We start from the raw sequence: 144179 nt of genomic DNA, 5'->3' as shown, positions 1-144179 counted from the left end.
GGTTCTTACTCCCTGTGAGGGCGGGAGCGGGGACTGCAGGGAGGATGAGCAACCTGGCCACAGCACCGTGGTACAGGGGGCCATTCAAGTGGAGGGAGTAAAAAGAAATGTTGTAGTGGTGGGGGATAGTATCATTAGGGGGATAGATAGGGTTCTCTGCAGTCAAGAGCGGGAGTCCCAAAGGCTGTGTTGCCTGCCCGGTGCCAGGGTTAAGGACATCCCTTCTGGGTTGGAAAGAAACTTGGAGTGGGAGGGGGAGGATCCAGTTGTCATGGTCCATGTTGGTACAAACGACGTAAATAGGACAAGGAAGAAGGTTCTGTTAAAGGAGTATGAGCAACTAGGAGTCAAATTAAAAAACAGAACGTCAAGGGTAATAATCCGGATTATTACCTGAGCCACGAGCGAATTTGGCTAGGATAAATAAAATTAAAGAGTTAAATGCGTGGCTCAAAGACTGGTGTGGGAGAAATGGGTTTTGCTTCTTGGGACACTGGCACCAGTACTCGGACAGGAGGGAGCTGTTCCGTTGGGATGGACTCCACTTGGCCAGTGCTGGGACTAGAGTCCTGGCGAATCATATAACTATGGCTGTAGAGAGGGCATTAAACAGAGAAGGTCATAGACTTAGGTAGCAGTGGGGAAATTAAAAAACAGAACGTGTGAGGAAGGGACAGAAGGTATGGAGTAAAAGGTAAAGTAGTAAAAGGGGAAAAAACAGGAACTAAGTGTCACAAAACATATTTGAAAGTTCTTTATCAGAATGCACGTAGCATTCATAACAAAATGAATGAGTTAACGGCACAAATAACTACATATGGGTATGATTTTGTGGCCATTACAGAAACATGGCTGCAGGGTGACCATGACTGGGAATTAAACATACCAGGTTATTAAACAATCAGGAAGGACAGGCAGGAAGGGAGGGAAGGTGAGGTGGCTATGTTAATAAAGGAAGGAATCACTATAATACAGAGAAATGATATTGGGTCAAAGGAGGAGGATCGTGAAACAGTTTGGGTAGAGATAAGGAATAATAAGGGGAAAAAAACACTAGTGGGCGTAGTCTATAGGGCTCCGAACAGTTGCAACACTGTTGGACGGAGTATTAATCAGGAAATAGTTGAGGCTTGTAATAAGGGAACAGCTATAATTATGGGGGATTTTAACTATCATATTAACTGGACAAATCAAATTGGGCAGAGCAGCCTTGAGGATGAGTTCATTGAGTGTATTAGGGATGGGTTTCTTGAGCAGTATGTAACTGAACCGACCAGGGGGCAAGCAACTTTAGATTTGGTCCTGTGGAATGAGACAGGATTAATTAAAAATGTCCGTGTAAAGGATCCCCTTGGAATGAGTGGCCATAACATGGTTGAATTCCATATTCAAGTAGAGGGTGAGAAGGTTGGATCTCAAACAAGCATGCTGAGCTTGAATAAAGGAGACTATGAAGGTATGAGAGCAGAATTGATTAGAGTGGACTGGGAAAATAGATTATAGGGTAAGATGGTACATTATCAGTGGTGTACATTTAAGGAGTTATTTTACAACTTCCAAAAAATATATATTCCACTGAGGAAAAAAGGGTGCAAAAGAAAAGATAGCCATCCGTGGCTAAGTAAAGTAATTAAGGATAGTATCCGACTAAAAACAAGGGCATATAAGGTAGCCAAATCTAGTGGGAGGATAGAAGATTGGGAAGTCTTTAAAAGACAGCAAAAAATAACTAAGAGATTGATTAAGAAAGGGAAGATAGATTATGAAAGTAAATTAGCAAAAAATATAAAAACAGATAGCAAAAGTTTCTATAGTTATATAAAAAGAAAAAGGGTGGCTAAAGTAAATGTTGGTCCCTTAGAGGATGAGACCAGGAAATTAATGGTGGGAAACATGGAGATGGCAAAAATGCTGAACAAATATTTTGTATCAGTCTTTACGGTAGAGGATACTAAGAATGTCCCAACACTGGACAAACAGGGGGCTCTAGGGGGAGAGGAACTAAATACGATTAAAATCACTAAGGAAGTGGCACTTGGTAAAATAATGGGACTCAAGCCGGATAAATCCCCTGGACCTGATGGCTTACATCCTAGGGTCTTGAGGGAAGTGGCGGTAGGGATTGTGGATGCATTGGTAATAATTTTCCAAAACTCCCTGGACTCAGCAAAGGTCCCGGCAGATTGGAAAACTGCTAATGTAACACCCTTATTTAAAAAGGGTAGTAGGCAGAAGGCTGGAAACTATAGACCTGTTAGCCTAACATCTGGTAAAATGTTAGAGTCCATTATTAAGGAGACAGTAACGGGACATTTGGATAAACATAATTTAATAGGACAAACTCAGCATGGTTTCATGAAGGGGAAGTCATGTTTGACAAATTTGCTTGAGTTCTTTGAGGAAGTAACACACAGGGTGGATAAAGGAGAACCAGTGGACGTAGTGTATTTAGACTTCCAAAAGGCATTTGACAAGGTGCCACACAAAAGATTATTGCTCAAGATAAAAAATCACGGGATTGGGGGTAATATTCTGGCGTGGGTGGAGGATTGGCTCTCTAACAGAAAGCAGAGAGTTGGGATAAATGGTTCATTCTCAGACTGGCAATCAGTAACTAGTGGTGTTCCACAGGGGTCAGTGCTGGGTCCCCAACTCTTTACAATCTATATTAACGATTTGGAGGAGGGGACCGAGTGTAACATATCAAAGTTTGCAGATGATACAAAGATGGGAGGGAAAGTAGTGAGTGAGGAGGACATAAAAAACCTGCAAAGTGACATAGACAGGCTAAGTAAGTGGGCAGAGATTTGGCAGATGGAATACAATACTGGAAAGTGTGAGGTTATGCACTTTGGCAGGAAAAATCATAGAGCAAGTTATTATCTTAATGGCAAGAAACTGGAAAGTACTGTAGTACAAAGGGATCTGGGGGTCCTGGTGCACGAAACTCAAAAAGTTAGTATGCAGGTGCAGCAAGTGATCAAGAAGGCCAATGGAATGTTGGCTTTTATTGCTAGGGGGATAGAATATAAAAATAGGGAGGCATTGCTGCAGTTATACAAGGTATTGGTGAGACCGCACCTGGAATACTGCATACAGTTTTGGTGTCCATACTTAAGAAAAGACATACTTGCTCTCGAGTCAGTACAAAGAAGGTTCACTCGGTTAATCCCGGGGATGAGGGGGTGGTCATATGAGGAGAGGTTGAATAGATTGGGACTCTACTCATTGGAGTTCAGAAGAATGAGAGGCGATCTTATTGAAACATATAAGATTGTGAAGGGGCTTGATCGGGTGTATGTGGTGAGGATGTTCCCAATGATGGGTGAAACTAGAACTAGGGGGCATAATCTTAAAATAAGGGGCTGCTCTTTCAAAACTGAGATGAGGAGAAACTTCTTCACTCAGAGGGTGGTAGGTTTGTGGAATTTGCTGCCCCACAAAGCTGTGGAAGCTACATCATTAAATAAATTTAAAACAGAAATAGATAGTTTCCTAGAAGTAAAGGGAATTAAGGGTTACAGGGAGCGGGCAGGAAATTGGACATGAGTCTAGGTTCAGAATGTTCATGGCCCTGTGGGTAGTGGAGCGGGCCCAGGGGCCGTGTAGCCTGGTTCTGCTCCTACTTCTTGTGTTCTAATTCTGTGTAAGATTTCAGGAGATGGTTTTATTCCTATTCCTGGCTGGGGTGGAGGTCGCCTTTACAGAAGGTAAGTACTGTAGAAAATATAGGGGCAGAGTGATCTCCTGGAAGAGTTTCGATCGCCTAGATGGGTCGGAGAGGAATTTACCAGATTTTTTCTCCCAGATTGGCCATTGGGTTTTTTACCTGTTTTTTTGCCTCTCCCGGGAGATCACATGGGTTCGGGTGGTGTAAAGTCTGTGGGTTGTTTAGTTAATTAATGCACAGACTCCAAGAGTAACTTAAAACAGGACTTTACTATTCGAAGGTCAGGGCGAATCTGCCCAATAACTCCTGGCACAACACTTATATACTGGTGTGGTCACCGTCGGTATTACCGTATACAGAAGCCAAACAAAGTAGTGCCACACCTAAAATAGTTCTCTTAAAGGTGAACGGTTACATACAATAGTTCTCTTAAAGGTAGACGGGTACATACACTACAATCCTCCCTTTTTAGCTTACAACATACTTATTCCCCATTAAAAATAACATATAATCAACTTCATGTAAAACAATTCACAGATATAGTCTCTGCGGGAAACAGTTCACAGATTCAGTCACTGCGGGAACAGTTCACAGATTCAGTCTCTGGTCTTGACTCAGTCCGAACAACATCTCTGTGGCGTAGCCGGTTCACATTTTTAGCATGACTCATCCAATAGTCTTTTCCTTGGCTTAACAGCTTGAACTTCCGTCCTGCTGAACCAGCAGTGCTGACTTTTACAAACAGCTGGACTGCCTTGGTAATTTTTCCTACTTTCCAACTGATTTGGCCCCCTTCGTAGGGCCCATGTGCATGATCTGATAGAAGTGATAATGATTTAGATGGTTATCGTCTTCTGCTTTGTCTTTTTCTTTTCTGCTTCTTGGAGACTCTCGGGGCTCCCTTATCCGCTGCCAGCTGTAGCGCCACCATCTCCCTATGTTCCTTAGACTTTAAGTGCTTCATCCTGATTTCTGCACTTTGGGAGTTTTCATCACAAGCTGGGCAGACCAAGTCATCGTAATATTCCGTGTCACTCAACAGGTCATGGTAATATTTGGTGTCGTCCTGAGCTAGTCTAGCGAGAGGGCCTGCTACTTCTTCCGTACCCAACTGGACGTTAGCCGACTGTTGTTCCCTCCCTAGACATCTTTCCTGAAGAGACTTCTTCATGCATTCATATTCATCCCGCTCTTCCTGGGTTTCCTGCAAATCCTTCACTAATGACCTCGTTTGTGATTTCAACACTTCCCCTTCCCTCGGGGATTGATTGATCAGGCTATTCAATCCTTCTACTGGAGCAGCTGTTTCAACATTCTGCTGTTCACATTGACGTGATTCAGCGTACTTTTGGCATCCCTGTAAAATCTGTGTTGCAACCTCAGCTATTTCCATAACTTTTGAGAGCTCCGAACTCCTTCCCTTTGAAGATTGAAGCTCGTGTTCAGATTGTTCCCATGGTAGAGTCTTGTCCTTCAGCATATGAAGGAGTTGGCTGACCGTTAACTCTTCCACGGGAACACTGTGGGTCAGAGTCTTCTCCATTTCATCCACCTTTTCCTCCAATGCTTTCACCTTCTTTTCCTCTTGTACTTTGGCTTCCAGCGCTCGGAGAAGTTGCGCATTGATGCTCTCTAGCTCATGTTCAGAGGCCATTCTTACAGTCTCTGTGTTTCTTACAGTTCCCTTTTCTTCCACTGAACGGATTCCCAGTTGAATCTGTTCTTCAAGTTGTTGAATCTCGGTCATTGCCGCCCCATATTTGTCTTGGGTTTCCTTTAATATTTTTATGAGTTCTTGTACATCTTGTCTTTCATGTTCTGCCATGTCTTTCACCTCTAATTTCTCATCTATGGATGGAACTTCTACCGATGAGTCTGTCTTGGCCTTGAGCTCATTAAGAATTTCCTGCAGCCTTTGGACTTCTTGTTCATGTTCAACCTTTAGTTGCTCATATGCTTCCACTGAAACTAGCTTTTCGGAGGTTGCCGAGTTAACCCCCTCCAGGATTGTAGCCTGGGCCTGTTCATACTGTTCCTTCAACTTCTCAAACTCTGCTTGTAAGGAGTCGTAGAGAAGAACTGGAATAAAATCCTGGCTTCCTGAAGATTCCTCTTCATTTGCTTCTTTCTGCAAATATTCTAACTCCTGAACATCATAAGGGAGATGTGATCGGTGATTGGTCACGATGGCTCTATGGTCGCTCTCTGCTTGAGCTAGCTGCTTCTGTTGTCTTTCCAGATTCTCCCATTCGGTGTCATAGAACTTTTTCATTGTTTTCATCTCTTGTACGAGACGGTAACTCAATTGTTCTAATTGTTGTCGTAATTTGAAATAAGTTTGAGTCCGAGCTCGGTGTTCTTCCGTCATGGATATGTCCGTAACTTGAACAGGCTCAGAATTTTCTGTCAAACTAGGTTGTCGTTGTTCGGTGGAGTTCTGCCCTGAAACTTTGTTCTTCTCTGGAGCATAAGCCTTTATGCATGCCTTCGTTTTTCCAACCTTCGTCGGCAAGTCCATTTCAGCCTTGTCTTTCATATTTGGGTTGGTCTTATCGTCATCCGTTTCAGAATCTGAGCTGATTGTCTGCACCGAGTCCTCACTCGTTATAGCTTTTAGATAGTGCCATTCCATGTCTATTTTCTTGATCCACTCCCGTCCTAGAAGTGGTGGTCCTCCCTCATGTAGTACGTATAAGTTCATTCTTGGATGTTCTTTACCCCTATCTCTCACTTTGACTCTTATCTTTCCCATGGGGTATACTTTATGCCCCGTGTATGTCTGCAATACGAACTTGGTATCTCTTAAGGGTATATGTGAGAATAGCCGGTGGTAATCCCTTCGATTTATGATTGATAGAGCTGATCCAGTGTCCAACTCCATTTTCACTTGGATTCCAGCTATTTTTAGCATGACCCAGATAGTTTGTAGGTCAGCTTCCTTACTCACATTGTGAATTCTCAGACTACCCAGCTCCTGGCCGTTTGGGTCTGAGTCTGAATTCTGTTCGTCTGAACTCTTCTCAGCCACCTTGTGTACCTCGTTGTACTTTTCCTGTGATGGCTTCCTTTGGTTGTTGGTCCTTTACCCTGACCGGCATACCTTAGCTATGTGACCCAGTTTGCCACATTTCCTACATTCCTGGTTCTTAAACCAGCATTGGTTCTGGTCGTGTGTTGTCTTCCCACAACGATAGCATTTTGTTGTTGTCGAGGTAATTTGATCCACACTTAGTGCTGCTGTCTTTAGCTGCATTTCCGCAGTTCCCTTCGCTGCGGCTTCGTGCGATGCTGCAATAAGGACAGCCCTGTCAAGTGTAAGGTCGTTCTCTTCGAGCAGTCGCTTTTGCGTTCCTTCCTTTGCCAACCCGCACACGAACTTGTCTCGCAATGCCTCTGTCAGATTCCCTCCAAACTGGCAGTATTTCGCTAGTCTACGCAGTTCGACCAAGTATTCTGCGTTGCTTTCGTCTTTCCGTTGCGTTCTCGCATAGAATTTGAATCGTTCCACCAACATCAACGGTGTGTGATTCAAGTGATCCTTCAGAACAGCCACAATATCATCGAAAGTCTGATCCACCTGTTTAGCTGGTGAAAGTAGATGCTTCAAGAGCCCGTATGTCTTCGTGCCCATCGAGTTTAGCAAGGTTATAGCTTTGTCATCTTCTTCTATTTTATTGGCCTCACAATAGATCTCGATGCGTTCCACGTACGTGGCCCAGTCTTCTACCTCGGCATTAAAATCGTTGATGTTACCACGCTTAGGCATCTTCCTCTCTTTCTGATAACACCCCGAATTATTTCTTTAACTTATTTTTTTTTTCTCTAAGATGGCGGTTTTCCCGCGAAAATGGCAGTTTCCCGCGCTTATCTTCTCTCCCCGCCCACTTCAATGGCGGTTTCCTGCTTCTGTCTTCTTCCCCGCCTAATGGCGGCTTCCCGTGTTTCTTCCCTAGCGGGAGGGGTACACTTTCCCCCACAGGCGACGGCCGCTGGCTTTCAGGTTCACAGCGTGCGCGTCGGCTTCAGGGCTTTCCCTTTTCTCGGCAGGGCAACCGGCGCTGGGTACACCCCGTTGACGGCGAACAGTTTCAGCCGCTGGGCTGGCTCTCGCTCAGTTCCCCTTGGTCGGCTCTGCCTCTCCCGCTTGCTCGGCTCCCAATCGCGCCTCCCAGCCCTCTCGCAGTCCGGAGCTTCCCTCCCCGGCTGCGGCTGAGTTTTTATATCTTCCCGCGCCTACGCTCCCGGTCGCAGCGCTTCGTGGCTTCGGTCGCTGCCCGGCCTTTTTCGCCGGTCGCGGTCTAGCTGTCTCACGACGCCGTTGCGTCCCCAGCCTGTCTGTACCGCGGCTTCCTTGCTCCACGCTGCCCCAGTCTCAGCGCCTCTGGACCCGACTTCTGTCCGGCTCCTTTCCCCCTCGACCGTGGTCGAGTGCACCGCCCTTATCCTCCGGTTATTCTTTTTACTTTCCCTTACTCACAGTCATCGTGGCCGCCTTGCTTCTCGTGCTGATCGGCTCACTCCTCACCGTGGCAGAAGGGACAGTCAGTGCCTGTTGCTGATGGAAGTCTTTGTCTCTAAATTCTTCCTCCTTTCTAGTTCTGCAGCCTCGAGTTTTCTCCCAGCAGAACGACAAGGGCGGTTGCCTCTTCTCGACGCTCGTTAACTGCTTCGGACGTATTGTTGCCACAGGGTACGATCGGACTCGTCGCCACTGTAAAGTCTGTGGGTTGTTTAGTTAATTAATGCACAGACTCCAAGAGTAACTTAAAACAGGACTTTACTATTCGAAGGTCAGGGCGAATCTGCCCAATAACTCCTGGCACAACACTTATATACTGGTGTGGTCACCGTCGGTATTACCGTATACAGAAGTCAAACAAAGTAGTGCCACCACCTAAAATAGTTCTCTTAAAGGTGAACGGTTACATACAATAGTTCTCTTAAAGGTAGACGGGTACATACACTACAGGTGGGATGGAGAGTGATAGAAGATTTGGGGTTAGGATCAGATCAGCCATGATCTTATTGAATGGTAGAGCAGGCTCGAGGAGCCGATTGGCCTACTCCTGCTCCTATTTCTTATGTTCTTATGTTTATTTAACTATTGGGACGTTTTAAATTTTTTTATTTAAAGTTAAACTAGTCTTTTGGGCGCCCGTACTTTTCATGAGTTTGACAGTCCTTACTATCAAACTCATGAATGAAGTTTCCCCTCCCCTGATTGGCTGCACAGTGCTCACCTGATCCCAGCCGGCACATCGCACTAACTACGACCTACGACGCTGGATCAGGTAAGCACATTGCGCCGACATCTGAACCGGGCCAGTGACAGGAATTCCAAGCAGGCCTAGGCTTCAGATGTCGGCACGCCGGGTGAGTGCACATCGAGGGCTTGCACGCGCGGCAAGCACCCGATCCTAATTTCTGGCCCAATGACATTATTATAGAACTTGAATTGGTGAATGCAATTTCAGCTTAAATTGTGCTGACAGAAATGACATTTGTCAAGCTTATTCTTCACTTCCTTCTAACACAATAGATTTGCAGAGTCCCTTGAGTTTAAATAGAGGTCCAGGGAGGTAAGACATTAAAAAATAAAAAAAATAAACAACTTTCTAATCCTAATAAAGCTGGTGCGATTTCTAATTGTTCAGCCATTTTATCACCTAGAAGCAAAATCTAAATGTTCTCAGTCTGATTAAATATTGTAACCTTTTGAATGGTACTGGATGGAACATGTGTTGTGTTACGTCGGGCTATCCTGACACTATGATTTTTGACCCCTCTGGAATATCTTGCTATTTCCAAATGTAAGATTTCAAAAGCTCATCTCTGCATTTCACTATATACATGTACATGACGATGCACGATAGTATTGATACAAATTGATCAGCAACAGTTCATCACAAGTTAACATCACTGGAAATTAAGGTAGACAGGAGCTGGGAAAAGATAATTGGGATTGTGTCTCCAGCAGGGCATAATATTTTTCTTATTTTTATACTGTGTCCAACAGAGGTCTCTTCCAATGAGTTTTCTTTATCCAGCACCCATTAGAAGCTAAATGGAGCTTGAGCGGCAGCTGCAGTCACTGCTTTGCATCCGCGAGGCTGAGAGCTACGTGGATAGCACGTTTTGGGAGGTGGTCACCCCGCAGCTTAAGATTGTGCAGGCCGAAAGGGAATGGGTGACCGCCAGCCAGAAGAGGAGGACCAGGCAGGTAGTGCAGGAGTCCCCTGAGCCCATCTTGCTTATTAGCCAGTATTCAGTGCTGAGTACTGGTGAGGGTGATGGTTCCTCTGGGGAGTGCAGCCAGAGCCAAGTCCACAGCACCATGGAAGGCTCAGCTGCACAGGAGGGGGGGAGGGGTGAAGAGGAGAGGGAGAGCAATAGTGATAGGGGATTCAATAGTTAGGGGTGCAGACAGGTGCTTTTGCAGCTGCAGACATGACACCAGGATGGTATGTTGCCTCCCTGGTTCCAGGGTCAAGGATGTCACCAATCGGCAGCAGGCCATTCTGAGGGGGGAAGCATGAACAACCAGATATCGTGGTCCATATCGGTACCAATAACATAGGTAGGAAGAGGGATGAGGTCCTGCAGACAGAGTTTAGGGATATAGAAAAGAGGTTAAAAAGCAGGACTTCAAAGGTAGTAATCTCCGGATTACTACCAGTGCCATGAGCTAGGTAAATCAGTGTCACAGCAGTGAGAGGCATTCAAGGAGGAGATCCGAAAGGTTCAGACCAAATATGTGCCCTTAAAAAAAAGGTAGGACTAACAAATTTAGTGCCCCCTGGATGTCTAGGGGGACATACAGGTAGGATAAAGTAAAAAAGGAGGCATATGACAGATACTGAGGGCTAAATACGAAGAGCAGGGGTGCAATTAAAAAGGATATTAGGAAAGCAAAGAGGGAGCATGAAAAATTCTTGGCAAGTAAAATCAAGGAAAACTCAAAGATGTTTTATAAATATATTAAGAGTAAGAGGATAACTAAAGAAAGGGTAGGGCCTATTAGAGATCATGAGGGTAATCTGTGTGTGGAGGCGGGAGACGTTGGTAGGGTTCTTAATGAATACTTTGCGTCTGTTTTCACAAAGGAGAGGGGCGAAGCAGACATTGCTATCAGGGAGGAGGAGTGCGAAATATTAGATGAAATAAACATAGTGAGAGAGGAAGTATTAAGGGGTTTAGCAGCTTTAAAAGTAGATAAATCCCCAGGGTCAGATGAAATGTATCCCAGGCTGTTAAGTGAAGCAAAAGAGGAAAGAGCAGAGGCCCTGACCATCATTTTCCAATCCTCTCTAGCTTCAAGTGTGGTGCCGGAGGACTGGAGGACTGCTAATGGGGTACCCTTGTTTAAAAAGGGAGAAAAGGATAGACCGAGTAATTACAGGCCAGTCAACGGCTTTTAATATCTTGGTGAGGTGTTCAGGGGGAGGGGGGATGATATATCCAGAATGTGCAACGAACCGCTGCAAATCGGTGAAATTCTCTTTCACAGTGAGGTGAAAAGTGGACGGTTCAGGAATGGGGACAATTCACTGTTGGGCCACTTGAACTTCTGCCCTAGGCTTGAAACAGAAGCTGCTGTCACTAACCGGACACCAACCGTGCTGTCCATGCTGGTAGTGGGGCGCTGCAGTGGTGACACAGTACTTCCCACCTCCTATATATGCCACCTGCAGGGGCACAAGGCCTTGTGCCATTGCCTCCATGGTGCAATTTATAGGCTTCGCGTCAGCAGTTCTAAACCCGCACTGTGGTTTTGAATGGGCATTCAAGTGCTGGGGACACAGGATGATGTGTGATCCCCGGCTTTGGCACCCCGAGAGGTCGGTACCCATCATTGAATGCTCCCATTGAATGACGTAAGGTGGGACCCTTGTGTAGCGAATGTGCGCACCCCCCTGAATGACTCCAATGTTCTCCACCCTGTATACCGGGGCGGGTTTGGCTGTCTTTCCCATCACCGGCATTCTTACCACTATACCCATAATGGTGTGATTAGACCGTCCACAGTCCAATGGGACTGGGTAGGCCTCTGAAGCTAGTCTGAGCTGGCACGGGCTCAATGTATTCTCAAAAGGGTGGAGGGCTGCGAGGTGCTTGTTGCTAATCCAGGAGGGGACTATGCCTTGCTTTAAATCCTCCAGATTACTGCGGCCCTCGCCCAGTAACCACGCCCCGTATAGCACACAATCTTCGTTCTGCGCAGCCTGATCGGATGCATTCCGATCCTCCCTGATGAGAGCATTTACCGTTTTGGCGTGTTTCTCCAGCTCAGCTATTATCTCTTTTAAGTGTAGTGTCATGGCCTGGTCCTCATGTAACTCAGAACCCAATACCTTATTCTCATCAGTCAGTATCTTTCTTAGCTGTGTTTTCAAACCATTGATTTGGGTTTGTAGCTCCACGTCATCCAGTGTGTTGATGACGGAAGTCCCTGTGTTAAAGGCTGTGAAAATATCATTTACTGTACCCCTTCTTTGTCTCCCCACTCTGTCCAAGACCTCATGTGGTGTGATGTACAATTCGGCTCTGTCGGCATCGGCAAAGTCGAATTCGTAAAACTGTTTAAACATGTTTGTTAACAGGACCTGGTATAATTGCTCCGTTTCCTTGGGACACCATGCTGGCAATCTTACCTCGGTGAGGTTTAAAATCACCGAAGCCACCGCATAAAGGACCACTTGGTACAGTACCTGACCTGTGGGTACCAATGCCAATCCGTTCCCGGGTCCCTTTGTCGTGGTGGGGCACCCTTCCTTGAGGGCTTTAGCTACTTGAACTGTGGGCAGGGGTTTGCGGGGTCGGGTGATGAGCTCTGTGGCGTTTACTGGGATTTGAGAATATGGGACTCCGCACGCCGTGAGCTGACATCCCACCTCATTCCTTGCCCAGCATCCTGCCACTGTCTTTGGAAAAAGATGGAGACGCCTGTGGGGCAAGTGCTTTCTGAACCCCAAATACAGATGTAGATCCCCTCATCTGGTTCCCACCATTTGTCCCAACAGATGCTCAACCCCCCATGTGTTCCCATAATTGTCCAATTGGTGTTATTACCCAATCTCTCCCACTCCACAGTGGAGTTCTTCATGGTGCTGCTCAACTTACGCAGCCACCACCAGCGATCCAAGGGTACATGTCCGTTGCAAACGAGGCAAATCTTCTTGCCCATGGTGACGCTTATCCGGGGTGCAATGAACCGCACCCTGGGCAGATCAGAGACGTTTCCCTGTATGCAAACCCCGCCTGGCTGGAGTATTCAGAATAGTTCGACCCCAGCCAGCCTGGCCATCTCCCTTCATGGAAGTAGGCAGCAGTCTCTTCAGCGTCCCGTGAGCCGGTTCCGTCAGTCGCGATGGGGCCCCTATTTCCAGAGCATCCGTATACGGTGGAGTCCTTGGTGCGGCCCCGATAGGCCCAGCTCCATCCAACCATTGCGAATGCGACGAGGATCCCTCTCATCTTTACTGGCTTCTGCAACAAACCACACAATATAGCCAGGCTCCCGAGAGATTCTGGCTTAGGTGACGGCATGATCGGGTCTTTCGACCTCAATCTAAAACAACACACACACTGGGCAGATTAAAAATAATTAAAACTCTCATCATCTTTAAGATTTACACACCTTAAAACTTAAACTTAAACTAAACTTATGTACAGCGCCGCCCATCCCCGGGCAGCTTGCCTAATCTCTGATCGGGCTGCAGCTCACCGCTCCCTGTGGCGAGGCTGCAGTGACCTGTGGCTCTGGACTGCAACTCGCCGCAACCTATGGCGGGGCTGCTGTGACCTGTGGCTCTGGTTCCCCACAGCCTTTTGCTGTTAAACGGGGACTGTGTTTTCTCAATGACTTCTGAAGTCGGCGTCTACTGGGAGTGGGTGACTCGGGCCAAGACTTTACAGGCTGAGGCATTCGGGTCGACCTGCGAGAAGGTACTTTGGGCGTGGCTCCCTTAGCGAGTGGACCTTCGGGTGGGACCTCAGCTCTCACAGCCCGTGGCTTTTCCACGACTGTAGGCTTCGGCTCCCTTCCCTCAGGCTCCACCCCTTTGGGATTTGGGCAGGCTCCCTTAGCGAGTGGACCTTTGGGTGGGACTTCAGCTCTCGCAGCTCGTGACTCTTCCACGACTGTGGGCTTCGGCTCCTTCCCCTCAGTCTCCGCCCCTTCGAGAATTGGGTCTGTGGCAGACGGCTCCTCCCCACCTGTCCTTACAGGTGGAGGATCTCTGCCCCCAACTTCTACCTCCCTCATGCTCGAGTCGAGGGCGGGATCTCCGTCCTCCGACTCCTCCTCCTCCAGAATCGGGTCGAGGGCGGGACATTGCTTTTCGGGTCCCTCCTCGTCCGAGTCCCAGGCCATCGGAGAAAGCTCCCCCCAGGTGGGCGGGACCTCTTCTCCTTCCAAGCAGGCTACAACGCCAGCTTGTGTGGTCTGTGACTCATCGCACGTCTCAGGCTGGGGATCTTTACCCCCAGACGTGGCTTCGGTTGCTGATGCTCTTGCACCCGACTTAAACAGATTGCACTGATTGATGTGAAACCATTTACAAGCCCTTAGCTGACCCTCTAAACTGCCAGCCCTCGCTGCTAACCGAGCGTTCTCCTCCCTTAAAGCCTGCTCAACTAACTTAGCCTCCGCAACCTGGCACCGCAGGTATTCCTCCATTTCACAGGAGGTCTCTTCCTGTGCATGTCTTTCTAGAGGACACAGGTCGACAGGCTGCGCTGGCTCTGGTCAATTGGGCACAGCGGTCGGGCTTTCGGGAACGACAAGGCCAGTGGTGACGGCTACTTTCCCCTGCGAAATCATCAGAGACCGCATTGTCCGTAAAATCGATTCAATCGCAGTGGGATCCAACACCAGCTCCTTGCACTGGGGCAGGAGCTGCAGCTTGGGCTTGGGCTGGTGTTGAGGCGGCGGTCTGGGCTTGGGCTTGGACTGCGGGAAATTTCCCTCTATTATCCTTCCACGGATTTCTACAGTCCTTGCGTCAATGTCCATCTTTCCCACACCCGTAACAATTGAGCTTGGCTTGGACAGGGCGATTCCCTTCCTGCCTCCAGTCCTTCTTGCTTGGAGCTGCAGGTTTTGCCTCATGCACCTTTCCTTTCTGGGGAGGTGTTTCCTGACCTCTACAGTTCTTATACGCCACATTTAACTGACGGAGCACCGTCTCTTCCGTGACACCGGGACCCTGGGGATCAAACCATGATCTGGCTAGGGCCCGTTTCTCTGGCAAGCTGTTGGTAGCCAAGCAACGGAGCCAATGAACCCACTGTTCGTTGCTCATTTGAGCCCGTTCAGGCATACCTGGACAGCTGCGTCGATACACTGGCCTCAGCCTTCCTGCGAAAACCAGTGGGGGTTCTCCAGATAGCTGCAGGGTCCCTTCCACATGCTCGAACGGACTACCGTCGTCCACTCCCATTACTTCTAAAACTTCCTCCTTGAGATCCGTATACCCTTTCCGTCCCCTCTTGCCATCCTCCGAGAGGCACTGAAGGATTGTAGGATCCAGGGAGAAAAGCAACAGTTTCGCCTGTTCCTGATCATCGCAGTCATTTATGGCTGCTGTTTCCTCTATCTCCCTGAATGAATCAAGAGATCTCCCTTTACTGTGAGTCGTGTGAGGTGGCTCACCATGGACCTTAAGTGCGGGCCAGCGTAGGGCACCACGAGCTGGTTCTGATGGGGTCCGATACCGCCATCGGCAGTGTTGGGACCGAACCTCTGGTGCCGGGCAGGACACATTGGTGCCGGTCCCGGCTTGGCTACCAGTGGTTCTTCCTCACCCTCCATCTCGGCTACCTCCTCCTTTTCCGACCAAGTCTCACTATAGCTCGGCGGTGCTGAGGGTTCGGTGGCTGGTACCACAATTACCTCAGCTGGAATCGGCTGTTTAGATTCCTTTTAAAAGTCCATGTGACTAGCTTTCGGGCTGACGAGACACACCATGCCTTTTGCCTTAACCAGGGCCATTCTTAGGTCCTCTATGGCCTTTTGGCAGGGGCCGTGGTCTGTGCTCTCAAACCCATGCTCAAGGGCTACCTTGTAAGCTGCCTTAACCTCCACTACTCTCTCCTCCTGCGCTCTTAGCTGTTGTGCGAGGCGGGCACTTTTCTCCCGTATCCTCGTTTCATTGATCTTTGCCTCAGTAACCTGGCATTCCAGGTACTCTATCCTAGCCTGATGTTGACTAGCTGCCACTTGGCATTACTGATTCAGCGCGTGAAGCGCTGTGATGAGTTTTTCCCCACCCATGGCCTTTTCCTCTATCTCTGCTGCCTGGGTTGTGATTCTGGCTGCCTGTGCTGCAACGACCCGGTCCAAGATCTGGACCTGCTTCTTGTAACACATCAGCCACACTACCTTTTCCACTGACTTCTTATGATCTTTGCTCTCTGTCCACCTGATGGCTGCGTCCACCGGACGCCCATCCAGCAAGAGATCGGAAATCCACTGTTTAGTGAGATTTACCTTGCCAAAGACATAATCCGCTATCCTCTCATCCATTGCATTTTGACCATTCAAACTTGGATCTACTACATTGCAATCCTGCTGCCAGAGTCCTGCTGCGGTCGCCATTTTCTGTAAGGGGTTTTCCTTGAGAGCTTTCCCTGAGGTTTCTCTCTCTAGAGGCCTCTCTCTCTTGCACAGTAAAACATTGAATGGTTCGACCCACTCGCCCCTTAGATTCTATACTCTGGACTTAGGTGCAGGAACTACAATGTAGAGAAGACTCTTGTAGACCAAGTTTGATGAATCAAAATGAAATTTTATTGCAAATGGAAAAGTATCAAATCAAACGCAACACAGATAAGAGTACAGTATATGGGTGGGAAAAATAAACACAAACAAATCATAACGACATTATACTAACTAAGGCAAATACAGGCATCTTATACTCTACAAAGATCATCATGAAATAAGGAAACACACGGAACATCGAGGGACAACAACTCATGTTAATTGTACCCTTAAATCCACCCCCTTATTAAACCTATCTAGATATGATTGTGAAGTGCCAGAAACATGCTCACCAATCCCACTAGGAAGTGCAAGGTTTTGAAAACGAGTCGAATCCTACAGAGGGTAATGGTTGATGGGTGTTTGTGTGACTGAAAGGCTGTTTCCAGTGGGATTCCGCAGGGCTCAGTACTAGGTCCCTTGCTTTTTGTGGTATATATCGATGATCTAGACTTGAATTTAGGGGGTATGATTAAGAAGTTTGCAGATGATACTAAAATCAGCTGTGTGGTTGATACTGAAGTAGGAAGCTGTAGACTGCAGGGAGATATCAATAAATTGGTCAGGTGGGCAGAACAGTGGCGAATGAAATTCAATCCGGAGAAGTGTGAGGTAATGCATTTGGGGAAGGCAACAAGGAAAGTGAATACACATTAAATGGTAGGACACTGAGTAGTGTAGAGGAACAAAGGGACCTTGGCGTGCATGTCCACAGGTCTCTGAAGGTAGCAGACCAAGTAGATAAGGTGGTTAAGAAGGCATATGGAATGCTTGCCTTTATTAGCCATGGCATAGAATACAAGAGCAGGGGGGTTATGCTTCAACTGTATAAAACACTAGTTAGGCCTCAGCTAGAGTACTGCGCGCAGTTCTGGTCACCACATTACAGGAAAGATGTGGTTGCACTAGAGAGGGTACAGAGATTTACAAGGGTGTTGCCGGGAGTAGAGTATCTTAGCTATGAGGAAAGACTGGATACGCTGGGTTTGTTTTTCTTGGAACAGAGTAGGCTGAGGGGAGACCTTATTGAGGTGTATAAAATTATGAGGGCGCCTAGATAAAGTGGATAGAAATGACCTATTTCCCTTAGCAGAGGGGTCAAAAACCAGGGGGCACAGATCTAAAGTAATTGGTGGAAGGTTTAGAGGGGATTTGAGGGGAAATTTCTTCACCCAGAGGGTTGTGGGGGTGTGGATATCACTGCCTGAAAGGGTGGTAGAGGCAGGAACCCTAACCACATTTAAAAAGTACTTGGATGTTCACTTGGGATGCTGTAACCTGCAGGGCTATGGACCAAGAGCTGGGAAGTGGGATTAGGCTGGTTAGTTCTTTGTTGGCCGGCGTGGACACGATGGGCCAAAAAGGCAATTTCCGTGCTGTAACTTTCTATGATTCTATGAAACAAAAATGACCAAGCAGTAGGTTTCTTTTAATAGAATACATTTTTAATTCCATTTGCATGAGTGATTTTTTTCCATTAAATATATTTTTGGTATGATACACGTTCCTCAGTAATAAGTAGGCTGGCACTGTATCACAGCAAAGCTCCTACACCTTCAAAATTCTCTAACAGAATTAAGACTATTAAATGGTATACTGACAGCATACCAGTGACAGTGTGTGTCCAATTTATTTAAAGGAAAACTCCAGGATCCAAACAAGAAATCGATTATACATTAATATCCTTGCACACGCATGACTTCCTGTCTACAAAACCCTATAAATTTCTACATCCATATTTCTAATGGAAACACATTAAGTAAACTTGTCATGCAGCCTGCATTATAAAGAAACTCCTCTGTTCCAAACAAATTGTATTTCCTAAATTGCTGTAGGTTTTGTTAGTTTGCTATGAATAATATAAAATCAAAGAGTTATATAAAAATAAAGACTAAATAAAAATGGGGGAATAATTCGGTATTGACTATTTTGGGGCTACTTTGCGCCGGCGACCACAAAATTCAGTTTTAGCACCCCAAGAAGGAGGTAGAGCACTAAACCAAGTACAACACTTCCTTCTTGGAGCGCTAATCCCGAATATCAGGGTGGAGACTTCAACGCTGCTGCGTTCAAAGGCTCCCTGCCTCCATTAAAGGGAAGATCCATCACTGCAGGCTCTGCAATGGAAAAATGATCTACCTTGACCACCAAGGCTGCCATGATCCAATGCGATCAGCCCGGCATTCAAGCAGAGTGCCGAGCTGATCGATTGCGTGCAGAAATCCTCGAACAAAACAACAACAGGAAAGGTACTTTTTTTTTACTTACCTCGGCCACCTCGCCTTTAATTATTGCCTCCGAAGCTGCTGGTCACTCGATGCACGCCTTCTGCAACTGTTGGTGTTTCCGACCGGCATTGCTGCAGGGGGCAAACGTCAATTTCAGATCCGGGGCAATGCGCACACGGATGACGACGTGATCTCTGGGCGAAGGAAATCGGGGCGCAACGCCATAACACCATCACAAAACTCCCGGCGAATATAGCCGGAGTCAATGTCAATGCTGCGCCCAGCCTCAAAGTCATATGTGCCCCGTTAGCTCCCCTAACGAGAGGCATAAAGGCACCCAATTTCTCCCCCTATGTAATTTGGTGTAGTTGTGCGCCACCCTCTGACCTCACATCACCTAAAGACTACACCTGGTCGAGAAAAGACTACCCGGGTCCAACTCCTGGGACATCAACAGGCATTTTAATAAAAAAAGAAAATTTTGGAAATCACAGCAAGTCAGTCAGCAGTTGATAGGGAAAGAGAAGTTAACATTTTAAGGTAGGTTTTCCAAGAGCCCAATCCCAATGAAACAGCTCATAGCCCATGAGATTTTTTTGGAAAATCATTGACAGCGGGCCTGCAAACTTGCAGTGAGCAACCAGCAACTTACTCTGTCTCAGGCAAGCAGAAACCTATCTCAGGCGAGTATGCAGAAATCAACCTCGGGCGAAAGTGCAGAAATCTACCTCAGGTGATTAGGCAGAAATCTACATTAGGCGAGTATGCTGAACTGTACCTCAGGTGAACATGCAGAAATCTACTTCAGGCAAGCACGCAGAAATGTACCTCAGGTGAGTATGCACAAATCTATCTCAGGCGAACATGCAGAAATCTACCTCAGACGAACACACAGAAATCTAACTCAGATAAGCACGCAGAAATCTACCTCAGGCGAATACGCAGAAATCTAAGTCAGGCGAACACGCAGAAATCTACATCAGGCGAACATGCAGAAATCTACCTCAGGTGAGTATGCAGAAATCTACCTCATACAAACACGCAGAAATCTAACTCAGGCGAACACCCAGAAACATACCTCTGGCAAACACGCAGAAATCTACCTCAGGCGAACACGTAGAAATCTACCTCAGGCGAGTTCGCAGAAATCTACCTCAGGCCAACACGCAGAAATCTAACTCAGACGAGCAAACAGAAATCTACCTCAGGCGAACACGCACAAATCTAACTCAGGCTAACATGCAGAAATCTACCTCAGGTGAACATGCAGAAATATACCTCAGGTGAGCATGCAGAAATCTACCTCAGGTGAGTACACAGAAATCTACCTTAGGCGAACATGCAGAAATCTACCTCAGGCGAGTTCACAGAAATCTACCTCAGGCGAACATACAGAAATCTACCTCAGGTGAGTACACAGAAATCTACCTCAGGCGAACATGCAGAAATCTACCTTAGGCAAACATGCAGGAATCTACCTCAGGTGAACATGCAGAAACCTACCTCAGGCAAACATGCAGGAATCTACCTCAGGCGAGTACGCAGAAATCTACCTCAGGAGAACATGCAGTAACCTACATCAGCGATTACGCACAAATCTACCTCAGGCGTGTATGCAGAAATTTACCTCAGGTGAGCACGCAGAAATCTACCTCAGGCGAATATGCAGAAATCTACCTCAGGCAAATATGCAGGAATCTACCTCAGGCTTGTATGCAGAAATCTACCTCAGGTGAACACGCAGAAATCTACCTCAGGTGAACATGCAGAAATCTACCTCAGGCGAACATGCAGAAATCTACCTCAGGCATGTATGCAGAAATCTACCTCAGCGATTACGCACAAATCTACCTCAGGCATGTATGCAGAAACCTACATCAGCGATTACGCACAAATCAAACTCAGGCGAGGATGCAGAAAACTATCTCAGAGGAAAACACAGAAATCTACCTCAGGCGAGAACACAGAAATCTACCTCAGGCGAGCAAGCAGATATCTACCTCAAGTGAACACGCAGAAAGCTACTTCAGACGAGAACACAGAAGTCTACCTCAGGTGAGTACGCAGAAATCTACCTCAAGTGAACATGCAGAAATCTACCTCAGGCGAACACGCAGAAATCTACCTCAGGCGAGTATGCACAAATCTAGCTTAGGCGTTTACACACAAATCTACCTTATTCGAGTACGCAGCAATCTTTGTCAGTCAATTACACAGAAATCTACCTTAGGCGAGCACACAGAAATCTACGTCAGGCAAACATGAAGAAATGTACCTCATGCAAACATTCAGAAATCTACCACAAGCGAACACGCAGAAATCTACCTCAGGCGAGTATGCACAAATCTACCTTAGGCGAACACGCAGAAATCTATGTCAGTCGATTACACAGAAATCTACCTCAGGCAAACACGCAGAAATCTACCTCAGGCGAACACACAGAAAACTACGTCAGGCGAGTTAGCAGAAATTTACCTCAGGCGAACACACAGAAATGTACCTCATGCAAACATGCAGAAATCTACCTCAGGCGAGCAAGCAGCAATCTATCTCAGATGAACATGCAGAAATGTACCTCAGGCGAGCACGCAGAAACCTACCTCAGGCGAGTGCGCAGAAATATACCTCAGGCGAGTTCGCAGAAATCTACCTCAGGCGAACACACAGAAATCTACCTCAGGTGATTAGGCAGAAATCTAACTCAGGCGTGTACGGAGAAATATACCTCAGGCGAGCAAGCAGAAATCTACCTCAGGCGAACACGCAGAAATCTACCTCAGGCGAGTATGCAGAAATCTACGTCAGTCAATAATGCAGAAATCTACCTTAGGCGAACACGCACAAATCGAACTCAGGCGAACATGCAGAAATCTAACTCAGGCAAGCACGCAGAAATCTACCTCAGGTGAGTATGCAGAAATCTACCTCAAGCGAACACGCAGAAATCTACCTCAGACGAACACGCAGAAATCTAAGTCAGACAAGCACGCGGAAATCTACCTCAGGCGAACACGCAGAAATCTACCTTAGGCAAACATGCAGGAATCTACCTCAGGTGAACATGCAGAAATCTACCTCAGGCAAACATGCAGGAATCTACCTCAGGCGAGTACACAGAAATCTACCTCAGGAGAACATGCAGTAACCTACCTCAGCGATTACGCACAAATCTACCTCAGGCGTGTATGCAGAAATCTACCTCAGGTGAACACGCAGAAACCTACCTCAGGCGAGTACGCAGAAATATACCTCAGGCGAGTTCGCAGAAATCTATCTCAGGCGAACACACAGAAATCTACCTCAGCGATTACGCACAAATCTACCTCAGGCGTGTATGCAGAAATCTACATCAGCGATTACGCACAAATCAAACTCAGGCGAGGATGCAGAAAACTATCTCAGAGGAAAACACAGAAATCTACTTCAGGCGAGAACACAGAAATCTACATCAGGCGAGCAAGCAGATATCTACCTCAAGTGAACACACAGAAATCTGCCTCAGACGAGAACACAGAAATCTACCTCAGGTGAGTATGCAGAAATCTACCTCAAGTGGACATGCAGAAATCTACCTCAGGCGAACACGCAGAAATCTACCTCAGGTGAGTGTGCACAAATCTACCTTAGGCGATTACACACAAATCTACCTTAGGCGAGTGCGTAGAAATCTATGCCAGTCAATGACACAGAAATCTACCTTAGGTGAGCACACAGAAATCTACGTCAGGCAAACATGAAGAAATGTACCTTATGCAAACATGTAGAAATCTACCACAAGCAAACACGCAGAAATCTACCTCAGGCGAACACGCAGAAATCTACCTCAGGCGAGTATGCACAAATCTACCTTACGTGAACACGCAGAAATCTATGTCAGCCGATTACACAGAAATCTACCTCAGGCGAACATGCAGAAATCTACCTCAGGCGAACACACAGAAATCTACGTCAGGCGAGTTAGCAGAAATTTACCTCAGGCGAACACACAGAAGTGTACCTCATGCAAACATGCAGAAATCTACCTCAGGCGAGCAAGCAGCAATCTACCTCAGATGAACATGCAGAAATGTACCTTAGGCAAGCACGCAGAAACCTACCTCAGGCGAGTACGCAGAAATATACCTCAGGCGAGTTCGCAGAAATCTACCTCAGGCGAACACACAGAAATCTACCTTAGGTGATTAGGCAGAAATCTAACTCAGGCGTGTACGGAGAAATATACCTCAGGCGAGCAAGCAGAAATCTACCTCAGTCGAACACGCAGAAATCTACCTCAGGCGAGTATGCAGAAATCTACGTCAGTCAATAACGCAGAAATCTACCTTAGGCGAACACGCAGAAATCTAACTCAGGCGAACACGCAGAAATCTAACTCAGGCTAACACGCCAAAATCTACCTCAGATGAACACTCAGAAATGTACCTCAGGTGAACACGCAGAAATGTACCTCAGGTGAGTACACAGAAATCTACCTCAGGCGAACACGCAGAAATGTACCTCAGGCAAACATGCAGAAATCTACCTCAGGCGTGTTCGCAGAAATCTACCTCAGGCGAACACGCAGAAATATACCTCAGGCAAACATGCAGAAATATACCTCAGGCGAGTCGCAGAAATCTACCTCAGGCAAACATGCAGAAATCTACCTCAGGCATGTTCGCAGAATTCTACCTCAGGCGAACACACAGAAATATACCTCAGGCGAACAATCAGAAATGAACCTCGGGCAAAAATGCAGAAATCTACCCCAGGCAAACACGCAGAAATCTACCTCAGGCAAACACGCAGAAATCTACCTCAGGCGAGCATGCAGAAATGTACCTCAGGCAAACACGCAGAAATCTACCTCAGACGAACACGCAGAAATCTACCTCAGGCAAGTTCGCAGAAATCTACGTCAGTCAATAACGCAGAAATCTAACTCAGGCGAGCAAACAGAAATCTACCTCAGGCGAACACGCACAAATCTAACTCAGTCTAACATGCAGAAATCTACCTCAGGTGAACATGCAGAAATCTACCTCAGGTGAGCATGCAGAAATCTACCTCAGGTGAGTACACAGAAATCTACCTTAGGCGAACATGCAGAAATCTACCTCAGGCGAGTTCACAGAAATCTACCTCAGGCAAACACACAGAAATCTACCTCAGGTGAGTATACAGAAATCTACCTCAGGCGAACATGCAGAAATATACCTCAGGCAAAATGCAGAAATCTACCTCAGGTGAACATGCAGAAATCTACCTCAGGCAAACATGCAGGAATCTACCTCAGCGAAAACGCACAAATCTACCTCAGGCATGTATGCAGAAATCTACCTCAGGTGAACACGCAGAAATCTACCTCAGGCGAATATGCAGAAATCTACCTCAGGCAAATATGCAGGAATCTACCTCAGGCATGTATGCAGAAATCTACCTCAGGTGAACACGCAGAAATCTACCTCAGGTGAACATGCAGAAATCTACCTCAGGCGAACACGCAGAAATCTACCTCAGGCATGTATGCAGAAATCTACCTCAGCGATTACGCACAAATCTACCTCAGGCATGTATGCTGAAATCTACATCAGAGATTACGCACAAATCAAACTCAGGCGAGGATGCAGAAAACTATCTCAGAGGAAAACACAGAAATCTACCTCAGGCAAGAACACAGAAATCTACCTCAGGCGAGCAAGCAGATATCTACCTCAAGTGAACACGCAGAAAGCTACCTCAGACGAGAACACAGAAATCTACCTCAGGTGAGTACGCAGAAATCTACCTCAAGTGAACATGCAGAAATCTACCTCAGGCGAACACGCAGAAATCTACCTCAGGCGAATATGCACAAATCTAGCTTAGGCGATTACACACAAATCTACCTTAGGTGAGTACACAGCAATCTATGTCAGTCAATTACACAGAAATCTACCTTAGGCGAGCACACAGAAATCTACGTCAGGCAAACATGAAGAAATGTACCTCATGCAAACATGCAGAAATCTACCACAAGCAAACACGCAGAAATCTACCTCAGGCGAACACGCAGAAATCTACCTCAGGCGAGTATGCACAAATCTACCTTAGGCGAACACGCAGAAATCTATGTCAGTCGATTACACAGAAATCTACCTCAGGCGAACACGCAGAAATCTACCTCAGGCGAACACGCAGAAATCTACCTCAGGCAAACATGCAGAAATCTACCTCAGGCGTGTTCGCAGAAATCTACCTCAGGCAAACATGCAGAAATATACCTCAGGCGAGTCGCAGAAATCTACCTCAGGCAAACATGCAGAAATCTACCTCAGGTGAACATGCAGAAATCTACCTCAGGTGAACATGCAGAAATCTACCTCAGGCAAACATGCAGGAATCTACCTCAGGCAAGTACGCAGAAATCTACATCTGGTGAACATGCAGTAATCTACCTCAGCGATTACGCACAAATCTACCTCAGGCATGTATGCAGAAATCTACCTCAGGTGAATACGCAGAAATCTACCTCAGACGAATATGCAGAAATCTACCTCAGGTGAACACACAGAAATCTACCTCAGGTGAACATGCAGAAATCTACCTCAGGCGAACACGCAGAAATCTACCTCAGGCATGTATGCAGAAATCTACCTCAGCGATTACGCACAAATCTACCTCAGGCATGTATGCAGAAATCTACATCAGCGATTACGCACAAGTCAAACTCAGGCGAGGATGCAGAAAACTAGCTCAGAGGAAAACACAGAAATCTACCTCAGGCAAGAACACAGAAATCTACCTCAGGCGAGCAAGCAGATATCTACCTCAAGTGAACACGCAGAAAGCTACCTCAGACGAGAACACAGAAATCTACCTCAGGTGAGTACACAGAAATCTACCTCAAGTGAACATGCAGAAATCTATCTCAGGCGAACACGCAGAAATCTACCTGAGGCGAATATGCACAAATCTAGCTTAGGCGATGACACACAAATCTACCTTAGGTGAGTACACAGCAATCTATGTCAGTCAATTACACAGAAATCTACCTTAGGCGAGCACACAGAAATCTACGTCAGGCAAACATGAAGAAATGTACCTCATGCAAACATGCAGAAATCTACCACAAGCGAGTATGCACAAATCTACCTTAGGCGAACACGCAGAAATCTATGTCAGTCGATTACACAGAAATCTACCTCAGGCGAACACGCAGAAATCTACCTCAGGCGAACACACAGAAATCTACGTCAGGCGAGTTAGCAGAAATTTACCTCAGGCGAACACACAGAAATGTACCTCATGCAAACATGCAGAAATCTACCTCAGGCGAGCAAGCAGCAATCTATCTCAGATGAACATGCAGAAATGTACCTCAGGCGAGTACGCAGAAATATACCTCAGGCGAGTTCGCAGAAATCTACCTCAGGCGAACACACAGAAATCTACCTCAGGTGATTAGGCAGAAATCTAACTCAGGCGTGTACGGAGAAATATACCTCAGGCGAGCAAGCAGAAATCTACCTCAGGCGAACACGCAGAAATCTACCTCAGGCGAGTATGCAGAAAGTTACGTCAGTCAATAATACAGAAATCTACCTTAGGCGAACACGCACAAATCTAACTCAGGCGAACATGCAGAAATCTAACTCAGGCAAGCACGCAGAAATCTACCTCAGGTGAGTATGCAGAAATCTACCTCAAGCGAACACGCAGAAATCTACCTCAGACGAACACGCAGAAATCTACCTCAGATGAACACTCAGAAATGTACCTCAGGTGAACACGCAGAAATCTACCTCAGGCAAGCACGCAGAAATCCACCTCAGGTGAGTCTGCAGAAATCTACCTCAAGCGAACACGCAGAAATCTACCTCAGACGAACACGCAGAAATCTAACTCAGACAAGCACGCAGAAATCTACCTCAGGCGAATACGCAGAAATCTAAGTCAGGCGAACACGCAGAAATCTACATCAGGCAAACATGCAGAAAGCTACCTCAGGTGAGTACGCAGAAATCTACCTCAGACAAACACGCAGAAATCTAACTCAGGCGAACACGCAGAAATCTACATCAGGCAAACATGCAGAAAGCTACCTCAGGTGAGTACGCAGAAATCTACCTCAGAAAAACACGCAGAAATCTAACTCAGGTGAACACGCACAAACATACCCCTGGCAAACACGCAAAAATCTACCTCAGACGAACACATAGAAATCTGTCTCAGGCAAGTATGCAGAAATCTACCTCAGGCGAACAAGTAGAAATCTACCTCAGGCGAGTTCACAGAAATCTATGTCAGTCAATAACGCAGAAATCTAACTCAGGGGAGCAAACAGAAATCTACCTCAGGTGAACACGCACAAATCTAACTAAGGCTAACATGCAGAAATCTACCTCAGGTGAACACGCAGAAATCTACCTCAGGTGAGCACGCAGAAATCTACCTCAGGTGAGTACAGAGAAATCTACCTCAGGCGAACATGCAGAAATCTACCTCAGGCGAGTTCACAGAAATCTACCTCAGGCAAACACACAGAAATCTACCTCAGGTGAATACACAGAAATCTACCTCAGGTGAACATGCAGAAATATACCTCAGGCGAGTACGAAGAAATCTAACTCAGGTGAACATGCAGTAATCTACCTCAGCGATTACGCACAAATCTACCTCAGGCATGTATGCAGAAATCTACCTCAGGTGAATGCGCAGAAATCTACCTCAGGTGAATATGCAGAAATCCAGCTCAGGCAAACATGCAGGAACCTACCTCAGGCTTGTATGCAGAAATCTACCTCAGGCAAACACGCAGAAATCTACCTCAGGCATGTATGCAGAAATCTACCTCAGCGATTACGCACAAATCTACCTCAGGTGTGTATGCAGAAATCTACATCAGCGATTATGCACAAATCAAACTCAGGCGAGGATGCAGAAAAAAATCTCAGAGGAAAGCACAGAAATCTACCTCAGGCGAGAACACAGAAATCTACATCAGGCGAGCAAGCAGATATCTACCTCAAGTGAACACGCAGAAATCTACCTCAGACGAGAACACAGAAATCTACCTCAGGTGAGTATGCAGAAATCTACCTCAAGTGGACATGCAAAATCTACCTCAGGTGAGTATGCACAAATCTACCTTAGGCGATTACACACAAATCTACCTTAGGCGAGTGCGTAGAAATCTATGCCAGTCAATGACACAGAAATCTACCTTAGGTGAGCACACAGAAATCTACGTCAGGCAAACATGAAGAAATGTACCTCATGCAAACATGTAGAAATCTACCACAAGCAAACACGCAGAAATCTACCTCAGGCGAACACGCAGAAATCTACCTCAGGTGAGTATGCACAAATCTACCTTACGCGAACACGCAGAAATCTATGTCAGCCGATTACACAGAAATCTACCTCAGGCGAACACGCAGAAATCTACCTCAGGCGAACACACAGAAATCTACGTCAGGCGAGTTAGCAGAAATTTACCTCAGGCGAACACACAGAAATGTACCTCATGCAAACATGCAGAAATCTACCTCAGGCGAGCAAGCAGCAATCTACCTCAGATGAACATGCAGAAATGTACCTTAGGCAAGCACGCAGAAACCTACCTCAGGCGAGTACGCAGAAATATACCTCAGGCGAGTTCGCAGAAATCTACCTCAGGCGAACACACAGAAATCTACCTAAGGTGATTAGGCAGAAATCTAACTCAGGCGTGTACGGAGAAATATACCTCAGGCGAGCAAGCAGAAATCCACCTCAGGCGAACACGCAGAAATCTACCTCAGGCGAGTATGCAGAAATCTACGTCAGTCAATAACGCAGAAATCTACCTTAGGCGAACACGCAAAAATCTAACTCAGGCGAACACGCAGAAATCTAACTCAAGCTAACACGCCAAAATCTACCTCAGATGAACACTCAGAAATGTACCTCAGGTGAACACGCAGAAATGTACCTCAGGTGAGTACACAGAAATCTACCTCAGGCGAACAAGCAGAAATGTACCTCAGGCAAACATGCAGAAATCTACCTCAGGCGGGTTGGCAGAAATCTACCTCAGGCGAACACGCAGAAATATACCTCAGGCAAACATGCAAAAATATACCTCAGGCGAGTCGCAGAAATCTACCTCAGGCAAACATGCAGAAATCTACCTCAGGCATGTTCGCAGAATTCTACCTCAGGTGAGCATGCAGAAATATACCTCGGGCAAAAATGCAGAAATCTACCTCAGGCAAACATGCAGAAATCTACCTCAGGCAAACACGCAGAAATCTACCTCAGGTGAGCATGCAGAAATGTACCTCAGGCAAACACGCAGAAGTCTACCTCAGACGAACACGCAGAAATCTACCTCAGGCAAATTCGCAGAAATCTACGTCAGTCAATAACGCAGAAATCTAACTCAGGCGAGCAAACAGAAATCTACCTCAGGTGAACACCCACAAATCTAACTCAGGCTAACATGCAGAAATCTACCTCAGGTGAACACGCAGAAATCTACCTCAGGTGAGCATGCAGAAATCTACCTCAGGTGAGTATACAGAAATCTACATTAGGCGAACATGCAGAAATCTACCTCAGGCGAGTTCACAGAAATCTACCTCAGGCGAACACACAGAAATCTACCTCAGGTGAGTATACAGAAATCTACCTCAGGCGAACACACAGAAATCTACCTCAGGTGAGTATACAGAAATCTACCTCAGGTGAACATGCAGAATTCTACCTCAGGCGAACACACAGAAATATACCTCAGGTGAACAATCAGAAATGTACCTTGGGCAAAAATGCAGAAATCTACCCCAGGCAAACACGCAGAAATCTACCTCAGGCAAACACGCAGAAATCTACCTCAGGCGAACACGCAGAAATCTACCTCAGGCGAACACGCAGAAATCTACCTCAGGCATGTATGCAGAAATCTACCTCAGCGATTACGCACAAATTAACCTCAGGCATGGATGCAGAAATCTACACCAGAGATTAGGCACAAATCAAACTCAGGCGAGGATGCAGAAAACTATCTCAGAGGAAAACACAGAAATCCACCTCATGCAAGAACACAGTAATCTACCTCAGGCGAGCAAGCAGATATCTACCTCAAGTGAACACGCAGAAAGCTACCTCAGACGAGAACACAGAAATCTACCTCAGGTGAGTATGCAGAAATCTACCTCAAGTGAACATGCAGAAATCTACCTCAGGCGAACACGCAGAAATCTACCTCAGGCGAGTATGCACAAATCTAGCTTAGGCGATTACACACAAATCTACCTTAGGCGAGTACGCAGCAATCTATGTCAGTCAATTACACAGAAATCTACCTTAGGCGAGCATGCAGAAATCTACGTCAGGCAAACATGAAGAAATGTACCTCATGCAAACATGCAGAAATCTACCACAAGCGAACACGCGGAAATCTACATCAGGCGAACACGCTGAAATCTACCTCAGGCGAGTATGCACAAATCTACCTTAGGCGAACACGCAGAAATCTATGTCAGTCGATTACACAGAAATCTACCTCAGGTGAACACGCAGAAATCTACCTCAGGCGAACACACAGAAATCTACGTCAGGCGAGTTAGCAGAAATTTACCTCAGGCGAACACACAGAAATGTACCTCATGCAAACATGCAGAAATCTACCTCAGGCAAGCAAGCAGCAATCTATCTCAGATGAACATGCAGAAATGCACCTCAGGCGAGCACGCAGAAACCTACCTCAGGCTAGTACGCAGAAATATACCTCAGGCGAGTTCGCAGAAATCTACCTCAGGCGAACACACAGAAATCTACCTCAGGTGATTAGGCAGAAATCTAATTCAGGCATGTACGGAGAAATATACCTCAGGCGAGCAAGCAGAAATCTACCTCAGGCGAACACGCAGAAATCTACCTCAGGCGAGTATGCAGAAATCTACTTCAGTCAATAACGCAGAAATCTACCTTAGGCAAACACGTACAAATCTAACTCAGGCGAACATGCAGAAATCTAACTCAGGCAAGCACGCAGAAATCTACCTCAGGTGAGTATGCAGAAATCTACCTCAAGCGAACACGCAGAAATCTACCTCAGGTGAGCATGCAGAAATGTACCTCAGGCAAACACGCAGAAATCTACCTCAGACGAACACGCAGAAATCTATCTCAGGCAAATTCGCAGAAATCTACGTCAGTCAATAATGCAGAAATCTAACTCAGGCGAGCAAACAGAAATCTACCTCAGGCGAACACGCACAAATCTAACTCAGGCTAACATGCAGAAATCTACCTCAGGTGAACACGCAGAAATCTACCTCAGGTGAGCATGCAGAAATCTACCTCAGGTGAGTACACAGAAATCTACCTTAGGCGAACATGCAGAAATCTACCTCAGGCGAATTCACATAAATCTACCTCAGGTGAACACACAGAAATCTACCTCAGGTGAGTATACAGAAATCTACCTCAGGCGAACACACAGAAATCTACCTCAGGTGAGTATACAGAAATCTACCTCAGGCGAACATGCAGAAATATACCTCAGGCAAACATGCAGAAATCTACCTCAGGTGAACATGCAGAAATCTACCTCAGACAAACATGCAGGAATCTACCTCAGGCGAGTATGCAGAAATCTACCTCAGGTGAACATGCAGTAATCTACCTCAGCGATTACGCACAAATCTACCTCAGGCATGTATGCAGAGATCTACCTCAGGTGAACACGCAGAAATCTACCTCAGGCGAATATGCAGGAATCTACCTCAAGCAAATATGCAGGAATCTACCTCAGGCTTGTATGCAGAAATCTGCCTCAGGTGAACACGCAGAAATCTACCTCAGGTGAACATGCAGAAATCTACCTCAGGCGAACACGCAGAAATCTACCTCAGGCATGTATGCAGAAATCTACCTCAGCGATTACGCACAAATTAACCTCAGGCATGTATGCAGAAATCTACATCAGAGATTACGCACAAATCAAACTCAGGCGAGGATGCAGAAAACTATCTCAGAGGAAAACACAGAAATCCACCTCAGGCAAGAACACAGTAATCTACCTCAGGCGAGCAAGCAGATATCTACCTCAAGTGAACACGCAGAAATCTACCTCAGACGAGAACACAGAAATCTACCTCAGGTGAGTACGCAGAAATCTACCTCAAGTGAACATGCAGAAATCTACCTCAGGCGAACACGCAGAAATCAACCTCAGGCGAGTATGCACAAATCTACCTTAGGCGAGTACGCAGCAATCTATGTCAGTCAATTACACAGAAATCTACCTTAGGCGAGCACACAGAAATCTACGTCAGGCAAACATGAAGAAATGTACCTCATGCAAACATGCAGAAATCTATCACAAGCGAACACGCAGAAATCTACCTCAGGCGAACACGCAGAAATCTACCTCAGGCGAGTATGCACAAATCTACCTTAGGCGAACACGCAGAAATCTATGTCAGTCGATTACACAGAAATCTACCTCAGGCGAACACGCAGAAATCTACCTCAGGCGAACACACAGAAATCTACGTCAGGCGAGTTAGCAGAAATTTACCTCAGGTGAACACACAGAAATGTACCTCATGCAAACATGCAGAAATCTACCTCAGGCAAGCAAGCAGCAATCTATCTCAGATGAACATGCAGAAATGCACCTCAGGCGAGCACGCAGAAACCTACCTCAGGCTAGTACGCAGAAATATACGTCAGGCGAGTTCGCAGAAATCTGCCTCAGGCGAACACACAGAAATCTACCTCAGGTGATTAGGCAGAAATCTAATTCAGGCGTGTACGGAGAAATATACCGCAGGCGAGCAAGCAGAAATCTACCTCAGGCGAACACGCAGAAATCTACCTCAGGCGAGTATGCAGAAATCTACTTCAGTCAATAACGCAGAAATCTACCTTAGGCGAACACGCACAAATCTAACTCAGGCGAACATGCAGAAATCTAACTCAGGCAAGCACGCAGAAATCTACCTCAGGTGAGTATGCAGAAATCTACCTCAAGCGAACACGCAGAAATCTATCTCAGGCGAATACGCAGAAATCTAATTCAGGCGAACACGCAGAAATCTACATCAGGCAAACAAGCCGAAATCCACCTCCGGTGAGTACGCAGAAATCTACCTCAGACAAACACGCAGAAATCTACCTCAGATGAACACTCAGAAATGTACCTCAGGTGAACACGCAGAAATCTAACTCAGGCAAGCACGCAGAAATCCACCTCAGGTGAGTCTGCAGAAATCTACCCTAAGCGAACACGCAGAAATCTACCTCAGACGAACACACAGAAATCTAACTCAGACAAGCAAGCAGAAATCTACTTCAGGCGAATACGCAGAAATCTAAGTCAGGCGAACACGCAGAAATCTACATCAGGCAAACATGCAGAAAGCTACCTCAGGTGAGTACGCAGAAATCTACCTCAGACAAACACGCAGAAATCTAACTCAGGCGAACACGCAGAAACATACCCCTGGCAAACACGCAAAAATCTACCTCAGACGAACACGTAGAAATCTACCTCAGGCGAGTATGCTGAAATCTACCTCAGGCGAACAAGTAGAAATCTACCTCAGGCGAGTTCACAGAAATCTATGTCAGTCAATAACGCAGAAATCTAACTCAGGGGAGGAAACAGAAATCTACCTCAGGTGAACACGCAGAAATCTACCTCAGGTGAACATGCAGTAATCTACCTCAGCGATTATGCACAAATCTACCTCAGGCATGTATGCAGAAATCTACCTCAGGTGAATGCGCAGAAATCTACCTCAGGCGAATATGCAGAAATCCAGCTCAGGCAAACATGCAGGAACCTACCTCAGGCTTGTATGCAGAAATCTACCTCAGGCAAACACGCAGAAATCTACCTCAGGCATGTATGCAGAAATCTACCTCAGCGATTACGCACAAATCTACCTCAGGCGTGTATGCAGAAATCTACATCAGCGATTACGCACAAATCAAACTCAGGCGAGGATGCAGAAAACTATCTCAGAGGAAAACACAGAAATCTACCTCAGGCGAACACGCAGAAATCTACCTCAGGCAAACACACTGAAATCTACGTCAGGCGAGTTAGCAGAAATTTACCTCAGGTGAACACACAGAAATGTCCCTCATGCAAACATGCAGAAATCTACCTCAGGCAAGCAAGCAGCAATCTATCTCAGATGAACATGCAGAGATGTACCTCTGGCGAGCAAGCAGAAACCTACCTCAGGCTAGTACGCAGAAATATACCTCAGGTGAGTTCGCAGAAATCTACCTCAGGCGAACACACAGAAATCTACCTCAGGTGATTAGGCAGAAATCTAATTCAGGCGTGTACGGAGAAATATACCTCAGGCGAGCAAGCAGAAATCTACCTCAGGCGAACACGCAGAAATCTACCTCAGGCGAGTATGCACAAATCTAGCTTAGGCGATTACACACAAATCTACCTTAGGCGAGTACGCAGCAATCTATGTCAGTCAATTACACAGAAATCTACCTTAGGCGAGCACGCAGAAATCTACGTCAGGCAAACATGAAGAAATGTACCTCATGCAAACATGCAGAAATCTACCACAAGCGAACACGCAGAAATCTACATCAGGCGAACACGCTGAAATCTACCTCAGGCGAGTATGCACAAATCTACCTTAGGCGAACACGCAGAAATCTATGTCAGTCGATTACACAGAAATCTACCTCAGGCGAACACGCAGAAATCTACCTCAGGCGAACAAACAGAAATCTACGTCAGGCGAGTTAGCAGAAATTTACCTCAGGCGAACACACAGAAATGTACCTCATGCAAACATGCAGAAATCTACCTCAGGCAAGCAAGCAGCAATCTATCTCAGATGAACATGCAGAAATGCACCTCAGGCGAGCACGCAGAAACCTACCTCAGGCTAGTATGCAGAAATATACCTCAGGCGAGTTCGCAGAAATCTACCTCAGGCGAACACACAGAAATCTACCTCAGGTGATTAGGCAGAAATCTAATTCAGGCATGTACGGAGAAATATACCTCAGGCGAGCAAGCAGAAATCTACCTCAGGCGAACACGCAGAAATCTACCTCAGGCGAGTATGCAGAAATCTACTTCAGTCAATAACGCAGAAATCTACCTTAGGCGAACACGCACAAATCTAACTCAGGCGAACATGCAGAAATCTAACTCAGGCAAGCACGCAGAAATCTACCTCAGGTGAGTATGCAGAAATCTACCTCAAGCGAACACGCAGAAATCTACCTCAGGCGAATACGCAGAAATCTAAGTCAGGCGAACACGCAGAAATCTACATCAGGCAAACAAGCCGAAATCCACCTCCGGTGAGTATGCAGAAATCTACCTCAGATGAACACTCAGAAATGTACCTCAGGTGAACACGCAGAAATCTACCTCAGGCAAGCACGCAGAAATCTGCCTCAAGTGAGTATGCAGAAATCTACCCTAAGCGAACACGCAGAAATCTACCTCAGACGAACACGCAGAAATCTAACTCAGACAAGCACGCAGAAATCTACCTCAGGCGAATACGCAGAAATCTAAGTCAGGCGAACACGCAGAAATCTACATCAGGCAAACATGCAGAAAGCTAGCTCAGGTGAGTACGCAGAAATCTACCTCAGACAAACACACAGAAATCTAACTCAGGCGAACACGCAGAAACATACCCCTGGCAAACACGCAAAAATCTACCTCAGACGAACACGTAGAAATCTACCTCAGGCGAGTATGCTGAAATCTACCTCAGGCGAACAAGTAGAAATCTACCTCAGGCGAGTTCACAGAAATCTATGTCAGTCAATAACGCAGAAATCTAACTCAGGGGAGCAAACAGAAATCTACCTCAGGTGAACACGCACAAATCTAACTAAGGCTAACATGCAGAAATCTACCTCAGGTGAACACGCAGAAATCTACCTCAGGTGAGCACGCAGAAATCTACCTCAGGTGAGTACAGAGAAATCTACCTCAGGCGAACATGCAGAAATCTACCTCAGGCGAGTTCACAGAAATCTACCTCAGGCAAACACACAGAAATCTACCTCAGGTGAGTACGCAGAAATCTACCTCAGGCGAACATACAGAAATATACCTCAGGCGAGTAGCAGAAATCTACCTCAGGTGAACATGCAGTAATCTACCTCAGCGATTATGCACAAATCTACCTCAGGCATGTATGCAGAAATCTACCTCAGGTGAATGCGCAGAAATCTACCTCAGGCGAATATGCTGAAATCCAGCTCAGGCAAACATGCAGGAACCTACCTCAGGCTTGAATGCAGAAATCTACCTCAGGCAAACATGCAGAAATCTACCTCAGGCATGTATGCAGAAATCTACCTCAGCGATTACGCACAAATCTACCTCAGGCGTGTATGCAGAAATCTACATCAGCGATTACGCACAAATCAAACTCAGGCGAGGATGCAGAAAACTATCTCAGAGGAAAACACAGAAATCTACCTCAGGCGAGAACTCAGAAATCTACATCAGGCGAGCAAGCAGATATCTACCTCAAGTGAACACGCAGAAATCTACCTCAGACGAGAACACAGAAATCTACCTCAGGTGAGTATGCAGAAATCTACCTCAAATGGACATGCAGAAATCTAACTCAGGCGAACACGCAGAAATCTACCTCAGGTGAATATGCACAAATCTACCTTAGACGATTACACACAAATCTACCTTAGGCGAGTACGCAGCAATCTATGCCAGTCAATGACACAGAAATCTACCTTAGGTGAGCACACAGAAATCTACGTCAGGCAAACATGAAGAAATGTACCTTATGCAAACATGTAGAAATCTACCACAAGCTAACTCGCAGAAATCTACCTCAGGCGAACACGCAGAAATCTACCTCAGGCGAGTATGCAGAAATCTACCTTAGGCGAACACGCAGAAATCTATGTCAGCCGATTACACAGAAATCTACCTCAGGCGAACACGCAGAAATCTACCTCAGGCGAACACACAGAAATCTACGTCAGGCAAGTTAGCAGAAATTTACCTCAGGCGAACACACAGAAATGTATCTCATGTAAACATGCAGAAATCTACCTCAGGCGAGCAAGCAGCAATCTACCTCAGATGATCATGCAGAAATGTACCTCAGGCAAGCACGCAGAAACCTACCTCAGGCGAGTACGCAGAAATATACCTCAGGCGAGTTCGCAGAAATCTACCTCAGGCGAACACACAGAAATCTACCTAAGGTGATTAGGCAGAAATCTAACTCAGGCGTGTACGGAGAAATATACCTCAGGCGAGCAAGCAGAAATCTACCTCAGGCGAACACGCAGAAATCTACCTCAGGCGAGTATGCAGAAATCTACCTCAGTCAATAACGCAGAAATCTACCTTAGGCGAACACGCAAAAATCTAACTCAGGCGAACACGCAGAAATCTAACTCAGGCTATCACGCCAAAATCTACCTCAGATGAACACTCAGAAATGTACCTCAGGTGAACACGCAGAAATGTACCTCAGGTGAGTACACAGAAATCTACCTCAGGCGAACACGCAGAAATGTACCTCAGGCAAACATGCAGAAATCTACCTCAGGCGTGTTCGCAGAAATCTACCTCAGGCGAACACGCAGAAATATACCTCAGGCAAACATGCAGAAATATACCTCAGGCGTGTCGCAGAAATCTACCTCAGGCAAACATGCAGAAATCTACCTCAGGCATGTTCGCAGAATTCTACCTCAGGCGAACACACAGAAATATACTTCAGGCGAACAATCAGAAATGTACCTCGGGCAAAAATGCAGAAATCTACCTCAGGCAAACACGCAGAAATCTACCTCAGACGAACACGCAGAAATCTACCTCAGGCGAACTCGCAGAAATCTACCTCAGACAAACACACAGAAATCTACCTCAGGCGATCTCGCAGAAATCTACCTCAGGTGAACGCGCAGAAATCTACCTCAGACGAACACGCAGAAATCTACCTCAGCCGAACACGCAGAAATCTACCTCAGGTGAACGCGCAGAAATCTATCTCAGGCGAACACGCAGAAATATACCTCAGGCGAGTAAGCAGAAATCTACCTCAGGCTAGAAAACAGAAATCTATCTCAGGTGAGCAAGCAGAAATCTACCTCAGGCGAACAATCAGAAATGTACCTCAGGCAAAAACGCAGAAATCTACCTCAGACGAACACGCAGAAATCTAACTCAGGCGAACTCGTGGAAATCTACCTCAGACGAACACGCAGAAATCTACCTCAGCCAAACACGCAGAAATCTACCTCTGCTGAACAAGCAGAAATCTACATCAGGCGAACACACAGAAATCTACCTCAGGTGAGTACGCAGAAATCTACCTCAGGCGAACACGCAGAAATCTACCTCAGGCGAACACGCAGAAATATACCTCAGGCGAGTAAGCAGAAATCTACCTCAGGCAAACACACAGAAATCTACGTCAGGCGAGTTAGCAGAAATTTACCTCAGGCAAACACACAGAAATGTACCTCATGCAAACATGCAGAAATCTACCTCAGGTGAGCAAGCAGCAACCTACCTCAGATGAACATGCAGAAATGTACCTCAGGCAAGCACGCAGAAACCTACCTCAGGCGAGTATGCAGAAATATACCTCAGGCGAGTTCGCAGAAATCTACCTCAGGCGAACACACAGAAATCTACCTCAGGTGATTAGGCAGAAATCTAACTCAGGCGTGTATGGAGAAATTTACCTCAGGCGAGCAAGCAGAATTCTACCTCAGGCGAACATGCAGAAATCTACCTCAGGCGAGTATGCAGAAATCTACGTCAGTCAATAACGCAGAAATCTACCTTAGGCGAACACGCAGAAATCTAACTCAGGCGAACACGCAGAAATCTAACTCAGGCTAACATGCCAAAATCTACCTCAGGTGAACACTCAGAAATGTACCTCAGGTGAACATGCAGAAATGTACCTCAGGTGAGTACACAGAAATCTACCTCAGGCGAACACGCAGAAATGTACCTCAGGCAAACATGCAGAAATCTACCTCAGGCGTGTTCGCAGAAATCTACCTCAGGTGAACACGCAGAAATATACCTCAGGCAAACATGCAGAAATCTACCTCAGGCGAGTTCGCAGAAATCTACCTCAGGCAAACATGCAGAAATCTACCTCAGGCGTGTTCGCAGAATTCTACCTCAGGCGAGCACACAGAAATATACCTCAGGCGAACAATCAGAAATCTACCTCAGGCAAACATGCAGAAATCTACCTCAGGCAAACACGCAGAAATCTACCTCAGGCAAACACGCAGAAATCTACCTCAGGCGAGCACGCAGAAATGTACCTCAGGCAAACATGCAGAAATCTACCTCAGACGAACACGCAGAAATCTACCTCAGGCAAACTCGCAGAAATCTACCTCAGACAAACACACAGAAATCTAGCTCAGGCGAACACACAGAAATCTACCTCAGGTGAGTACGCAGAAATGTACCTCAGGCGAACACGCAGAAATCTACCGCAGGCGAACACGCAGAAATATACCTCAGATGAACACGCAGAAATCTACCTCAGGCGAACTCGCAGAAATCTACCTCAGATGAACACGCAGAAATCTACCTCAGCCGAACATGCAGAAATCTACCTCAGGTGAACACGCAGAAATCTACCTCAGGCTAGAAAACAGCAATCTACCTCATGTGAGTAGGCAGGAATCTACCTCAGGCGAACACGCAGAAATGGAGCTCAGGCAAACTCGCAGAAATCTACCTCAGATGAACACGCAGAAATCTACCTCAGGTGAACACGCAGAAATCTACCTCAGGTGAACACGCAGAAATCTACCTCAGGCTAGAAAACAGCAATCTACCTCAGGTGAGCAAGTAGTAATCTACCTCAGGCAAACACGCAGAAATGTACCTCAGGCAAACACGCAGAAATGTACCTCAGATGAACACGCAAAAATCTAACACAGGCGACCTCGCAGAAACCTACCTTAGGCAAACACGCAGACATCTACCTCAGGTGAACACGCAGAAATCTACCTCAGGTGAACACACAGAAATCTGCCTCAGGTGAGTACGCAGAAATCTACCTCAGGCGAACACGCAGAAATCTACCTCAGGCGAACACGCAGAAATATACCTCAGGCGAGTAAGCCAAAATCTACCTTAGGCTAGAAAACAGAAATCTACCTCAGGCGAACACACAGAAACCTACCTCAGGCGAACATGCAGAAATCTACCTCAGGCAAACATACAGAAAACTACCTCAGGCGAACACGCAGAAATCTACCTCAGGCAAACACGCAGAAATCTACCTCAGGCTTGGTCGCAGAGAACTACCTCAGGCGAACACGCAGAAACATACCTCTGGCAAACACACAGAAATCTACCTCAGGCAAACACGCAGAAATCTACCTCAGGCGTGGTCGCAGAAAACTACCTCAGGTGAACACACAGAAATATATCTCAGGCGAGTACGCAGAAATCTATGTCAGTTGATTACACAGAAATATACCTCAGGCGAGCACGCAGAAACATACCTCTGGCAAACACGCAGAAATCTACCTCAGGCGAACACGCAGAAATATAACTCAGGTGAACACACAGAAATCTACATCAGGTGAACATGCAGAAATCTACCCCAAGCAAGCACGCAGAAATCTACCTCAGGTGAACACGCAGAAATCTACCTCAGCAAGCACGCAGAAATCTACCTCAGGTGAACACGCAGAAATCTACCTCAGCCAAGCACGCAGAAATCTACCTCATGCGAGCATGCAGAAATCTACTTCAGGCGATTATGCAGAAATCTACCTCAGACGAGTACGCAGAAATCTACCTCGTGCGAGCACGCAGAAATCTACTTCAAGCAATTACGCAGAAATCTACCTCAGTCAATAACGCTGAAATCTAACTCAGGCAAGCACGCAGAAACCTACTTCAGGCGATTACGCAGAAATCTAACTCAGGTGAGTTCGCAGAAATCTACCTCAGTCGAACACACACAAATCTAACTCAGGCTAACACGCAGAAATCTACCTCAGGTGAACACACCAAAATCTACCTAAGGTCAGCGCACAGAAATCTACCTCAGGCGAACACACAGAAATCTACGTCAGGCGAGTTAGCAGAAATTTACCTCAGGCGAACACACAGAAATGTACCTCATGCAAACATGCAGAAATCTACCTCAGGTGAACAAGCAGCAATCTACCTCAGATGAACATGCAGAAATGTACCTCAGGCAAGCACGCAGAAACCTACCTCAGGCGAGTACGCAGAAATATACCTCAGGCGAGTTCGCAGAAATCTACCTCAGGCGAACACACAGAAATCTACCTCAGGTGATTAGGCAGAAATCTAACTCAGGCGTGTATGGAGAAATTTACCTCAGGCGAGCAAGCAGAATTCTACCTCAGGCGAACACGCAGAAATCTACCTCAGGCGAGTATGCAGAAATCTACGTCAATCAATAACGCAGAAATCTACCTTAGGCGAACACGCAGAAATCTAACTCAGGCGAACACGCAGAAATCTAACTCAGGCTAACATGCCAAAATCTACCTCAGATGAACACTCAGAAATGTACCTCAGGTGAACATGCAGAAATGTACCTCAGCTGAGTGCACAGAAATCTACCTCAGGTGAACACGCAGAAATGTACCTCAGGCAAACATGCAGAAATCTACCTCAGGTGAGCAAGCAGTAATCTACCTCAGATGAACATGCAGAAATGTACCTCAGGCAAGCACGCAGAAACCTACCACAGGTGAGTACGCAGAAATATACCTCAGGCGAACACGCAGAAATCTAACTCAGGCTAACATGCCAAAATCTACCTCAGATGAACACTCAGAAATGTACCTCAGGTGAACATGCAGAAATGTACCTCAGGTGAGTACACAGAAATCTACCTCAGGCGAACACGCAGAAATCTAACTCAGGCGAACACGCAGAAATCTAACTCAGGCTAACATGCCAAAATCTACCTCAGATGAACACTCAGAAATGTACCTCAGGTGAACATGCAGAAATGTACCTCAGGTGAGTACACAGAAATCTACCTCAGGCGAACACGCAGAAATGTACCTCAGACAAACATGCAGAGATCTACCTCAGGTGAGCAAGCAGCAATCTACCTCAGATGAACATGCAGAAATGTACCTCAGGCAAGCACGCAGAAACCTACCTCAGGCGAGTACGCAGAAATATACCTGAGGCGAACACGCAGAAATCTAACTCAGGCTAACATGCCAAAATCTACCTCAGATGAACACTCAGAAATGTACCTCAGGTGAACATGCAGAAATGTACCTCAGGTGAGTACACAGAAACCTACCTCAGGCGAGTACGCAGAAATATACCTCAGGCGAGTTCGCAGAATTCTACCTCAGGCGAACACGCAGAAATCTACCTCAGGCGAGTATGCAGAAATTACGTCAGTCAATAACGCAGAAATCTACCTCAGGCGAACACGCAGAAATCTAACTCAGGCGAACACGCAGAAATCTAACTCAGGCTAACATGCCAAAATCTACCTCAGATGAACACTCAGAAATGTACCTCAGGTGAACATGCAGAAATGTACCTCAGGTGAGTACACAGAAATCTACCTCAGGCGAACACGCAGAAATGTACCTCAGGCAAACATGCAGAAATCTACCTCAGGTGAGCAAGCAGCAATCTACCTCAGATGAACATGCAGAAATGTACCTCAGGCAAGCACGCAGAAACCTACCTCAGGCGAGTACGCAGAAATATACCTCAGGCGAACACGCAGAAATCTAACTCAGGCGAACACGCAGAAATCTAACTCAGGCTAACATGCCAAAATCTACCTCAGATGAACACTCAGAAATGTACCTCAGGTGAACATGCAGAAATGTACCTCAGGTGAGTACACAGAAATCTACCTCAGGCGAACACGCAGAAATGTACCTCAGGCAAACATGCAGAAATCTACCTCAGGCGTGTTCGCAGAAATCTACCTCAGGTGAACACGCAGAAATATACCTCAGGCAAACATGCAGAAATCTACCTCAGGCGAGTTCGCAGAAATCTACCTCAGGCAAACATGCAGAAATCTACCTCAGGCGTGTTCGCAGAATTCTACCTCAGGCGAGCACACAGAAATATACCTCAGGCGAACAATCAGAAATCTACCTCAGGCAAACATGCAGAAATCTACCTCAGGCAAACACGCAGAAATCTACCTCAGGCAAACACGCAGAAATCTACCTCAGGCGAGCACGCAGAAATGTACCTCAGGCAAACATGCAGAAATCTACCTCAGACGAACACGCAGAAATCTACCTCAGGCAAACTCGCAGAAATCTACCTCAGACAAACACACAGAAATCTACCTCAGGCGAACACACAGAAATCTACCTCAGGTGATTACGCAGAAATGTACCTCAGGCGAACACGCAGAAATCTACCGCAGGCGAACATGCAGAAATCTACCTCAGGCTAGAAAACAGCAATCTACCTCAGGTGAGTAGGCAGAAATCTACCTCAGGCGAACACGCAGAAATGTACCTCAGGCAAACTCACAGAAATCTACCTCAGATGAACACGCAGAAATCTAGCTCAGCCGAACATGCAGAAATCTACCTCAGGTGAACACGCAGAAATCTACCTCAGGCTAGAAAACAGCAATCTACCTCAGGTGAGCAAGTAGTAATCTTCCTCAGGCGTACACGCAGAAATGTACCTCAGGCAAACACGCAGAAATCTACCTCAGATGAACACGCAGAAATCTAACACAGGCGACCTCGCAGAAATCTACCTTCGGCGAACACGCAGAAATCTACCTCAGGTGAACACGCAGAAATCTACCTCAGGTGAACACACAGAAATCTGCCTCAGGTGAGTACGCAGAAATCTACCTCAGGCGAACACGCAGAAATCTACCTCAGGCGAACACGCAGAAATATACCTCAGGCGAGTAAGCCGAAATCTACCTCAGGCTAGAAAACAGAAATCTACCTCAGGCGAACACACAGAAACCTACCTCAGGCGAACATGCAGAAATCTACCTCAGGTGAACACACAGAAAACTACCTCAGGCGAACATGCAGAAACCTACCTCAGGCAAACACGCAGAAATCTACCTCAGTCTTGGTCGCAGAGAACTACCTCAGGCGAACACGCAGAAACATACCTCTGGCAAACACACAGAAATCTACCTCAGGCAAACACGCAGAAATCTACCTCAGGCGTGGTCGCAGAAAACTACCTCAGGTGAACACGCAGAAATATATCTCAGGCGAGTACGCAGAAATCTATGTCAGTTGATTACACAGAAATATACCTCAGGCGAGCACGCAGAAACATACCTCTGGCAAACACGCAGAAATCTACCTCAGGCGAACACGCAGAAATATAACTCAGGTGAACACGCAGAAATCTACATCAGGTGAACATGCAGAAATCTACCCCAAGCAAGCACGCAGAAATCTACCTCAGGTGAACACGCAGAAATCTACCTCAGCAAGCACGCAGAAATCTACCTCAGGTGAACACGCAGAAATCTACCTCAGCCAAGCACGCAGAAATCTACCTCATGCGAGCATGCAGAAATCTACTTCAGGCGATTATGCAGAAATCTACCTCAGACGAGTACGCAGAAATCTATCTCGTGTGAGCACGCAGAAATCTACTTCAAGCAATTACGCAGAAATCTACCTCAGTCAATAATGCTGAAATCTAACTCAGGCAAGCACGCAGAAACCTACTTCAGGCGATTACGCAGAAATCTACCTCAGGTGAGTTCGCAGAAATCTACCTCAGTCAATAACACAGAAATCTAACTCAGGTGAGCACGCAGAAATCTACCTCAGGCGAACACGCACAAATCTAACTCAGGCTAACACGCAGAAATCTACCTCAGGTGAACACACCAAAATCTACCTAAGGTGAGCACGCAGAAATCTACCTCAGGTGAACACGCAGAAATCTACCTCAGGTGAACACGCAGAAATTTACCTCAGGCAAACATGCACAAATCTACCTCAGGTGTTTTCGCAGAAATCTACCTCAGGCGAACACACACAAATCTACCTCAGGTGAACACGCAGAAATTTACCTCAGGCAAACATGCAGAAATCTACCTCAGGTGTGTTCGCAGAAATCTACCTCAGGCGAACACACACAAATCTAACTCATGCGAGTACGCAGAAATCTACCACAGGCGAGGACACAGAAAACTACCTCAGGCGAACACACAGAAATTTACCTCAGATGAACACGCAGACATCTACCTCAGACGAACACGCAGAAATGTACCTGAGTCTAACACGCAGAAACCTACCTCAGGCAAAAACACAGAAATCTACCTCAGGCGAACACGCAGAAATCTACCTCAGGCGAGTTCACAGAAATCTACCCTTTTGGTTGAACCCCTTTACCACCTGAGATATGAACCTGTCTTTCTGTATTAAAGGCTGACTGACCATTTGCATTTGTAGTTTCTTTTTACCGCAATATATTATGGTATCCCTAATTCTCCTCCAATCTTGTGTTCCCAAGCTAATTTCTTTCCCATGATCTTGTCTATGCCATAAAACTAGGTTTTGAAGAAGACATCATGGCCTAGAAATTGAGTTGATGCCGCGCCAGGGCTTTAGCGCCGGAAATTTAGCGCCGGCGCTAATTCCCTTGCGCGCGCCAAAAATTCAGTAGCGCCGCGCCCAGACGGCTGCCGGCGCTACTGGCGGGCGTGAGCGCCTCCCAATGGGCGCTGAGTGCCGAATTGCGGCGCTAATCCGGCGCTGCGGCACCCGATGCGGTGCGGCAGGCTGGGGAAGTGCAGGCCTCCTCCTTCAGTTAAGGAGGAGCTGCCTGCACCCGCCCGCTGTCCGTTCAAATATTGAAAAAATGAGCCCGGCACCTCGGACAAGTGCCGGGCTTGCAGGCCAGACGCATCTGTTCCGCGGGGGGGGGGGGTGGAGGAGTCCGGGGAGGGAGGTGCGGCCAGGCAGCCGACGGGAAAGCGGCCGGCCGCCGCGCGACCTTAATGCGCCGGCGCAAACTCGGGGAAGACTCGGTTGCCAGAGTCTTAGTTGCGGCTGCCACGGGCGAGGCGGCCGCAACTGAATTTCGGCGCTGGGGCCCGTCGTCATGGCAACCGGGACGCTGCGCACACCGATGACGTCATCGGTGCCGGCGCAGCGCTACCGGTCTACCGCGGCGTAAGGGCCCCAGGCAATTTCGGCGCCGGCGCCAAATGCAGCGCTAGGCCCTCTAGCGCCGCAAAATCGGCGCTAAGGGCACTCAATTTCTAGGCCCATTGATTTAACTGCTTTTCGGAACATTTATCAGCCTTTCGTCTAAAACTCCATAATTAAAGCGAACCTCTTTGTTAAATACACCTACGATCAATAACTGTTGGAACTGTTAACACATGTACGTGATAAAAAATAGATTTGTTATCTATAAAGCAGGTGTGACCTGTTGAGGGCTCCAACCCAACTGTTAGGGAAGTACAGTGCTATAAACAAAGTTCTGAATCACGACTTGAAAACAACTTTGATTGTGATTTGATAGGGAGGCTCTTTTGTTTTCTGCTCCAGGATTCTGAGGCAGTATTGCAGGACCACTTTGAGGAAGCTCAAATGCATTCTCCAGTCTGCTACTCACTCTTAAACACAAAAGTGACTTTAAGGACTTGATTGAGCCTGATCAGATGAGATGTAGTTAGTCATAGATGTTATGAAAAAATAAAGTTACTTATCCAATAACAAGACAGCACCCATTGTTGTATATATAGATAGAACACTAAGCAGTAAATTACTGGACCTGATTTTGATTACACTGGGGGATAACCTTAGTGATTGATCTATGCAATATAAATTATAATCAATAGCTTATTATTCATATTGGGGGAAAAATTGGGTATAGCCCATTTTGGGGCGCTAACCTTGCTGGGGCGCTAATTTTAGCACCCTGAAAAAGTTAGCACCCCTACCCCGTAAATTCAGTAGTAGCACCCCAAGAAGGAGGTGGAAGGCTACTGGAAGCCCTCCACCTCCTTCTTGGGGTGCTTCTACTCAATGTTGTGGTGCTACTACTGAATGTACGGGGTAGGGATGACAACTTTTTTGGGGCACTAAAATTAACGCCCCAAAATGGGCTATACCCAATTTTTCCCCCCATGAATGCAGGGAACATCCCAAGGTGCTTCACAGGAGAGTAATCAGACAAAGATTTTAGTTGTCAAGGATAGCCCAATCATAAGGAACTGGTAAAGCCTGCCTTTGAAAATTAACTCTCAGGACAGCTTTGATCCTGAGCTGCAACCAAACTAACAGGGGTGTGGAAAATTTGGTTAGTAACTCAAATTCAAAAGGATGAATGCACTTAAAGGTAAGTGACTGCATAAGGGGGGAATTAAATGTTGTGAGTGCTCATGGGGAGGTGCTTTGCACAATGTGAGCAATCCTCAGAAAATTGTGTGCATGCTGCTGATATTTAATATCCAATAATTTCAATGGAAGTGAAAATTGTGGGTAGTTGGCCCACAACTTTCCAATGCATGCTCATGAGATGCAAAGTTTCTCGCTGTGTGCAAGGACTCAGCAAATCTATCGTAATTTTTCAGCTTTATAAAGCTTCAACATTTATGTTAATTATTTGTCAAACTTTTCTATGGCTGGGAAAGGATGGAGAAAGAAGGACAAAGAGAAAATGAAGTTAAAGGAAACCAACATGGAGGCACAAAATGAGCTCTATGGGTAAGTGATAGAACAGCACCGCAGCTAAACCATGTCTGATGGTTGATAAAGTGGATGCATCACTGCAGGAGGCAGGTATGAACAGGCTTGCCCTTCGTAAAACTTCAGGATGTCTTCTCCAGAGAACATAAATGCACGCTCACAATGTCAAGGCCAGGCTCAGCAATTTTTTGCATTATCTCGTTGCCATTTGTGATAGAAAGACTTGCATTTATATAATGCCTTTCACAACCTCAAGATGTCCCAAAGGACTTTACAGCCAATTAAGTACTTTTGAAGTGTAATCACTTGCAATGTAGGAAAAGCAGCTGCTAATTTGTGAACAGCAAACTATCACAAACACATAATGGCCAGGAATATCGATACCACTAGAAAACGGGTGCAGGCACCGTAATGCACGATATGCCTACACCCGTTCAAAAAGCGCAGGCAGCACGTCAACTTCATTGTTGCTCCTCTTAAAAGCAGTCTGTCACTCTTAAAGCTGAGCTGCCTTCTGCAGATAAAAAAAATTAAAATTGCTTCAGCACTAGGCAGTCTGTACCTCTTGAAGGTGAGGTGTCTTCTGCTGATCAAAATGGTAAAAGTGTTTCAGCACTAACACAAATGGCACAACAGGCCAAGGATAGGGCACCCAAGGTCTCGGGCGCAGCATTCCAGCTTTGTGCAGGGGGTCAACACTGGAAGGGAGGCCCTCCAGAACGAAGGATGTGGGACCAACTGCACCATTAGCCTCAAACACTGCTCCATGCATGACCACCCCCCGCCCCCCCCCCTCCCCCATCACTCACCAACCAACAATCTCTACCAAACATGAGGCACACCTCACTTTCCTAGCTTCACTTCACCTCCTTAGAGGAAATGGTGCTGGCCATTCTTGGCAGGGGTACGGCTGAGCCCTTGGCCAGTGGCAGGGCTGAAAGGATACAAGATGCTGGTATCCTCATACGTTATCCTCCTTCTCACATCCCACTTCTCCCTCATCCCACAATATCTTCTGATTTACAAACTGCACATGGTGTAAGCATGCACCTCTTGCTTTCATCCCCTCCCCTCACCACAACCCTACTCTTGTGCCTTCATCATTTCAGACACACAAGAAATCCAGCCTGCTCAGCCAGTGATTGACCAAGAAGAGGGAGAGGAGAGTGAAGAAGAAGAAGAAGAAGAAGAAGAAGAAGAAGAAGAAGAAGAAGAAGAAGAAGAAACACCGTCACTCTATTTCACACTCCCAATCACCAGCTCCTCGAGGTCATCTTGCAAGGCTATCTGCAGTGTCTTCTCCCCCCAGCAGCCTTCTACCAGCCATGCTGCAGCCACTGGGGTAGCTCTGCGTGACAGCACTAGGATAGGCAAAGGCACACGCAGGTCACTCACTAAGGGGATGCACAAGGGTGATGAGTTGATTTTTAATGTAATATTGGATGCATATATGGATAAAGTTGGATTGGAAAATTTGCTTTGTGGTGGTTTTCATTTCAGCTTCGTGGCCAAGAGGACGCTGTGACAGAGGGAAGGTAAGGTGTGGGCAAATGTTGAAAGGGGAATTGGGGTTGTGTTCACTGGTACTGCAGGCAGATGATTTGATCCCGATATCCCAGCCAGAAATGGCCTGTCTGGGTTGCCTCCTTCCTTCCACTTCCTTCTCTTCTGCTTTTTCTCTTCTGCATCTTCCTCTTCTGCTTTTTCCTTTCTGCTTTTTCCCCTTCTACTTCCTACTCATCTCCTTCCTCCTCTTCTGCTTTCTCCTCCTCCCTTTGCGAGCAGCTTGTCCCTTTTGCTGCCTCTGCTCCATCTCCATGTGATATTGCAGCCCAAGGGGGACTGCAACCAGAGCCCCCAGGACTGGGAGCAAGTGGTGTTCTTGGAGGCTTTTCTTAAGAGCCAAAGCCTTGCAAACATCCAGCAGCACTCCCTGTGCTTCCTGCACACTTTAACAACTTTTTAAATGTACTGCACAAAGTCACTACTACAATAAAGTGTAAAGAAATCAGTCCAAAAGCAAAAATCTAAACTTACCTGAAAGTTGTGGGTGTCCCTTTGGCTCCGTGGCAGTGGCTCCGTTGTACTGCTGCATGCACATTCCTCCATGCATGGTTTGGAGAGGATGAAATTAAGAGCGATGATGCCCAAAATCACAGATCATGCATCAATTCATGCTGCCTACCTGCCCAAAATGGCAGCTGCCACGTTGCATGCTGGAAGTGGGCGGAAGCAAGGCAGCTGCCATTTTTTTCTTCCAAACTAATGGCTCCAATTTCTGGCCAATCTTTTTTAGGTGTTGGTTGCGGGGTAAATATTGGCCAAGATGCCAGGAGAACTCCCCTGCCCTTATTCGAAATAGTGCTGTGCGATCTTCTGCATTCACCTGCAAAGGCTGAGGGGGCCTTGGTTTAACATCTCATCCCCCGAACGGCACCTGCAACAGCGCAACACTGTCTCAGTACTGCACTGAAGGGCTGAATTTTAATGGGGAAGGTGGGTTGGAGATGGTGGGGGGGGCTCCGAAGAGGTCCGAAATCACCAGGTGACGGGTTTCCCGCAGGCCCTGCCGACTTTAACACCAGGGCCAAATCTGCATGGGAAGCCACTGTTTCCCACCCGCAGCTAGCCTGATTGAGAGGCGGCCTGGCTGTGGGGGGGTAGAAACATAGAAACATAGAAGATAGGAGCAGGAATAGGCCATTCGGCCCCTCGAGCCTGCGATACTAGGCCGCACAGAGGAGGAAGGGAGTGATCGGGTGGGGGCCGACGTTGGCTGGAGCAGCAAGGTGGGGGAGTCTCACCAGGATTGAGGGCCGGGAGCAGCAAGGTCGGGGGGAACTCACCAGGATCGTGGGCTGGGAGCAGCAAGGTGGGGGGGATCTCACCAGGATTGCGGGCCGGGAGCAGGACAGGGAGGTCTCACTAGGAAGGTGGGCCAGGAGGAGCACGGGGCAGGGCCGTGGGGGTGTGCCAGGAGGAGCACGGGTCGGGGCCACGGGGGTGGGCCAGGAGGAGCATGGGGCGGGGCCGTGGGGGTGGGCCAGGAGGAGCACGGGGCGGGGCCGCGGGGGTGCGCCAGGAGGAGCATGGGGCGGGGCCGTGGGGGTGCGCCAGGAGGAGCACGGGGCGGGGCCGTGGGGGTACGCCAGGAGGAGCACGGGGTGGGGCCGTGGGGGTGCACCAGGAGGAGCACGGGGCGGGGCCGTGGGGGTGGGCCTACAGAACATCGGGGATGATGGGCTGCAGGGCATGCCGTCTGCAGACGATCGGGGGCAATGGGTCACGGGGCAGCCGGAGGAATGGGGTAGGTGTATGAAGGGGTTGGGAGCCGGGAGCAGCACGGGGAAGGCTGGAGGAGCAAGGGAGCAAGCCTCGTGGAGGCATCGGAGGCCTGGGGCGGGACGGGGCGGGGGTGGAATTGGTGGCCTGGGGCATGCAATTTGAGGCTTTGGGGAGGGATCAGAGGCCTCGTGAGGGATCAGAGGCCTCGTGAGGGATCAGAGGCCTGGGGGGTCTCCGATCGCGGGGGGTGGTTGGGTTAGGCACTGACTGTGGATCCAGGAGGTAAGTGTAAAGGTACTTACCTCCTGGATGCAGCAGTCCTCGCCTTGCTGTAGCTGTCGGGTTTTATTAATGAAGACGACACAATCCTGGAGACTTGCCAGATTTTCTATTTCTTCTGACAATTTAAGGCTGTTAATCCAGTTCACCAAGGCCTCAGCCTTTGTCCTTTGCAGTGCCATTCTGTAGTTCTACTCACGATGTGACCTCAGGCTCTGGTTTCTGCACAGTGACTGCACGTGCTTTGATCAGGTAGACTGAGAGTCCCATGTAAATGCGCTATAATTATTTTAAAAAACAGAAAATGCTGAGAATACGCAGCAGGTCAGGTAGCATCAAGTGGGGCTGGGCTTCCGATCCCCGACATAAATATCAGCCTCATTCTAATATTTAAATAGACCGCCTGCCTCCTGGCAGCGGCTTCACTGCCCGTCCCCACCCCGCCTCCTTTAAAACCGCAAGTGGGCAGGTTCGAGGAGGGTCCAGGTCAGGATTCACTATTTTAACAATTTAACTAACCACACACTCCCAACCCACCCATTCTTTTACATAGAAACACAGAAGCATAGAAGATAGGAGCAGGAGTAGGCCATTCGACACCTCGAGCCTGCTCCGCCATTCAATGCGATCATGGCTGATCATCCAAATTCAGTACCCTGTCCCCGCTTTCTCCCCATACCCCTTGATCCCTTTAGCCTCAAGAAATATATCCAACTCCTTCTTGAATATATTTAATGAATTGGCTTCTACTGCCTTCTGTGGTAGAGAATTCCACAGGTTCACCACTCTCTGGGTGAAGAAATTCCTCCTCATTTCTGTCCTAAATGGTCTACCCCTTATCCTTAGACTGTGACCCCTGGTTCTGGACTCCCCGACCATCGGGAACATCCTTCCTGCATCTAGTCTGTCCAGTCCTGTCAGAATTTTATAAGTTTCAAAGAGATCCCCTCTCATTCTTCTAAACTCCAGCGAGTACAAGCCCAATTGACCCAATCTCTCCTCATACATCATTCCTGCCATCCCAGGTATCAGTCTGGTAAATCTTCGCTGAACTCCTTCCATGGCAAGAATATCCTTCTTCAGATAAGGCGGCCAAAACTGCACACAATACTCAAGATGTGGTCTCACCAAGGCCCTGTATAACTGCAGCAAGAGATCCTTGTTCCTGTAGTCAAACCCTATCGCTACGAAGGCCAACATGCCATTTGCCTTCTTAACCGCCTGCTGAACATGCATGCTTACCTTCAGCGACTGGTGCACAAGGACACCCAGGTCTCGTTGCACTTCCCCTTCTCCCAATCTATTGCCATTCAGATAATAATCTGCCTTCCTGTTTTTGCCACCAAAGTGGATAACCTCACATTTATCTACGTTATATTGTATCTGCCATGCTTTTGCCCAAGCACCCAACCTGTCTAAATCATCCTGGAGTTTCTCGGCATCCTCCTCACAGCACACACGCCCACCCAGCTTTGTGTCGTCTGCAAATTTGGAGATATTACATCCAGTTCCCTTGTCTAGATCATTAATATATATTGTAAATAGCTGGGGTCCAAGGACCGATCCCTGCGGTACCCCACTCGTCACTGCCTGCCACTTGGAAAAAGGCCCGTTTATTCCAACTCTTTGCTTTCTGTCTGCCAACCAGTTCTCTATCCAAGTTAATACCTTGCCCCCAATCCCATGTGCCTTAACTTTACATGCTAATCTCTTATGCGGGACCTTATCGAAAGCCTTCTGAAAGTCCAAATACACCACATCCACTGGTTCTCCCTTATCTATTTTACCAGTTACATCCTCAAAAAATTCCAGTAGATTAGTCAAGCATGATTTATCTTTTGTAAATCCATGTTGACTTTGTCCGATCTTGTCACTGTTTTCAAAGTGCTCTGCTGTTACATCTTTTATAATGGACTCTAGCATTTTCCCCACTACCGATGTCAGGCTTACCGGTCTGTAATTCCCCGTTTTCTCTCTACCACCTTTTTTGAATAGTGGGGTAACATTAGCTACCCACCAATCCAGGGGTACTGTTCCAGATTCCATCGAATGCTGCAAGATGATCAGCAAAACATCAACTATTTCTAGGGCCACTTCCTTAAGTACCTTAGGATGTAGATTATCAGGCCCTGGCGATTTATCGGCCTTCAATCTCATCAATTTCCCTAACACCATTTCCCTACAAATACTGATTTCTTTCAGCTCCTCCCTTTCATCAGACCGTATGTTGCCCGACATCTCTGGGAGGTTATTTGTGTCCTCCTTTGTGAAGACAGAACCAAAATATGTATTTAATTGGCCTGCCATTTCTTTGTTCCCCATTATAAATTCTCCTGATTCTGACTGCAAGGGACCTACGCTTGACTTCACCAATCTTTCTCTATTAACACATCTATAGAAGCTTTTACAGTCAGTTTTTATGTTCGCTGCAAGCTTACTCTCATTCTATTTTCCCTTTCTTAATTAATCCCTTTGTCATCCTTTGTTGAATCCTAAACTGCTCCCAGTCCTCAGGTTTACTGCTTTTTCTGGCCAATTTATATGTCCTCTCCTTGGATCTTATGCTATCCCTAATTTCCCTTGTTAGCCATGGTTGAGTCACCTTTTTTGTTTTATTTTTATGCCAAACTGGGATGAACAAATTCTGTAGTTCATCCATGCAGTCTTTGAATGTTTGCCATTGCCTATCCACCGTCATCCCTTTGAGTGACATTCCCCAATCAATCCTACCCAACTTGCACCTCAGACCATCGTAGTTTCCTTTATTTAAATTTAGGACCCTAGTCTCTGAGTCGACTACTTCATTCTCCATCTTAATGAAGAATTTGATCATATTATGATTGCTCCGACCCAAGGAGCCTTGTACAACAAGATTGCTAATTAATCCTTTCTCGTTACATAATACCCAGTCTAAGATGGCCTGATCTCTGGTTGGTTCCTTGACATATTGGTCCAGGAAACCATCCCTTAAACACTCCAGGAATTCCTCCTCCACAGTATTGTTACTAAATTGTTTAGCCCAATCTATATGTAGATTAAAGTCACCCATGATGACTGCTGTGCCCTTATTGCACGGTTCTCTAATTTCCCTTTTACTGCCATCCCCAACCTCCGCATTACTGTTTGGCGGTCTATATGCCACTCACACTAATGTTTTCTGCCCCTTGGTATTTCTCAGTTCTACCCATACAGATTCCACATCAACAGAGCTAATATCCTTCCTACAATTGTGTTAATCCCTTCTTTAACCAGCAATGCCACCCCACCTCCCTTTCCTTTTTGCCTATCTTTCCTGAAAATTGAATACCCCTGTATGTTGAGACCCCAGCCTTGGCCACCCTGGAGCCTTGTTCCCGTAATCCCAATCAAATCATATTCGTTTACCTCTATTTGCGCAGCTAATTCATCCACCTTATTACGAATGCTCCTCGCATTAAGACATAAAGCTTTCAGGCTTTTTTTTAACGCTCTTCGACCTATTAGAATTATTATTTACTGTGGCCATATTTGATTTAAACCGTTGATTTCTCTGACTGCCACTTTTGTTTTTCTCCTTCCTATATTTTGCTTTTATCCTTGTTTCCCATTCCTCTGTCCCCCTGCTCAGGTTCCCAACCCCCTGCCATTTTAGTTTAATCCCTCCCTCAGAGCACTAGCAAACACTCCCTCTAGGACATCGGTCCTGGCCCTGCCCAGGTGCAAACAGTCCAGTTTGAACTGGTCCCACCTCCCCCAGAACCGGTTCCAATGTCCCAGGAATTTGAATCCCTCCCCCTTGCACCATTCCTCTGGCCATGTATTCATCTGAAATATCCTTCTATTTCTACTCTGACTAGCACGTGGCACTGGTAGCAATCCTGAGATTACTATCTTTGAGGTCCTATTTTTAAATTTACCTTCTAACTCCCTATATTCAGCTTTTAGGACCTCATCTCGCTTTTTACCTATATCATTGGTACCTATATGCACCACGACAACTGGCTGTTCACCCTCCCCTTCCAAGATGTTCTGCAGCCGCTCTGAGACATCCTTGACCCTTGCACCAGCCGGCAACACACCATCCTGGAGTCTTGTTTGCGGCCGCAGAAATGCCTATCTATTCCCCTTACAATAGAATCCCCTATTACTATAGCTCTACTCCTCTTTTTCCTCCCGTCCTGTGCAGCAGAGCCACCCCTGGTGCCATGAAGTTGGCTGCTGCTGCCTTCCTCTGATAAGCCATCCCCCCCAACAGTACTCAAAGTTGTGTATCTGTTTGAGAGGGGGATGTCCACAGGGGACCCCTGCATTACCTGCCTGTGCCTGGTACTCTGTCTGTTGGTCACCCATTCCCTTTCTGCCTGTCCAACCTTTGCCTGCGGTGTGACCAACTGATCAAACATGATATTCATGACATCCTCAGCCTTGCGAATGGTCCAGTATGCATCCAATCGCAGCTCCAGCAGCGCAATGCGGTCTGCCAGTAGCTTCAGCTGGATACACTTCCTGCACACATAGTTGTCAGGGACACATGGCACAGGAGGAGCATACCACGTTACTGGGCTGTCCTGCCATGACTTACCCTTTAATTAATTGCAATTAAATTAACTCAAATAAATCCCACTAACTTTTTCCAGTTCTGACAAAGGGTCATTGACTTGAAACATTGGGGGGAACTTTCCCAGCCCTGGGGAGGCGGGTATGGAGGCGGGACTGTCGGGAAAATTGCAGAAACTGGGAGCGGGTACCAACCCTGCTCCCAACCCGCCTCCATGCCATCTTCCCGGGAGGCGGGTCCCCGACTCGCACAGGGACCCAACTCCTCGAGGCGGGAAGGGGATTACAGCAACTTAACTGCCTGGGTCAGCGAGGCGAGCAGTGGGTCTGCAGGGGAGAGAGGGGTCGAAAAGTGCACTGTGGAGGTGAGTGATGGGTGCAAGTGTGGACAGGTAAGTATGAGAGGTGAGTGCAAAGTGTTAGAAAAAGTTTACTTACCTTTGTTTCTTACTGCAGGCTTCAATCCTTGGGGATTCGGAGTTGCCTCATCTCAACGGCAGAGATGACAGAATGGCTGCTGCCTTCTCAGATGCAGGAGCCATCTGATTTCTGCTAAGGAGAGAGGTTTGGTAAGTCTTCAGTCCAAGTGCTCACCTTAGAACAGAGATTGGCAGTGTTTGTGAGCTTCTCAAATCTGTCAAACAATGACAATTCAACTGTCAAAATTTTTTGACAGATGAAACTTCATACGCTGATGTTCTCTGTCACTGGCTTTCCCTTAATTGGCCTGCTAAACCCTCAGGGCAGGCTTAACAAGATCAATCAAGGGAAAATAGCGTGGGTTGGCTGGACGGTTGGGAGCGGGACTGAAACCCGACAAGCAGCAGTCCCGCCCCCAACATGTCCCCATTGATAAAATCCAGCCCGTTAACTCTGTTTCTCGCTCCACAGTGCTGCCAGACCTGCTGAGAGTTTCCAACATTTTCTGTTGTTGTTTTGGATTTCCAGCATCTGCAGTGTTTTGCTATTGAGTTATATGCTCAAGTCTCTGGAGTGGACTTGAACCCCAACCTTCTAACACTGAGCCACAGCTGACACTCAACTCTTGGGAAACCTGGCATCTGGAAAATATTTTCTGTCCTGCCCAGCGGATGCCTCCTTTCACAGGGAAAGTGATGAATATATTGGTGCTTGCAAATACTTTGCATAGTTATGTACACCTGAATGACTATTTGGTGTATGTTATTGGTAGTGGCTTGGTATGGTATGGTATTAATATTTAATGCACACCCACAGAATGAGCCATGCCTGTGGTACAAGTTGTCTGTCGATCCGCCTGCAGCAGGTGGCATAGTTATGTGACAATCTCTACTGTGAAGTGGTGGTAGTAAAGACAGGTCTCCTCTGTGCAGGAGAGGGATCTATAAATGCGAGCCCTAGAGTAGTGATGCATGAGGGTAAAACGGTATCATTGCACTTGCATTTGTTGTCCCTCATGAACTTGCCTTCCTCATCTAAATCATACAGTATCACCAAAACTCCAATCTCATCACTGTGATTTCATTCATTGCCAGCAGAAGGAAAATAGTGGGAGGAAATAAAAATCCAAAATGGTGGACTACCCAGTTGAACCAACTAATGCATGGGACAAAGTGCAGCAAAATGTAATTTTAAACAAAATTTAAGATATTTTTACCTCACATTGTTAACTCCCATTAAGAATTTTACTTGAGCAGGACAGGTCCCAGGATATACACTGCCGCTAATTTATATGGGCAAGGTGTGCAGTGTGGATGGAACTTCACCCAAAGCCATAAGATTTAGCCTAAAACTGGCTTTAAATAATTTTTCAATCTAAATCAGGTCTGTGCTTTTCTGTAACATCAGCCAATTTCGTCTTTAAATCAGCAGTTGCAAAACGTGGCATGCTGAGAATTGGGCTGGTGCCCACCACCAGCATTACTGGCATTGCCTCACAAAATAAGCCCTAAAAAATCTTGTGTGGGATTTATTTGCGTAATTTTCAAGCCTCTACCGTGACTCCACTGGGCCGACAGCCTCTTCTCCCCCAGAACCCCCAAAAGTTTTTGCTGCAAATTGGGCTAGACCCGCAGGCCCAAATCTGATCCCCAGCCAGGCTCTGCACCAGAAATGGAGCCTCACAAAATGTACCCAAATATACTATAATCAGAAATCTTGATTTTTAAAAATAACTTTATTTACTTGATTTTTATAAACCCTTCAAGATATTAGTGTATAAGAAAGTGTGCCATTACAAAATGCTAAGCAAATAATTTGGTTTTCTGTGTCAATAATATGCATGGTTTCAAACATAACAAGAAAAGGACATGTTGATTAAAAGTTGTCATTCTACACATATGTTACATTATTTGTTACACTGTTTTAATATGCATGAATTGATTTCCACTGTCATTTTCATGATAGACAAATAAAAAAAAAGCTTTTTAATCCAGTTAAGCAATCCTGAAATTGCTAATTTGCCTAATCTCCCTGCATTAAATCATTTTCCATACAATATCCCTGCTTTTATTACCAAGGGCGTGAAGTTTCAGTACGACTTACAATTTTTTGGTGTACTTTGTTCATATTCAACCTCAGATAAACAATTGCTCACAATGTATTGAGTGAAGTGCGCACAGAATCGTGTGATTTGTAACAAGGTCCTTGGATACAATGGGGCTGAAAATCCATAGCTCACATTCCTGGCGGTTATGCTAGGAGCATGACGGCGGTGCCCTCAAGCGTTGACCACACTAGAGTTGATACCTGCAGTATTGCAAGTGGGAGGGCAGCTCATTAGCATGAATCTGGTAGCTACCAGCAATACTACAGGTGCACCTCTGATGTCTGCTTGACCCTGGTGCCTGGCCATTCTTGTGGGAGAGGAGTGGGTGCCCATGCCCAGCCTCAGCCATATGCTCTTTGACCCCCTGTGTTGGGTGGCTGATTTTTTTAAAAATTGGAGTCTTTTTTTGGGGGGTCCAGGTTGCTTTCCTGGCGTGCACCCCACCATTAGGGCCCACATGAGGCTGGTTCTCCCTCACCTTCCTTATACTTCAGGTCATGACATGGCCAAAGGAGGGGTAACTCCTGATATAGGGGGGTTGATTTTCTGCCAGCTGCCGGGCGGCTTTCCAGGCAGCCGGGGGCCGAAAATCGCCGAAAAAGCGGGTCACGACCCCCCCCGCCTGATTCCCCGCCCCGTCTGACTTTCGGACCACCGTTTCTCTCTGACCCGCTTCAGTCCCGGCCGCCGCTGGCGGGACTGGTCATCAGAACACTAATGGCCAATTATTACCTTGGTGAAGTAGAATTTCCGGGGCCGTTGCGAATTTAGGGCTTTTCCCATGTGAAAGACGCCTCCGGGGAACCCCGCTGATGAGACCTGGTGTGAAAACAGTTGGCTTGCTTGCTGTCAGCTGCAGGTCAATTGGAGAAGCTGCGATTTAAAGGGACAGCACTTGTATGTTGAAGGACCTTGTTGTTGCAGGTTTGGGGCTACTTCTTCAAGGCTTAGGCACAGCTGTGGAAGGTCAGAGCCTCACACACTTCTCCAATGCGATCTCCTGGGAGGCCCCTCTCGCCACCCTCACTCAGCACTTCCTCAGCAGAGACATCTACGAGAAGCATGGGATGCCTTTTTTTCCTTCCCTTCGTGCCATTAGAGGATCTCCAGCAGCAGAGGTGGCAGCAGCAGAACCAGGAACAGCAGGATCAGCAACAGGAGCACCAGGCTGCTGCTCACTCACCTGAAGCTGCACAGGCCAGAAGGGGCCAGCGCTTGGAAGTGGCTTGAGAGCACCTTGCTGCATTTTAGGGGGCCATGGGGACCCGTTTCTGCACTGGCAGTCCTACTCAGAAGGACATCCATGAAGGTCTAGTTTCTCTGTTCAACAGATGGCCAACGCTCCTCAAGAGATGTCATTCTCTTATGAGCACTCACCATGTTTTCCGTACCCTGGCGAGTTATCTCCTCCATGGAGGTTGCCAACCTTTCCATGGTGATGCGTTCATGCGCCAATGACTCCACAAAGGCTCTGCTCATGGTCGCTATGGACTCCTCCATTCGCTCCACACTCGCAGCGACCCTGGAGACAAAACCTGCCAGAGACTCCTGCATCTGTGCATAGAGATCCATCACCTCTTCTCTTGCAGATGGACCCAGAGGCAGAGGGTCGACATGCAGCGCAGCTGAGCTGAGCTAGCAGACTCCTGCGCCCTCCAACGAGGACTCTCCACTGCTGTCCCTGTCTCCAGAATCTGCTGATGCTCACTTGTGAGCTGTGAAACACCAGGTGACAACAGTACTCTATGTCCCGAAGGTCCCCCTGAGGTGTGAATGTCTGCGCTGGTGCTGGGTGCGCTTACTTCTGCTGACACTGCGCCCTCAGAGGTTGGAGCTTCCTCTGAGGAGTTTGGCTGCACAGCCTCTTCCTCCTCCACAGTGAAGATGGGGGCTCTGGGTGGTACTGTGGGGGAGTAAAGGAAGGAGTTAGAGATGTAATGCCAAGGTTCTTCTGGTGACTCCCAGTGAGTTGGCATCTGCTGACACCTGCATCCATGCAGCATTGGTCGCAGTGGGAGGCCTTTTCCTCCCTGACCTAGGGAAGAGGACCTCCCTGTGGGCCCTAACCCCATCCAATAATGCCTGCAGTGAAGCCTCGTCGAATTTGGAGGCAGCTCGGGGTCTGGCACTGGCCACAGCTGCTGCAGGCTCCTCTGCCATCCTGTATGGTTCATTTGGAAGCCTTCAGAGGATGCAGTGCTTGCTATGGACCTTAAAAGCACCACGAATGATGACATCATACTGTGGGGATTTCTGACTCGAATTGGACAATTAGCAACGCTTCCCACATGCTGGGAATTAATTGGCCACTTGAGGGAAAATTGCGTAGAGCTGGCTGACACTTTTTTACGTGTGTCAGAAACCCCACATTTGGGGAAACCCGACCATTTCCCACACAAGCCGAAAATCGGGGCCAGGGAGTCTACAACACTGGCACCATCCCCTTATTTGCAGTTAACCTGCAAGGCACAGATAGAGGTTCCACCCCTTACACGGAGGATCCTCCTGGAAGTGGCAGACTTCCAACATAACTGGATCTCCATCATTTTCCAAAGTTTTTTGCCATTCTGCTGCCAGTGTTATAGTGGGAAACTGGTGGAGCTCCCGAAGAATTTCAGTCCCAACATCAGCAACAACCTATAATCTCAAACTGAGCTTCTCCTGTACAAACTCTGATGACATATTTTTAAGTTCATGCTGGTGATTCTTGAATACTATAAAAGCAGGCCTAGATAGTGTAGGAATTATTACCGGGGATGGGGTTATTGTCTCTGGCCAGTCAGAAGCCTCTGAGCTGCTCCAGAGCCCCGTGTGGTTTCGAAGCACTCCCCTTTCCTGGTTCTGACCGCCGGACTTAATCGGTAGTGATGTAGACAGGAACGAGACTCGTGCTTGGGTGCAAAACAGACCAGTATTTATTGAAACAAAAAGAAAGCAACTTAAAATAATGAATACAACACACCTGTGCTCGATACAGCACTTTTACTTAACGCAGTACACTCATTGTCCACTACAGCACTCTTTTGCTTAGTGCAACACTCTTTTACTTAAATGCAGCACCTTTAATACAGTACACTCTTACTTAAAAACAGCACTTTTAACTAGTGCAGCACTTTACTTCTCACAGTACTTCGTGTCCACTACAGCACTCTTTTGCTTAGTGCAACACTCTTTTACTTAAATACAGCACTTTACTTCTCACGATACACTTAGTGTCCACTACAGCACTCTTTTGCTTAGTGCAACACTCTTTTACTTAAATACAGCACTTTACTTCTCACGATAGACTTATTAGTGTCCACTACAGTACTCTTTTGCTTAGTGCAACACTCTTTTACTTAAATACAGCACCTTTAATACAGTACACTCTTACTTAAATACTGCACTTTTAACTAGTGCAGCACTTTACTTCTCACAGTGCACTTAGTGTCCACTACAGCACTCTTTTGCTTAGTGCAACACTCTTTTACTTAAATACAGCACCTTTAATACAGTACACTCTTACTTAAATACTGCACTTTTAACTAGTGCAGCACTTTACTTCTCACAGTGCACTTAGTGTCCACTACAGCACTCTTTTGCTTAGTGCAACACTGTTACTTAATAGGGGAGGAGAAAACGGACACAACGAGGGAAAATTGACTAAAATTACAGTTGTAACAAAAATCCCCCTTAATTCCCACCCGTAAACACCTATCTAAGTTGCCTTGTGATGGGCCAGAAAAACTATGCTCACCAGTGAAACGCCTGCTCCATGCCCCTGCGGTCTTAGATTCTTCACCACCCAGAAATGGAGATACCACAGTGTTTAAAAGTAACTGCTGGTATTCCACTCCCTTGGGTGGGTTCCTGAGTTGTAGATGGGGAATGGAGGTGAGGCTGCAGAGAGCGAGAGGTGGCTTCCTGAGAAGCTATCTTATACCCAATTTGGAGCCGAAATCTTCCCGCCCAAATCCGGATGTATCTGGGCTATACAAAAGGAAATCGATCTGCCCCATTCATTGTGATGGGTTTTGGATGAATTACCTATTTCCCTTGTGATGGGTTTTTGAATGTATCCCCATTCATTGTGATGGGTTGAATAAAGCTGTCTCCGTTTGAAGAAAATATGTCTATTTCCTTAATTGCTGAGTAAACAGCCTTTGGATGTTAGTGTAAACAATCTGATTGTCCTGTGGTCATGCCCAACCGCAATTGATTGGCAGTCTCAAGTGCTTACTCTCTTAAGTCAATATTGTAAAGCGTTCGTGTAAACAAAATTCCTTTGTTGATGCTGACAGTCTCAAGCACTTAATCTTTTGAGTCAACATTGTAGCAATTTCCCAAACCGCATTTGATTGATGGTTTAAATACCTTATTACTTCAGGGGCTGTTTTTAAAAAAAAATCCTTTGTCAGCCATCTTTGATTTTCCTTTTCACAGCACACAGGCTGTGCTGTATCTTCTGCCACGAGGTCGGACAGCCATCTTTGATTATCCTTTTCACAGACACACAGGCTGCCTTTACTTCTGCCACGAGGTCTGACGGCCATTTTTGATCCCTGGATTTTTAAAGGTGTATTCTACCCAGGTATTCTTTAATCAAAAATAAATCTTCGGAGCTGTAGAAAATTTCAAAATTATTGCGAAATCCTACAATAGGTTGGATAAATTTGAATGCTGGTGCCTCTGGATAATTTTTCAGATCAACTGGTCAGCCCGACGCTGATGTACACAAGTCGACTAACCAACCAATTCACTCAAACCCAATTATAAGAGCACAAAAATTCAAGGGGCTGGGTTTTACCAGCCCTGAGGAGGCGGGTTTGGAGGCAGGACTAGTGGGAAAATTTGAAAAAGTGACGGCGGGTTCCGATCCCACAGTCAACCCGCCTCTGTGCAACTTTGCCAGAGGCAGGCTTGCAGAGTCCGTTTCGGTCGCACCTCCAGGTGGCGGAATAGGCCCTTAAGGCACTTAACTAGCACTTAGGTACATCTATAATCCCATTTTGAGAGGCCTTTCAAATATTGCCACGTTTGCAGCATGCTGCACGTCTCTCCTGAAACATGCAAGTTAATCCTATTGGGTTGACAAGTGGCTGGCTTCCTAACAGCTGCAGCTCCACCATAAAAATGGAGCTCTCAACAAGGATCAGTTGCAGGTGGGAGAACTTTGTTTTTTCAGGTCTTGGAGAACTTTTTGCAGGTCCACTGATCTTGGAAGTGGTGAAGCTGAGATCGATCTCCACTGTGACCTCCTGGGAAACCCTTCTCCCCACATTGACTGAGCGCTTCCTCAACTAAGATATCTACCAGCAGCATGGGAGCCATTTATTTCCTTTCATCTTGGTCCTCAGATTCGGAGGATGAGCAGCTGTGGCAACAGCAGAATCAGGCACAACAGCAGCACCAACAGCAGCAACAACAGGAATGCCAACCTGCTGCTCACTCACCCAATGGTGCACAGGGCAGAAGGCACAAGTACAGTGAAGCATGTCGCCACAGGAGGCACCCCCAAAACATGGTTTATAAAATGAGGTTGAGCTTCCTCAACATGAGTGAGCAGTAGTGCCAAAGGAGGCTGAGACTTTCGCAAGAGGTAGTCGGTGACATCTGTGCAATGCTGCACCAACACCTGGAGCCCAGAGGAATGGGTGGACACCCCTTACCAGTGGCTATCAAAGTCACCACCACACTCAACTTTTTTGCTTCAGGCTCCTTCCAGGGATCATCAGCAGACATCAGCGGCATCTCCCAGTCGGCCGCACACACTTGCATCACACAGGCTACTGACACCCTCTTTGCAAAGGCGCACAATTACATACACTTCTCCACAGATCAAGCAAGTATTACCGCGCATGCGGTTGGCTTTGCAAATATGGCAGCTTGTCAAGGGTGCAGGGCATCATAGACTGCATACATGTGGACCTTAAGGCACCCCATCACAACCCAGCTCTTTTTGTCAACCGCAAGGGTTTCCACTCCCTCAACGTGCAGCTGGTGTTTAACAACAAAAAGGACATTTTGCATGTTTGCACCAATACGCTGGCAGTTGCCATGACACGTTCATCCTGTGGTAGTCTAGTGTGTGTCCGCTCTTAAGTCTGCCAAACCAACTTTGCAGATGGCTACTTGGAGGCAAGAGCTATCCCCTGAAGATGTGGCTAATTACATCATTCAAGAGGCTATCCAACGAAGCTGAGGAGCGCTACAACTCCAGCCATATTTCGACCAGATACATCATCGAGCAAACCATCGGCTTGTTGACGATGCAATTCAGATGCCTTGACAGATCAGGTGGAGCCCTGCAGTACTCAGCAGCCAGGGTCTCCAGAATCATCGTGGTCTGCTGTGCACTGCACAATGTCACACAGCATCATGGCTTGCAGCTGCCTGAGGAATAAGTGGCTCGGCGCATAGCCTCTTCAGAGGAAGATGAGGGGGAGGAGAACGAGATCAAAGACCTTGCAGATGCAACTGCAATGAGGCCTGGGTGTCCTTGTGCACCAGTCACTGAAGGTAAGCATGCAGGTGCAGCAGGTGGTTAAGAAGGCAATTGGTATGTTGGCCTTCATAGAGAGAAGATTCGAGTACAGGAGCAAGGATGTCTTGCTGCAGTTGTACAGGGCCTTGGTGAGTCCACACCTTGAGTATTGTGTGCAGTTTTGGTCGCCTTATCTGAGGAAGGAAGTTCTTGCCATGGAGGGAGTGCAGCGAAGATTCACCAGACTGATACCTGGGATGGCAGGAATGACGTGTGAGGAGAGATTGGGTCGATTGGGCTTATATTCACTGGAGTTTAGAAGAATGAGAGGGGATCTCATTGAAACATTAAATTCTAACAGGACTAGACAGACTAGATGCAAGAAGGATGTTCCCGATTGTGGGGGAGTTCAGAACCAGGGGTCACAGTCTAAAGATAAGGGGTAAGCCATTTAGGAGAGAGATGAGGAGGAATTTCTTCACCCAGAGAGTGGTGACCCTATTGAATTCTCTACCACAGAAGGCAGTTGAGGCCAATTAATTAAATATATTCAAGAAGGAGTTAGATATATTTCTTAAGGCTAAAGGGATCAAGGGATATGGGGAGAAAGCAGGGACAGGGCACTGAATTTGGATGATCAGCCATGATCTCATTAAATGGTGGAGCAGGCTTGAGGGGCCGAATGGCCTACTCTTGCTCCTATCTTCTATGTTTCTGTGTTTCTATGTGCATCTCCCCAGTTGCAGCAGCATGCGAGCACATTGCTGCCCGGGATGCAAGGGATGCACTCATCTTGGCCAGATTCGCTTAAGTTGCCCATTCAAACACATGTGCCTGGCACCTTCTTACCGCACCATAGACAATGGACAAGAACCTGTGACTTCCTATCACTCTGACCACCATCATGACAAATACAATTCATCTTGAGCCCTCAATGTGGAACTTTCATTTCCTAAATGACAGAGTCCAGAACTTCAATAGTTTGCCATCACTTAAGTTTCATACATTGACTAAAGGATGGCATTTAAGAATTAAACACAACAGAACACCCAAGTGACTACCCTTGTGACTACTTGTGCTTTATCTTCCTCTTACGCTTGCTCCTACATGGTGCTTCCCCTGTGGCTTCAGCAGATTTGGATGCCCCTTGCTCACTTTCATGCTACTCCTGCTTTGACACCTTTGGCGGGCGTCCTGTGTGGTTGCGAGCCTGTGCAAGCACCTCCTTTGGCTATGCAGGGGCTGAGCTGCCCAGTTCAGTTGGGTGAGGACTCTGGTGGGGCTCTAACCGAGGGTGGCATGGGAGTGTGAGCACTTGGAGAGAAGCCCCCACTTCCTTGTTCTCTGCCACCAACATCCCTCTCATGGGTCAGCCCTACTTCAGAGCTAGCAAGTGGCTTGACAGCACCCTGCTGCACATCAGGGGGCCGTTTCTACACTGGCAGTCCTACTCCAGAGGACTTCCATGAAGGTCTGGTTTCTCTGATCAATAGCTGTCCATCGCTCCTCCAGAGATGCCAGTCTATTCTGAATAATCGCCATGTTTTCTACACTCTGGCGACTTAGCTCCTCCATGGTCATAGCCATCCTCTCCTCTACCATAGCCATCCCTTCCATGGACGTTGCCATCCGTTCCGTGGTGATGTGTTCATTCGCCAATGCCTCCACAAAGGCTCTGCTCACGTTAGCGTTGGACTCCTCCATCCGCTCCACATTTGCAGTGTCTCTGGAGACAAAACCTGCCAGAGACTCCTGCGCCTGTTCGTGGAGTTCCAGCACTGCTCTCCTTCTGGATGGACTCAGAGGCACAGGGTCCACATGCAGCGGTGCTGAGCTGGGAGAGTCCTGCGCCCTCCGATGAGGACTCTCCACTGCTGTCCGTCTCCACCATCTGCTGATGCTCACTTGTGAGCTGTGATACACCAGGAGACTATGTTACTCTATGTCCCAAAGGTCCTACCCAGGTGTGCATATCTTTGCTGGTGCTGGGTGCGCTTAATTCTGCTGACGCTGTGGCCTCAGAGGTTGCAGGTTCCTCTGAGGAGTCTTCCGGCTCAGCCTCTTCTTCCTGGACAGTGGGGAGGGGGGCTGTCAATGGTCCTGTGGGGTATAAAGGCATGAGTTGGACATGTGATAGACACGTAGCAGGCACATGGAATAGTGCAAATGATCATAAGTCAACCTGTTTGACCATCAGAAGCCATAACAGTCACTCATGCAATGTCAATGAGAGAGATGCAAAACTATTCTGTCACCAGCTTGCTCTGATGCGCCCGTCTGTCCATCCCCCACGTCCACATCCTCCTCGGTGCCAATGATCTCTAGGGCCGCCTCCTCTGTGCTGGTGAGATGGGCTATTGAGGCTGGCCCTTCTCCGGTCTTCGCCCTTTCCCTCTTATTGTGGGTTCTCTTTTCCTGCAATGAGGAACACGAGTGGAGTTTGTGTGAGAATGATGGAATGAGTGTAGATAATCCATAGCATAGATACATAGGAGGACACAAAGATGGAGTGAGGTCCAATACTAAGGGCCCTGCCTGTGTGTTGTTAGTTGTTGTCATAGAATAACAGTGATAGGGAGTGTGAGGGCAGCATAGTCAAATAGTGAAGTGATTGTGCACATAGAGAGAGAGGGAATGGTTAAGGGTGAAAGGGATGTAAGAGTAAAGTTGGACGTGTAGGAGAAGTTTGACAATGCAGCGTGATGGTGCTGAGAGGAGATGGGGAGCAGAATGAGGGTAAAGATGATATACTCTCTTCGCCTGTTTGGACAAGGTCACTGAACCTCTTTCGGCACTGCAGCCAGGCTCTGCTGCACATTGATCTGGAACTGATCTCCTGGGCAACTTGCAGCCACGCAGCTTTGGATTGCAGAGGAGGGTTTTTCATCACAGAGGATAGAAAGAGCGCCTCCTTTTGTGCTCTGGCTCTGTCCACCAGAGCATGGAGTGAGTCATCATTAGAGCGTGGTGAGACCTTGGGCCTTGAAGTCGACATTGCACTAGCTCCAAAAACTATTTTCAACAGAAGCAAACATATGCGTTTAGGCACAAAATGAACCAAGGCTGCATGGAGCCCTTAAATGCAGCTGGAGAAATGGCATCGTCAGAGGCAAGTTTCAGGCCCAAATAACTAATTGGGCCAGGGGTTCGCACACGCTGGGAATCAAGTGCCCAATTCGGGCAAATTCGCAATTTTTTCCCGCCCGACAATGGAGGCGGGATCGGGACCCGCCGACCAGGTGACCCGCACCCAACCCGCCACCAATGGCAAAATCGAGCCCAAGTTGTCTAGTCAGGTCACAAGAATCCTACAGAAAACCTCCAAAAAGATTTTCAAATCCATTTCCCACAACATTGTGTAAGGTGTTTGGTTTCCTCATCCTTACAAAGGTTCTTTGACTCTGGGTTTTACAGGAACAAAATCGTAGCTGACACAAAGGTTTAGGTTCAACCCAATCTGTTAGTTTATTAAAACCAACAAAACACAGACAAACCCTGTTGAGCTTTGGCTGAAACTTACAATCACCCATACAGCCGGTCGTTACCGTTATGGATTGTAGGCCTGGATCGGAGATGGCCTGTCCCCGTCCTCCTTTATCTGACTGCAGCTGCCTACACAGCGCAAGCCACTTGTAGAGCCAACTGATACTTACAATCACCCGTCTGGCTGGTCATGGCCGATGTTGATTGCAGGCTGGGGGCTGGAGATGACCGTCTTCCCTTCCTCCTTACACCTGGCAGTTCCTGCAGTCAGAGCTAGCTTCCAAGAGAGAGAGCTTCCGTGGGAGCTTCCGAGTGAAAAAGGAGAGAGCTGTGGGTGTGGTTCCTTCTTATAGTTCTTTTAGTCACCTGGCCCGATGCTGGGCCTCCCCCAACCAGTTTCGGTTGTCAGTTTGCTGAACTGTCCGACATTCACACCTCATCAACCTATAATTCAATCACCGGAGGTGTACAGAGTTGTGAGATCGAAGATAACTCCTTATTTCCTCTCCCGCTTTCTGTAACGCATATTCAATATGATTTCTATTACTGTTGATGGCTGGTTTGCTGATTGACTTGTATTATGTCTGTGTATAATTGAGACACGGACTGCAGGAGTTGGTTATAACAGGTCTTTACTGAATGGAGGCAACCTGGAACTACTATGCAAATGTTACTACACAGGCATATATACAGGGGTGGTCACTACTGGTACTGCAGTATACAGGGGCTGCAGAATATAGTTCCTTCTGCAAAGTACATACACTACAATTCCTCCCCTTTTAGCTAAACAGTACATAACATTCGATTAACAATGAAATAACAAATTTACAATTACAGTTGCTAGATACATTAGTTGAAGTTAAGCAATGATAAATTCAGTCTTTGAGGAGGCTTCCTGATTCTGTCTGGATAACGCCTCTTTGGGGTATCAGGTTCTTCTGGCAAAGTTGAGTCGGAATCAATGTCGTTGTTTGGTTCGTCTGCTTCCAATATCACCGATTCTGAGGTAGATGCAATTGGTACTTCGGTTTCATCACCAGGTGTATAAGATCGTGGTGTAGATTTGACGATTTCCAGTGACTCTAGAATCTGGTCAGCATGGCGTCTTACAATGTTCTCTCCAACGTCCACGGTATACATTAGAGGTCCTTGCCATGTGCAGATCGTTCCTGGCTGCCATTTCTCTGTGCGGTAGTCCCGGGCCAAAACTGGAAAATTGGTTGACCTATCTTAAAACTCCTGGTTGGCCTTTCATTCATATTCTGATACTGCCTGTTCTCCACATCTCTTCTGATGTTTGGCTTAACCAAATCCAAGCGGCATCTTAGTCTTCGATTGAAGAACATCATGGCTGGAGTTTGGTTGGTAACCGCATGTGTCTCATTCCGGTAGGCAAACAAGAAGTTAGCCACCTTGTGTTGTGTAAGATTCGAAAATTTTCATTAACTAATCACGCAAGAAAACAGGATTAATAATACAGCTTTATTGACCAAAAGAAGCTTATACAGAAAACCCTTTGATAAAAAGGGGCATACAAAATGGCCGCCGGACCTCGTGATCAGTTTCTGGGACCATTTGATTTCTGTTACTGCAAGCCAGACAGGCTTGTGGATTGAGGACAGTAAGCCCGCGAAAGCCAGTATCGGGAAACCGAAACTCAGGGAAATGGGCATACATATTAATTGGATTCTAAGTACAAGACAGTTTCAGGGAACAGGATGGGGCCCATCAAGATATGGGCGGACAGTTGAATGAACACTTAAACCCATTTACTGTACAAAGGAAAAACCATTTAACAGCCATCAAGGGCGATCTCCAGACCGATCAATATGCGAACCGAGTTACGGTGAAAAAGTAAAAGACATTATCGGCCAGGAAGGCCAGTTAAGATATCACCGGCTCCCGTTACAAGACAAAGCGCCCCTGCAGAGATTTCTGCCCGCCAAAAATATTACAAAGACTGGACTATGATCTGGTGGGAGATAAGACTGTCCCAAAAGAGTATAACTATGGATTTGAAAAGCCCATCAGGGCGCGATTGGCGATCGGCGATTGGCGATTCTCGTAAAGACACACTGGGGGCAACGCTTCACCTCGACGGCTACGCTTCATTCATAGGACGATTCACTTCTTCGGTACAATTCGTAACTTCGGTGACGACGTGAAGACTTTGGCTGGGAAGCCAGCTCGGCCAGGCAAGGCTCGACTACGACGGGAAGACGACGAGCGTGGCCCGGGTACTTTTGTCGGGAGATCATCGACGACCCAGGCCGAAGGAGAAGACACCCTCTGGAAAACCGCCGAGCCAGGCGGGAGCGAAAAATAAATAAAAAGACATTCCGGGCCTAGCCAGTCAGGGCCTCGACATGCCATTCGGCCAGAAACTCTCGGATTCTCCCATGTGTATCCAGTTCTTCAACGGCTTGTTAACAGATTCAACCATGACGAGCGCTCATCAAGGCTGTGTCCACTGCCTCATCGCCTGAGAGAGAGAGAAAAACAAGCTGCGCCAGAAGTTTCCAAATCCACGTGACGACGGAAAGCTGTACCAAAAGGCTGCGAACCCCCTCTTTTGCGAATCTGAAAGTGGTGAGCATGATTCCGAGTTCCTCAGGTCGAAACTTAGTCTAGGTCTAGGGGAGGGGGTAAGGGTAATCGTAATGTGTTTCCCCTTTTTTCGATGTGCCGTGTGTTTCCCATTTCCATGGAATTAAGTTTATAGATATGTGCATGCTTGTAGTCGCTTTAATTTGTGCTTATGACATGTATTTTATAATGCTGCAAACTGTTTAATAATAAAAGCATCCATTTTGTGCTATTCAACCTGGTCTATTGAGTCTTTCTCTGCACTACAGTTCCCTGCACCTAAGTCCAAGGTCTAGAACCGTAGGGGAGAGTGGGTCGAACCACTCAAGGGTAATTATTGCACGAAGCCTGGTAGGAGACCAGAACGAGCAAGAGAAACCCCCTACAGAAATGGCGACTGCGGCAGGACCTTGGCAGCAGGAATGTAGCGTGTTAGATCAAGGTTTGAATAAACGAAATGTGATGGATGAAAGGATAGCGGACTATGTTTTTGGGAAGGTAAACCTTACAAAACAGTGGATATCAGACCTATTGAGAGATAGGCGTCCGCTAGATGCAGCCATCAAGTGGACAGAAGGCAAAGAGCATAAGAAGTCGGTAGGTGGCATAGTGGTTAGCACTGTTGCCTCACAGCGCCAGGGACCCAGGTTCGAATCCGGCCTCGGGTGACTGTCTGTGTGGAGTTTGCACATTCTCCCTGTGTTTGCGTGGGTTTCCTCCGGGTGCTCCGGTTTCCTCCCACAGTCCAAAGATGTGCAGGTTAGGTTGATTGGCTATGATAAAATTGACCCTTAGTGTTAGAGGGATTAAATACGGGGATAGGGTGGGATATGTGTTGGTGTAGGGGTTACGGGGATCGGGTGGGATATGTGTCGGTGCAGGCTCGATGGGCCGAAATGGCCTCTATCTGCACTGTGGGGTTTCTGTGATTCTGTGATTCTGTGAAAAGGCAGTCTGGCTGATGTGTTACAAGAAGCAAGTCCAGCTTTTGGACCAGGTCGTTGTAGCACAGACAGCCCAGATCAGAGGGCTGCTCACAGAAGTAGAGGAAAAGGTTGCGGGAGGTCAGAAACTGATTCAATCGCTTAACGCACTGAATCAGGAACGCCAACCCGTAACTCACCGCCATGAGACCCGGATAGAGTATTTGGAATTTCAGGTCATTGAGGCCAAGGCCAGGGAAGGTAGAATGAGAGAGCGGTGTTTCCGCCTAGCTAAACAGGTAGCGACACAGGAGGAAAGTATCTTGGGGGCCAGGGCAGCCTATAAGATGGCCATGCAGGATAGGTCTGAGAACACCGACCATAGCGCTTGCCACCGGGAGCTAGAGGACCTGAGAACGGCCCTAGCCAAGGCAAACGGATTGGTGTGTCTCATAAACCCGCCAGCGAGCCAGCTACTGTTAGCCAAGGAATCCAAAAGACCGATTCCACAAGAGACAGTTAGGGTACCAACCCCCGAGCCCTCAGCACCTCCTGCCTATGATGAGTCTTGGACTCCGGGGAAGGAAACAGAGAAGTCAGACACAGGGGTTCTTGAGGCAGAGCAACCCCAGGTAGCAGAGTCAGGACCGGCACCGATGTGTCCCACGCGACACCGGAGGCTCGGTCCGGACCAAGCGAATGGCGATGACGGACCCCTCGTGAATCAGATCATAATGCCCCATAGCGCACGACAGCTAAGGGAAAAGATAAGTCACCTCCCAAAACTCTCCGAGTCAGGAGATCCCTCCGTGCATTTTAGGGACGTGAAGCAGACCGCAGCAGTTAATGACTGCGACGGGGTTGAACCGTCCAAAATGCTGCTGTTCTCCCTGGACAGCTCGCTCCTTCAGTGTCTCCCTGACGAGAGCAAGAGAGGGCACAAGGCGTATGAGGAGTTACGGGATGAGATCCTGGAGATTATAGGGGAGGGTGATGGAACTCCGTTCCTCCGATTGGAAAGGACGATACAGCTAGAGGAAGAACCCCCACAGGTTTTCGCCGGAAGGTTGTGGCCAGTGTACCGGCACAGCTGCCCGGGAGGACTGGACCGGAACGCGCTAAATGATGACCAAAGGGCTCATTGGCTCTGGTGTCTGGTCGCCAATTGCTTGCCGCCGGTGAGGGAGCAGGCCAAGGCATGGTTTGACCCCACTAACCCCCGCTCCACGGAGGAAGTAGTACTTGATCAGCTCACGACAAGTTACAGGAACAACAAGAGTAGGGATGTGCCTTCCTCAAAAGGAAAGGTGCATGAGGCGAGGCCTGCAGCTCCTGCTAAAAAGGAATGGCATCAGGAGGGGAATCGCGCCCCCCAAGCCAAGAGCAGTTGTTACGGGTGTGGAAAGGAGGGTCATTGGCGCCGAGACTGTAGAAATCCCTGGAAGGATTTAAAGGGAAAAACTTCTCCAGCCCCAGCCCAAGCGCCCGTCCGGGAGAGGGGAGCCGATGCATCGATCCATTCCGACACGATCGAGTCGGTTTTAGAGGCAATGCGGTCTCTAATGACCTCGCAGGGGAAGGTGGCAGTCGTCAACAGCCCGGTTGCTCCCCCAGCCCCAACCACAGCGCCCCAATGACTGAAGCCCGCGCAGCCCGTCTACCTGTGTCCGCTCCGTTATGACGCGTGGAGAAGACCCGTTGTGGAGATGGAGGTGGAGAAGGAAAAGGGTGGTTACCTGTTGGATACGGGAACATCATGCACCGTGATCCACACAGCTAAGCCTTTTGCCTCACCTCTATCTAACCAGGCTCCATTCTCAGTAGCGGGTTTCACAGGCAGAGAACAGGCTGGCGCGTACTCCATCCCGCTCTCCATTCATTTGGGGGCACTCCACACCACGTGAACGTGCATCCTATTGAAGTGGAATGAGGGGGGTGGGAAAGGCATCCTCGGGGCTGATTTCTTGGTGGAACACGGAATCCTCGTCGACCTTAGAAATCACTGTCTCTGGGGAGCCGAGAATGGGTTAGGCAAGGTAGTCGTGATCCCAGGGAAGGGAGAAAAGGGGACCCTGTGTACCATGAAGCCGTCAGGGGGTTACGACCTCGGACTTCTGGTCGCGGACGTCCCAACGGACTTGCAAGCGTGTGTGTCGGACAATCTGACCGCGTTTGCCACCCACAAGCATGACTGTGGGAGGGTCACCGGGTTTGAGGTCAGCGTAGACGGGGACCCCATGATCCGGCCCCAAAAGCAGTATAACTTCCCCAAGGAGGCAGAACCCGACATGGAGATAGCAATATCTTCATTGGTGCAGCAGGGCGTGTTGAGACCAATAGCCACTCACGTGAACTCCCCATTATGGCCGGTAAAGAAGCCGGACAATTCGTGGAGGGCCACAGTGGACTATAGAGTCCTCAACAGTAACATCCCAGCCTGCGCACCCACGGTAGCAGCAGTTGCTGACCTAATAGGGAGTATTCCAGCATCCGCGACCACGTTCACAGTGCTGGATATCTCGAACGGTTTCTGGTCCATTCCGCTGCGGCGGGAGGATCAGTACAAGTTTGCCTTTACTTTTAAAGGACAACAGTACACCTGGAACTGCTTGCCACAGGGTTTTCACAACAGCCCCAGCATTTTCCATCAATGCATGGTGGGAAGTTTAAAAGAATTTAGCAAGCCCAATCAGATAGTACAGTATGTGGACGACTTGCTCCTGTTCACGGACTCAAGGGAGGAGCATGGCCCACTATTAGCCGAATTATTGGAGCTGTTAGAAAGGAAGGGTTTCAAGGTAAACCCAAAGAAAGCACAGATCGGCCAGCAGGAGGTGAAATTCCTGGGTCTGGCCATCCGCGCTGGAGAAAGAGCCATAGATAAGGCTAGACGGGAATCGGTGCAAGATCTACCGATCCCTAACACAGTAACGGGTGTAAGGACCTTTTTGGGGTTGACCGGGTACTGCAGGGATTTCATTGAAGACTATGCAGCCACAGCAGCCCCGCTACTCCGACTCTTACACAAGGGAGTCGAGTGGTCTTGGGATGAAGGGTGTCAGGCAGCATTCAAGAAGTTGAAAAGGGATCTGCAGACCGCGCCAGCCCTAGGGGCCATAGATGGGGGGGAGGAGTTTTTCCTGGAAGTAGCCACTAGTGGAGACAGCCTGAGCGCCGTGCTGCTCCAGGAGCGACACGGCAAGCTGAGACCAGTGGACTATTCCTCCAGGGTACTCACGGATGTGGAGAGGAGTTCTTCCAATTGCGAACGGCATCTCCTGGCCACGCATTGGGCTGTGAACAGATCAGTGAACTTCACAGGAACCTCTCCCATCACTCTCCTCACCCATCACACACCCACAAAGATGCTTCTGGATGGAAGGATTAAGGATGGGACTGTAAGCAGCGCCCGGATTGCGCGCTGGACCCTCCTCCTTTCCCAGATGGATCTCAAAGTTAAAGGTCTCTGCGAGCCGAAGCTCGCAGCCAACATGGTATATCCCGGAACAGCCCATCGGTGTTCCGTCGAAGGGGTATGGGAGGTTAACATAGGTTTATGGGCCGGGATACACCCCACTGGCCGCGAGATCTATGTAGACGGTTCCAGCATGGTATCTGCTGGCGAACGACTCACAGGGTGTGGAGTTTATGACCCTACGGCAAACATTGCCTTGGCAATTAAGCTCCGCAGCACTATGAGCGCACAGCAAGCTGAACTGTCCGCGGTGGCGTACGTGGTTACCCGCCCCAAGATCTTCCCAACCCCATACACGATTTGCTCGGACAGCATGTTCACGTGCAATTCGTGGACGGAATACCTCGCCATCTGGACCCGCCGCAGATATACCTCCGCGGACGGACGACCTTTAGCGGTTAAGCCCTTGCTGGAAAAGATCCTGGCAGCTGTGGGGGAGGAAGGGGAGGTGTTCATCCACAAGGTGAAGGCTCATTCCACCACAGAACCCCGCAGTCAGGGCAACCAGCAGGCGGATGCGCTAGCCAGGGAGGGTGCCCGCAACCGCATTTTCTGGGACCCCTATGGACCCGGACCCGTGGCGGCGATCCAAGGAGGGAGGGGACTCCAGGGAACACAGGGGTGACACCGCCCCTAGACCTAAAAACCGTCCAGACCCTGGATCCCGCCCTATAAACAGTCCTCAAAGCCATTACTGAGGGCAAGCAGGTAGAGGGTCCGTACAGTACGGCAGCCCTCTCAGTCAAGGAAGGCATGCTGTTCCGAGAGGAACAGTGGGTTGTGCCGCAGCAGCACCGGAGGGAATTCCTTCAACTGGCCCATGAGGATCCAGGGGCAGGACACCCCGGGCCTGAGGTTACCTGGCAACGGGTAGAGCAGGCGGGATGGTGGCCGGGACTTAGAGACGAGGTCCGCGAGTTCTGTGCGAGCTGTCTTGTGTGCGCTGCAAACAACCCAGACCCCCAGAAAAGGAAGGTGCCCATGGGGCACATCAGGAGGGTAGAGGGACCGTGGCAATCGATTCAGGTCGACTACATAGGGCCCCTGCCCGCCGCCCAGGGCGGCTGTAAGTATTGCCTTGTCCTGGTGGATGTGTTCACCAAATGGGTAGAAGCTTTCCCGTGCAGAACAGCTACGGCGCTGGGTACTGCCAAGATCTTGATCCGGGAAGTGTTCTCACGGTGGGGACTCCCCCATTTTGTTGAGTCCGACCAAGGGAGTCAGTTCACCGGTCAAGTGATGCAGAACACCCTCATGCTCTTGGGCATTGAAGGGAAGTGGCACGTAGCATACAATCCCCAGTCATCCGGGATTGTTGAGCGCATGAACCGGACCCTCAAGGAAAAGCTGCGGAAAGAGACAATGGGCTCGCCCCAGAAATGGGCGGAGGTCCTGCCTTTAGTCCTCATGGGGATCCAAGCCAGCCAGTCCAAAAGTACGGGGTACTGCCCGCACGAATTAATGACTGGGAGGATCATGCGAACACCCACCCATGTACTAGCCCCGGTGCTCACTGAGGGCCAGCTCCAAGAGGTGAAACGAGACAAGTTCATCCAAACCCTTTTGGAGCGCCTGAAGCAGATTTTTGGGCAGGCGGCTGGGAACATGGGGAGACAGCATCAGGGGAACCGACTGTTGCTGGAACCTCGTAAGCAACAAGAGTGGGAAGTCGGAGACCAGGTCATGGTTAGGAAATATGCCCGGGTGGGGAGTTTTGAACCACTGTACATGGGGCCTTACAGCATTGTAGACAAGGCCAGCCCCATGGTTTATGCAGTGAAGGTGCCCCGACGTACTAAATGGTTTCACATTAACCAGTGTAAACTGTTTAAGTCGGGAGCACAAGGGCAAACAACAGTGGCCAGGTCTGAGGACAAAAATCCTCAGCCTGCGACAGGGTCACAGACCACACAGGCTGGAACAGTGGCCTGCGTGAAGGGAGGAGTCATCCCATTGGAGTGGGAGGTCTCCCCTCTGTTTTTGGATTCGGACGAGGAGGAGCCCGAACGGCTCGGCCCCGCCCTTGACCCGATCACGGAGGAAGAAGAGTCAGAGGACGAAGATCCCGCCCTCGACTCAAGCTTAGGGGAGGTAGGGATTGGGGGCGGAGACTCACTACCTGTAGGGACAGTTGAGGTGGAGTCGGATACCACAAATCCCGGCCCCGGGGGGGCGGAGCCTGAGGGAAGGGAGCCGGAGCGGCAGCTGTGGTGGGACCACAGGCTGTGACGGTTAAAGCCCCAACCCCCGGTCCGTCAGCCCTGGGAGCCTCACCCAAGGCAGCCCCTCGTAGGTCGACTCGAACGCCCCAGCCCAGAAAACAATGGCCCAACTCTCCCTATCTTCCCCAACCTCGGTACAGAGCAGCCCGAGAAAGGCACGATTCCCGTTCAGCAGCGACAGGCTGCGGGGGATCAAAGCCAAAGGTCAGTGCAGCCCCGCCACAGGAAGTGGCGCGCTGCAGCCCTCACAGGAAGTAGGTAGGCCGCCCGAAGGAGGGCGGCGCTGTATATAGGTTTAGGTAATGATGTTAAGTGTAAGTAATTTTAATGTTAGTTTAAGATGGGTAAAGTTTAAGATGACGGGATGTTTAAAGGATAGTTTTCAAAGTCTGCCCAGTATGTGTGGTTGTTTGGAAGCGGGGTCAAGGGATCCGCGTGTTCGTTTAATTAAGCCAGCACCTGTTGGGAGCCTGGCTACATCATCTTATCGATTACAGAATCCAGGGATACAATGGAGAGGATTCTCGTGACGCTCGCGGCGATCAGGTGCGGGCTGGCCTACCGGGGCCGCACCAAGGACGTCATCGTGTTCGGATGTTCCGGGGACACAGCCCCCATCGCGACGGATGGGACGGGGAAGCGAGAGGTTGAGGAAACCGCCACATACTTCCACCAAGGGAGATGGCCAGATTGGCTGGGAACGAATTCTACGGAATACTCCAGCAATTTCGGTTTCGCCTACCAAGAGACTTCGTTAATGTGCCCTCGGGTGAGGATCCTTGCACCCAGAGTCAGCGTTACCGTGGGAAAGAGGATCTGTTTGGTATGTAATGGGAACGTACCACTAAGTCGATGGTGGTGGCTGCGAAAGCTGGGAAAGGACATGAAGAACTCTACTATCGAGTGGGAGCGACTGGGTAACAATACCCATCGGACAATTACGGGGACTCACGGACAATTACGTGTGTGTTGGGACAAATGGTGGGAACCAGATGAAGGGATATATGTCTGTATGTGGGGTTCGAAACGCATCTGCCCCAAGGGCGTATCCATCTTTTTCCAGAGGCAGTGGCAAGATGAAGGAAAGGGGATGAGATGGGATGTCAGCACTCGGGCGTGCGGAGCCCCATACTCCCCGATTCCAGTAAACGCCACTGAACTCATCACCCACCCACGCAAGCCCCTGCCCACGATTCCGGTAGCGCTGGCCCAGAAGGAAGGGTGCCCTACCACCATAAAGGGACCCGGGAACGGTCTAGTATTGGCACCCAGCGGACAGGTGCTGTACCAAGGGGTACACTACGCGGTGGCCTCAGTGATTTTAAACCTCACTGAGGTACGATTGCCGGAGTGGTGTCCCAGGTAAACAGAACAGTCGTACCAGGTACTGTTAACCCGAATGTTCAGACAATTTTACGAGTTTGACTTTGCCGACATCGACAAGGCCAAATTATACACCACACCACAGGAAGTTTTGGATCAGGTAGGAAGGCAAAGAAGGGGTACTGTAAATGACATTTTCACTGCTTTTAACACCGGAACGTCTGTTGTCAACGCTCTAGACAACGTGGAGCTGCAGACACAGATCAATGGTTTAAAAACACAGTTGAGGAACATACTGACAAGCGAAAATAAGGTAGTGGGTTCTGAGCTGCATGAAGACCAAGCCATGACACTACACTTAAAGGAAATAATTGCTGAGCTGGAGAAGCACGCTAGGACGGTAAATGCACTCATTAAGGAGGATCGGAATGCGTCCGATCAGGCTGCGCAGAACGAGGCTTGTGTGCTATATGGGGCGTGGTTACTGGGCGAGGGCTGCAGTAATCTGGAGGATTTAAAACAAGGTTTGGTCCCGTCCTGGATCAGCAACAAGCACTTGCAAGCGCTCCACCCTTTTGAGAATGCATTAAGTCCGTGCCAGCTCAGACTAGCTGCAGAAGCGTACCCAGTCCCAGTGGACTGCGGACGCTCAAACCACACTATCATGGGAATAGTGGTAAGGATGCCGGTGTTGGGTCCCACAGCAAAGCCCGCCCCGGTATACAGGGTGGAGAACATTGGAGTCATTCAGGGGGGTGCGCACATTCGTTACGCAGTGGTCCCGCCTTATGTCATCAGATGGGAGCGTACGATGACAGGCACCGACCTCTCGGGGTGTCGTAGCCGGGGAGCACATATCATCCTGTGCCCCCAGCATTTGAATGCCTTTTTGAAACCACAGTGCGGGTTCAGAGCCGCTAGCGCGAAGCCGATAAATTGCACCATGGAGGCAATGGCAAAGGACCATGTGCCCCCGCAGGTGGCATATATCGGAGGTGGGACATACTGTGTCACCACTGCAGCGCCTCACTACCGCCACGGACAGCACGAGGGGTGTCCGGTCAGTGACAGCAGCTTCTGTTTCAAACCCAGGGCTGAAGTTCAATTGGCACAACAACGGATTGTCCCCATTACTGCACCCTCCACCGTTCACCTCACTGTAAAAGAGAATTTCACGGACTTGCAGCGATTCATCGCGCATTTCGGTTATGTCATTCCCCCTCTCCCCGAACACCTCACCAAGATCTTAAAAGCCGTTACAGTTTCACAGAAACATTTCTACACACTGGAGCAGAAGACAATAGAGATAGGGAAAGACATATTGGACATAGTCACCCCACCATGGTGGGACCTGTTCACCAATATAGAGATCCCGGCCTGGATTAGAATAGCATCCCACATCCTAGTAGTGTGTCAGGTTTTAATTGTAATATTTTTATTGTTCGTGCATTGCAAGAGAGGCAAACGCCTCCAGAGGCACGAGAACACAGGAGAATGGAGAGAACGCTATGTACGAGTGGGGGAAGAGGACACCCCAGTGTAAGCAGCTAGTATTAAAAGTTAAAGCGTCCCTCCATTTTTAGATTTCAGCCACTGCATGATTTAAGTGTGTGAATACTGTAATGTTATAGCCGTTGGTGAAGTTTTGTTTTTTTGATTAATAAAAGGTGTATGCAGGTGGTGCAAGGAGCATTGGGCCCTTCACATCTGAAAGATGAATGTGTTACAGTTTAAGGTAATACTGCCTATGATTGTCCAACTGTACACAAGATAATTTTCTGAAATGGGAACTGCATGTGTCGTGGGGGTCATAGATAGTTAATTACCGGGAATGTTTGGACATGAGGAATCAGGAAAATTTGCTCACCAAGGATTATTGATACTGTAAGCAAGCTGTCAGTATCACAGGGAGGACTGTAAGATTCGAAAATTTTCATTAACTAATCACGCAAGAAAACAGGATTAATAATACAGCTTTATTGACCAAAAGAAGCTTATACAGAAAACCCTTTGATAAAAAGGGGCATACAAAATGGCCACCGGACCTCGTGATCAGTTTCTGGGACCATTTGATTTCTGTTACTGCAAGCCAGACAGGATTGTGGACTGAGGACAGTAAGCCCGCGAAAGCCAGTATCGGGAAACCGAAACTCAGGGAAATGGGCATACATATTAATTGGATTCTAAGTACAAGACAGTTTCAGGTAACAGGATGGGGCCCATCAAGATATGGGCGGACAATTGAATGAACACTTAAACCCATTTACTGTTCAAAGGAAAAACCATTTAACAGCCATCAAGGGCGATCTCCAGACCGATCAATATGCGAACTGAGTTACGGTGACAAAGTAAAAGACATTATCGGCCAGGAAGGCCAGTTAAGCTATCACCGGCTCCCGTTACAGGACAAAGCGCCCCTGCAGAGATTTCTGCCCGCCAAAAAATATTACAAAGACTGGACTATGATCTGGCGGGAGATAAGACTGTCCCAAAGGAGTATCACAATGGATTTGAAAAGTCCATCAGGGCGCGATTGGCGATCGGCGATTGGCGATTCTCATAAAGACACACTGGGGGCAACGCTTCACCTCGACGGCTACGCTTCATTCGTAGGACGATTCACTTCTTCGGTACAATTCGTAACTTCGGTGACGACGAGAAGACTTTGGCTGGGATGCCAGCTCAGCCAGGCAAGGCTCGACTACGACGGGAAGACAACGAGGGTGGCCCGGGTACGTTTGTCGGAAGATCATCAACGACCCAGGCCAAAGGAGAAGACACCCTCTGGAAAACCGCCGAGCCAGGCGGGAGCGAGAAATAAATAAAAAGACATTCCGGGCCTAGCCAGTCAGTGCCTCGACATACCATTCGGCCAGAAACTCTCGGATTCTCCCATGTGTATCCAGTTCTTCAACGGCTTGTTAACAGATTCAACCATGACGAGCGCTCATCAAGGCTGTGTCCACTGCCTCATCGCCTGAGAGAGAGAGAAAAACAAGCTGCGCCAGAAGTTTCCAAATCCACGTGACGACGGAAAGCTGTACCAAAAGGCTGCGAACCCCCTCTTTTGCGAATCTGAAAGTGGTGAGCATGATTCCGAGTTCCTCAGGTCGAAACTTAGTCTAGGTCTAGGGGAGGGGGTAAGGGTAATCGTAATATGTTTCCCCTTTTTTCGATGTGCAGTGTGTTTCCCATTTCCATGGAATTAAGTTTATAGATATGTGCATGCTTGTAGTCGCTTTAATTTGTGCTTATGACATGTATTTTATAATGCTGCAAACTGTTTAATAATAAAAGCATCCATTTTGTGCTATTCAACCTGGTCTATTGAGTCTTTCTCTGCACTACAGTTCCCTGCACCTAAGTCCAAGGTCTAGAACCGTGGGGGGGAGTGGGTCGAACCACTCAAGGGTAATTATTGCATGAAGCCTGGTAGGAGACCAGAACGAGCAAGAGAAACCCCCTACAGTTGTAGGGGTATGTCTTCATTACACATTGCCTTGATAGCCTTCTTGAATGTTTGAACGAACCTCTTGGCGAATCCATTAGTGGCTGGATGATATGGGGCGGATGTGTAATGCTTAACACCATTGTTCTTGAAGAACCTCCGGAACGCTTCAGACACAAGCTGTGGTCCATTGTCGGAGCAAATCTGTTCAGGCAGCCCATTCCTGGCGAATATGGGTTTAGCAGGCCAAAAAGTGGATAAATCCCCAGGCCCGGACGAGATGTATCCCAGGCTGCTGTGGGAGGCAAAGGAGGAGATTGCAGGGGCTCTGACACAAATTTTCAGAACCTCTCTGGCCACAGGGGATGTACCATAGGACTGGAGAACAGCTAATGTAGTATCATTATACAAGAAGGGTAGCAGGGATAAACCAGGGAATTACAGGCCAGTGAGCCTAACATCTGTGGTAGGGAAATTATTGGAAAAAATTCTGAGGGACAAAATTAGTCTCCACTTGGAGAGGCAAGGATTAATCGGGGATAGTCAGCATGGCTTTGCCAAGGGTAAATCATGTCTGACAAATCTGATTGAATTTTTCGAGGGGGTGACTAGGGGGGTGGATGAGGGAAATGCTGTGGATGTGGTTTACATGGACTTCAGTAAAGCTTTTGACAAAGTCCCGCATAGGAGACTGGTCAAGAAGGTAAGAGCCCATGGGATCCAGGGTGCCTTGGCGCATTGGATCCTAAACTGGCTGAGTGGCAGGAGGCAGAGGGTGATGGTCGAAGGTTGCTTTTGTGACTGGAAGCCTGTGTCCAGTGGGGTACCTCAGGGATCGGTGCTGGGTCCCTTGTTGTTTGTGATCTACGTAAATGATTTGGATGAGAATGTAAAAGGTATGATCAGTAAGTTCGCAGATGACACGAAAATTGGTGGGGTGGTAAATTGCGAGGAGGAAAGCCTCAGGCTACAGGACGATATAAACGGGTTGGTCAGATGGGCGGAAAAGTGGCAAATGGAATTTAACCCTGAAAAGTGCGAGGTGATGCATTTTGGACGGACAAATAAGGCAAGGGAATACACAATGAGTGGTAGGACCCTAGGAAGTACAGAGGGTCAGAGGGACCTTGGTGTACATGTACATAGATCCCTGAAGGCAGCGGAACAGGTAGATAAGATGGTTAAAAAGGCATATGGGATACTTGCCTTCATTAGCCGAGGCATAGAATATAAGAGCAGGGAGGTTATGATGGAGCTGTACAAAACGCTGGTGAGGCCACAGCTGGAGTATTGTGTGCAGTTCTGGTCACCTCACTATAGGAAGGATGTGATTGCTTTGGAGAGGGTGCAGAGAAGATTCACCAGGATGTTGCCTGGGATGGAGCGCCTCAGCTATGAAGAAAGACTAAACAGGCTGGGGTTGTTTTCCTTGGAGCAAAGAAGGCTGAGGGGGGACCTGATTGAGGTGTACAAAATGATGAGGGGCATAGATAGGGTAGACAAAGAGGAACTTTTCCCCTTAGTAGGGGGGTCAATAACAAGGGGGCATAGATTCAGGGTAAGGGGCAGGAGATTTAGAGGGGATTTGAGGAGGAACTTTTTCACCCAGAGGGTGGTTGGAATGTGGAACTCAATGCCTAAAAGGGTGGTAGAGGCAGGAACCCTCACAACATTCAAGAAGCATTTGGATGAGCACTTGAAATGCCATTGCATACAAGGCTATGGAGCAAATGCTGGAAAATGGGATTAGACTGGACAGGGATGGATGGGCGGCGCAGACACGATGGGCCGAAGGGCCTCTTTCTGTGCTGTAAAACTCTATGGCCTAGAAATTGAGTGGGCTTTGCGCCCATTTTGCGGCGCTAGAGGTCATTGCGCTGGACTTACAGCCAGTTCAGAAATTCCCTGGGGCCCTACCATCGGCGGTAGACCGGTTGCGCTGCGCCAGCACCGATGACGTCATCGGTGTGCGCAGCGTCCCGGTTGCCGTGGTGACGGGCCCCAGCGCCGAAATTGAGTTGCGGCCGCCTCGCCCGTGGCAGCCGCAACTAAGACTCTGGCAACTGAGTCTTACAGGAGTTTGCGCCGGCGCATTAAGGTCGCGCGGCGGCCGTCCGCTTTCCCGCCGGCAGCCTGCCCGCACCTCCCTCCCCGGACTCCTCCACCACCCCCCCGCGGAACAGATGCTTCTGGGCTGCGAGCCCGGCACTTCCCCGAGGTGCCGGGCTCATTTTTGTGAAGATTTTACCGGCCAGCGGGCGGGTGCAGGCAGCTCCTCCTTAACTGAAGGAGGAGGCCTGCACTTCCCGAGCCTGCCGCACCGCATCGGGCGCCGCAGCGCCGGAATAGCGCCGCAATGCGGCAGGTAGCGCCCATTTTCAGGCGCAAACACCCTTCAGTAGCGCCGGCAGCCGTTTGGGCGCGGCGCTACTGAATTTTTGGCGCGCGCAGGGGGACTTAGCGCCGGCGCTAACTTTCCGGCGCTAAAGCCCTGGCGCGGCGCCAACTCAATGTCTAGGCCTATGACTCTAAGACTGTGATAGTTTTTTCTGTGGTGGTTGAGGACATTTTTATTACATCTGGCCACTTTGAATGTGCATCATCCGCAATTATAAACATCGAGTCCATAAATGGACCAGCAAAATCAATGTGCACCCTTTGCCATGGTGATGAGGGCCACTCCCATGGATGTAGAGGGGCTTGTGGTGGGGCATTTTGGACCTTCTGGCATCCTGTACAGCTCTTGGTCATCTCTTCGATTTCTCTATTGATTCCCGGCCACCACACAAACGCTCTGGCTAAGTTTTTCATTTTTACCCCTCCCAGATGACCCTCATGAAGCTCATTGAGCACTCTATCCTTCAATTTGGGTGGAATTACTACTCTGGATCCACACATCAAGGTTCCTCTGCACACTGACAGCTGTTCTCTTCTCGGCGAGAATGCTGGCAGCAGTGGTTCGCCATGTGCTGGCCACCCCTTCACCGTTAAATCATAGACCCAGGAGAGTGTCGGGTCATTTCGTGTTTCCTTTTCTATGTTTGCATTCGTCACAGGGAGACATTCGACTATGGTCGAGTGGAATATCTCCACTGGATCCACTGCAAGTTCTTCTTCCACCGTCCGCAATGGTAGGCGCGACAATCCATCAGCATTCCCATGCTGTTTAGTTCCTTTGTACTCGATGTCATATTGGTGTGCCCCTAGGAAAAGGGACCACCTCTGTAGCCGTTGTGCTGTCATTATCGGTCCGTCCTTCTGAGGGTTGAAAATGGAGACAAGAGGTTGATGATCAGTAAGTAGAGTAAATTTCTAACCGTGCAGGTAGTGATTGAACTTCTTCACCCCCCACACCAGGCTGAGGGCCTCTCTGTCAATCTGGGCGTAGTTACGCTCGGCTGAAGTTAACGAGCGTGACGCAAAAGCTATCGGCCTCTCTGAACCATCAAGGAATTTACATGACAGTACCGCTCCAATGCCGTAGGGAGACGCATCACACGCCAGTCTTATCAGTAGTGATGGGTTGTAGTGAGCCAATACTTCTCTTGAAGTGATTAGGTCCTTACTCTTCTGAAAGGCCCGCTTACATTCATCACTCCATTTCCATGCTACTCCTGTTTGTAGTAGGGCGTTCAGTGGGTGCAGAATTGTGGACAAATTCGGCAAAAACTTATGGTAGTAATTCACCAATCCGAGGAATGACCTCAGTTGCGACACATTTTCAGGCGCTGGAGCCTTAACTACCGCTTCAATTTTGTCAAGGGACTTATGTAACCCCTCTTCATCAATCACGTGGCCACAATATGATAACTGTTTCTTAAAAAACTCACACTTGGGGCGATTGGCCCGTAGCCCATGTTCACGTAGTGTAGTGAGCACCTGCTCTAGGTTGGCAAGGTGTTCACTGTCATCTTCACCTGTCACTAGGATGTCGTCCAAGTAACACTGAGTCCCCGGAATTCCTTGCAGGACTTGTTCCATCGCTCTTTGCCATATCGCCGGAGCTGATGCTACTCCGAATACCAGTCGATTATACTGGTAAAGACCTTTGTGAGTGTTTATCGTGAGATACTTCCGAGAGGATTCTTCAACCTCCATCTGCAAATATGCTTGTGCTAGGTCAATTTTTGTAAAACGCTTCCCTCCAGATAGTGAGGCGAAGATATCTTCTATCCTTGGAAGAGGATATTGTACTGTGTGAAGGATTGGGTTCACCGTCACCTTGAAGTCCCCACAGATGCGAGCCTTCCTTGGCTCCTCAGACTTATTGTTTAACGTTTTCTTCATGACAGGAACGATGGGTGTCACCCACTCGCTCCAGTCTACCTTAGATAACACGCCTGCATACTCCAGATTCTCCAGCTCTGCCTCGACGGCTGGGTGAATTGCATATGGTACCGGTCTTGCTTTGAAAAACTTGGGAATTGCATTCTCTTCTATTTTTATCGAGGCGGTTACGCCTTTAAGAGTTCCCAGTTCTAGTTGAAATACCTCTTTGGCGTTAGCTAAGATTGTTGACAATCGTCCAGGAGTGACGTCGTCATCCTTTTTACCAGCCATCGTCAGAACCTGAATGGAGTGCCAGTCTAAACTTATCTTTCTGATCCATTCACGTCCCAATAACGGTGGTCCACCATCTTGCAGTATGTACAGATACAATTTCTGTATTTCCTTGCCGTTGTATTCGACAGGCACCCTTATTTTTCCTCTGGGGTATACTTTTTGCCCCGTATACGTCTTCAAGACAATGGATGTCTCTTTCAAGGGTATGTGTGAGAATAGCCACTCGTAGTCTCGTCGATTCATGACGGTTAGAGCTGATCCTGTATCCAATTGCATTTTGACTTGGGACCCTGCTATCATGAGGGTGACCCAAATGGTTCGGTGATCCTCTTCTGCAATTACGTTCTGAAGTTTGAGACAGCTTAGTCTCTTGTTCACGGATTCACTATCGCTCATCTGGTCTTCGGAACTACTGTCCGTCATCTTTTGTACTTTCCTGTACGGTTCCTTAGTAGCCTTTTTGTTGTCATTGGTCTTCTTCCCAGACCTGCAAACTCGTGCAATGTGTCCCATCTTTCCGCATTGCCTGCATATTTTGTCCTTGGACCAGCAGTCCTTCTGGTCATGGGTTGTTCTGCCGCAGCGATAACATTTTGCAAATCCCCGTGTCATTTCGTGGGTGCCGTATTCCTGTGGCTTTTGCTGTATTTCTGCAGCTCCCCTTGCTGCTGCTTCATACGATACTGCCACGCTGAAAGCCTTATCTAGCGTCAGCTCTTTCTCTGAGAGTAACCTCTTCTGGGTTCCTTCACTCAGGAGTCCACAGACAAATTTGTCCCGTAAGGTATCTGCCAGTCCTGCTCCGAACTGGCAGTGCTTTGATAGCTTGCGTAGTTCCGTAAGGTAATCAGCATTGCTCTCATCTTTATGCTGATTTCTCCTGTGGAATTTAAATCTTTCTGCTATCAGCAGCGGTGTAGGATTTATGTGTTCCTGTAGGATAGCAACAATTTCGTTAAAACTCTTCGCCTTCGGTTTGGCTGGTGTAATCAGGTCCCGCAATAGGCCGTATGTTCTTGCGCCCATTAAGTTTAGCAGTACCGATGCCTTTTTTTCATCGGCTACTTCGTTTGCCTCGCAATATACCTCGACTCTTTCCACATACGTGGTCCAGTCTTCTATTGCATTATCGAAGGCAGTGATATTGCCAGTCTTCGGCATCTTGGAAATCTAAGATGGCGCCTCCCGCGCTTTGCCTTCTTCCCCGATGTACAAAATGGCACCTCCCGCACTTTGCCTTCTTCCCCGCTGGATTAAGATGGCGCCTCCCGCACTTTCTGTCTTCTCTGCTGTTGCTAGCGCTGTTGCTGGCGTTTTATGCCTTGATGGCGACGCCCTATGGTCTTCGCGCACTTCCCCCCGCGCTGCTGCTATCACGGCTCTCCGCGGTTCCCGTGGCAACTGCAGCTCCTCGCGGCTTTCTGCGCGTTTAATTTTTATTCTTTCCCCGTCGTCGGAACAACCCTGTGGGACTCTTATCTCCCTCTTCTCGGGTCTGTACGCTGCCCGGCTTCGTAGCACCGGCCGCTCCCTGTGTGCTCCACCCTCTCTCTCTCTCCTCCTCCCGACAACACTGCTCGGCCCCGTTGCAAAGCCACCCGCTCGAGCTCTAGACCGCCGCAGCCCAGGAAGGATCAGTGTACTACCTGCCACCAGCCCGATTAGCTGAAGCACCATCGACAGGATAACCAAGCCCCGCTCTCGACAGCCTCTCCTGCAAATCTTCAACTCCGCTGACTCAGAGGCGGATGCCCACGGTCGACGCCTGTTTCTTCTGTTTCTTTCTTCCTTCTGGCCTCGACCTCTGATAACTTCGCTTCAGGGATGGATCCCCATGAGGTGGTGCAGACTGTAGGTAAGTTCGTATCTGCTCGTCGCCAGTATTATGTCCGTGTATAATTGAGACACGGACTGCAGGAGTTGGTTATAACAGGTCTTTACTGAATGGAGGCAACCTGGAACTACTATGCAAATGTTACTACACAGGCTTATATACAGGGGTGGTCACTACTGGTACTGCAGTATACAGGGGCTGCAGAATATAGTTCCTTCTGCAAAGTACATACACTACAACTTGTGTACCTTCCATTCATGTCAGGAAGTCGATCGTGACCCCATTGTATCAGTTAAACTCAGAGCATTGTCCAGATGTTAATTTTTCCCATCGAAACCAATCATGATTCAAGGCCTCAGTTCAAATCAATGTCCTTTTCAGAGTTAATCATGGGCCGAAGCTTTCATTGTCCAGTATCAATGTGTTCTCCAAGAACTGCAAACTTTAATGACTGGCACCTTTTCTGTACCTTGAAGTTTAACCGTTTCATGCCCTTATGCCGGGGCCAAACTGTTCCATGAAACTTACAATTGGTAATATTCATGTCTGTTTGCATTTCATCGAGGGAGATCTTCTGCCGTGCCAACTTGACATCTGCAAAATCTCCTGCGCCAGACATGCAATCAGCAGAGGTTCATGGTGGTAAGTGCACTCTAAGTGGACTAACTAACAGCAGTGCCAGCTTGGCTCAGTTGGTAGCAATCTCCCCACTGAACCAGCAGGTTGTGCTTGATTTCAGCCTGTTATCTTGGCTGACACTCCAGTGTAATGCTAAAAGAGCATTGTGCTGTCAGAGGGGCTGCTTTTTGAATGGATGTTAAAAATCCCATGGCATTTGAAAAATAACAAGGAGCTCTCTTCCAGCCTGGCTAATATTCTTTCCTTGGCCAACACATGAGAACTTGCTGTGTACACCTGGGCTACTAGTTGCCTACAAAATAACAGTCACTGCCTTTTAAAGCAATTCACTGTATGCTTGGGTCATTCGAGAGAGATGCAAGTTTCCTTTTTTATAAGCTGTAGTCAATTAGTCTACTCAAGCCACATTAATCAAGACCCATTGAATTCAGTCAGAACTAAAAAAACAAATCCACAGAAAGATTAATTGCAAAGCAAAAAATGCCTGAGCTGTATTCTGTGTTTATCCAAACCCAAACAGAACAAGGCTTAGGTTAAGCCCAGCCCATTGAAATTGACCATTTCAGATTAACTAGGAATTTCCAACCTAGATTTGTTGATCCCCGCTGTATTTTGAGGATTGCAGTAGTTCGTCTGCAAGAAAGTCAAAAGTTCATCAGAATAAGTGTTTCAGGAACGCAACAATTTAAGAAATATTTGCCGGAATTTTCACCTTTGCATTGGGTTGTGTGCATGTGGGCGGCATAGCAGGTCTAAAAAGCAATGTTTACAGCAACATGCTGCTCAGAGCAATTTTCACTTAATGGCCCCACTTAAAGCAGTCATGCGCCTTTCCTGGCCCTATTAAAAGGGCTGGGTCTGATGATGTTATCGATGACTCGTTTCCAGCACCCATATTTAAAGCAGCCTTGCACTGAACTCACTTGAAGGTTTCCAGAGGAGGGTGGAAGGTGTCAAAGAAAGGCCAAAGGAGAGCTAAAACTTGTGAAACTGGGATAGCCAAAGGCAGAGGGCTGCCCCTGGTTCTCAGATTCTTCCTTGCACACTCTTGTGGAGGCTGTCAGAGCATGCAGGGAGGTCATCTTCCCTGCTAACAGGCAAAGAAGACCTCCACAAGCAACAAAGAGAACCTGGCTGGATATTACACCACTTTCGGGTCTTGTCCATTTTTGCCTCAAACCTTGGAAGTGGCTTTGTCACTTGGAGTGGATGGCGACACATTATTTAACCTCGAGAATTTGGCCTTTGGATGAGAGCAATGGCTTGGTCATTGTTGGCATGCTTTATGGTGTTGTTGGGGGAGGGTATGTTATTACAGCATGTGGCAGGCATGTGGCTGCATTGGAGCAAGTTAAATAAATCTGGCCGTGATGAGGTCATCCCGAGCCTCCCGAGCAACAATGTGCGCCGCTGCTGGAGCCATCTGAATCTCAGCTTCCTCCTCCCCCACCTCCTCCTTGTCTTCCACCTGCTCATCCTCCTCCTCCTCCTCCTGCTCTGAAGAGGCTGTGCACACTGCAGCTTGCTCCTCCTGCAGCTCCTATGCTCGCTGTTGCACTATGTTGTGCAGCGTGCAGCAGGTGACAATGATCCTGGAAACCCTGGCTGGTGCATACTGAAGGGCTCCTCCAGACCTGTCAAGGCATCTGAAGTGTATTTTCAGCATGACTATTGCTTCTAGTGGACATTTGGCTCTCATTATAATGCTCCTGAGCCTCAGTATTTGGCCTCCTCAGGGGTGTCATGAGCCATGTCTCCAAGCAGCCAGCCGATAAGTGTGTTTGGAGAAGCAAAGAGCTGAGGGAGCATGGACTGGCATGGCATGAAAGAGTCATGACAGCTGCCAGGGAAACTGGCGCACACATGCATAATTATCTTTTTATGGTTGCAGACCAGCTGCACATTGAGGGAGTGGTAGCCTTTGCGGTTCATAAACACTCTTGGGTGATGATGGGGTGCCTCCATGGCAGTAGAGAGAGGATGAAGCGCAGCCCGAGGGCAGGTCTGAATTAAAGTAGTGGCAGCAGCAAGAGGATAAAGAGCAGCCTGAGAGTGGACCTGAATTAAAGCAGCGGCAGCGGCGAGACTCCGATTCACAAACAATTAAAAAAAATCAAAGAGTGAGATCACAGGAGGGCAGGTAGGTGATTGGTTCATGAGTACTACAGCTTCTTTTTACAGCATTTTTTTTGCTCTCTAAGTTAGGGAAAGGGATTAAATTAAGAGTTCAGAAACTATAACTTGCTAGTACTTATTAAATTATTAAGTTAAACTAGATAAAATAATCAAACAATAAAACTATAATATCGATTGAATAAAAGCTTTAACTAATTCATTAATTAATAAAACAAGGTTAGAGATGGCAGGGCAGGTGGTGTGTTGTAACTGTAGCATGTGGGAGTTTGTGGGGAGCATCGCGATCTCGAACAACCACATCTGCAGTAAGTGCCTGCAACTCGAGGAACTTCGGCTCAGAGTTGTTGAGCTGGAGTATGAGCTGCAGACATTGCGATGCATCAGGGAGGGGGAGAGTTGCCTGGACACTTTGTTCCAGGAGGCAGTCACACCCTTTAGGTTAAGTGGTACTTTAGAGTTCACCGGTGGTCAGGGACAGGAGGGTGTGACTGCGAGTCAGGAAGGTATGAGGACCCAGGATGTAGTGATGGAAGACCCTCAGCCCTTGACCTTGTCCAACAGGTACGAAGTACGTGCTACATCTATGGATGAGGAAAAGGACTGCAGGGAGGATGGGCAAACTGACCACAGCACCATGGTGCAGGGGGCCATACAAGTGGGGGGGAGAAGGAAGGAATATGGTAGTGGTCAGAGACAGTATAGTCAGGGGGATAGATACTGTTCTCTGCAACCGCGAAAGAGAGCCCTGAAGGCTGTGTTGCCTGCCCGGTGCCAGGGTTAAGGACATCTCCTCATGGCTGGAGAAGAACTTGAAGTGGGAGGGGGAGGATCCAGTTGCTGTGGTCCATGTAGGAACCAACAACATACGTAGAAATTAGAATGAGGTTCTGCTGAGGGAGCTTGAGGAGCTAGGGTCCAAATTAATAAGCAGAACCTTAATGTTAATAATCTCTGGATTACTACCTGAGCCACGTGCAAATTGGCATAGGGTCAAGCAGATCAGAGAGTTAAATGCATGGCTCAAAGAGTGGTGTGGGATGAAGGGGTTTCAATTCATGAGGCACTGGCACCAGTATTGGGGAAAGAGGGAGCTGTTCTGTCGGGACCAGCGGCCTGGCAAGTTGAATAACTAGGGCTGGAGATAGAGCTTTAAACTAAAAAAGGGGGGGAGAGGTTAGGTGAGGGGATATTTAGAAATCTAAAGGGAAAGGTCAAGGCAACAGAACAGTGTAGCAATTTAAGTAAAAATAAGCAGAGTGTGACAGGAAGGGACAGAGAGTTTAACGGTAGCAGTGCAGCAGAGAATAAGGTCAAAGCAGGGAATAATGGTAAAAATAGTAAATTAAAGGCTCTTTATCTGAATGCATGAAGCATTTGTAACAAGATAGAAGAACTGGTGGCAGCAGTAGAGATAAATGGGCTTGATCTAATAGTCATTACAGAGACGTGGTTGCAAGATGACCACGGTTGGGAATTAAATGTTACAGGGTACTTGACATTGTGAAAAGACAGGCAGAATGGAAAAGGAGAGTGGGATGGGATTAGCCCTGATAGTAAAGAATGACATAAGGCCAGTAGTGAGAAAGGATCTCAGCTCGGAAGATCAGGGAGTAGTATCAGTATGGGTGGAGATAAGGAATAACAAGGGGCAGAAAGCACTAGTGGGAATAATATATAAACCTCCTAACAGTAACTATATCGTTGGAAAGAATATTAATCAAGAAATAGTAGGAGCTTGTAACAAAGGTAATGCAATAATCATGGGGGACTTTAATCTTCATATAGGCTGGACAAATCAAATTGGCAAAGGTAGTCTGGAGGATGAGTTCATGGAATGTATTCAGGACAGTTTCCTAGAACAACACTGGAACCAACCAGTGAACAGGCTATTTTAGAACTTTTATTGTGTAATGAGACAGAGTTAATTAACAATCTCATAGTAAAGGATCCTCTGGGGCAGAGTGATCATAATATGATAGAATTTCACGTTAAGTTTGAGAGTGACTTGCCTAAGTCTGAAACTAGAGTTTTAAACTTAAATAAAGCCAATTACATAGGTGTGAGGGGTGAGTTGGCTAAGGTAGATTGGAAAAATAGATTAAAAGATATGGTGGTAGATAAGCAGAGGCTAGCATTTAAAGAAATATTTTATAATTCTCAACAAAAATACGTTCCATTGAGAAACAAAAACTCCATGGGAAAAGTGATCCATCTGTGGCTAACTAAAGAAATTAAGGACAGCATTAGATTGAAAGAAGAAGCTTATAATGTTGCGAAGAATAGTAGTAAGCCTGAGGATTGGGAAAGTTTCAGAAACCAGCAAAGGATGACCAAAAAATTGATGAAAAGGGAAAAAATAGAATATGAGAGAAAACTAGCAAGAAATATAAAGACAGATTGTAAGAGCTTCTACAAGTATGTAAAAAGGAAGAGAGTAGCAAAAATAAACTTTGGTCCCATAGAGGCTGAGACAGGAGAAATTATTATGGGGATTAACAAAATGGCAGAGACGTTAAACAAATATTTTGTATCTGTCTTCACAGCAGAAGACACTAAAAGCATACCAATATTGGTGGGGAACCAAGGGTCTAATGAGGGTGAGGAAGTTAACGTAATTAAATTAAGTAGAGAAAAGGTACTAGAGAAACTAATGGGAATAAAAGCCAACAAATCCCCTGGACCTGATGGCCTACATCCTAGGGTTCTAAAAGAGGTGGCTGCAGAGATAGTGGATGCATTGGTTTTGATCTTCCAAAAGTCCCTAGATTCTAGAATGGTCTCAGCAGATTGGAAGGTAAACAATATAACACCAGTATTCAAGAAAGGAGGGAAAGAGAAAGCAGGGAACTACAGGCCAGTTAGCCTCACATCAGTTGTCAGGAAAATGCTGGAACCCATTGTTAAGGAAGTGGTATCAGGGCGTTTAGAAAATCATAACATGATTAGGCAAAGTCAACATGGTTTTATGAAAGATAAATTGTGTTTGACAAATTTATTAGAGTTTTTTAAGGATGTAACTAGTGGGGTAAATAAAGGGGAACCAGTGGATGTAGTATATTTGGATTTCCAAAAAGCATTCGATAAGGTGCCACATAAAAGGTAGTTACACAAGATAAGGGCTCATGGGGTTGGGGGTAATATAGTGGCATAGATAGAGAATTGATTAATGGATGGAAAACAGAGTGTAGGGATAAACAGGTCTTTTCCAGGTTGGCAGGCTGTAATTAGTGGGGTGCCGCAAGAATCAATATTTACAATCTATATTAATGACCTAGATGAGGGACCGAGTGTAATATATCTAAGTTTGCTGATGATACAAAGCTAGGTGGGACAGTAAGCTGTGAGGAGAACACAAAGAGTCTGCAAAGGGATATAGACAGACTAAATGAGTAGGCAATAAGTTGGCAGATGGAGTATAATGTAGAGAAATATAAGGTTATTCGCTTCGCAGGAAGAATAGAAAAGCAGAATATTTTTTAAATGGTGAGAAACTTTCAAATGTTGGTGTTCAGAGAAATTTGGGTGCCCTCGTGCAAGAAGCACAGAAAGCTAGCATGCAGGTACAGCAAGCAATAAGGAAGGCTAATGGCATGTTGGCCTTTATTGCAAATGGGTTGGAATATAAGAGTAAGGAAGTCTTGCTACAATTGTACAGGGCCTTAGTGAGACCACACCTGGAGTACTGTGCACAGTTTTGATCTCCTTATCTAAGGAAGGATATACTTGCCTTGGAGTCGGTGCAACAAAGGTTTACTAGATTGATGCCTGGAATGAGAGGGCTGTCCTATGATAAGAAATTGTGTAGAATGGGCCTATACTCTCTTGAGTTTAGAAGAATAAGAGGTAATCTCATTGAAACATACAAGATTCTGAAAGGGATTGAGAGGGTAGATGCTGAGAGGTTGTTTCCCCTGGCAGAAGTGTCTTGAACTGGGGGGCATAGTCCCAGGCCAGTTAAGACTGAGATTAGGAGGAATTTCTTCACTCAGAGGGTTGTGAATCTTTTGAATTCTCCACCTCAGAGGGCTGTGGATGCTGAGTCATTGAGTATATTCAAGGCTGAGATAGATAGATTTTTGGACTCTAGGGGATTCAAGGGATATGGAGATGGGTGGGAAAGTGGAGTTGAGGTCAATGATCAGCCATGATCTTATTGAATGACGGAAAAGACTTGAGGGGCCGTATGGCCAACTCCTGCTCCTATTTCTTATGTTCTTATGTTCTTATGTGTGCAGCCGATGATGCCCTGCTCCTGTGGGAAGCCAGCCAGAGCCGTAAAGCCAAGCGCCCGCTCACTAACACTAGCGTCATCAATTGCAAAGTTGATAAAATTGGCTGACTTGTGAAATATGGCATTGGTGACCTGTGTGATGTATCTTTAGGCGGCCGACTGGGATGGCCCACAAATGTCTGCTGCAAATCCCTAGAAGGAGCCTGGGGTGAAGAAGTTGAGGGCAGTGGTGACTTTGACAGCCACTGATCAGAAGTGTCCACCAGGACCTCTGGGCAGCAGGTCTTGTTCCAGCAAGCTACAAATGTCTACGATGATCTGGCGCAATAGCTTGAGCCTCCTGAAGCACTGCTGCTCAGTCATGTCCAGGAAGCTCATCCTCTGCCTGTATAACCTGTGTTGAGGGTATTGTCTCTGGCGCGCTGCAGCCCTGTGGTGCCCCCCTCTCTCCTGTGGAGCATCATGTCGTTGAGGAGAAGGCTGCTGTTGTGGTTCCTGCTGTTGCTGCTGGTGTGGCTGGTGTTGTTGGTGGTGGTGCTCACCTTGGTCCGATTCTGAGGACCAGAGTGAGACAGTATAAGCAGCACCAATGTTGATGTCCTAGATGGCAGGTTAAGTAGCGATCAGAGGACCAATCCCTCAATGTTCTTATACTCAGTAGCAATGTGGTGAGAGTCACTTACCAGGTTGCAGAAATGACCTGCAAACTCCAGAAATCTAAATCTGTGCACAGAATTGAGTCATCAACAGCCTTTCCCTTAGGAAACTAATGAGATGTAAGGTGTGTCTATTTATCTGGTAGTCCCAGCTGTCAATTATTGCCCTCGCACAATGGCCATTGAACTTCCGCCTCCTCTTTACAGGTGAGGTCCCGAGTTGTGTGCTTCCCGTGCTCATGCCGTTAAATTCAGAAGCTGCACTTAAAAACACTGTTAAGGTTCTGATAATAAGGATTTAATGACTTTAGTTAGGTCGCCCGCCTCTCCCAATCGGGTCCGTGACGCGCTGGCAAACACGCCTGAGCTAAAGGTGCTAGGAGGCGGGATGCCGATGTGCTGCCTATTTTTACTATTTTTACAGCCGGCCCACCTCCAAACTCGCTCGCACGGCAACAGGAAAATTCTGTCCATTATTTTTATATGCATATTTGTCTTATAGTACTTTAAATCATTATTCATCATTTGAAATTTTACAATTGTTTTTCGTTGCTATTTAAATTAAAGGGTGTATACATTTAGAAATCTTGTAGCAATCAAACATTTTAAGTGCATTACCAATGATACTACAAATAATCCTACTTATTCGAGTTAATAGCTTACTAATATCAAAACTCAATGGTGATTTGAAATCTGATTCCTGCACAAAAAATTCTAACTATGAAGTTTTGATATGATTTGCTGGAGGTGAAATTCATCTTAAGCGGTAGAGCAAAATGAGAGATAGCGAATTTGCAGTCCGTTTTACACTCGCACTGATTTCCTTTTCCATTGACCTGAATGGAAAAGGAAATCAGGTGGAGCGTAAAATAGGCTGCTGATTCACCATCACATTCATTTGTGCAACAGCCCAAGGTGAATTTCACTACTACCCTCCAAAGCGCCTTGAGATTTGACCTATGACAGAAAGTAGCACAGTGGGTAAATTTTTGTCTTTACTACATGAGGGGTAATCTGGTGGAGCTGATCGCCCACCGGTTATATAATTCATCTGGTTTTCATTGAGCTGAATGGAATGAAAATGGAGCAGGTTCTACAATGTGCGGATGATTCACTCCGCCAGATTACTACCCATGTGGTGAAAATCTACGGGCCGCATTTTCTGATCGGAGGCTTCCTGCGTGCGGAGGCCTCCGATGTGGAAAAAATCAACAGACTTACCTGAGGGCTCCTGAGGTGCGTATACTTCTGCTCCTGGGCCTCTCCAAACTCGAAATGCGCAGGGCCCATGTATGCCAGGGGCGCATGCAGTTCGCAAGCATCCCTGGGATCCTGTGGGCCATGGGGAGCCAATAGGAGAAGGGAATCTCCCTTCATACGCTTGACAGATAGATCTGTGAAATATATGAATGGAGATGACCCCCAAAACACTGTAAAGCATTAAAAAAAAATTAAATCAAATTTTGAAAATGAGTTGAAATTATAATAATTTAAATATTTTAAACAAAAATGTTACTTTTAGAAAAAAATAATAAAGTTTTTTACGGGGCTAAAAATAAACTTATCTTTTTTAAAAGTATTCTTAATTTATAAATCAGTGAAATTTTTTTAAAACTTTTTCTAGGCGTAAGATTTCGAAGGGTTTTCTGCAGGCGGAGGTTCTCCAGAAAGCGGAACTATCCGCCCACAGAGGCCCTTCCCTAGGGCAGGCGTCCGATCTGTCAAGAGCATTCTTGATAGATCGGAAGTACCGGTTTTCAGCACATGCGGTTCTGATGTCCCTACGGGAGGGTACACAGCATATACACACCCGTAGGCATCGGAATATACGGCCCTACCTCAATAAGTCCAATTCAGTGTTTATTTTATTTTACATTTTATTTGCATTTTCCACCGTGCCCAATGCTTTTACTTTTAATAGTTTTCATCAATCATATTAGCCTCCTTTTATAAAATACAAAATTACTCCAGCTGTAGCTGCAGCTGGTTTCTTCCTCCTGTTGCTGGGGAAGTTTATCACTCTCCTACTCCTCACTGCAGTACATTAAGGAATGTGTAATTAAATCTTGGTGCTGCCCGTGACTGTCCGGAATCCATTAGAGCACGTCTCCCTCATCTTGCAGCAACTCCGACCTCCTCCAAATTCCATCCTTGGATCAACCCTTTAAATACTCCAGTTGAGATTGCATCATGTGGGTCCGCACCGTGACTGCTCCTGCGCATTCGACAGCAAATGCAGAAGTAACTGCTTCCCGGTTTCCCACCCGATATCGCAGCCACTGGTTGTTCACAAGCCCTGTTATACTGATAATTATAAATATAAGATCAAGCAAGGCGACTAACTCCACCAGACATTAATCACACCTCAGTGATTTTGCTCCAAGGACAAACTGTGTCATTTTGAGAGATGTGCAGAGGTGGATGGAGGTGGCAATTATTTGAGAAAATAATTTACCAAGCGCAGTTGTCAAGAATAAATGAAACACAGTTATAAATGGTGCCAGCAGTATTTAATAGGATAAATCTCACGCCAATGAATTGGACCTCACAGTGTAATCTTTGGTGCTTTTGCTTAAAAGGGTTATGTGTAAATTAAAAGGTCACACAATACGATATATTGTCTAATTATATCCAACTGTAATTGAGATAACCTCCTTTTCCATATTCCGATGAGTTGTGGCTGAAAACAATGTAAAGAAATCATTGGAATGATTTCATTGGTCAGTCTTCAAGTACTCTTTTTTTATTCGTTCCTGTGATGTGGGCGCTGCTGGCAATGCCAGCATTTATTGCCCATCCCTAATTGCCCTTGAGAAGGTGGTGGTGAGCTGCGTTCTTGAACCGCTGCAGTCCGTGTGGTGAAGGTACTCCCAAAGTGCTGTTAGGGAGGGAGTTCCAGGATTTTGACCCAGCAACGATAAAGGATCGGCGCTATACTTCCAAGTCAGGATGTTATGTAACTTGGAGGGAAACTTGCAGATGATGGTGTTCCCATGCGCCTACTACCCTTGTCCTTCTAGATGGTAGAGGTCGAGGGTTTCGGAGGTGCTGTCGAAGAAGCCTTGGCAAGTTGCTGCAGTGTATCTTGTATATGGTTCACACTGCAGCCACGGTGTACCGGTGGTGGAGGGAATGAATGTTTAAGGTGGTGGATGGATGGTGTTGAGCTTCCTGAATGTTGTTGGAGCTGCACTCATCCAGGCAAGTGGAGAGTATTCCATCACACTCCTTACTTGTGCCTTGTAGATGGTGGGAAGGCTTTGGGGAGACAGGAGGTGAGACATTCACTGCAGAACACCTAGCCTCTGACCTGCTCTTGTTGCCACTGTATTTATGTGGCTGGTCCAGTTAAGTTTTTGGTCAATGGTGACACCCAGGATGTTGATGGTGGGGGACTCGGCGATGGTAATGCTGTTGAATGTCAAAGGGCCGTGGTTAGACACTCGCTTGTTGCAGATAGTCATTGCCTGGCAGTTGTTTGGTGCGATTGTTATTTGCCACTTATCAGCTCATGCCTGAATGTCATAGAATAGAATCATAGATTCATAGAATGGTTACAGCATGGAAGAAGGCCATTCGGCCTGTTGAACCCGTGCCGGTTCTCTGCAAGAGCACTTCAGCTCGTCCCACTCCCCTGCCCTTTCCCCGTAGCCCTGAAAATGTCTTTCCTTCAGATACTTATCCAATTCCCTTTTGAAAGCCACGATTGAATCTGCCTCCACCACCCTTTCAGGCAGTGCATTCCAGATCCTAACCATTCGCTGCGATAAAAATGTTTATTTTTACGTCACCTTTGGTTCTTTTGCCAATCACCTTAAATCTGTGTCCTCTGGTTCTCGACCTTTCTGCCAATGGGAACAGTTTCCCTCTATCTACTCTGTCCAGACCCCTCATGATTTTGAACACCTCTATCAATTCTCCTCTCAATCTTCTCTGCTCCAAGGAGAACAACCCCAGCTTCTCCAGCCTATCAACGTAACTGAAGTCCCTCTTTCCTGGAATCATTCTCATAAATCTTTACTGCACCCTCTCTAAGGCCTTCACATCCTTCCTAAAGTGTAGTGCCCAGAATTGGACACAGTTCTCCAGTTGGGGCTGAACCAGTGTTTTATACATGTTCATCATAATTTCCACACTTTTGTATCTATACCTCCATTTATGAAGCCCAGGATCCCGTAAGCCTTTTTAACTGCTTTACCAACCAACCCTGCTACCTTCACCGATTGTACACATATACACCCTCTGTTCATGCACCCCCTTCAGGATTGTACCATTTAGTTTATATGCACTCTCCTCATTCATTCTACCAAAATGTATCACTTCACACTTTTCTGCATTAAATTTCATCTACCACGTGTTCACCCATTTTACCAGCTTGTCTATGTCTTCCTGAAGTTGATCACTCTCCTCCTCACTGTTTACTACACTTCCAAGTTTTGTTTCATCTGCAAATTTTGAAATTGTGCCCTGTACACCCAAGTCCAAGTCATTAACATATATCAAGAAAAGCAGTGGTCCTAGTACCGACCCCAGGGGAACACAACTGTATACCTTTCTCCAGTCTGAAAAACAACCGTTCACCAATACACTCTGTTTCCTATCACTTAGCCAATTCCATATGCATACTGCCACTGTTCCTTTATTCCATGGGATTCAACTTTGTTGGCAAGTCTATTATGTGGCACTTTGTCGAACGCCTTTTGGAAATCCATGTACACTACGTCAACTGCATTACCCTCATCAACCCTCTCTGTTACCTCATCAAAGAACTCAATCAAGTTAGTTAAACATGATTTGCCTTTAACAAATCCATGCTAGCTTTCCTTAATTAATCCACACTTGTCCAAGCGCCTGTTAATTTTGTCCCTGATTACTTTTTCTAAAAGCTTCCCACTACTGAGGTCAAACTGACTGGCCTGTAGTTGCTGGGTTTATCTTTACACCCTTTTTGAACAATGGTGTAACATTTGCAATTCTGCAGTGCTCTGGCACCACCCCCATATCGAAGGAGGATTGGAATATTATGGCCAGTACCTCCGCGATTTCCTCGCTCAATTCCCTCAGCATCCTAGGATGCATCCCATCAGCTCCTGGTGACTTAACTACTTTAAGTACAGCCAGCCTTTCTAATACTAACCTCTTTATCAAATTTATCCTATCAAGTATCTCCACTACCTCCTCCTTTACTATGTCTATGACAGCATCCTCTTCCTTGGTGAAGACAGATGCAAAGTATTCATTTAGTACCTCAGCCATGCCCTCTGCCTCCATGCATAGGTCTCCTTTTTGGTCCCTAATCAGCTCCACCCCTCATCTTACTACCCTTTTACTATTTATATGCCTATCGAAGACTTTTTGATTACGTTTTATGTTGGCTGCCATTCTACCTCTCTTTGCCACTCTTATTTTCTTTTTCATTTCTCCTCTGATATTTCTATATATAGCCTGATTCTCAGATGTATTTGCAACCTGACACCTGTCATAGGTGCTCTTGTTCTGCTTCATCCTACTCTCTATCTCTTTCGTCATCCAGGGAGCCCTGACTTTAGTTGCCCTACCTTTCCCCCTAGTGGGAATGTACCTCAACTGTACCCGAATTATTTCCTGTTTAAAAGCAACCCATTAATCCATTACAGTTTTGCCCGCCAATCTTTGATTCCAGGTACCCGGGCCAGATCCATTCTTATCACACTGAAATTGACCTTCGCGAATCTAAACATTATGATACTATGATCACTGTTCCCTAAATGTTCAACTACTGACACTTGCTCCACTTGACCTACCTCATTCCCCAGAATGTAATAATATTCATATTCCCCAGAACCAGATCCAGCAATGCCTCCTCCCTCATCGGGCTGGAAACATACTGATCAAGAAAGTTCTCCTGCACACACTTCAGAAATTCTTCCCCTTCTCTTCCCTTAACACAGTTACGATCCCAAAACATCCAGGTCTTGTTGCATATGGGCATGGACTGCTTCATTATCTGAGGAGTTGTGAATGGAACTGAACACCGTGCAATCATCAGTGAACATCCCCACTTCTGACCTTATGGTGGAGGGAAGGTCATTGATGAAGCAGCTGAAGATGGTTCAGCCTAGGACGTTGCTCTGAGGAACTCCTGCAGCAATATCCTGGGGCTGAGATGATTGATCTCTAGAAATCACTTACTAGTTGATGTATGGTAATTTTAAAAAACAACTGTGGGATTTCATTACTTGGGTTTCTGCTGATCTGTAGGGGGCATCTTTAAACTGGTTTAAGGTAATTCACCTGGTCTGCAGCCTTTGCCTGCAATCTGGCCAATTTCCATTAAACCAATTTTAAAACAGCGGTTTCGAATCGCTACCCCACCTTCCAGTTCTGACTGCAGGGCTTATAATTAATGATATTAAAATGGACACGTGGTTTGGATGAGAGAAAAATCAAGTTTTATTAACTCCAAGAAACTATAATCAAATATCAAACTATACCACACGAACACAGTAATTACAGTAAAATTGCTTAAATGGGGGAAGGCAGATGGTAAAAACGAGGGGTAAGTGACTACAATGTTAATTAAACAATCTTAGCAATATCCCCTTAATTACCATCCCTTAACTCCTTACTAGGTTGCTGTGCTGAGGAGTCAGAAACTCTGCTCACATGTGGTCCAGCGAAGTGAGAGAGAGAGAGAGAGGCTCACCTGTGGTCCCAGGAAGTAAAGAGAGAGTGATAGCTTCTCAGGAGCTATCATATATACCTTGTGAGCCCCCTCCCCCCTCTGCTGTTTGCCTGTCTGGGAAATTTGCACCCACAAAGTTCCAATTCACAAGAGAAAAGCTGTGATTGGCTAACTCAAAGTGGTTGGACTGGGTTAGTGTCTGCACTGTGGGGCCGAAATGATCCCGCCCACATCCGGACTTCACCTGGGCTAAAACAAAAGAGAATGCAACAGCCCTATTGTCCAGAATGCTAGGTGATTTAAACCCATTCAATTCTTAAAACGGTTGCAAATCAAAATCCATTCCATGATTTCAGTCTATCATTGTCTGTGAATGCCTTGAATTGCTGTGTAAACATAGCAGTTACAAATCGATAGTCATGTGGTTTTCTCAAGTGGGCTAATCTCTTATGTAAATAAACAACTTCAAGTGCTTCTGAACGGAATCTCCCTTTGATTGGCAGGTCTGACTCACAGCCCCTGTATCCACCCACTTTTTCACACAGACAACTCGAGCTGCCTTGCTGCTCCTTTTGCCATGCTTTCTGTGGCCATTTTAAAACCTTTTGTGATTGCCCAAACTCCAGAGAATGATTTTATTAATAAAGTACTGTCTTCGGATGTGTGAATATTTCCCACAGAGCTCCACGACTCCCATGTTGTCCACATTCTTTCCATCTCAGAACAGTCTTTTGCGGTTCTAGGCACATTTTAAAACATTGTAGACTAGTCACATCACCCAATTCGTCGTCCACGATGTGGACCAATATTTTCAATCTTCAGGGAAAATAGGGGAAATTTGCAAAACCCCTACAGATCACTCACTCTTCATTGGCACATTTCACTACTTTTTCATTTGTTCACTTTTAGCCGATTACCTATTTAATTGATAACTTAACAGATAAGTGCTTATTTAAGGTGGTCACAAATTATTGTCCCATTTTAACATGTGCTTCTTTTGAAAGGTGCGATTAAACAGATGCATCAGACATTTGGGGGGGAAATTCGTCCCCTTAGCACCTCCCATTAGCGCCAGCAAATGTCACTAATGGGGTGATAGAGCAGCGAATCCAGCGCTGCATGCCAAATCCCGGCCCCCCATTGTCCTGCCGGTAAGAGGTATCGCCGGGAATGTCAATGCCAGGTGGATCATGACATCAGTGAGTGTGCAATGCTTACTGGCCGCCCGATATGCTAAATTGATTTTTGCCACTTACATTAGTGCCTGAAGTAAACACCGACAGGGAGAGCTGGCATGAAGCACCAGGAAGCCAGCTCCAGGGACGTTATTTAAAGGGATCATCATTAATTACTCGCAGTTGTCAGGTTAGTGCATTTTCAATGGTTTCTTGTTGGTTTCATATACTGTGATAGTTTCCTTCAGTAATTTCAAGGTTTTTTTTTTATCAGGGGTCTTGTGGCAACTAAAAGGTAGCTACATTTTTTCCACAAAGAATCAAACTGCTACACTTGGTAACATTAATGCGGGCTGTACTGGCAGTCGACCTCACCCTCCAGGATCTATGGCGGAGGGAGCGTAGGTAGCAAGAAAGACTGGAACATGTGCCCAGAGGGAGGAGGAGGGCCATCAGGCCTTTCAACAGGAGGCCTTACCCTCTGGGGGTATTCCGAGAGCACTTCTCCTGCCTCCCATTAAGCGAGGAGCAGTGTATTAGAAGGCTGTGCTTCACCAAGGAAGTTGTCACAGAACTCTACCACCTCCTGCAACCAGACCTCCAGCTTCAGACAAGGGTGACCATCGCTCTCCCAGTGGCAGTCAAGGTCACCATCGCCCTCAATTTCTTTGCCAGTGGATCCTTCCAGTCTGCAGCAGGAGACATAGCTAACAACTTGCAGTTCATCATGCATTGCTGCATCCAAGAGGTTACAGAAGCTCTCTATAGTAGGAGAAGGGAATACATTTTCTTCCCCATCACAAGAGAGAAGCAGGACGAGCATGCATGTGGCTTTGCCAAGATAGCGGAATTCCCCATGGTGCAAGGCATCATTGAATGCACCCATCTCAGGATCGTAATGTTTTGCAGGCACCGCATAACAATTCTGAGATTTTCCGTAACCACAAAAGCTACCGCTCGCTTAATGTGCAGTTGGTGTGCGACCACGCATCACAGATCCTCACCATCAATGCCTGCTATCCTGGCAGCAGCCACAATGCCTTCATCCTGTGCCAGGCCGGTGTGTCAGCTCTCTTCCAGCCATCATGTTAAGCTCGCAACTGGCTGGTCGGAGACAAGGGCTATCCACTCTCCAGCTGGCTCATGACTCCACTCTGCAACCCTAACACTCCTGCCCAGCACTCATATAATGAGAGCCATGCTACCACCAGGAACATCATCGAGCAGACCATCGGCCTGCTGAAGCAATGGTTCCGCTGCCTTGACGACTCGGGAGGAGCAGTCCAGTACTTGCTGGAGCTGGTGTCCGATTTTGTCGTGGTCTGCTGCATGCTCCACAACTTGGTCATCATGAGGGCCCAGCCCTTCCCATCATGGATTGTGGGATCACCTCAGGAGGAGGAAGAGGGAGAGGAGGAGGAGGAGGAGGAAGCGGAGGAACAGTAGCGAGGATGGAGCCAGCCACTCAATCAGCCTTCCAGAAGTGTGGTCTGTGCACGCCTCATCAGACTGCGGTTCGAATGAATTAAACCCTAGATCTTCATTGCTCACCACATCCCCATCAAACCACCCTTGTCGCAGGCCATAGCACAGCACAAAGCTGAAATGAGAGACTCCAAAAAAGAACCAAAACTGAATTAATAAATTTATCAAAAGTCAGTGAACACATATTTACACCAAAAATATTAACTACTCACCCTTGTGCAATCCATTAATGCCTGTTTTTACTGAGCTTTTGCATACTCTAGTACTCCTATGAAATGTTGGCCCACTGGCTGCAGCAGGGCTGGTGCAAGGCTGCTGAGTGTCCATGCGGGAGACTTCAGATGGCGTTGCAGGATGCCCTCGACCAGCTCTGGACCTGGAAGGCCTGGCTGTAGACTGCACCACCTCAGCATGGGCGGCAGCATTCTGGGCTGGCTGGATGACAGGCAGCGACAAGGGCAATGGCGGAGTGGCAGTGGTGGGAGCAGGAATACTGTCATCCTGAGAGAGGACAGCTGGTTCCTGCTCCAATGACCCACTCTCATCTCTCACCCCCCCACCCCCTGCCTCCAGGGCAGCACCTCAGGTTCCCCAGCAATATGTTGGAGCACAGATTGCTGGCCTGCTGCAAAACTGTGAAATCCCCGGTTGACAATGGTAGATCCAGCCACGATGGCAGCAGTCAGAGCTTGCGTGACATCAAGCTGAGACTGCATGAGAGCAGTCTGAGATCAAATGCCACCAAGCATAGACTACATTACAGCACTAAGACATTGCATCATTTCCACCTGTGCTCCAATGGAAGCTGCCAGATCGCCCATCACACATGGCATCAGGTCTGGGGCGCCACAGGCTCTCTGGATGTCCACCATTCTTTGCAGACTGGAAATGATGGGCTCCATGGTGTGCACAGAGCCTTGTGCAATGTTGGAGGCAGACTCCTCCATGCTCCTTACCATTGCCGATAGGCGGCACCCTTGCCATTGCATCTATCATCTCCATGTGCAGGCCCACCACCCGTCTGCGTTTCCCACATTACAACAGTGACTACACTCCAAAAGTACTTCATTGGCTGTAAAGCGCTTTGAGACGTCCGATAGTTGTGAAAGGCGCTATATAAGTGCAAGTCTTTCTTTTTTTCTTTTTCTTCTAAACGTCTTCCCCATCGAGGTCCTCATCTGGGTCCTGTGCAGCAGAACTTGAGCGTGAACTCGCCCTCCGGGGAGCTGACTCTTGAGCTATCCTTTCGCCCTGGTCTTGCTGCAGCCCACTCGTCCCCGGTGCCTCACCCTGTGCAGATCCTGCTACTGTACTAGCCCCTAAAGAACGTGTAGTGCCAGTATCTGAGCTGGTGCCTGCAGGTGAGACATGCAGTGATGCGGTGTGTTCCTCCTCCACTGCTCCCACCTCGCTCTCTACGGTGCCCTCAGGGATAGGCTGCTCAGGTGCTTGCTGATTATCTGAAAGCATAAAAGCACAAGAGTCGGGCTAAGGTGAGGGGCTGGGGGCAAGGAAGGGAGAAATGCATGCAGACCACATGATTAGCTGGAAAGTGCAAAAGGCTTGTGGGTTGAGAGGAAGTGGGATGTGAGAAGAAGGAGTAGGGATGAACATACCATTGTTTTCCCCAAGGGGGTCAATGTCACCAGTGGCCACGGCGCCCACCACCTGGTGCCCAATAATCTGCAGCTCTCGATTCTACAGTGCAGACAGTAGTTGGGTGTCGGCTTGTCCCCTGCCTGTGTGCTCCTGCTCCCTCCTGTTGTGAGCCAACTTGGCCTGCAAGAGAAAGGAAAGTGTGTGAGTGAGTGTGGAGCAAAGTGTTTGGATGGTGTACCTGCCATAGTTGAATAGCTGTCATTGTGTGCAAGGCGGGAGATGTGGGTGTGAGTGTTGCTAGGTAGAGATTGTTGGTGGGTGAGTGCTAGGGGTATGGTGCTTTGGGCAGTCTTTGAAGATTATGCCTCAGATGGTGGTATGTAGCCTTTGCTGAAGCATTCACTCACCCTGAACACCCGAGTGAGGTCGTTAAATTTCTTCCTGCACTGTGTGTGTGTCCTGGGGATCACAGTGCTGCCCAAGACGTGCTGGGCTACCTTTCTCCACCTGGTGCAGAAGACTTGTGGCGAGGGCTTCCTGCCACTTTCCAGGTAGAGCACCACCCACCAACTCTCCACGGCGAAAAACAATGCCTCCAATGATTCATCGCAGAATCTGCGGGCTCTCTCCCTGGGGCGTGGATCTGCCATGAGCACACTTGGTTCACTCCTCTGCCTCCTTCTCCTTGTACTGCTTCTGCTTGATGAGGCAACTGCACAGCCAGCAATGCTGAGAATGAGGTACTGCAGCATCAATGAACCTCCCCTTTAAGTAATGAAAATAGCCTGTGGCAATCATGACTTGCGATTAGACTGCACCTGATATTGGTCCACCCTATGAGTGTAACGCCAATGAGCTTGGGTTTTAAGACTTGAATTAGGACTCCAATCATTTTTTTGAGCAGTGAACATGAATTTTGCAAGCAGTCTAAAGCATTTGTGCCTGGTGTTAATTCTCCAACTTTTCTACTGACACCGCCCATTCCTTGGCTATAACAAATTTCTAGCCCTAGATGTTTAATTGTGTATATATTTGCTATATTACACATCTTTAAACAATATCTACTATTACATTACACATCTCTGCATGATTAAATTTATAATTATTTGTAAAAAAAATGTGGAACCCTTCCTCAAATTCTTATTTTCAATTTATAAGCCTGGTAAACCATTTTTGACATAATATTTTTGGAGCCCAAGAACAATAAGTTGAAACTGCTCAGTGATGTCACTTTACCATTGGGTGTCATCCCTTGTTATAGTCATGTGGCCACCAGGGACCATTGAGCATATAACCCCCTTTAATTATTTTTGTGATCATCTGAAATGTAGATGGAGCCTGTATTGCGGTCCCACTGGAGCATTGACATGGTAGCATTTTGTCCATCTTCATTCTGAGTGATGTGAATCTTTAGAATTCTTTACCCCAGAGGGCTGTGGATGCTCAGCCGTTGAGTATATTCAAGAATAGATATCGATAGATTCTTGGGTACTAAGGGAATCAAGGAATATGGGGAATGGCGGAGCAGGCTCGAGGGAGCGGATGGCCTACTCCTGCTTCTATTTCTTATGATCTTATTAATACAGCAAATTTACTTAAGTAATATATCATATGATTGCTACAACATAAACATATTATATACCTACTTGATTAAAACCTGCTTAAGATGCAAGTAACTCTGTTCCCTATTAGGGCTGTCAACAGTCCAGGATTGTCCTTGGAGCCTCCAAGACTTAAAGATTAATCTCCTGGACGCTGTTGCGAGCAACCAGGGAGAAAAATAACAGGGAAATCACGGGGGCATTTAAAAAAATGTGCTTCGTTTTCATTTTCTTTGAACATCTTCATTTATTAGGTAGAAAAATACTGGAAATGGGAAAAATGGCTTTTTGACCAAACGGGGTGGTTGGAAGTTTGAGGTCATTTGATTAAACCTCCAAGACACATTCAACCAGAGTTTGCAGCCCTATCTCTTATTCTGTTATTTTTATTATATAATAATATGCTTTGGTCTACCTCCCGCAGTTCATTTATACTTCTTAGGGAAGCTGTGAGCCTAGCACTGATCCAGCGCTTTTTCTATTTTTGAAGGTTTGTTTGTCTCTCTCTTCTTGTTTGTTCATGTTCTACCTGCTTGTTGCAGTAAATCTGAGTATTGTTAGTTCTGTAGAATCAGAATGACAACTGCAACTCCCTTGATGATCTCTTACACGCAGAATTTCTCCACAGGAGCTAGAACTCCTTGCTCCTTTTCTGCTCAGCCGTTGTGTTGTGCTCTGGGTATTAGAGCACCATAGGAGCAAGGAGAAAACTACAACTCCAGCAATTCGTCTCTCACTCTGGCTCTCGCGCTCTTTCTCACTCATAGATAAACAGGCACACAGTAGCTAGAAACTAACAGCCAGCAAGGAATTGCCAACTCAGACATGAAGCTCGGGACAGAAGGGCAGCCCTGGCTGTGGAGATTTCTAGCAGGCATTTCTAATATTAAATAAATAATTTTATGATTAAATCTATCAGCTGGAAAAAGCTTTAATTTCCTAAGTGCCTTCTCACAACTGTGACCTCTCATCTCTAATAACATTGTAATGAATCTTTGTTGCATCTTTTGCTTTATGTTTATACCCTTTCTGTAGTGGGGTTCCCAAAACTATGCATAACAATCCAACTGCTACATAACTGTGGTTTTGTATAAGTATACCATTGCCTCCTTATCTTTGTATTCTGGAGTTGTAGATACAAATTCAAGGAGTATATTTGTCTATTTTATGGCCTTATCTATTTGTAACTGCACACTGGGATTCCTCTGCTCCTCTACTCTATTTACTATTTAAATTCAAATTTAGCATCAGGCTTATTTGAATAAAAACAGTGATCTGCAGGTACCAAACAGTTATTGCAATGTAACATGCTGGTGGTGTCCTGGTGAATTTCAGACAGCTCCAATGATGAGTCGGCCCTAAGTAGATTCTGCCCCTTCTGGACCAACAAGAATATAACTTTGAAAAAGCTTTGTGACATGCAAGCTCTGCCCATTTGCAGCTGAATTTTGCATCGGGGTCCTTCGTCTGTCATAGGACCCCAATATGTATGGAGAAGCAGCCTTCCACCTATTTCCTAGGTGCAGGCTGCTCATCGATTTGCAGGCCCACCTGAATATTGGATCAGGTAGGACTTGGGCATCAATGGCACAGCTGAGGTGTCTCCCCCCACCCACCCTCCATTCCATTTTCAACTCCTGAAAATCAAATTTTCAAAATGGATGGCGGTGAGTTAAATTTCTCCTTCCCCCCCGCCACCACAAGATGTCTTTCCTTTCTTTAGCATTACTTCCAAAATGTTTCACTACACACTTCTCTTATTGAGCTACATCTGCCACCTATCTTCCCATTCCACTAGTTTATCTATGTCCTATTGCAAACTTTCACAATCCTCATCACGATTTGTCATTGTGTCCAATTTGGTGTCATCAGCAAATTTCAGTATTGTTCCCTTAATCCTTCAGTATGAATTATTTATGCATATAATAAATTAAAGAGGCAGCAAAGCAAACTCTCATGGAACACCATTCAGTACACCTTTGGACTCCTCGAATCTTTGCTGTCTGCCCTACAACCATCTGTCCATCCATGTGGCCACATTCTCCTTAATTGCATCTGCCATTTTCTTAGCCAGAAGTCTCTTACATGGTACTTTATCAAATGCTTTTTGAAAATTCTCTGTGTTTATTTCTTCAAAGAATTCTATTAAATTGGTTAAGCATAACTTGTCTTTTAGAAATCGGTGCTGATTGGCCCTGCTTAACTCTGTTTTTCCAAGTACTTAGGCTGGAATTTTCAGGGGTCCGTGCAGACACGATGGAAGGTGGGTCGGGTGGGAAATTTCAAATATCTTGCAGCGGGTTGGGAACCTGCCGTCATCCCACCTCCACGCGCCTTTCCCTCGGCGTGTTTGCCTGCACGGCAGCGACCCAAACTGCAGAGGCGGGTGGAGTAATTTAAATCATTCTGAGGTATTTGTCAGACACTTAACATTTTTCAGCTTAGCTTTCAAATTTTCCTGGATGAGCACAGGAATCACCCAGCTTGGGAGCCATGTCTGTGAACTTGAGGTCGAAGTTGAGTGGCCATTGATCCAGCTCATTAGTGCACAACATGAAAGGTACAATAAAAACTCCCACATCACAGCTGATCACATTCATAAGGCAGATGCTGTTGCTGACTGCATTGTCGGCACAGATTTAGCTAGAGGTTGCAAGTGTTTCCAGCAACATCGGCATCGAGTGTCACCTCATTGGTAGAACCTATAACAGCATTGACAGATTGTTTCTGGCATCTCTACTTGACTTGACATCCATTATATCAGCATGGGTGCTATTTATACTGTTTCACCTTGGTCCTCAGAATCGGACCACGATGAGCCCCAACACCAGCAGCACCACGCACCCCAGCAGCACCAAAAAATACCACAAACTTTCTCTTCAACCACCTGATGCTGCACAGGACAGAGGGCATCAGCGCAGGGCTGCACTGTGCCAGGGGCGATACCCCCAACACAGGGTATACAGGCAGAGGATGAGCTTCCTCAACATGACGCAGCAGCAGTGCCAAAGGAGGCTTAGGCTATCCTGCCAGGTCATCGCAGACATTTGAACATTGCTGGTGGAAGACCTGCAGTCCAGAGGAGCGGGTGGACATGCCTTAGCAGTGGCTGTCAAAGTCCCCAGCACCCTCAACATGTTCACATCAAGCTCCTTCCAGGGATTTTTATTTAATTCATTCGTGGGATGTGGGCATCGCTGGCAAAGCCATCATTTATTGACCATCCCTAATTGCCCTTGAGAAGGTGGTGGTGAGCCACCTTCTTGAACCGCTGCAGTCCATGTGGTGAAGGTACTCCCACAGTGCTGTTAGGAAGGGAGTTCCAGGATTTTGACCCAGTAACGATGAAGGAGAGTGGAGAGCTTTCCCCCCCGATTCCCATTGACTTCAGTTTTACTGGGGCTTCTTGATGCCACACTCAGTCAGATGCTGCCTTGATGTCGAGGTCAGGATGGTGTGTGACTTGGAGGAGAACTTGGAGGAGAACTTGGAGGTGGTGGTGTTCCCATGCGCCTGTTGCCCTTGTCCTTCTAGATGGAAGAGGTCACGGGTTTGGGAGGTGCTGCTGAAGAAGCCTTGGTGAGTTGCTGCAGTGCATCTTGTAGGTGGTACACACTGCAGCCACGGTACGCCGGTGGTGGACAGAGTGAATGTTTAAGGTGGTTGATGGGGTACCAATCAAGCAGGCTGCTTTGTCCTGGATGGTGCCGCACTTCTTGTGTGTTGTTGGAGCGGCACTCATCCAGGCAAGTGGAGAGTATTCCATCACACTCCTTACTTGTGCCTTGTTGATGGTGGAAAGGCTTTGGGGAGTCAGGAGTTGAGACACTAGCCGCAGAATACCTAGCCTCTGATCTGCTCTTGTTGCCACAGTATTTATGTGGTTGGTCCAGTTAAGTTTCTGGTCAATGGTGACCCCCAGGATGTTGATAGTGGGGGATTTGGCAATGGTAATGCCGTTGAATGTCAAGGGGTGGTGGTTAGACTCTCGCTTGTTAGAGATCATCATTGCTTGGTACTTATGTGGCACGAATGTTACCTGCCACTTATCAGCCCAAGCCTGAACGTCATCCAGGTCTTGTTGCATGCGGGCATGGACTGCTTCATTTTCTGAGGAGTTGTGAATGGCGCTGAACACTGTGCAGTCATCAGCAAACATCCCCATTTCTGACCTTATGTTAGAGGGAAGGTCATTGATGAAGCAGCTGAAGATGGTTGGGCCTAGGACACTGCCCTGAGGAACTCCTGCAGCGATATCCTGGGGCTGTGATGATTGACCTCCAACCACCACAACCATCTCCCTTTGTATTAGGTATAACTGCAGCCAGTGGAGATTTTACCCCCTGATTCCCATTGACTTCAGTTTTACTCGTGCTCCTTGGTGCCACATTCAGTCAAATGCTGCCTTGATGTGAAGGGCAATCACTCTCACCTCACCTCTGGAATTCAGCTCCTCTCTCCATGTTTGGACCAAAGCTGTAACGAGGTTGGGAGCTGAGTGGTCCTGGTGGAACCCAAACTGAGCATCAGTGAACAGGTTATTGGTGACTAAGTGCCGCTTGATAGCACTGTTGATAACACCTTTCATCACTTTGCTGATGATTGAGAGTAGTCTGATGAGGCAGTAATTGACCAGATTGGATTTGTCCTGCTTTTTGTGGACAGGACATACCTGGGCAGTTTTCTACATTGTTGGATAGATGCCAGTGTTGTAGCTGTACTAGAACAGCTTGGCTAGAGGTGCGGCTAATTCTGGAGCATAAATCTTCAGCACGACAGCCGGGATATTGTCAGGGCCCATAGCCTTTGCTGCATCCAGTGAGCTCAGCCATTTCTTGATATCACGTGGAGTGAATCGAATTGGCTGAAGACTGGCTTCTGTGATGGTGGAGACCTCAGGAGGAGGCCGATATGGATCATTCACTCAACACTTCTGGCTGAAGATGGTTGCAAATGCTTCAGCCTTGTCTTTTGCACTCATGTGCTGGGCTCCACCATCATTGGGGATGGGGCTATTCATGGAGCCACCTCCTCCCGTTCATTGTTTAATGGTCCACCACCATTCACGACTGGATGTGGCAGGACTGCAGAGCTTTGATCTGATCTGTTGATTGGGGGATCGAATAGCCCTGTCTATAGCAGGCTGCTTCTGCTTTTTAGCATGCATGTAGTCCTGTGTTGCAGCTTCCCCAGGTTGGCACCTCATTTTTAGGTACGCCTGGTGCTGCTCCTGACATACCCTTCTACACTCCTTATTGAACCCGGGTTGGTCCCCTGGCTTAATGGTAATGGTAGAGTGAGGGATATGCCGGGCCATGAGGTTACAGTTTGTGGTGGAGTGCAGCCTTGCTGCTGCTGGTGGCCCACAGCGCTTCATGGATGCCCAGTTTTGAGCTGCTAGATTTGTTCTGAATCTATCCCATTTAGCAAGGTGGTATTGCCACACAACACAATGAAGGGTGTCCTCAGTGTGAAGACAGGACTTCGCCTCCACAAGGACTGTGCGGTGGTCACTGCTACCAAGACTGTCATGGGCAAATGCATCTGCAACAGGTAGATTGGTGAGGATGAGGTCAAGTAGATTTTCCCTCGTGTTGGTTCTCTCACCACCTGTCACAGGCCCAGACTGGCAGCGATGTCCTTCAGGACTCGGCCAACTCGGTCAGTCGTGGTGCTAACGAGCCACTGAAGTCCCTCACCCAGAGTACATTCTGTGCCCTTGCTACTCTCAGTGCTTCATCCAAGTTGTGTTCAACATGGAGGAGTACTGATTCGTCAGCTAAGGGAGGGCGTTAGGAGGTAATAAGCAGGAGATTTCCTTGCCCATGCTTGACCTGAAGCCATGAGACTTCATGGGGTCCAGAATCAATATTGAGGCCTCACAGGGCCACTCTTTCCTGACTGTATACCACTGTGCCACCACCCCTGGTGGGTCTGTCCTGCTGGAGGGACAGGACATACCCAGGGATGGTGATGGAGGAGTTTTGGACATTGTCTAAAAATTATGACTATGGCTACATGGGAGAAGTTTAAGCGCTTTGAGAGGAGCCCCCACTTCCATGTCCCCTTTCCCCATCATCATCCCTCTCATTGGCCACCCGCACTTTCCGGCTAGCAAGGAGCTGGGGAGCAACAGTAGGGCCATGAGGACCCACTTCTACATTGATATCCCATGTAGAGAGAACATCTATGAGCCTCTGCCATCTATTCTCTATAGAGACCATGTGCTCCTGTGAGTGGCACTCCATGCAGGTGGCCATCCATTCCATGGAAGAGTCTACAGTCACCATGACCTGTGATATAGTGATGCTCACGTTGGAGATGGACTCCTCCATTCTCTGGACATTTGCAGACATCATGCTCGCAAAACCTGTCAGAGCCTCCTGCACTTCTTGCTGCACCTCCAGGATCACCCTCTTTCTCGATGGCCCCCGAGGCTCAGCGTCTACATGCAGCTGAGCAGAGCTAGGAGCGTCCTGCACCCTCCAGCGAGGAGTCTCCACTGCTGTCCCTGTCTCCACCATCTGCTCTTGCTCACTTGTGAGTTGTGACACACCAGGTGACAACACTACTCTAAATCGTGCGGGACCCACCGAGGTGTGCATATCTACGCTGGTGCTGGGTGCGCTCATGTCTGGTGTTGGTGCGCCCTCAGAGGCTGGAGGCTGCTCTGAGGAATCATCTTCCTCTTCCTCCTGCACAGTGGAGGGGTGGGGGGTGGGGGGGTTGGTGGAGGCTCTTGATGGTCCTGTGGGAGAGTAAAGAGATGAGTTAGATGTATCATATGGAAAATGGGTACAGATACCATTATGCACATGATGACCATTCACTGGCTGCTGACATTAGCCCCATATGGGTGACTGTTGTATGCCATGTAGCTGTATGATATGTAATTCTGTCACCGGGTTGCTGAGATGTCCCCCTCTCTCTGTCTCCCACCTCTAGCTGCTCAGCAACTACAGAGACTTCCAAGGCAGCCACCTCTACTATTAGTTTGGCCAATGATGGAGTGCCCTTTCCTCCCTCTCATTGTGGGCTCTCTTTTCTTGAGGAGGGAAAGAAAAGAAGGTTAAGTGAGAGTGATGGAATGGGTGTAAGGAATGAATGGGTTACATCTGTAGAGGGAGACTATGATGGAGTGGAGTGGCAATGCCAAGTGGCCTCCTTGTGTCGTTAGATGGTATGATTGCATTAGGATGAGGGTGAGTGTGAAAGGTGGCTAGTCAGATGGGGATGTGATAATGTAGATAGAGATAGAGGGATGGGTGGGTGTGCAAGGTATGTTGGTGCGAGTAAGGATGTGCAGGAGTAGGGTTGGGAAGGCAGAGTGATGGCGATGTGATGAGAAGCACAGCAGGATGAAGTTGAGTGTGACTTTGCACTCAGCTTCCCTGATCTAATGAGATCATTGAAATGTTTCCAGCACTGCACCCAGGTCCTCCTGACCACATCCCTGCTGCTGAACTCCTCTGCTATTTGGAGCCAGGCTCCTTTTGTCTCCTGGGGAGTTCTCTTGTGCCCATTAAAAGGGAAGAGGACCTCCCTGCATGCTCTCATTCCCTTATTCCTTCCATAAGCATATGGAAGAAGTCATCAGAGAAACCATAAGGAGATATTAGGAAAGATGACCAAAAGCTTGGTCAAAGATGTAGGTTTTAAGAAGCGTCTTAAAGGAGGAGAGAGAGGTTGAGAGGCGGAAAATCTTAGGGAGGAAATTCCAAATTTTAGGCACCTGAAAGCACGGCCGCCAACAGGGGGGGGGAGGGGGAGGTGGGTGATTAAATTCGGGGATGCACAAGAGGCCAGGATTGGAAGAGTGCAGCTATCACAAAGACTTGTAGGGCTGGAGGAAGGGAGGGGCGAGGCCATGGAGGGATTTGAAAACAATGATGGGAATTTTAAAATTGAAGCATTAATTTTGAATTTCGACAAAAATGAATGCTCAGCCAAAGACAGGGTTATTGGAAGAGGTGAACCAAAGCTTAGTCAAAGAGGTGTATTTTAAGGAGGTTCTTAAAGGAGGATAGAGAAGTGAAATGGGGTTTAGGGGGAGAATTCCAGAGTATAGGGCCGAGAAGGCTGAAGACACCAGTGGTGAATGGGTGTAACACAAAAGGCCAGAGTCAGTGGAACAGCGAATTTGGGGCTAAAGGAGTCCTAGGGAGGATGTTACAGAGATAGGGGTGAGATCCTGCAGGGATTTCAGCACGATGATGAACATTTTAAATTGGAGGCATTTGGGTACTGGTAGATAATGTAGGTCAGCAAAAATAGGTTATTGGGATTTGGTGTGGGATAGGATATGGGCAGTCAGGTTTTGGATGAGCTGAAGTTCATGGAGCACGGTGGATGGGATCAGAAAGTCTTGTAATACTTGAGTCTGAAGGTGAGAAAGAGACAGAGAAGAGCATCAGCTGAAGATGGGCTGAGGCAGGGGCAGAGGCAGGCGATGTGATGGAGATGGACTTAGGCAGTCTTTATGATGGAGAGGTTATAGGATCAAAAGCTCCACTCGGGGCCATGTTTGGGAACAGTTTGGTTTAGCCTGAGATAGTGGCTGGAGAGGGGTTGGAATCGATGGTGAGGGTACTGGGCTTAAGACGAATGTTTCGGTCTTCCTGATGTTTAGCTGGAGGAAATTGCGGCTCATCCAAGACTAGGGGCAGGAATTTAACTCAGGAGTCGGGACTACAACTTACGGGGTTGTAGTCCCGCCTCCATCGAGATGCGGCCAATCCACGTGATTTTAACTTGATTGACCTTGTTGAGCCCACCCAGTGGGCTCAGCAGGCCAATTGAGGGCCAACCAGCAACAGGTGACTTCACAGACTGAAATTTCATCTGTCAAGAGCTCTTGACAGATGAAATATCAGTGTTTCACAGCTGTTTGAAGCTATCAAGCACTGACAGTCTTACTTCTAACCTGAGTCCTTCTCCACAGACTCAGTTAGAAATCTCTCCTGCAAAGAAAGCTGAAGGCTGTCACTTTTGACAGTTCGCAGCCATTCTGCTTTCTGTGCCGATGTGATGAGGGACTCCCGGAACCTAAAGGAAGGAAGGCTGAAAAGGTAAGATAAGTTATGTGAAACTTATTTAATCAGTTTAGACACACCAAACACACTTACCTTTGCACTCATGCACACATCACTCACCTGAACACCGACATCTCGACCCCTCCAAGTCCTTCAACCCGACGCCCGCCTCCTCTAACTTGGCGTGGTTTGGAGCCATCGGGAATCCCACACTTCAATATCAAAAATAGGGATTAGGCTAAAAACTGCCTGTTAACTACCTGTTAACAGGCAGTTAATTGGCACTAATCCCTTCCCGCCTTGGGTAGGCGGGTCCCAGTGCGGGGCGGGTACCTGCCTCCTTTGAAACAGGCATGGAGGCGGGTGTGGGTGCGGGAAGGGGTTGGGACCCCTGATTTCAGGATTTTAATCCCCCCCACGCCTCCAGTCCCGACTCCACGACACAATGAAAATCCTGCCCTAGGTATCAGATAAGCAGTCTGACAATAATGAGGCAATAGAGGAGAGATAGAACTATGTGTCCATGTCTGTTGCTGATGTTACAAGTAGATGAAGAGGAGGGGGTCAAGAATAGACCCTTGGGGGACTCTGGATGTAACGGTGCAGGGGTGTGAATAGAAGCCATTGCTGGACATGCTGTGACTTCAATTGGATAGGTAAGATTGGAACTAGGGACAGCCTCACTGAGCTGGACAGTGGAGGAGTGGCGTTGGAGGAGGCTGGTGTAGTTAACTGTGTCAAAGGCTGCAGAGGACAAGGAGGGATAATGTACCACGATAACAGTCATTCATGATGTCGGTTAGGACTGTTTCAGTGCTGTGACATGGGTTGAAACTTGATTGGTGAGATTTAAATGGAATTGCAGGAAAAGTGAGCATGTATTTGGGACACAACAACATGTTCATGGAATTTGGACAGGAAAGGGAGATTGGAGATAAGGGAATAGTTTGAAAGGACACAGGGGTTGTGGTTGGTTGCTTTAAGGAAGGGTGTTAATGGAAGTTTTGAAAGGGAGAGGGGCAGAACTCAACCATTTTCTGTATAACAGACACATGCTTGTTGCAAGATGTTTAATTATATAAATAATTGTGATTTTATTTGCAAAATATTTTATTTGTAAGATCTTTAATTATTTTTTTTAAGACAAGCACTAACTTTTTGGACAAAATAAATGTATATATTTTAGAAGCAAAAGCTGTTTTTGCATTTACAGGGTATTTGAATGTATGTGACAGCCCAATACTAAATTATTTTAATGAAACAGCCATGGGTTAGTTTCTTGCCTCAGAAGTCAGTATTTGTGAATTAGAGCATGAAAAAACAAGGACATAAAAAGCCATGCGTGCTGATGTATATAGGCTATTATTGTAGGTAGAAATCTGTGGAGAGTTACATTCTGAAAGCAGAAATATGAATTAAAAGGGGCAAGTAAACAGCAGCTAAGGTTTATTTTTAGCAAGTCAAAATATAACAACTGAATTTTGTAATGTTATGCCTCAAATTTTATACAAGGGAAAATTTAATATTTTGAAAATTTACTGTACCTGTACAAAAACAATAATGTAATTTTTGTGAACATTTGGTTGAATATGACCAAATATAGTTTTCCTGGGGCAAATGATTTTATAATTCTTGTCACTGCACTAGGCCCCAAAATTTAACATGTTATTCTGATGTTTTTCTTCATGAAGAGCGAGAGAACTGTGATACTAGATGTGACCAGGACACTCAAGTGCTTTGAGATACAATTGCTCTGTCAATAAAAGGCTATCTCATTTGGCAACTTTTTCATTGAAGCTGAAGGTCAAAGAGAAAATTGTAATCTTTCTCTCAACTTGAGCTATCTTCATAGCCTTGTTATAATAAAAGCTTCTAAAAATAGGCTGCTCACTTCAATTAATAGCTTCTCCACTTGTTTTTTGTGACTCCAAGGGGAACATTTTAGCTTAACTCGCTGGGCGAGAAATCCATGGGATTGACTGGAACGTCAATGGAGAGTGAAATCGGGTGGAGTGTAAAACAAGTGTTGCACCTGATGTTGTCAGTTTCCCAATGGTTGGGTGAGGTTAAAATTACCCCCACGCCCAAAGTCTAAAGTGTAAGTTCTGATACAGACTCCAGAGCCAAGGATAGCAACATCTTACCCACACACAGGGCAACAGATCTCCTAAATCTTTAGGATGAAGTGCAGTGTAAAGTCTTGGCAGTGGGTTTGCCTGAAATCATAATGTCCTCTTGTGGTGCTGTTACAGAAAGCCAGCAGCCCTTCATAATATTATTGTTATAACTGGCAATTTGAGCCGAAAGCATTTGAAATGTCTTTGGCTCGTGTTCATTAGGTAGCCTGTATTTCTGAAGTACTGTGACATTCAAGTAGTGGAGAAAGTCCTTCAAATGCTTTATTGCTTCTGGATAAAATAATATCCAGCCGGTTCACCATTGCTGTCAACAACACCCTTATGCTGGATGTCTGTGATGGATTATTTCGTATTTTATTTTATTATCTTCTGCCAGGCAATTCTGTTGCATAATGTTGATTACATTTCCATTCAGAACAGTGCTCAGTTGAGTCAGCTAATTGAACAACTTGCCCATGTTACCTATAGCTGTATTCCCGTCACGTGGTGCCAAGCATTGTTTTCATTGTAATCTACCTAAATTCATGGGGAGAAACTGGGCTTTGCAGCACCCATTTTGTAGACGCTAATCAGCCTCCTAACCCACGAAAATGGTGTCTGAGATGCGCGCATAAACTTCCGATAGGAAATGCACCTGACGCCATTTTGGTAAAGGTGTTTGCGTGCACGCATCAAACGACCACCGGCAGCATGCAAAGCAGGCAGTCTATGACATCAATCAGTGTGCAACACTGATTTGACGCCAGTGTTGCCAGTTTTGAATGCCACACTCCAGCCTACAGCTGAACAGAATGTTAAATGGCATGTTGGACCCCCCACCAGCTCTACTTAAAGGGATCATGAACTACTTACAGGTTAATTGCTGGATTATTTCTTTTGGCTACTGATGCAATTCTATGCATTTTTGGAGCTTTCAGTAAGTTTAGGATTACAGGTCACACACAAATTATCCAAAGGGTCTTAGGAGTTGTAAGGTATTTGATTAAAGCGCTACAGTTTTAAAGCATAATCAGATATTACATATGGTTTAAGCTGAGCATAATAGACATACAACCCATGATAGTAGAGAGCGATCTACGACCCCCGAATCGGAATGCCACGACCGGATGGACGGTTGGTTTGATGTCTGATGAGACAATGTGGAGGTCTCGGGCCAGCGGGTCTCTGCAGCCAGTAACAGCAGTCACTTCTGTTGATTCATCCCCCGAGCGGTTGGAGAAACATAGAAACATAGAAGATAGGAGCAGCCATAGGACATTCAGCCCCTTGAGCAGTCACTTCTGTTGGTTCATCTCCTGAGCTGTTGGAGGTGCTAGGCATAAGCCAGCATTGATCCACCTCAGAGGCTAAACTTAGTCAAGGTGTTAGGCCTGAGCCAGCATTGATTTCCACCTCAAAGTAGCCTTCACCCCTCGCTGTCTGATTCCCTCTCTCAGCCCTTTATATTTATAATTATTTTTCTGGGCTGTGATCTATCTAGTGTCAATCATCTATAATCCATGTGCGGGAAGACAGTTCTCACTGCCCCTTTCTGCATGGCTGATGAGGCCTTTCTCTTATCTTTCTGAGGAATGTTTTGTTATGTTTCTTTAAGGACATTTTATGACTTTGTGGCTCCTTATTTTCTAGCTATGATATCATCATCCTGGGTTTTCTTGCATTTTATGATCCTCTTATCATTTCCATTTGTCTTTTAGTGTTTGTTATTTGACCTCGCTGACACTTCAACCATTTGTTCCTGACTGCATTTCAATCTCTGTACCGCAATTTTTCTGACAAGAATAGAATCATTCTGTGTCATCAAATTAAGCAAATTGCTGATTTAGGGAACCCGTAACTGGCTATTATTTCTTTTAATCCATGATTTCTTACATCTCCCCACCTTGAGAAGGAAATATCCTTATTGACTTCTCACAATCAGCTCTTGATTAATCTATTTAGTTCTTATTGCTCTCTCAACTTGGGCGTTAGTTAGTAGGGAGTCTCAAAAATGAAGATTTTACCCTTCCTTACAGTCCATTCCTTTGAGGGGGAGGAGCAACATCTGACCCCTTATTCAAATTCAATTCACTGTTCCGATGTTCCAATTCTGCCCCGCTTGGGGTTTCCTCTGTTTCTTCTATCTTTCCTGATCTTACCGCACCTGGGGTCTTCTCTACATTGCTCCAGATCTTCTCTTTCGGTGTGCTCAATTAAATTGTTGGTGCTGGTTAGTCCTAGATATGAGTACCCAATTGGCTTATGTATCAAATTCTTACTACACAGGTTACCACACTTATCTATTCTACCAGTTACATCCTCAAAAAATTCCAGTAGGTTAGTCAAGCATGATTTAACTTTTGTATATCCATGTTCACTTTTTCCGATCCTGTCACTGTTTTCCAAGTGCTCTGCTATTATATCTTTTATAATGGACTCTAGCATTTTCCCCACTACTGATGTCAGGCTTACCGGTCTATAATTCCCTGTTTTCCCTCTACCACCTTTTTTAAATAGTGGGGTTACATTAGCTACCCTCTAATCCACGGGAACTGTTCCAGAGTCTATAGAATTTTGGAAGATGACCAGCAATGCATCTACTATTTCTAGGGCCACTTCCTTAAGTACCCTAGGATGTACATTATCAGTCCCTGCGGATTCATTGGCCTTCAATCCCATCAATTTCCCTAACACCATTTCCCTACAAATACTGATTTCATTCAATTCCTCCCTCTCATTACACCCTATGTTCCCCGCCATCTCTGTGAGGTTATTTGTGTCCTCTTTTGTGAAGACAGAACCAAAGTATGTTTTTAATTGGTCAGCCATTTCTTTGTTCCCCATTATAAATTCCCCTGATTTTGACTGCAAACTGTTAAACTATTTGTCCAGTAATTGTTTTTAAAAGAATCATTTGACTTCACCAATCTTTTTCTCTTCACATACCTATAGATGCATTTACAGTCAGTTTTTATGTTCCCTGAAAGCTTACTCTCATATTCTATTGTCTCCCTCTTAATTAATCCATTTGTCCTCCTTTACTGAATCCTAAACTTCTCCCAATCCTTAGGTTTGCTGCTTTTTCTTGCCCGTCCTCTCCTTGGATCTTATGCTATCCCTAATTTCCCTTGTTAGCCACGGTTGAGTCACCTTTTTTGTTTTATTTTTATGCCAAACAGGGATGAAAAAATTCTGTAGTTCATCCATGCGATCTTTAAATGTTTGCCATTGCGAATCCACCATCAACCGTTTAAGTAACTTTCCCCAATCCATCCTAGCCAACTCGCACCTAATACCATCGTAGTTTCCTTTATTTAAATTCAGGGCTCTAGTCTCTGAGTCAATTACTTCATTCTTCATCTTAATGAAGAATTCTATCATATGATCGCTCCTCCCCAAGGGGCCTCGCACAATAAGATTGCTAATTAACCCTTTCTTATTACCTAATACCCAGTCTAAAATGGCCTGATCTCTAGTTGGCTCCTTGACATCTTGGTCCAAGAAACCATCCTGTATATATCCCAGGAATTTCTCCTCCACAGTATTGTTAACTTGGTTAGCCCAATCTATATGTAGATTGAAGTCACCCATGATAACTGCTGTGCCCTTATTGCACACATCTCTAATTTCCCATTTAATGCCATCCCCAAATTCAGCATTACTGTTTGGGGGCCTGTATACAACTCCCACTAACGTTTTCTGCCCCTTGGTATTTCTCAGCTCTACCCATACAGATTCCACATCATCAAAGCTAATATCCTTCCTTACTATTGTGTTAATCTCCTCTTCAACCAGCAATGCTACCTCACCTCCTTTTCCTTTTTGCCTGTCCTTCCTGAAAATTAAACACCCCTGGATGTTGAATTCCCAGCCTTGATCACCCTGGAGCCTTGTCTCCATAATCCCAATTATATCATAACTGTTTACATCAATTTGTGCAGCTAATTTATCCACCTTATTACGAATGCTCCTCGCATTAAGATACAAGGGGCTAGATTTTCAGTATAGACAGTTTTGGGGCGCTAACCTTAGCGCCCGCCCGAAGTTAGCGCCCGCCCCAAAGTAGCGCCCCGTTGCCGGAAATTCAGTGGCTTCGCCCTAAGAGGTTGGTGGAGAGCTAAAAGAGGCGTTCCACTACTATCTTTAGGCGCTAAGCCGGCGGTGCAGAGCGCAGCGCCCGAGCTCGGGCGCAGCGCACGGCAGACACTCTGGTGCCAGTGAGCTCTTAAAGGGGAAGGGTGCATGTGTTTTTTGAGGAGGAGGAGGAGGAGGAGGAGGAGGAGGAGGTGGTGGTGGTGGTGGTGGTGGTGGTGGTGGCCGGAAACATAAATACACCGTTCACAACAACACACTGGATCCTTCCACACAACACATGCAGACTGCCGTTTATAGTGCAGGAGGAGTGCCCTTTAATTTGCGCTCCCCAGGGTGTGTTGCGTTCCATTTTACAAACGCTCTGGACGCCAGCCGCACAATGGGGCGGTCCGACTGAAGTTTGGAATCGGGGCGGCCAAAGGGTGTTGCACGAGGATGTGACGTCATTTTCTGCGCGCGCATCCGGGCGGCCGCTAAACTTTGCGCTGGCGCTAACGGGCAACTTAATTTGGGGCAGGGCACAAACTGCGCTGCGCCCGGGCGCTACACGAATAGCGCCCGAAAATCACTTCTCTTAAGGCGCTAACTGCTGGCGCAAGCAACTGAAAATCTAGTCCAAAGCCTTCAGGCTTGTTTTTTTTAAAACTCTTATTCCCTTTAGAATTATTATTTACTGTGGCCCTGTTTGATTTACACCCTTGATTTCTCTGCCTCCCACTTTTGCTTTTCTCCTTCCTGTCTTTTGCTTCTATCCTTGCTTCCCTTTCCTCTATCTCCCTGCACAGGTTCCCAACCCCCTGCCATTTGACTTTAAACCCTCCCCAAGAGCACTAGTAAACACTCCCCCTCGCACATCGGTCCCGGTCCAGCCCAGGTGCAAACAGTCCACTTTGTACTGGTCCCACCTCCCCCAGAACCACGAGGAGGTTGGAGGTGCTAGGATTAAGCCAGCATTGATCCACCTCAGAGGCTAATCTTAGTCAAGGTGTTAGGCCTGAGCCAGCATTGATTTCCACCTCAAAGAAGCCTTCACCACTCGCTGTCTGATTCCCTCTCTCAGCCCTCTATATTTATTCTTATTTCGGTGGGCTGTGATCTATCTAGTGTCAATCATCTATAATCCAAGTGTGGTGCGGGAAGACATTTCTCACTGCCCCTTTCTGCATGACTGACAATGCCTTTCTCTTATCTTTCTGAGGAATGTTTTGTTATGTTTCTTTAAGGACATTTTATGACTTTGTGGCTCCTCATTGTCTAGCTATGGTATCATCATCCTGGGCTTTCTTGCATTTTATGATCCTTTTATCATTTCCATTTGTCTTTTGGTGTTTGTTATTTGACCTCGATGAAACTTCACCCATTTGTTCCTGACTGCATTTCAATTTCTGTACCGTTATTTTTCTGACATGTCTGGAATCTTTCTGTGTCATCAATTTAGGCAAACTGCTGAACTAGGGAACCCGTAACTGATTATTATTTCTTTCAATCCATGATTTCTTACATCTCCTATGCTTGTCTAAAGTTTTGGTAGTTTACAGGGGGTGGTCTGGCTGGTGCTGAAGTACACCTTTGGTGGTTTAAATACTTGTGCTGAAACAATTTACTTCTAGACATGTGTTGCCTGGTAAGACTTCCTCTCAGAGTTGAGCATAACTGGGAGAATGAATAGAGGCCACGCAGAGCAGGACAAGTTGCTGGAAGAGGGAAGAGGAGGGAGAAGGCCTTTCAGCAGGAGGCCATATCCGCCAAGGGTCTTTAGGGAGCAATTCTCTTACTTCAACTTTAGCAACGCATGTCTGGAAGTAACTTGTTTGAGATGTCTTCACTTCACTAAAGAGATTGTGACTGAAATCTGCCAATTGCTGAATCCACAACTGCAACCTCAAAGCCTTTGGCTGTCAAGGTGACCGTAGCTCTTAACATTTATGCATCTGGCTTCTTCCAGGCTGCTGCTGGGGATATATGCAACATCTTGCAGCTTGCATTATTCTGCTGCATAAGGGAGATGACTGAGGCCCTCTATACAAAGAGAGACAGCTTCATCTCATTTCCTCTTGCCAGAGACAAGCAGGCAGAGTGAGCATGAGGGTTTGCTCAGATTGCAGGCTTCCCCATTGACTGAATGCACATTGCTTTATTTATGCCTGATGTGAACTTGACCATTTTCCTGAACTGTAAGGGACTCCACTCCCTCAATGTGCAGCTGGTATACGACTACAAGCAATGCATCATGCAGGTCAATGCACGTTATCCTGGCAGTAGTAATGATTCCTTCATTCTGCGGCAGTCCTCTTTGCCAACTGCATTTGACCCACCATGGCAAGTCAAAGGCAGACTATTGGGCGACAAGTGTTATCCATTCATGACATGGCTCATGACTCCAGTCTGGAACCCATGCACATTTGCACAGTAGGCCTACAATGAGAGCCATGCTGCCACAAGGAACATTATAGAGCTTACCATCGGCATCCTCAAGCAATGCTTTCACTGCCTGGCCTGCTCTGGAGTAGTCCTGCAGTACGCAGCTGAGCAGGTATCAAGATTTGTGGTAGTATGCTGCATGCTGCACAACCCGATCATTATGAGGGAACAGCCCTTGCCACCACCTATCAGGCTAGAAGCTGGGGAGCAGGAGCATGAAGAAGAGGAAGAGGAGGAAGTACAACAGGAAGTGGAGGAACTGGAATAGGAAGGGAGGATACACTGTAGACAGTCCCTTTCTGCCCGGGCTCCACATGATCAAATAATTCATAAGCAATACCAGTAAATTCAACCCTCAACTCTGCATTCACCAACAGTCCTACACTCCTTACCTTTCCTCTATTACTGACCATTACATCGTCCTCTTTCCAACAAAAATAAATAAAAGCCAGCAGAAAATGCACATTCTGATCAAAATTTATAAATTAAATCATGACATAATGCATACAACATTAAACAAATCATCCTTGTGCATTCATTTACTGCCTGTCATCCGTGTACCTTTACTTCTCCTATGCTCCTACAAGGTGCTTCCACAGTAGCTGCAGTATGGATGGTGGAAGGCTACTGACCTTTAATTAAGGAGACTGCAGATGGCCTTGGCGGGCGACCTGGAGCAGCTCAAGGACTAGAAGGCCTGGCTTCGGACTGCACCATCTCGGCCTGGGCTGCAGTAGTCTGGGCTGGCTGGCTGAATGGAAACAGCAAAGGCACTAGCAGAGTAGCAGAGGTGGGAGCACAAATGCTGTCAACCTGAGACAGGACAGCAGGTTTATGCACCATGGAGTTGTAGGGGGGCATCTTTTAACTGGTTTATGGTAATTTACCTGGCCAGCAGCCTTTGCCTACGCTCTGACCAATTCCAACCTTTTACCTGGTTTGCGGTAATTCACCTGGTCAGGCAGGCTTTTTGCTGCTACACTATAAACTAATTTTCAAACAGTGGTTTCGAATTGCTAACCCCACCTTCCAGTTCTGACTGGAGGAACTTATAATTATTGATATTAAAATGGACAAATGGTCTGGATGAGAGAAAAATCAAGCTTTATTAACTAAGTAAACTATACCACACGAACACAGTAATTACAGTAAAACTACTTAACAGGGGAAGGCGGACGGCAAAAGCGAGGGATTAATGGCTACAATGTTGATTAAACAATCTTAGCAATATCCCCTAAATATTCACCCTCTTACTAGATTGCCTTGCTGAGGAGTCAGAAAACCTGCTCACCTGTGGTCCAGCGAAGTAAGAGAGAGATAGCTTCTCAGGAGCTATCTTTTATATCCTGCCAACTCCTGTTTGGTGCTGAAAAAGTCTTTGTACAAAACGCGCGCCCAAAAGTTCCAATATACAAGAGAAGGACTGTGATTGGCTGATTCAAAGTGGTTGGAGTGGTTTAATGTGTCTGCACTCTGGGGCCAAAGTGTACCCGCCCACATCCAGAGTTCACCTGGGCTAAAACAAAAGGGAATCCAACTGCCCTATTGTTCAGAATTGGGTGATTCAAAACCCAGTCATTCCTAAACTGTTGCATATCAAAAGTCCTTTCCACAGTTTCAATATGCCTCATTGTGTGTGTAGGGGGTTTGAATGGGTTGAAAGTACTGTGTAAACAGAAGCCGATTGTTCTTTGGTTTAGTCTCAAGTGGTTGTAATCCCTTATGTCAATAAACAACATCGATTGCTTCTGAGAGGGAAACTCCCTTTGATTGGCAGGTCTTTGACTGCCACTGTATTTGATCCTCCCATTTTTCCACAGACATACTCCAAGCTGCTTTTTAAGCCCCATTGTCTCTTTTGGCCATGTTTTGATTTCTGATGGCCATTTTCAAACCTTTGTGATTGACAAAACTCCAGGGAACAATTTTATTAATAAAAATGTACTGTCATTAAGGTGTGCGAATTTTGCCACAGAACTCCTCGATTCCAGTGTTGTCCATGTGCTGTCCATCTCAACGCAGCCTTTTGTGGTTCTGGGCACGTTTTAAAACATTGCAGACAATTCACATCACCCAATTCATCGTCCACGATGTGGACCAATATTTCCGATCTTCAGGGAAAATAGGGGAATTTGGCGAACCCCTACATTCCCTCCTTTTGATACCCCCAACTTGATTGAAGTATCCATGCGAAGGAGTGAGCAAAATTTTCTGACCCCCGACAAACAACCATCCCCTGTATTTACCTAACAGCTAGCTACCACTGATCCCCGTCCTGTCTATTCCCCTCAAATTCGAGAAAAACCGTGGTACGGTAGGCATCTTATAGATACATCAGTTTACAATAAGGGGTCTCGTACCCCTGCATTACTTGTTACATTGTACAATGCAATCAAAATTTACAAACACTTGTTACATTACAACTTATTACAGACTGTTGCAATCCTAGTCACACAGGGTAATCAAAATGATCCCAAGCACAGAGAGGATCCTACGCCTCTGCTCCACTTGGGGCTCTAACACAAACTACAAAAAAACTTGAACAACATGCTTAAACAAACCCCGACCATCACGTGCAAATGATGGGTCACAAAATCGAGTGGGTATTGCTCCTCCCACTCGGGCAGTAAATGTTCCTTCCACCCCCCTTTGATGGTCTTAAACCTTTAAAATATGCAGAATGGATTTACAGACCAGCCTATTCCACCAGTCCTGAGCCATTCCCTTGTCCCTTTGTGGAGGCGGGGTAACCCTCATGTTTAAAATTACCTTGGCACAGACCGAGACCGGGGAGTATGGGATCGCGACTCCCAGTCCCTCCCCCTCCCATCTTCCCTCGACTGGCTGCAGAAAATGATGGGTGCCTGTGTGGCAGCTCTTCCTGGCCCCACACTCAAACCTGGATCCCAGATCCGGCCACCCACTCATCCTCCCCAGCCACACTTACGCTCTAACTTTGCCGGTGGGCCCCCGGGTGAGTTCCTCCCTTCCCCGAACGCACCCATGCAACTCTTGGGTCTCCCCCTCCCCTTTACAATCTTTCCTGGGCCAGCAGCACCCACTCCCGGGGAATGTGTTCCTATCTGACAAGGCGCCCGCACTTCCCCACCATGACTCCTCAACAGCGAGGTCTCCCGCAAGTGAACTTCGGTCAGGATAGTGCTGGGTTGGGGGCCATGCCCCACCCAGCTGGGGCAAACTCTTCTGCATAGGAGGAGTAGGCAAGTTCCTCCGGACCCTGTCCGGTTTCTCCCGAAGGTCACTGTGGGGTTTCCCTCTGGATTTGTCCAGTGGCGAGGTGATCCCCAACATTCTATATCTATATCTTCCTTCGATGCCCAGCTCGGGCTGGGTGAACAGGGTTGCTTCTTCTTCCACTCTCCTGCAAAAAAACTTAAAAGGACATGCAGCCAGGCCTCACTGACCTGCTGCCTTAGGTGGAGGCGTGGTCGGGTCCCTCGACCTCGGACCAAAATACAAACATTTGGCACACTTCTAAACTTAAACTTAAACTACAACAGTTAATTCTAAACTTACAATTTACACCTTAAAGCAAGCTATATACACACATAGCTATAATACAAATGCCGCCCACCTCCGGATGGCCAGGCTAATCTCTGGCACTGTCAGCAGATTACTGCTGGCTGCAGCGAAGCTGGACTGCCTCCTGCCTCTTGTCCCTCGCAGCTTATGGCTGCTGGTTGGGGACCTCTGTTCTTTGGCTTCTCCCTGGTTCGGGAGTCCACCTTACTCCACTGTAAAGTGGGTAACCATCTTGTCTCGGGCTTGCGGACCCGCTGAGACCTTCTGAGGGGCGTCTCTGTGGGGGAAACTTTGGCTGGTGGACCCTGAGCTGGGGTCACAGCCCTAGCTGGTTGGGAACCTTCTCCTCCTGATGCAACCATCCTGGACTGTATAAGATACCTGGCAGCCCACCGGTACTCCAGGTTTGTCTCCTTTACCCTACCCACTCCTGTACTGGGGGCAGGCATTCCCTCACCACCCGCTGCTGGTGGCTGGAAATTTTCCTCCCCATGTCCAAAACCTGCGACCAGCTCCCTTGCAAGAGGAATTGCTATCCCTGCCTCCCGAGGGTCCCACATCATGGGGGGGACCACTCTGGAAGCGGGCTGGGAAGCTGTTCCCTTGAAACAGGCCACTGCACCTGCGTGGATCTCCTCCCCAGAGTCCCATGGCAGAGGCTGTGAAATCTCTGTCTTTAAACAAGCAGGTGCACCTGCGTGAAAAAGCTGAGGAAGAGCCGCTGTGGTCCCGCGGGCAACTGCACCGGCGCGAACAATCTCTTCACAGGGCTGGGGAACCGCTACACTATCACAGGCAACCGTGCCTGCGTGTTCGATTTCTTTGAAAATGATAGGAAGAACCGCTGGGTCTTCCAAGCAGGCTACTGCGCCTGCATGTATGGATTGGGAAGCGGGGACCTTTAAATGGCCAACTGCACCTGTGTGTTCAGCCTCACAGTGAGCAACAGTCGCTTGGGGTTCCGATTCCGCGACTGCGCCTGCTCAAACCTCCAGTTGGCAAAATTCTCCCCTCAGGTGCGCGACTGCGCGGGAAAACTTAAGAAGATCCGCTGGGGGTACGGGCTGGGGAACCACACCTGCGCGAACCTGGTCTTGGGAAACCTCTCTGCTCAGGCACATGACTGCGCCTGCGCAAACCTGGTCTTGAGAAACCTCTCCCCTCAGGCGCGCGACTCCGCCTGCATGAACCTCTTGTTCAGAAGGCTGGGGAATTCCTGCCTCCAGACCAGCGACTGCGCATGCGCAGAAAATCTTTTCAAAGTTCTTCTCCTCCCTGGAGCCCCCCAGGCGATTTTTTGTGAATGGATTCGCAGCAGCCTGCAGATTTCTAATCTCAGGTTACTGTTTCTCTGTTTTTGAGACACATAACTTGTTTAAATTTAAACTTTGGTTCAAATTTAAGCCTTGGCCAAAATTTAGGTCCCACTGGGGCGGGAAGTGTCCCAATTTGTGGGCTGGACAACTTTTCCCTGGAAACAAGCCACAGTGTCTGTCTATACAGGCTGTGAACTTGAACTTGTCTGGTCAGCAAACTCATGGGCCTAGAAATTCAGTATAGCCACTTTTGGGGCGGTAAAGTCGGGCGGCCGCTAAAGTTTGCGCCCGGCGCAAATTCGCGCCCCCTTCGCCGATATTCAGTCGCATCGCCCCAAGAGGTTGCTGCTGCGCTTAAACAGGCGATGCATGACTATCTTTAGGCGCTAAGCCGGCGGTGCTGAGCGATACCCCCGAGGCCGGGCGCAGCGCAGGTGCGGCGAGTTGCTGATTGACGGCACACACTCTGGCGCCGGTCAGCTCTTAAAGGGGGAGGGTGGATTTGTTTGCCTGCCACGCCCTGCACACTGCAGCCCTCAACCTAGGCCTGACCACTTCAGCTTCACCTGCACAATGCCCAGGGCTATGGAGAAGGCCAGGGAGAGAGCGCAGCGCTTCAGCGACGGTGACCTGAGGCTGCTGGTTGGCGGAGTGGAGCGCAGGTGCCATGTTCTTTTCCCAGAAGGTGGGAAGGGGCCGCTGCCCAGCGCCTACCGGAAAGCCTGGAGGGAGGTCTCCAACAGGGTGCCTTCCAACAGCGTGGTTGCCAGGACTCCTGTGCAATGCCGGAAGAAGTTCAACGACCTCACTCGGGTTGTCAGGGTGAGTACCCTTTCCAGTGTCCTCCTCATCCTTGCATGTGCACCTCACTTTATGGGCAAAGGGACCTGAAAGCCCTAATGGCCAGCCCTCATCCAGCAGCTATGGGACTGGCATGAAAATCACTTGCACATTCAGCACTTTACACACTGTACAAGCTCTTCGACCATGGGAGGCAGTGCAGACAAGATCAGGGCTACACACTGTACTTAGAGGCAGTCCTTTCTCTTGCAGGCCAAGGTGGCGCACAACCGGCACAACCGAACTGAGATCGGGGGAGGCCGTCCTGACCTCAAAGAGCTCTCTGACCTCGACCAGTGTGTGGAGCGCATTATGGCAGGCCGGCTGATTGGCCCCATCGCCAGTGGAGATGCCGACCCTGTTCTGGGCACCAATGGTAAGGGCATCACCTTTTGGACCTCTCTCGTTCCACTTGCGCATGAGATCAGCATTCTTTGCCACTGTCTGACCAATGCGGTGAATGGCACCACCCATGCCTCCCTCGCTGCCGCCCTGTCCTCACTCTAAAGCTACTCTTGTGCCTTCCTGCTTTCAGATGGTGACTCGCCAGGTGAGGAGGCGGGCCCTCAAGCTGCCACTGTCAGCCCTTCGGAAGATGCGGAGGAGGAAGAGGAAGCCGGCCCACCAGTGCCACCCTCAGCCGCGCCAGCCCATGGCGATGTAGGGGACACGTCTTCCCTGGAGGGGAGCCTGGGGGAAGGGTCGGAGGAGAGTGAAGCTCCGGGGCCCAGCGGCCTGCAGCAACGCGGGAGGGGTGGGGAAGCTCGGCGGACTTCTCCCCAGAGGGTGAGTGCGGCCTCCAGTCCTGCGACGGTCAGCGCAGAGGAGGTGCACCTCCTAGAGGAAATGGCCATCCAGGCTGAGCGCAGGCTCACTGAGCTCATGGCTGCAGTGGCAAGGATGCCTGACTCCATAGAGTCACTGGCAAGGAGTGTGCAGGAATTCGGGGCAGCACAGGCCAGGAGTCTGGAATAATTCAGTGCAGCACAGGCCAGGAGTTTGCAACAATTCAGTGCAGCACAGGCCAGGAGTCTGCAGGACATCGCAGCAGCACAGGCCAGGAGTCTGCAGGACTTCGCGGCAGCACAGTCGGCTTCTAGCCAAGTGCTCAGTCGTGCTGTCCATTCACTGGCTGGTGTCATGCGGACACTGACAAGGGCCACACGGGCACTAACTGCTGCCACCCTCGCTGGATCAGCCAGGCATCGCCAGGGCACCCGCCGCGCTGCAGCAGCCCAGCAGTCTGTTCTTCAGCTGTTTGCTGCGCATGCTGCAGTGCTGGCCCGTGCGAGTGCCAATGTCTCAGGCGACCAGCGAGTACCTGCGATCTGCCAGGTTGCCACCATTCCTGCAGCCGACACTGCCACTCCGCCATTGCAGCTGCCACGAGCTGCTGGACAGACTGCTGCCGCCCAGCTAGAGTTGGAGCAGTCAGCAGCCGGCCACTCCAAGGCCAGAGCTGGTGCAGGCCGACCCCCAAGGGCATCTGCCGTCTCGCCATCTGCCCCTCAGCAGCCTTCCCCCAGCCTTGCTGCAGCCACTGGGCTCCCATTGAAGAGGAGCAGCAGGACGGGCAGGGGCCAGGCAAGGATGCGCAAGGCATCGCCCTCGCAGGGCAAAAAGTAGACGTATGCACAAATGCCTGGTGCTTGTTGTAAGGCCGAGACTGGTGCAGTTGTTTTTGTATAAGGCCGAGACTGGTGTCTTTCTTTCTTTTTGTAAGGCCGAGACTGGTGTGTTTCTTTCTTTTTGTAAGGCCGAGACTGGTAGTTTTGTGTTTTTGGAGGGGGCTTCTCCACATGAGCATGTAATGTGGGAAGGGCAGAGGTTTTCAATAAATTATTGCTGTTAAATTGCAGTGTGCATGGTTTTTTGGTTAAGTCCTGGTTGCCCTGCTCGGTTGAGGGCTTGTGGAGCGGCTACATTCATCTGCTGACATTGGCACAAGCCAATCCCTGAGAGGGGGCCTAGAACCAACATTCAATAAGCCGGCGACGGGCGGCCCTTGCACTTTCTGCCTCCCTCCTGCTGGTCCTCCTCCTCCTCCTCCTCCTCCTCCTCCTCCTCCTCCTCCTTAGGTGGTCCTCCAATCTCTGGTGGCAGTGGCTGAGTCCTGCAGATAGCCAGGTTGTGCAGCATGCAGCAAATGACCACGAAACGGGAGACTCACTCCGGCGAATACTGTAGGGCTCCACCGGAACGATCCAAACAGCGGAACCGTTGCTTCAGGACACCGATTGTTTGTTCGATGATGTTCCTGGTCACTTGATGGCTCTCGTTGTATCCCTCTTCAGCAGGGGTGCTGGGCGCATGGAGCGGGGTCATCAGCCAGGTACACAAAGGATAGCCTTTGTCCCCGATAAGCCATCCTCGTGGGTGAGGCTATGCCTGGAACATGTCTGCCACAGAAGTCTGGCGCAGGATGAAGGCATCGTGGCTGCTGCCTGGAAAGCGGGCATTGACAGCTAGGATGAGCTGCCTGTGGTCACACACCAGCTGGACGTTCAGCGAATGGTAGCCCTTCCGGTTGCGGTAATCCTCGGCATTCTCCAGAGGTGCCCGCAAAGCCACATGCGTGCAGTCAATGGCGCCCTGCACCATGGGGAAGCCTGCGAATGCTGCAAAGCCCATTGCACACTGTTGCTGCTTGGCAAGGGCCATGGAGAAGGAGATGAACTGACGTCTCCTTTTGAAAAGGGCATTGGTCACCTGGTGGATGCAGCAATGCACGGCGAACTGGGAGATGTTGGCAATGTCCCCAGTAGCGGATTGGAAGGAGCCGGTGGCATAGAAGTTGAGAGCCACCGTCACCTTCACTGCCACCGACAGAGACGTCCTGCTCCTCAGCTGTGGCTGCAGATCACCGCCAAGCAGCTGGCAGATCTCTGTGAACACGTCCCTTCTGAATCGCAGCCTCCGAACACACTGCTCGTCAGACATGTTGAGATAGGAGAACTGCTGGCGGTATACCCTGGGTGGGTAAGGCCTCCTTTGCCGATGCCTGTTGCCCCCTCTCCGTCTAGCCAGGGCTGCCACTCTCTCACGGCGTCTGTGAGCCCTTTGGATGGAATTGAGAAAGCAAGCGTTGACACCCATTACAGCCCCCATAATATGCTGGCTAACAATGAGATGTCAATGAAGGCAAAGACAATTGGAAAGCTGTGGCCTGAAGCCAGAAGTACCTGTCCTAGTGTTGGGCCAAAGCAGAAAGCTCTCTACCTTGGTCTCTCTCCAAAGATCCGTTTGTCAAGAAGGAGTGCTGCAAAATGGCAGCCTTTTATAGTGCAGGAGGAGTGCCCTTTAATTTGCGCCCTCCGCGCCCTGCATCGGCTGAGCACCGTTCCACTCTAACAGTCGCTAGGGGTGCCAGGCGCACAATGGGGCGGCGTGACTGAAGTTTCGGTTGGGGGCGCACAAAGGGCGTTGCACGAGGAAATTACGTCATGATCTGCGCGCACAGCTGAGCGCGCGCAAAGACTTTGCGCCGCCGCTAAATCTCTAGTGAAGTTGGGGCGAGGCACAGATTGCGCTGCGCCCGGGTGCTAGCCGCCTAGTGCCCGACATCTACTCCTCCTAAGGCGCTAGCGGCTGGCGCAACCAACTGAATTTCTAGGCCATGTTCTCTTACCCGGGTGGCTTTAAATGGGGAATTTTGGACTTGGACCTGCCTTTGGTCTGGGGCCAAAACTATCCCCTGTGTGCCTCCCTTGTCCCGGATTTCTGCTACCGGACCTGCTCTACAGGGGTCCCAGAACTCTCCTTCCCTGTTCCCCTGCTTAAGCAGCTTAGTCCTCCTTAACTCCATACCCAAACTCTCTATCTTTCTGTTACCTGGAGTATGATCTGCTCCACTAAACCTCTGGTCGCAGGCCAGCTTATACGCTGCCTTTACCTCCCTAACCTTCTCCTCCTGCTCTGTTACTTCTGAGGTGAGGCGGGCATTCTCTTCCCGCAGTCTCAGCTTGTTCCTCTTTGAACTGTAAATTTGGCACTTTAGGAACTCTATCTTGTTCCTTGTGTGGCTTTTGCACTCGCTAGCTTCTTGGGTGAGGTGTGTGTTTTTCTCCTAGAGCCTCATCTCACTGTCCCTCGCCTCTGTGACTTCCTGCACAAGGCGCTCTATAAATGCCTGGCATTTCGTGACCACTAGTGTGAGACATGCATTCACTTCCCGCACCCTCATCCCACTCTCTCTGGCCTCGTTCACCTCTCTTATGAGGCATTCTACCTCCGCCTGGCAATTTTCAAACTGGGACTCCCAATTCTTGGCATCTTTAACCTCCTCCTGCACATTCATCTCACCCTTCTTAACCCAGCCACCTATACCATGATAGGTCAGCCTACACACTGCTGCTAACATCCGCAGGGCTACCCACATATTGAAAACGAGAGAACCAAGAGCTGATGCTTTCTCCAGATCCAGACCACTTATCATATCAAGAAATTCCTGCAGTCCTGCCGCGGTCGCCAATTTGTAGGGGGGCATCTTTTAACTGGTTTATGGTAATTTACCTGGCCAGCAGCCTTTGCCTACGCTCTGACCAATTCCAACCTTTTATCTGGTTTATGGTAATTCACCTGGTCAGGCAGCCTTTTTGCTGCTACAGTATAAACCAATTTTCAAACAGTGGTTTCGAATCTCTAACCCCACCTTTCAGTTCTGACTGGAGGAACTTATGATTAATGATATTAAAATGGACAAATGGTCTGGATGAGAGAAAAATCAAGCTTTATTAACTAAATAAACTATACCACATGAACACAGTAATTACAGTAAAACTACTTAACAGGGGAAGGTGGATGGTAAAAGCGAGGAATTAATGGCTACAATGTTGATTAAACAATCTTAGCAATATCCCCCAAATTTCGACCCTCTTACTAGATTGCCTTGCTGAGGCGTCAGGATACCTTTGGTCAAGTGAAGTAAGAGAGAGATAGCTTCTCAGCAGTTATCTTTTATATCCTGCCAACTCCTGTTTGGCGCTGAAAAAGTCTGTGTGCAAAACTCGCGCCCAAAAGTTCCAATATACAAGAGAAGGACTGTGATTGGCTGATTCAAAGTGGTTGGAGTAGTTTAATGTGTCTGCACTCTGGGGCCGAAGTGTACCCGCCCACATCCGGAGTTCACCTGGGCTAAAACAAAAGGGAATCCAACCGCCCTATTGTTCAGAATTGGGTGATTCAAAACCTAGTCATTCCTAAACTGTTGTATATCAAAAGTCCTTTCCACAGTTTCAATATGCCTCATTGTGTGTGTAGGGGGTTTGAATGGGTTGAAACTACTGTGTAAACAGAAGCCGATTGTTCTGCGGTTTAGTCTCAAGTGGTTGTAATCCCTTACGTCAATAAACAACATCGATTGCTTCTGAGAGGGAAACTCCCTTTGATTGGCAGGCCTTTGACTGCCACTACATTTGATCCTCCCATTTTCCACAGGCATACTCTTTTTAAGCCCCATTGTCTCTTTTGGCCATGTTTTTTTTTCTGATGGCCATTTTCAAACCTTTGTGATTGACCAAACTCCAGGGAACAATTTTATTAATAAAAATGTACTGTCGTTAAGGTGTGCAAATTTTTCCACAGAACTCCTCGATTCCAGTGTTGTTCATGTGCTGTCCATCTCAACGCAGCCTTTTGCGGTTCTGGGCACATTTTAAAACATTGTAGACAATTCACATCACCCAATCCTTCCTCCACGATGTGGACCAATATTTCTGAACTTCAGGGAAAATAGGGGAATTTTGCGAACCCCTACAGAGTCACTGGCACCCCCGCTGGGGTGCCACCACAGCAATCCTAGTAATCTGTTGGAGAACAGATTGATGGACTGCTGTGACAGCCTGGAAGACCCTTTCAATACTGGTATCCACAGCCATGATGGCAGCAGTCTGAGCTTACATGGCAGCCAGCTGAGCGTCCACTGCAGCACTTAGACCATTGGTGGAAGCTGCTTTTGATGAAATAGAAGTTGAGTCATTGGCCATCAGATGCTGCATCATGCCGAGTTCCAGACATGACCACCCATTCTATGTTGGAAAGGATGGGCTCCAAGCTCTGTGCAAAGACTTCTTCTGTAGCCTGGTTCATCGAAGTCCTCATCTAGTGTGCAAACTCGCCCTTGGGCGATCTGGCACCTGCGCTATCCTTTCCCCCCCGCCCTGACTCCTGCGCACATGTGCCTGGTCTCTCACCAGGTGCACATACCTCCTCTATCCTAGCCTCTGAAATAGATGAAGTTTCAATCTCTGAGCTGGTGGCTGCGAGTGTAAGATTGAGTGACGGTGTGCCTTCATCTTCACTGTCTTCTTCCCCTTCCTCCACTGACTGGGCAAATTCCAGTTCTTGGGTATCTGAAATGAAAAAGGGACAAGGGTTGGGTTGTGTTAAGGGGAGAGGAGAAAGTAAGACGCGGGTGCTGACACCCTCTGCAGCTTCTCACTCAGAAGAGATTGAGGGATGAGGGAGGAGTGGTATGAGAGAAGGAGGATTAGGTATGCAGATATCCTCATCATCAATCGCTTCAGCTCCACCAGTGGCCACGGCCTCAGCAATGCCCCTTCCAATGATGGTCAGCACTGTCTCCTCCATGAGTGTTAAAACATGAGAAGCACTTGTCCTCCTCCAGTTCTTTCCTGCTGCCTTCTGTTATGCACAAACTTTTTCCGCAAGAAAGAGGAAAGTGCGTCAGTGAGTGTCCTGCAATATGTTTAGGTGATGTGGCTGTCATGGTTAAATAGTTGCCACTGTGTGCATGCTGTGTGTTGTTAGTGCAAGGCTTGCTACAATGCCAAGTGTGTGAGAGTCAGGTGAATGTTAGGGTTGTGTACTGATTGATAGAGATTGTTGGGAGGTAAGTGCTGGGGTGAATTGAGCAGTGGATGAGGCTATTGGTGCAGTCATAGCATGTGCCATTTGAAGATAAAGGGCTAGATTTTCAGTTGCTTGCGCCAGCAGTTAGCGCCTTAAGAGAAGTGATTTTCGGGCGCTATGCGTGTAGCGCCCGGGCGCAGCGCAGTTTGCGCCCCGCCCCAAATTAAGTTGCCCGTTAGCGCCGGCGCAAAGTTTAGCGGCCGCCCGGATGCGCGCGCAGAAAATGACGTCACATCCTCGTGCAACGCCCTTTGGCCGCCCCGAATCCAAACTTCAGTCGGACCGCCCCATTGTGCGGCTGGCGTCCAGTGCGTTTGTAAAATGGAACGCAACACACCCTGGGGAGCGCAAATTAAAGGGCCCTCCTCCTGCACTATAATGGAAGGAACCAGTGTGTTGTGAATGGTGTATTTTCCTCCTCCTCCTCCTCCTCCTCCTCCTCCTCCTCCTCCTCCAGACTCTGCCTTTGCAAAAAACACATGCACCCTTCCCCTTTAAGAGCTCACTGGCACCAGAGTGTCTGCCGTGCGCAGCGCTCTGCACCGCCGGCTTAGCGCCTAAAGATAGTAGTGGAACGCCTCTTTTAGCGCTCCACCTACCTCTTAGGGCGAAGCCACTGAATTTCCGGCAACGGGGCGCTACTTTGGGGCGGGCGCTAACTTCGGGCGGGCGCTAAGGTTAGCGCCCCAAAACTGTCTATACTGAAAATCTAGGCCAAAGTCTCTCACCTTGACATCTCGTGTGAATCATTAAATTTCTTCCTGCACTGCATCCTTGTTCGAGGAGCAACACTCCTGGCATTGACCTCCACTGTTATTTCTTGCCACTGCCTCCTGAGCATGTGTCTGGGGGGCCTCCTGCCCCTCTACGGACATCTCTACTCCATGCCACCTCTTCCAGCAAGGCCTCCAGCGCATTATCAAAAAACCTTGGTGCACGCTCTCTCGCATGTTCAGCCATTCTTCAATGTTTGACAGCACAGATTCAGCTCAGAAAGGACTACAACCACCTATTCAAGAAACCCCCCTAAAGAGGTGCAGACTGCCTTTAAGTAGCGATAGGCACTCATGATATCGGGCCCCCTGTTGATGCGTGCAGCTAATCAACAGTGCAGGTAGCGCTGGCTGCACACAACAATCATTTAAAACAGCAGGCAGCACAAATTTAGCGTGTTTCCTGCATCACAATGAACCGGTACAGGTTAATAGTGCATCACAATCTCTGTGCCCATTTTAAAGCATTATCCAATTTATCCCTCTAGATGTTTTGGAATAAAGCTCAGTATGAACATATTATGGATTTTTGCAACTAAATTAGAACTGGTTCTTTTGACATAGAGGCCTAGGAACTGGATTGCTCCTGAATTGGGGCACAATCCCGGAGTAGCGCACACTGCACATGCCTAATGAGGCTGACACCTGGATCACACAAATTGGTCTGTTGGCCTCAATTTCCTGTTACCGACGAGCTGCGGACGCCACAGAAGTAGCTCGCTGGTCTCGGGGAAGGGGGTCAGAAGACTAGACGACTCGGACACCGGCCCAGATTGCTGGTAAAGCACAGGAAGTGGCGTGAGGAAATCGGGAGGGGAGTGCGCAGTGGCCGGCAGTGGCCCACAGTTTTAATGTGGTGCCGAGAGGGACACTCAGGCATAATAAGGAAAGCAAAAATGTTCAAACTTCCTTTTCTGATGGCAGCCTCCAGCAGTCCCAATTTTGAAAAAAATTGCAAAGTGCCTACTGCCTGTTTTAGTTACGTGCTCTAGACACATTCAAAGGGGCCTTTACTAATATGGTTGGCAGCACACTTCCAGCGTAGAATGAGAGCACGCACACCACCCACCATATTAGAATCTTAGGTGCCTGTTTTACGCCCGTGAAACAGGTGCAGCACGATAATTTTTTTTAAAAAAGACTTGCATTTATATAGCGCCTTTCATGACCACTGGACGTCTCAAAGCACTTTACAGCCAATGAAGTACAATTTAGAATGGAGTTCCTTCCTGGAGCACTGTGAATAACATGATAGCCCAGAGTGCAGAGCGTCTCCCAAACATTCTTTTACAGGATTATAGAGTATGACTTACAGGCTAGTGATTTTGGTGGAATAATTTATTGTCCTTTTTACAAAGGCATTAGTGATCTCGGAGTTTAATCTGCCAGTTGAATCTCTTTTACTTTGCATTCTTCCACACTCCATCTCTGTCTCACATTGAAGGCCTTCCACTCAGGTATGGTTTTCCTGATCTCACTATTTAATAATATGAAATCCATTGCTGGTTGAATCACTTTACACTGATGTTGCTTCAATGGGCCAGAAATTCCAGGCCAGAAGCGTGAGTACGGTCGGCTTACTCACGCTTCTGGCCGTTGGAAATGCCGACGTTCAGCATGAACAGCGCATGCGGGGAACGCCGGCATTTCCAGACCTCGAGCGCGTGCGACTGCACAGGCAGCGCTTGCGCAGTGAACTTCGTGGATTTCATTATCCGTGAGGTTAAGTCCTTAGAAGTTACACTGAAAAAAAGCAAGTGTAAAGTTGTTCATTGGCTGCGGAGGAAGATATATTTTATCGTGGAGCTTTTGAAATGCAATATTTTTGTTTGGGAAAGGGAGGGAAGTTATTTTAAGAAATTTTAAGTAAGTTTTAAAGTTAAATTTTTTTTTTTTTTTAAGGGTTTTCAGAACGGTAGGTAGAAGGAGCAATTGTGGCTGTGTGAATGGAATGTGAGAATGAGTTATGTATGTATGTCCACATATATTCCTTTACGTATATGTATGTATGTTTTATATTCCTTTACTATGAATGTATGTTTTTAATTATGATTTTCCAATAAGTTACTTTCTCTGAAAGTCATAATTAAATAATGGGCCAGAAATTCCAGGCCAGAAGCGTGAGTGCGGTCGGCTTACTCACGCTTCTGGCCGTTGGAAATGCCGGCGTTCAGCATGAACAGCGCATGCGGGGAACGCCGGCATTTCCAGACCTCGAGCGCGTGCGACTGCACAGGCAGCGCTTGCGCAGTGAACTTCGTGGATTTCATTCATGAAATCCGTGAGGTTAAGTCCTTAGAAGTTACACTGAAAAACAGCAAGTGTAAAGTGGTTCATTGGCTGCGGAGGAAGATATATTTTATCGTGGAGCTTTTGAAATGCAATATTTTTGTTTGGGAAAGGGAGGGAAGTTATTTTAAGAAATTTTAAGTAAGTTTTAAAGTTAAATTTTTTTTTTTTTTTTAAAGGGTTTTCAGAACGGTAGGTAGAAGGAGCAATTGTGGCTGTGTGAATGGAATGTGAGAATGAGTTATGTATGTATGTCCACATATATTCCTTTACGTATATGTATGTATGTTTTATATTCCTTTACTATGAATGTATGTTTTCAATTATGATTTTCCAATAAGTTACTTTCTCTGAAAGTCATAATTAAATAATACATTCATACACATAAGTAAAGGAATATATACATAACACGCAAAGGAATATATACAGACATACATACTTTCAGAAGCTCCACGATAAGAAATATCACATGCTTTTTTCATGTGTAAGTTGTAATGACTGGACCTCACTGAAAGCATTAATGAAAGCGGCGAATTATACTGCGCACGCGCTGCCTGTGCAGTCGCATGCGTTCTGCCTCTGAACCCCTTCGTTCAGAGGACAGGAAATGCCGGTTTTCCCCACATGCACTGTGCATGCTGAAAACCGGCATTTCATCCGGCCAGATGCGTAAGTACCCTGACCGTACTAGCGCATTTGGAAGGGAATTATTGGGCCAACATTTTACATGTCAATAAAATAAAAAATTTAACACTTGCACGACTTGCCCCCTCGCATCTGCGACTGAGGGTCCAAGGAGGTGCATTGCGCAAGAGGTCATCATCGCACGTATCCTCACACTGTTCCCTTTGGGGAACTGTATGAAGTGGTGGAAGGATTTATGGCCGTGATTAACGCTCATTCCGTGACCGTAACCATCTTTGAACCAGCCATTAGGGTGGTTAGTCCTATGGCGGGAGGGTTTTACGGGCTCCCACAACCCATCTGAGGGGGGGGGCCACCAACACCCACGGACGCAAGTATCCCGCTGGATGTCCACCCAGAATTTAAAGTTGGAGCTCCGACTCCATTTGCCGGGACTGTCTGGAGTGGGGTTCAAAACCCTACTCCTTCTGGCCCAACGGCGGGGATGCTTACTGCTACGCAAAAGGCCCACTCCGCACAAAAGGTGACACCCATACGTTTCCTGCGCCTTTTCCCTCCCCGTGACTGGAGCCCTATGCTGCCATTTCACGTAGCTAATCGGATTGGGCATTTGTCATAGCGGTAGGATCCCCGCCGCTGGGCCAGATCAGGGTAGGGTTTCGAACCCCGCTCCAGACAGTCCCGGCAAGTGGAGTCGGAGCTCCGGCTCTAAATTCTGGGTTGACATCCAGTGGGATATTTGCGTCCGTGGGTGTGGGTGGCCCCCCCTTCTTGTATAGCTTGTGGGAGCCCGTAAAACCCTCCCGCCATAGGACTAACCGCCCTAATGGCTGGTTCAAAGATGGTTACGGTCACGGAATGAGCATTAATCACGGCCATAAATCCTTCCACCACTTCATACAGTTCCCCAAAGGGAACAGTGTGAAGACACGTATGACGACGACATTGCTAAATAAATAAATGGAATTAAAAAAATTCTTTTCGGGCTTTTAAAAGTCTTTAAATTGCTTTAATTCTCTTTAAAACTACTTCAGATTACTCAAAATAATGTAAGCATTTTAAAAAGTTTATAAAAGTTACCAAAATCTTCAAAAAACTTCCAAAAACCTATTTAAACTGCTGCTTTGCATGTAAAAAAGCAAAGCAGATTGACAGAAACATTGGGGGCGTGTCCAGTGAAACTGAGACCTCAAGAGGCGTGTCTCACTTACACTGCACGCTCCTGGGTCCGCGCTGGCTGCACTCCTGGGCGGCGTGACGTCATACGCTGCCCGGGAATGTGCTTTCAATTTCTCCAAGTTCAGGCGTCCCAGAAGCTGATCGGCAGGAGCGCGGGGTAAGTGCAAATACGGGGCTTGCACGCGCTGCAAGCCCCGTTCTGGAATTTCTGGCCCAATACATTCATACACATAAGTAAAGGAATATATACATAACACGCAAAGGAATACATACAGACATACACACTTTCAGAAGCTCCACGATAAGAAATATCTTCGTCCGCAGCCTCTGTAGCAAATGTACCCATGCTTTTTTCATGTGTAAGTTGTAATGACTGGACCTCACTGAAAGCATTAATGAAAGCGGCGAATTATACTGCGCACGCGCTGCATGTGCAGTTGCACGCGTTCTGCCTCTGAACCCCTTCGTTCAGAGGACAGGAAATGCCGGTTTTCCCCACATGCACTGTGCATGCTGAAAACCGGCATTTCATCCGGCCAGATGCGTAAGTACCCCAACCGTACTAGCGCATTTGGAAGGGAATTATTGGGCCAACAT

Source organism: Somniosus microcephalus, chromosome 10 (assembly GCF_052327205.1).
Source record: "Somniosus microcephalus isolate GS21.2 chromosome 10, FLI_Smic_1.0, whole genome shotgun sequence".
Classification (NCBI taxonomy): domain Eukaryota; kingdom Metazoa; phylum Chordata; class Chondrichthyes; order Squaliformes; family Somniosidae; genus Somniosus; species Somniosus microcephalus.
Note: the sequence above shows the minus strand (reverse complement) of the source record.